The sequence below is a fragment of the Stegostoma tigrinum genome, chromosome 42 (genome assembly GCF_030684315.1).
Source record: "Stegostoma tigrinum isolate sSteTig4 chromosome 42, sSteTig4.hap1, whole genome shotgun sequence".
NCBI lineage: Eukaryota > Metazoa > Chordata > Chondrichthyes > Orectolobiformes > Stegostomatidae > Stegostoma > Stegostoma tigrinum.
In genome coordinates, this window is record NC_081395.1 from 7,427,310 (window position 1) to 7,568,406 (window position 141,097).

At 48.2% G+C, this 141,097-nt stretch overlaps 8 protein-coding genes across 15 annotated transcripts; 2 read left to right on the forward strand and 6 right to left on the reverse strand.

The window, feature by feature from the left end:
• Window positions 1-1,516: 1,516 nt before the first annotated feature.
• LOC125449302 (uncharacterized) lies at window positions 1,517-24,044 on the reverse strand. Its single transcript, XM_059641491.1, has 5 exons — window positions 23,974-24,044; window positions 19,293-19,403; window positions 4,131-4,178; window positions 1,868-2,004; window positions 1,517-1,584 (listed from the first exon to the last, which is right to left on the reverse strand). The coding sequence occupies exons 1-5, from the start codon at window positions 24,042-24,044 to the stop codon at window positions 1,517-1,519; spliced, it is 435 nt and encodes a 144-aa protein (XP_059497474.1).
• A 7,148-nt stretch (window positions 24,045-31,192) lies between these two features.
• On the reverse strand, window positions 31,193-35,458 carry LOC125449309 (avidin-like). The gene is made up of 4 exons (XM_048525001.1): window positions 35,370-35,458; window positions 34,554-34,749; window positions 32,221-32,338; window positions 31,193-31,372 (listed from the first exon to the last, which is right to left on the reverse strand). The coding sequence occupies exons 1-4, from the start codon at window positions 35,439-35,441 to the stop codon at window positions 31,258-31,260; spliced, it is 501 nt and encodes a 166-aa protein (XP_048380958.1). The 5' UTR covers window positions 35,442-35,458; the 3' UTR covers window positions 31,193-31,257.
• A 1,916-nt stretch (window positions 35,459-37,374) lies between these two features.
• On the reverse strand, window positions 37,375-58,795 carry LOC125449306 (copper chaperone for superoxide dismutase-like). Of its 2 annotated transcripts, none has more exons than XM_048524997.2 (8): window positions 58,667-58,795; window positions 56,144-56,216; window positions 50,618-50,755; window positions 50,098-50,275; window positions 43,204-43,264; window positions 42,200-42,274; window positions 38,515-38,618; window positions 37,375-37,719 (listed from the first exon to the last, which is right to left on the reverse strand). In XM_048524997.2, the coding sequence occupies exons 1-8, from the start codon at window positions 58,685-58,687 to the stop codon at window positions 37,566-37,568; spliced, it is 804 nt and encodes a 267-aa protein (XP_048380954.1). In that variant the 5' UTR covers window positions 58,688-58,795; the 3' UTR covers window positions 37,375-37,565. The 2 variants fall into 2 exon arrangements, with proteins under 2 accessions (XP_048380954.1, XP_048380955.1); XM_048524998.2 differs by lacking the exon at window positions 58,667-58,795 and adding an exon at window positions 58,206-58,391.
• On the reverse strand, window positions 50,164-75,798 carry LOC125449304 (RNA-binding protein 4B-like). Of its 5 annotated transcripts, XM_048524996.2 has the most exons (4): window positions 74,959-75,794; window positions 71,687-72,176; window positions 50,718-50,755; window positions 50,164-50,275 (listed from the first exon to the last, which is right to left on the reverse strand). In XM_048524996.2, exons 1-3 carry the CDS (start codon window positions 75,287-75,289, stop codon window positions 50,734-50,736), a joined length of 843 nt encoding a protein of 280 aa, XP_048380953.1. In that variant the 5' UTR covers window positions 75,290-75,794; the 3' UTR covers window positions 50,164-50,275; window positions 50,718-50,733. The 5 variants fall into 5 exon arrangements, with proteins under 5 accessions (XP_048380953.1, XP_048380952.1, XP_048380951.1 ...); XM_048524995.2 differs by lacking the exons at window positions 50,164-50,275; window positions 50,718-50,755 and adding an exon at window positions 60,676-61,962 and having other exon boundaries at window positions 74,959-75,798; XM_048524994.2 differs by lacking the exons at window positions 50,164-50,275; window positions 50,718-50,755 and adding an exon at window positions 66,932-67,852 and having other exon boundaries at window positions 74,959-75,792.
• Window positions 75,799-76,083: 285 nt separating this feature from the next.
• Window positions 76,084-80,474, forward strand: LOC125449303 (uncharacterized). Its single transcript, XM_048524991.2, has 2 exons — window positions 76,084-76,269; window positions 77,885-80,474. Exon 2 carries the CDS (start codon window positions 77,914-77,916, stop codon window positions 79,060-79,062), a length of 1,149 nt encoding a protein of 382 aa, XP_048380948.1. The 5' UTR covers window positions 76,084-76,269; window positions 77,885-77,913; the 3' UTR covers window positions 79,063-80,474.
• A 9,823-nt stretch (window positions 80,475-90,297) lies between these two features.
• On the reverse strand, window positions 90,298-98,971 carry fam89b (family with sequence similarity 89 member B). Its single transcript, XM_048524867.2, has 2 exons — window positions 98,354-98,971; window positions 90,298-91,545 (listed from the first exon to the last, which is right to left on the reverse strand). The coding sequence occupies exons 1-2, from the start codon at window positions 98,600-98,602 to the stop codon at window positions 91,270-91,272; spliced, it is 525 nt and encodes a 174-aa protein (XP_048380824.1). The 5' UTR covers window positions 98,603-98,971; the 3' UTR covers window positions 90,298-91,269.
• A 4,825-nt stretch (window positions 98,972-103,796) lies between these two features.
• On the reverse strand, window positions 103,797-123,921 carry znrd2 (zinc ribbon domain containing 2). 2 transcript variants are annotated; one of them, XM_048525114.2, is made up of 4 exons: window positions 123,807-123,921; window positions 110,766-110,917; window positions 108,548-108,632; window positions 103,797-105,671 (listed from the first exon to the last, which is right to left on the reverse strand). In XM_048525114.2, the coding sequence occupies exons 1-4, from the start codon at window positions 123,820-123,822 to the stop codon at window positions 105,304-105,306; spliced, it is 621 nt and encodes a 206-aa protein (XP_048381071.1). In that variant the 5' UTR covers window positions 123,823-123,921; the 3' UTR covers window positions 103,797-105,303. The 2 variants fall into 2 exon arrangements, with proteins under 2 accessions (XP_048381071.1, XP_048381072.1); XM_048525115.2 differs by lacking the exon at window positions 123,807-123,921 and adding an exon at window positions 111,042-111,302.
• A 319-nt stretch (window positions 123,922-124,240) lies between these two features.
• Window positions 124,241-138,917, forward strand: LOC125449195 (serine racemase-like). Of its 2 annotated transcripts, XM_048524872.1 has the most exons (7): window positions 124,241-125,260; window positions 126,411-126,540; window positions 127,072-127,175; window positions 130,367-130,486; window positions 134,665-134,739; window positions 134,898-135,107; window positions 138,280-138,917. In XM_048524872.1, the coding sequence occupies exons 1-7, from the start codon at window positions 125,093-125,095 to the stop codon at window positions 138,472-138,474; spliced, it is 1,002 nt and encodes a 333-aa protein (XP_048380829.1). In that variant the 5' UTR covers window positions 124,241-125,092; the 3' UTR covers window positions 138,475-138,917. The 2 variants fall into 2 exon arrangements, with proteins under 2 accessions (XP_048380829.1, XP_048380830.1); XM_048524873.1 differs by lacking the exons at window positions 124,241-125,260; window positions 127,072-127,175 and having other exon boundaries at window positions 126,428-126,540.
• Window positions 138,918-141,097: the final 2,180 nt, after the last annotated feature.

The window sequence follows — 141,097 nt, forward strand, 5'->3', positions numbered from 1 at the left end:
TTAAATAAATAAAACCCTGTCAGCTCCACTGATGCCCCTTTGGAGGGGGAAATTAGCCGGTCTGGCCTACACGTGACTCCAGATCCACGGGTCACCTCTTAAGCCACCCTCTGAAATGCCCCAAGCCTGACAAAGGGCAACTGGGAGCGAGCACGATGGGAAAATCCACAAAGAGTGACTCTGGGGGTCGTAAGACACATCAGGAGTGGGCCATTCAGCCCGTCGAGTCTGCTCCCCCCTTCGAGAGGTCACAGTTAAACCTTGACTCTCTGCACAGTCATACAGAACAGAAACAGACCCTTCACAGCCCAACCTGTCCATGCTGACCAGAAATCCTAAATTAATCCAGTCCCATTTGCCAGCATTTGGCCCATATCCCTCTAACCCCTTCCTATTCATGTCCCCATCCAGATGCCTTTTAATTGTTATCATTGTCCCAGCTTCCACCACTTCCTCCGGCAGCTCATTCCATACACGGGCCACCCTCTGTGTGAAAAAGCTGCCCCCCAGGTCCCTTTTAAATCTTTCCCCTCTCACCTTAAACCCATGCCCCTCTAATTTTAGTCTCCCCCCACCCTGGGGAAAAGACTCAGACATTCACCCTATCCATGCCCCTCATGATTATACAAACCTCTGTAAGGTCACCCCTCAGCCTCCAACGCTCCAGGGAAAATAGCCCCAGTCTATTCGGCCTCTCCCTGTAGCTCAAACCTTCCAACCCTGGCAACATCCTTGTAAATCTTTTCTGAACCCTTTCAAGTTTCACAACATCCTTCCCTGTAGCAGGGAGGCTAGGATTGAACGCAGTATTCCACAAGTGGCCCTAACCAATGTCCTGTACAGCCCCAACATGACCCTCCCAACTCCCTATACTCAAGGCACTGGCCAATAAAGGCGAGCGTACCGAACACCTTCCTCACCGCCCTGTCTACCTGCGACTCCACGTTCAGGGAGCTATGAACCACTTCCTTTCTTTATCCCCCCAGGGCCCTCAATTCTCTGCCCCACTATAAATTTCTCTCAAGCCTTCAAAGTATGTAACAACACAGCCTCAGTGGCCAACCACAGTAAAGAGAACCCCATTTCTCCCCCCCTCAATCAATGTACTCCCCTTACATACAGCAGGCCTGACTGCATACGATAGCTACCGCAGTCAAATAGTTTCCTCCCACACAATAACTGTTTATTCCCTTTATTCATTTATGGGATGAGGTCTTCGCTGGCCAGGCAGCATTTATTGTCCATCCCTAATTGCCCAGAGGGCAGTTAAGAGTCAACCACATTGCTGTGGGTCTGGAGTCACATGTAGGCCCAGATCAGGTAAGGATGGCAGTTTCCTTCCCGAAAGGCCATCAGCGAACCGGATGGGTTTTTACAACAATCACAATGGATTCATGGTCGTCATTAGTTTGTTAATTCCAGATATTTTATTGAATTCAAACTCCACCATCTGCCGTGGGTGGGATTCGAACCCGGGTCCCGGGGTCTCTGGATCAACAATCCAGTTATCACACCGCTAGGCCATCGCCTCCCGTGCGATGTACAGCCAACAACGGTCGCTGCAGTGCAGGGAAATGTCAGCGACTGATTTGGACACAGCAAGATCCCAAGAGGCGACAGGGTGCAGTTAAAATCCCCCAAATCCCAAGGACTTTGCTGTCCAGGGATGAGGCCATTTCCCACAATCCCCGCGCCCCCCGGAGCTACCACGGGGAGGCACAATCGAGAGGCCTACTCGCTCTGCAGTCACGACTGTGTGCCCCCTCCCCCTCTCCACCTCCTAGCGGAGGTGACTGGCATTCAGGAAGGTGGCGGCTGGGCCAGGGCGAGTGCCGGACGTCGGGCAGTGCCCGCTGCCAAACCTTACCTCGATGGCAGGGTAGGTCCTGGTGCTGTCTGTGCTCTTCTCTCCGGGGATACTCCCAGCCGAGCGGCCCTCGCACTTGTATCGGAATCGCATCCCGCGTTGTTTGGGCTGCTCCAATATCCGGATGTAGGGAGCCGCTGGAAAGGAGCGTAAAACGTAAATGCAAACAAACAAAACCCTTCAGCAACACATCGTGATTGCGAAAGCTTCAGGACTGGCCGTAGATCAAAAGAACGAGCAGTAACTCAGTCCCGGCCAAAGGGATGAGGAATCGAAAGCATTTAGCCACATCTGCCTGAGACTCAAAGCCAAATGAACTGAATAGTTTTGAAGATCTGACTGCATTATACCACAAGACAGATGATTTATTTTCCCTGGTGCCTCAGAGGCTGAGGGGGTGACCTTATAGAGGTTTATAAAATCACAAGGGACATGGATAGGGTGAACAGCCAAGGTCTTTTTCCCCCAGGGTGGGGGGAGTCCAAAACTGGAGGGGCGTAGGTTTAAGGTGACAGATTTACAAAGGAGCTGAGGGACAGTGGTTTCACGCAGAGGGTGGTGCGTGTATGGAATGAGCTGCCAAAGGAAGTGGTGGAGGCTGGTACAGTTACAGCATTTAAAAGGCATCTGGATGGGGTCATGAATAGGAAGGGTTTAGAGGGCTAAATGCTGGCAAGTAGGAACACAAAACGTCAGAACATCAATGCCAAATATGACGAGGAACACAGAAGTTGCTTCAGATAAAAATAGAACCAAGCAAGCTCAACGGTTGCAGGGAAGTAATCGATATTCTGGGTGACAGAATCTTAAAGGTTATCAATAATGTCACACCACAGATGTGAAAAGTTGTACGAGAGAATTCGACTCCAGGACTGCTCAGCACTAGGATCGAACACGGGGCAGATTCAGAGATGGACAAAGACAAAAGAACCGCGGACGCTGCAAATCAGGAACAGAAACAAAGCTGCTGGAAAAGCTCAGCAGGTCTGGCAGCATCTGTGGAGGAGACAACAGAGTTAACGTTTCGGGAACGATGACCCTTCCTCAGACCCCAATTCTGCTGGACATGCTGAGCTTTTCCAGCAACTTTGTTTCTGTTCAGAGATGGACAACTTTGATTGGAACTGGAGATAAATCCTACATTTATTGGGGAATAGCCAAGCTGAGTTAATGTGTTTAATTGAGGCTTGCTATGCGTGATCCAGTTGAAACTGTTGTTCCTGATTGGCTGTGAGATTTCTCAGTGGAGTGAGTTAAGGGTAACTTGTGACAATTTACATGCAACAGAGTTGCCCGAATTCTGGGAAAACTCTCTTCCCATGCCACCCCATAAGGGGTAGGCCATTTAGAACAGAGTTGAGGAGAAACTTCTTCCCCTAGAGAGTGGTGGATATATGGAATGCTGTGCCCCAGAAGGCAGTGGAGGCCAAGTCTCTGGATAGCTTCAAGAAAGAGATGGATAGAGCTCTTAAAGATAGTGGAATCAAGGGTTATGGGGATAAGGCAGGAACAGGATACTGATTGTGGATGATCAGCTGTGATCATAATGAATGGTGGTGCTGGCCCGAAGGGCCGAATGGCCTACTCCAGCACCTATTGTCTATTGCTTTGGCAGAGACGGTATTACTTAAGTAGGGTGACAAAACATCTGCAAACACGTTGGCTCAGGAAGCAAGTCTACTACACACACCAAAGCCCCTTATAGAGTGGAACCAGGCCATTTGGCCCATTAAAGTCTATACTTCGCAGATCAGGTAGGCTGGGTACGCCCAGAGGAAATGCCGCGCCGCGAGCTAAGAATTTGTACCGGCCGTGCACGCCCTTTCGCCACAAGGAGGCGGGGAATCTCGCGGTGAGTAACTCATCTCCCGACTCCCCCAAACCCCGTCTATGGTCGACAAGGCACAAGCCAGGAGTGGGAAGCAATGCTTCCCCACTTGCCCCTGGGTGGGAGCAGCCCGAACAACACTCGAGGAGCTCGACACCATCCAGGGCTAAGTGGCACCCCACCCCTCGCCAAACAACTGGCACCATGTCCATTCTTTGCACCATCGGCATCGGGTACTACCGACTCGGAAATAGATCGCCGAGTCAAAATCTTGGGAATTTCCTCCCGAACTTAACTGAGGAACACAGGCTTCAGTGGGTCAAGGAGGCAGTTCACCCCCACCTTCTCCAGGGGCAATTAGGGACGGGGCAATAAATGCCAGCCTTACCAGTGCCAGCCACGAAAGATTAAAGTAGATGCTTGTGGCAGACTAACCTGTATTGACAGCAGTGTTCCACTGTGTCGCTCCGATTGGAAGGAAAGCTGCAGGGGGAGGGGAGAACATGCAGAGAAAGGAGAGGTTACTTCAGCAAGTGTTTAGCACACTGGCTCTTTGCAACAGGGCAGCTTCACCTCCCAGAAATTAGCCATTCTGCACCATGTTCTCATGTTCAAACAGCACAACACCGCACCAGTGAACAGAATGGCGAAGCACACTTGAGGAAGACCAGGGCCCATTACTCAAACTGATGCACCTGTACGTCTCACACCCTCAGGTTCTATTCCCTTCATGTAATAGACATACCCCCTGTCTCTGACACCCTCTCCAGCCCCCTACACCCCCTCTCTATCTCTGTAACCCCCTCCAGCCCCCTACACCCCCTCTCTATCTCTGTAACCCCCTCCAGCCCCTACACCCCCTTCCTATCTCTCACCCCCTCCAGCTCCTACACCCCCTCCCTATCTCTGTCACCCCCTCCAGCTCCTACACCCCCTCCCTATCTGTCACACCCTCTAGCCCTCTACACCCCTCCCTATCTCTGTCACCCCCTCTAGCCCCTACACCCCCTCCCTTTCTCTCACCCCCTGCAGCCCCTACGCCCCCTCCCTATCTCTGTAACCTCCTCCCGCGCCTACACCCCTCCCTATCTCTGTCACCCCCTCCAACCCTCTACACCCCCTCCCTATCTCTGTCACCCTCTCCAGTCTCTACACCCCCTTCCTATCTCTCACCCCCTCCAGCCCCTACACCCCCTCCCTATCTCTGTCACCCCCTCCAGCCCCTACACTCCCTCCCTATCTCTGTCACCCCCTCCAGCCCCTACACCCCCTCCCTATCTGTCACCCCCTCCAGCCCTCTACACCCCCTCCCGCGCCTACACCCCTCCCTATCTCTGTCACCCCCTCCAACCCTCTACACCCCCTCCAGCCCCTCACTCCCTCCCTATCTCTGTCACCCCCTCCAGCCCCTACACCCCCTTCCTATCTCTCACCCCCTCCCTATCTCTGTAACCTCCTCCAGCACCTACACCCCCTCCCTATCTCTGTAACCTCCTCCAGCACCTACACCCCCTCCCTATCTCTGTAACCTCCTCCAGCACCTACACCCCCTCCCTATCTCTGTAACCTCCTCCAGCGCTTACACCCCCTCCCTATCTGTCACCCGCTCCAGCCCTCTACACCCCTTCCCGCGCCTACACCCCTCCCTATCTCTGTCACCCCCTCCAACCCTCTACACCCCCTCCCTATCTCTGTCACTCCCTCCAGCCCCTACACCCCCTCCCTATCTCTGTCACCCCCTCCAGCCCCTACACCCCCTCCCTTTCTCTCACCCCCTCCAGCTCCTACACCTCCTCCCTATCTCTGTCAACCCTCCAGCTCCTACACCCCTGTCTCTATCACCCCCTCCAGCCCCCTACACCCCCTCCCGCTCTGTCACCTCTTCCAGCCCCTACACCCCTCGCTATTTGTCACCTCCTCCAGCCCCTACACCCCCTCCCTATCTCTAGCCTCTAGACTCTCTAGGGAAACAGCCCCTCTGCATCTATCCTGTCAAATCCCCTACGAATCCTGTATGTTTCAATTAGGTCACCTCTCATTCTGCTAAACCCCAATGAGCACATACACTCCGTCTCATAAGGTAGCCCTCCATTCCCACAAACCCAGTGAACCCTTCTCCAATTTGCCTCCGTTCCCAGTTTCTCCGTCCTCAGTCAAAGGGACCAAAACTGTTCACAGCTTTCCTACCATGATCTGTTTAGTACCATGCATCACTTTTTGCAAGATCTCCTGATTTTAATTCTTTTAGAATGGGAGCCAGAATTCTATTCACCTTCCCTACTAACTGATGGCAGCTTTTTGTGATATGTGTTTGAGAAACCCACCCATCTTTCTGCACTGCGGCTTCCTGCAATCTTACACCAAGTGAACAATATTCGCTCCCCACCCTTGCTCTCAAAGGCCATGATCCAAACTGGAAGTTTGTATGCATGTGTACTCCTCATTATAACCAGTCCGTCCAAGTTGCAACAAACGCCCCTTTCCCCCCAACCCCGGCTCACTCCCCAGACTTTTCAATATCCCTCCCCATCTAAATCTAGTGACCTGCTCATGCAGTCTGCCTCAATCTACTCTCATCAACTGAGCATAAAACTTCCTCTACACTGTCCCCCATCAAAATTTCCCAGGACGGGGACAGTGCAAGGTTCGATACAGAGTAAAGCTTCTTCTAAACTGTGTCCATCAAACACTCCCAGGACAGGGACAGCACGGGGTTAGATACAGAGTAAAGCTCCAGCTACACTGTCCCTCATCAAACACTCCCAGGACAGGGTCAGCACAGGGTTAGATACATAGTAAAGCTCCCTCTACACTTTCTTCAGACCCTTCCAGTGCAGGGACAGCACAACAATATGGCTACCTTTAGAAAGACCGTACATTTGCCAATGCTTTGAAATCTGCAATTTCAAAGAAAGGACCTTAAATGTTGGAAGCACTCAACAGGCCAAGCAATATCCGTGGAGAGAGAAAAAGATCGAGGTATTAACTTAGCCTGGAGACCTTTCAGCAGAGGAGCCCTGGCCATAGCTGGGGAAATGGAGAAAGCTTGGAATACTAACCTGGAGGTAAGGAACAGTGATCATAACGTCATCGTTTAGAGATGTGAGATGCAGAAATGTAACTAAGTGGCCAAAAAATAGTAGACTTAAGGCAGTGAGGAATTGCAGGGGATTTCACGATTGATACAAAAGATTTGCACAACTGTAGTCAGGAGTGAAAATATAAACAAATAGACACCGCACCAGCAATACTGAAAGCTGGGAGCCTGTGCTCGGGAAATGAACTGATTCTGTCTGGCCCTCCTCTTCGTTGGGAAAAGAAAGCATTCCAGGTAAATTAAACAGGAGATAAAGAGGCTGGGAGTCACTATGAGTTGAGCCAAAAAGGCATTAAGTGTTAGAGACACAGACTGCAAAACACTGCCCCACTCAATAATCATCTTTTTGGATTTAGTTATGGCTGTCTAATAGAGGAGAGCTTGCAGAGGGTCATGCGCTCAAAAGTCTGGGTGGGGGGGGGGGGGGTGGTGGATCTGGGGTTGTATCCTACCTCAAGACTTGACTACCAAGAAAGAGCTGCTTATTACGGAGACAAAGGGATGAAATATCAATCCAGAAATGTTTCCAACACACACATACATGCACAGAGATTCCTGGTCAGTCACTTACTGGAAAAAACCCATCACTGTCTAATCCCCCGCCCGCCATCAATGTTCAAATGGGGAGTAGATTAGTCATCCTGTACCACATGCAATATGACAGTGTTGATTATGTTCATTCAGGGGACCATAATGTCACTGGCTAAATTAACATTTATTGCCTATCCCTAGAGGGCAGTTATAGAATGCACCCTGTCCTGCACATCCCTGGGCACTATGGGACAATTTAGCACGGCCAATCCACCCTGACCTGCACATCTTTAGACTGCGGGAGGAAACCGGAGCACTCGGAGGAAACCCCGCGCAGACACATTCCCACGTTAAGAGACAATGCCGTGGGTCTGGAATCACATGGAGGCCTGACCAGCTGTAGCCGACAGATTCCTTCCCTAAAGGGCCTCATTAAACCAGGTGGGGATCCTTTTCTGACAATCGATGATGGATTTGTGCTCATCATTAGACCCTTAATCCCAGATCATTACTGAATTCAAATTCTTCCATCTGCTGTGGCGAGATTCAAACCCAGGTCTCCAAATTAACAGTCTAGCAGCTCGGGCATTTTCTGCTTTATTGCAACCTGAAATCCACATTCCCTGCCTACTCAGACAACCTTTCACCTCCTTTCATATCAATAATCTTTTAAAAAATTGCTCAAAGCTTCTACACCCACTGCCTTTTCAGTAAGGGAAAGTTCCAATGTCTCACGACCTCAGAAAAATTTGTCTCGTCTCTTAACTTGCTGATTTTACTTCTAAAACAGTGAGATCCCTCATCCTAGATTCGCCAACAAGAGCAAATATTCTCAGCCCACCTCTGGCGAGATCCCTCAAGATTTCAAATGTTCATCAAATCTTCTAAGCACAACCCTCCCATTTCAGGTAGGAGTCCGGTTCTCTGAGCCACCTCCAAGGAATTGAAATGCTTCCGACCAATGCTGTCTACGGTACTCCAGATGCGGTCTCACCAGAAGCCTGCGTCCCCGAAGCACAACCTCCTGACTTCTGTTTTCACTTCCCCTCACATTAACCAGCAACATTTCCAATTAGTCTGCCTAATTCCTTGCCGTATCTGTACCATTTCCAGTTCATGCACTAAGGCACCCAGATCCCTCTGCTTCTCAGACACTTCCAAGCTCCAAATTTTAGGTCTCGTTTTTTTTTAGTCTTTCTGCCAAAACTGCCATTTGCCACATCTTTGCCCATTTCACTTCGAGTCGTAAAGATGTACGATATAGAAATAGACCCTCCAGTCCAATTCATTCACACCTAACCAGATATCCTGATCCCATTTGCCAGCATTTGACCCGTATCCCTCCAAATCCTTCCCCCTCAGAGTCACAGAGCACAGTAACAGACACTTCAGTCCGTACTGACCATAATCCCCAAACTAAACTAGTCCCACCTGCCTGCTCCTGGCTCCAAACCTTTCCCTGTTCCTGTGCTTACGCAAATGTCTTTTAAACGTTGTAACTGTACCCACACCCACCACTTCCCCTGGAAGCTCATTCTACATGTGAACCACTCTGCGTAAAGATTTGCCCCTCATGACTATTTTTTTAAATCTCTCTCCTCTCACCTTAAGAACATGCCCCTAATCTTGAAATCCCATGTACCCACCACTTCCTCGTGCAGCTCATTCCATACGCACTCCACCCTCTGTGTGAAAAAGTTACCCCTCAGGTCCCTTTTAAATCTTTCCCCTCTCACCTTAAACCTATGCCCCTCTAGTTTTAAACTCCCCCCACCCTGGGGGAAAAGACCTTGGCTATTCACCCTATCCATGCCCCCTCATGGTGTTATAAACCTCTAGAAGGTCACCCCTCAGACTCTGACGCTCCAGGGAAAATAGCTCCAGCCTATTCAGCCTCTCCCTGTAGCTCAAACCCTCCAACCCTGGCAACATCCCTGTAAATCTTTTCTGAACCCTCTCAAGTTTCACAACATCTCTCCCACAGCAGGGAGACCAGACTTGAACGCGGTATTCCAAAAGTGGCCTCCCAATACAGCCTCAACATGACCCTCCCAACTCCTATACTCAACCCACTGCCCAATGAAGCCAAGCTTACCAAATGCCTTCCTCACCGCCCTGTCTACCTGCGACTCACTTTCAAGGAACCATGAACCTGTTCCCTAAGGTCTCTTGGTTCAGCAACACTCCCCAGGACCTTACCATTAAGCGTCCAAGTCCTGCCCTCATGTAAAAACTTAAAGAACTGTGGATTCTATAAATCAGGAACAAATACAAACCTGCTGAGCTTTTCCAGCAACTTTGTTATTGTTCCTGCCCCCTGATTTGCATATCCAAAACACACTAACCTGCGTTCATTTTATACTGCCCTTGTCACGCCTTAATTTTCTATCAGTGTTTGGGTCATGAGCAAATGCAACAGCCAAGCTCAATCCCACTACTTCGCAAAGCTGTGCCCTCAGCTGCTTACTCCAGTCCCTATACACTCTGCCCCCCACTCCATTTACAAGTCCATTGACGACACCGCCACTGTAGGCGATGTGACGACCGGGTACAGCAACGAGACAATTTGGCAACATGGCTTAAAGACAACAAAATCTCTCCCTCAACATCTGCAGATCAAAAGGAGCTGATCGTTGATTTTAGGAAGCGCAGTGGAGAGCCCAACTCTGTCTGCACCAACAGAGCTGAGGTGGAGATGGTCGAGAGAGCGCCAAGTTCCTGGGAGTGACGATCGCCGGCAATCCGTCCTGGTCCATCCACGTCGAAGCACAACAACGCCTCTCCTTCCTCAGGCGGCTTTGAAAACTCGGCAGGTCCATTAGGACCCTCACCAATGTTTACAGATGCACCACAGGAAGCATTCTATCCAGGTGCCAGCATGGCCCGGTTTAGCTACTGCTCTGCCCAGGATCGTGAGAAACTGCAGAAAGTTGTGAACACAGCTCAGTCCATCATGCAAACCAACCTCCCATCCACTGGCTCCACCTACACTTGCCCCTGCCTCAAGAAGGCAGCCAACATCATCATACACCCCTCCCACCTCCTGTTTGTAATCTCTTCCATTGGGCAGGAAATACAACAGCTTAAATGCGCAGACCAACAGATTCAAGAACAGCTTCTTCCCCGCTGTTACTAGACTTCTGAGTGGAATTCTCAAATTTTACGTTTAATGTTGATCTCACTCTTTGTGCAGCTTCTCTGCAGCAATAACATTGTATTCCTCGCTCTGTTCTAGTACCCTAATGTACTTTATATGGTATGGTTTGCCTGTACTGCATGCAAAACATAAACCTTTCACTGTATCTAGGTACATGTGACAAAAATAAATCAAGTCCAACTTTAATTCCCTTCATCTAAGTTATGTACATAAATTGGACAGCACTTCAATCCCGGTATCGATCCCCGTGACAAACTACTCTTTCGAGCTTGCCCAACAAACAGAGACCCATTTACGCTTACCAGTAGCTTTCTACAACCTTTGACCAGGCCAAAATGTAACCCCTGCGCCATTTCCTCACTTTATATAATAATCTTTGATGTGTGCTGCACATGCATTCTGCAAATCTAGATACAGCGGATCCACCAATTCCCCTTTATCTCTAGCATGTTACCCACTCAAAATAAACTTCAGTCGATTAGTCAGACATGATTTCCTTTTCACAAAGCCCGGGGTAGCACAGTGGCTCAGTGGTTAGCATCGCTGCCTCACAGCGCCAGGGACCAAGATTCAACCCCCCCCTCCACCCCTGCAACTTGGGTGACCGTCTGTGTGGAGTTTGTACATTCTCCCCACGTCTGCCTGGGTTTTCTCCCATTGGTTCTACCCAACTTGTATCCTCTGTAGTAAGGATTGGTTCAAAATATCTGTTCATTCTTCTCTCATCCCCTTATTTTCCATTATTAATTCTGCAATCTCACCTTCTATGGAACAAACACACTCTTGTTAACTGTTTGCTTCTTTAAATATTCATAGCAACTCGTACTGTCTATTTTTATACTGCCAGCCAGCTTTCGCTCATTCTTCCCTCATTAATTTTTGAACACACTGATTTTTTAAAAAATAATCCTCTGACCTGCCACCCATTTTGTATGATTACATACTTATCCCTTTCAGTTTCATACTATCTTTAACATTTTTAGTTAACCACAAACAATGGGGTTCATCCTGTGACTTTTTTTTTACTAGTTAAAATGTATCTGTGTTGTCTGAAATTTCTCCTTAAGTGTCTGCCATTGCATCTCTACTTGTTAACCCAACCCGACAACTCACCTTAACTAGTATAGTGCCCTCAAAATTCCCTTTACTTACTTTTGTTTAGAAAAGTCGTCTCAGACGTACTCTTTTCTCCCTCAAATTGAAGGTGAAATTCAATCAGGTTATGATCACTATTACCCATGAGCAAAAATGCAATTCCCCCAAAATCCCAGGCTCCTAGTGGACTCCAACACAGGTATTTCAAAATGCACTTTATGCTTGTGGCTCCTAGTTCTTGTCTTATGCAAAAGTGTAAACATATTTTCTGCGTTCAACCCTACCAAATCATTTTGTCACCTTAGAAGACCTCTATTGAGTCACCGAACTCCCTTTTCTGGTCAACGACAAAACCTCAGCTTGCCCAGTCTGAAAAGAATAACTTCTCAGTTCTGGAATCATTTCAAGAATCTTTTATCTTACATATGCCTCTTTAGACACCAGAACTATTCACAAAATCGGTCCAAATGTGGTCCAATACAAGCTTAATGTAGTTTCCTATTCTAGTCCTCTTAATATGTCTGGGTTTTTTTGGCTTTTAATACATGTGTGGTTAATTTTTGGTATTCTTTAAAAATTTGTTTGTGGGAGGAGGGTATTGCTGGCTAATATTTATTGCCTGTCCCTAGATGCCCTGGAGAAGGTAGTGGTGAGTTGCTGTCTTCTTGAACTGCTGCAGTCCATAAGCTGTAGGTGCAATGATGTTGAGGATTTCCAGTGTGGAACGATAGTATATTTCCAAGTTAGGATGGAGAGTGGCTCAGTGTACCCATGCATCTGCAGCCCTTGTCCTATTTGGAAGTGGGTCGTGGGTTTAGAAGGTGCTGCCTAGGGATCCTTGGTGAATTTCTGCACAGCATCTTGTAGATAGTCGCAGCAGTGTGTACTGAGTGTCGGTGGGTGGAGGGAATGGATAATGGTTCTAATCAATTGGGGGCTGCTTTGCCCTGGATGGTGTTGAGCTTCTTGAGTGTTGTTGGAGCTGCCCCCATCCAGGGGCAAGTGAGGAGTATTCCCTGCCACTCCTGACTTGTGCCTTGTAGACGTTGGACAGGCTTTGGGGAGTCAGGAGATGACTTACTCCAATTTCTAACCTCTGACCTGCTTTTCTGGCCACTGTGTTTATGTGGTGAGCCCAAGTGAGTTCCTGGTGAATGATAACGCCCAGGATGTTGACAGTGGGGGGATTCAGTGATGGTAACACTGTTGAATGTCAAGGGGCAGTGGTTAGATTATCTCTTAGTGGCGAGGGTCAGAGCCTGGCATTTGTGTGGCGCGAAGGTCAATTACCACTTGTCAGCCCAAGCCTGGGTATTGTCCAGATCTTGTGGCATTTGAACACGGACTGCTGAATGGTACTGAACATTGTGCACTCATCAGCGAATATCTCCACTAATGACCTAATCGAGTCAGAGGTTTACTGCAACTTAAAACATTTCCCACTTGGCTGCGTTTGCTCCAAATCCATCCATATCTACTCTATCCATGTACCTGTCCAAATATTTCTTAACATGACAAAATTCTCACCTCCACCGCTACCTCTGGCAGCCTGTTCCAGACACTCAGTACTGTCTGTGAGATAAAACTGTTCCTCTGGTCCTTTTGTATCTCTCCCCTCTCACTTTAAACCTGGGCCCTCTAGATTTAGACTCCCCTACAATGGGGAATAGCTTTCCCCCACCTACCTGATCTGTGCCCCTGATTTTGTAAACCTCTAAAAGGTTACCCTTCAATCTCCTACACTCCAGCCTCTGTTTATAACTCAAACCTTCCCGTCATGGTAGCATCCTAGTAAATCTTTTCTGCACTCTTTCTAAGTTTAGTAATATCCTTTCTATAGTAGTATGATGGAGGAAGGTCATTGATGAAGCAGCTGAAGATGGTTGGGCCCAGGACACGACCCTGAGGAACTCCTGCAGAGATGTCCTGGAGCTGTGATGACTGACATCCAACAACCACGAACATCTTCATATGTGCCAGGTATGACTCCAACCACCGGAGAGCTTGTCCCCTGATACCCACTGATTCCAGTTGGGGCTCCTTGATGCCACACTCTATTGAATGCAACCTTTATGTCAAGGGCTGGCACTCCCACCTCACTCTCTGGAATTCAGCTCTTTTGTGTGAACCGAGGCTGTAATGAGGTCAGGAGCTGAGTGGCCCTGGTGGAACCCAAACTGGGCGTCACTGAGCAGGTTATTGCTGAGCAGGTGCTGCTCGATAGCCCTGTTACTGACACCTCCCAGCAATTAACTGATGATCGAGAGGAGCCTGTAGGGGCAGGAGTTGATCAGGTTGGATTTGCCCTGCTTTTTGTGTCCAGGACACACCTGGGCAATTTTCCACATTGTCGGGTCGATCCCAGTGTTGTAACTGCACTGGAACAGCTTGGCCAGGGGAGCAGTAAGCTCTGGAGCACTAGTCTTCAGTACTATGGCAGGAATGTGGTCAGGGTCTGTAGCCTTTGCAGTATCCAGTGTCTCCGATCATTTCTCAAGATCACGTGGAGTGAATAGAATTGGCTGAAGACTGGTATCTGTGACACTGGGGACCGCTGGAGGAGGCCGAGATGGATCATCCACTTGGCACTTCTGGCCGAAGATCGCTGCGAATGCTTCAGCCTTATCTTCTGCACGGATGTGCTGGGCTCTTCCATCTTTGAGGATGGGGATATCTGTGGAGCCTCCTCCTCCACCGAGATGTTTAATCGTCCACCACCATTCACCACCGGATGTGGCAGGACTGCACATCTTAGATCTGATCCGTTGGCTGTGGGATCGCGTAGCTCTGCCTATCACTTGCTTTCGCTGTTTGGCAGGTAGTCCTGTTTGGTGGCTTCACCAGGTCGATATCACATCTTCAGGTCTGCCTGGTGCTGCTCCTGGCATGTCCTACTGCATTCTCCATTGAACCAGGGTTGGTCCCCTGGCCTGATGGTAATGGTTGAGTGGGGGATATGGGACAGTGGGTGGTTGTCCCTATCTCTGAGCCAACATTCAGTTCCCATCTGCTCTGGAAATCTTGGATTAGGAAGTTTGTACGAAAACCCCAGGTGGACCATGCGTGGGGAGCCCGGGCCCCTCAGCTGAACACTGAGTAAGTGTGCAGTGCAGGGAGCATAAGTCAGGATCATTCCTCAAAGCTCCAGGGATGACAGGGACCTTAACTAAGGTTTGTGTAACCTGCTCCAGACTTACCACGTGGATGAGACAGTCAAGGAGGCACAACATTGCCTCTACTTCCTCAGGCAGCTTAGGTCCACAAGGTCTCTCACCAACTTCTACAGATGCCCCATTGAAAGTGTACTGTGTGGGTGCATAACAGCCTGGCATGGCAACTGCTCTGCCCAGGACCGTAAGAAACTACAGGAGGTGGTGTACACAGCCCAGATCATCACGGAAGCCATCCTTCCATCCATGGGCTCGCTGATGTGGAAAGGTGGCTAACATCATCAAAGACCCATCGCACCCCGATAATGACCTCCTCCAGCCTCTTCCATCAGGCAGAAGATACAGAAGCCTGAACACACGCACCAGCAGGTTCAGGAACAGCGGCTTCCTGGCTGTTATTAGACTGACGAATGGACTCTCTAACTTCAAATAACATTGATCTTGCCAAGAGCACGTCCTGTGCAGTGTAACTGGTACGCATCTGTCTAGTTTTTTTTCCCCTCACCCTACAATCTGTATGCCCATGATCTGCCTGTACTGCTTGCAAAACAAAGCTTTTCACTGTACTTCAGCACACGTGATAATAAATCACTCAACATTCTCGGGAATGTGGAGCATCAGCATGCGATTTTGATTGGAGCTTCCCTTCAGAAAGGGATTAAATAGGGCGGCCGTCGAAAGTGATCTTGTTGTTGGGCAGTCAGGGGCTATCAAGGGTATCCTTAAAACCAGAGGGAGTGGTCAGGAGATGTGTCTCCCACACAGCCAGGCCGACTGTGGAAACCGCTGGGTACCAGCTGATTATTTCAAGCCCAGGGTCAAGTGGTTTGCTCCACGCTGATATCAACTTCACCGCTCAGCATGGGAGATGGGACAGGACGTTGGTCAGGCCTCTTCTGGAACACTGTGTCCAGTTCTGGTCTCCCTGTTTACAGGGAGGATATTATTAAGTCGGAGAGGGTTCAGAAAAGATTTACCGGGATGTTGCTGCAAGTGGAGGATTTGAGTTATAGGGATAGGCTGGGATTTTTTCTGACCTGAGCGTGCTTGCTGGTGGAGGGGTGACCTCATAGAGGTTTATAAAAGCATGAAGGCTGTGGGCAAGGTGAACACCAGAGGTCTTTTCCTTGGGGTAGGGATGTTCAAAACTAGGGGGCATAGTTCCAAGGTGAGTGGAGTAAGTTGTAAAAAGGAACAACCTCTTAATGTAGAGAGTGGTTCGTGTGTGGAACGAACTGCCAGAAGAAGTGATGGATGTGGGTACAGTTACAATGTTTAAAAGGAATTTGGGTACGTACATGGATAGGGAAAGGTTTAGAGGGATATGGGTCAAATGCAGTCAGGTGGAACTAGATCAGTTTGGGATCGTGTTCGGCACAGACTAGAGCCACACAGCACAGAAACTGACCCTTCGGTCCATCCAGTCCATGCTGAACATAATCCCAAACTAAACTAGTCAGACCAAAGGATTTGTTTCCATCCTGTATGACTGTACAACTCAGTATGAGGAAACAGAGTCAAAACAGGAGGAGGGCTGCAAGCTACAGATCCTATACCTCACTGAACACCCCCTGTTCCAAAGTAACAGCATGGCATGGAGTAAAACTGCCCCCACACTGTCCTTTGAACTTGCTGTTGATGTGTCTGTAACTTCTGTTAATTACCATCCGTCCGTGCCTGGGAATGAGGCAGACACTTTCCTGCTAAATTACAACAATTTGCTCCCTGCAATTTGGAACTGGGTTGAAATTGGCAAAGGAATCTTAAAAGCAACCCCAGAGAGGGAACAGAACGTGACCCTTTCGGGGACAGATTACAGATACACAAAATCACAGAATCCCCATGCAGTGTGGAAGCAGGCCATTTGGCCCTTCAAGTGTCACTGACCCCTGAAGAAGAGCATCCTAACCCAGAAACAACTCCTTACCTTATCCCTGTAAACGTGCATTTCCTATGGCCAACCCACCCTAACCCGCACATCCCTGGGCACAACGGGACAATTTAGCACGGCCAATCCACCCTAACCTGCACATCCCTGGGCACTATGGGACAATTTAGCACGGCCAATCCACCCTAACCCGCACATCCCTGGGTACTATGGGACAATTTAGCACGGCCAATCCACCCTAACCTGCACATCCCTGGGCACTATGGGGCAATTTAGCACGGCCAATCCACCCTAACCCGCACATCCCTGGGCACTATGGGACAATTTAGCACGGCCAATCCACCCTAACCCGCACATCCCTGGGCACTATGGGACAATTTAGCACGGCCAATCCACCCTAACCGGCACATCCCTGGGCACTATGGGGCAATTTAGCACGGCCAATCCACCCTAACCTGCACATCCCTGGGCACTGTGGGACAATTTAGCACGGCCAATCCCACCCTAACCCGCACATCCCTGGGCACTATGGGGCAATTTAGCACGGCCAATGCCCATCTTTGGACTGTGGGGGGGAATCCGGAGCACCCGGAGGAAACCCACGCAGACACGGGGAGAATGTGCGAATTCGTCAAAGACAGTCGGCCGCGGGTGGGATCGAACCCGGGTCCCAGGCGCCGTGAGACAGCAGCATTAACCACTGATCCAGCATAAGACAAAAACAATTTATAACGAGAAAGCTGGGGGTGATTTGTATAGCAGGTGGTGATGGCCACGATGTATTTCAAACAGATTTTGGGTGAGGAATAACTATCAGCCCCAGGATATAAGAGAGAACTTCCCTGATTTTCTTCTTAATATTGGCTGTGGAATCTTTTATCCAAACTTAGAACATAGGAATGGGCGTAGGCCATTTGGCCACAGAGGCTCTGCTGTACCATTTCCTACATGCGTAGCTGATTAGGATCTCTAGAGAGACAGACAGAATCTCTGCTTAATGTCCTGTCTGAAAGTCACGGCTCTGATGGTGCGGTGCTTCCTCAGCACCAACCCTCCGACAGCACAGTGCATCCACTATTAACATCTGAGGAGTTATTATTGACAAAAACTTGACTATAAACACAGCGGCTACAAGAACAGGTCAGGGTTAGGAACTCTACAGCGAGTAACTCACCTCCTGACCCCTCCCCCCCACCCAAAGCCTGACCCACCATCTACAAGGCACAAGTCAGGAGGGTGAGGGAATACACCCCCTCCCCCCACCGACTTGCCCCAGGATGGGGGCAGCCCCAGCAACTCTCAAGAAGCTCGACACCATCCAGGACAAAGTCCCTGTTTAATTGACATCACATCTACAAACATCCCGCTCCCTCCACCCACCAACGCTCAGTCGCAGCAGTGTGTACCATCTACAAGATGCTCTGCAGAAATCACCAAAGATCCTCAGGCAGCACCTTCCAAACTAGCTACAGAGAAAGACAAAAGGTAGGAGATACGTGGGAACACGAGCACATCCAAGACACTCACCTTCCTGACTGGGAGATACTTCGGCTGTTCCTTCATACTCACTGGGTCAAAATTCTGGAGATTCCACCCCTACAAGTGTCCCGATATCCCAAAGACTGAAAAGGACTAAGGTAGCAGTCCACTGCCACCTTCGCCAGGGTGATTATAGATGGGCAATGAATGCATGGCCAGTAACACCCACATTCCAAACTGACAGAAAACACCCTCAGCGCCGACCCTCCGACAGTGCCAGCCCACTCCCCCGGCGCTGACCCTCCGACAGCGCCCGCTCCCCCGGCGCTGACCCTCCGACAGCGCCCGCTCCCCCGGCGCTGAATGTAGACTCCAGTCTGGGAAGTGAGGGTCAAACCCCCAATGTTCTGATTCAAATTCTTTACCAGCTGACAGAAACAGACACCTGAAACAGGCCATTCTGCCCATCCAGTCCGCACTGGTGCTTAATAACCCCACCAGTCTAACTTCCCCCGTGGCACTATCACTGTAGCAGATGCCAGGTCCTGTAGAACAACCTACGACCCTCCCAATACAAAACAACCCACTTGATCATCTCTGGCATTGCATTGCTGTAGCACCTACACCTACTTCAGGAAGATGCTGAAGAACTGCGCAGCCAATGAAGAATTTTCAAAACCCAGCAACTAGTTGGGAAGACCTTTCCCACACAGCAAGATCCCAGAAACAGCAAACATTGTGCCCCACACCTATTGGGCAGTAAGATAAACATTGGCTTTAGGAATGGACAGATAGAATGGAGTTTGCCTACAGTGTTACTCACTCCAGCCACAGCCCCCAGCCCTCCCAAAACACCAAAAAACGCAGTGTAGCACTCCCTACAGCTGGGAGGCTGTAGGTCAAGTCTGTACTACCAACTTCTTCAGGCCAAAGATCCCCATTGAGTTCCCACTTTCGCTGCAAATGTGCTAACCAAAATAGCAGGCCAACTCCTAGCGGGACCCCTCTCACTTCCAATCCAGATACTCTTGGCACAATTAATTTTTGGAGGGAGAGAGAAGAAACGACAGAGACACACAGGCAAAACGAAAGCCGGATGGAGTTCCAAAAAAAACCGCCTGGAAGCAAACACACAGCGACTGAGCAATGGCAAGCGCTCAAAAGGGAAGTCTGGTCCTACCGAGTGAGGAAGGGGGGTGGAATTAACTCGAAATGCAGAACAGGGATCCTCATGCCAGAGGTGCAGCTTAAAAGGGGGACAGATACCACCAGATAGACTACTCGTTCCTTTCTGAAGGCGGGGGGGGGGGCGGGGGGCGGTAAAGGGGTGAGATAAATTAAGTGTGCGTGCAAACAAGATTTGAGAGGGGTTTGGAACATAAGCTGGTCACTTTGCCTGGCTGTTTTAATTGGGCGTGATTTGGTTACACACACTCACCTTCCATTTGATTGTAGGGAGAAGGCAGCTTCAGGTCTCCTCGGGGAAGAGGGCGGGTAAGGGTGGATCGAGAACTCCGAGTTTACAATAGGAGGAAGCGGGGGGGTTGAGAGAGATCGAAATCCCAAACCCCCCGCGTCAATTTCTCCTGGTTGTTTTAGTGAAACTAACACGGAAATAGCCAGGCGCCTGACGTCAGCGCCGGAAAGGAACCTTGTCAAATTGTATCAACGTTCTGCAAACATGTATCGAGTGCCGACGTTCCACTGGCTGGGTTCATTCACAAAAATATATACGGACCCACACAGGGAACGAGAACTGTGTCTGAGCCCTCAAACAGGGCCTTTGAGGTCGGGGGGTGGAGATTTATTCAGTTTCATTTTAATAATGGAACCTCGTTTTCCACTTGAGGGCTCCGCAGCCTCAATATCGAGTTCAGCAACTTTAGGTCACAGGCAGAAAACCCTGCAGATGCTAGAATTCAGTTGTGGACCAACAAGGGGCCTGGAATAACGGGCAGCATCTGGAGGAACGCACGAGTCAGCCTTTCGGGTATTACCCTTCACCAGGACTCCTGGTCCTAAAGAAGGGTAATACCCGACACGTTCGTTTCTCCCTCTCGTCCAGATGCTGCGGGCTTGTTCTCCCAGCCGACACTGATCAAGCAGATGTTCACCTGCACATCTGCCAATGTGGTATGTTGTGTCCAATGCACCCCCGTTGTGGCTTCCTCTACATCGGGGAAACTAAGCGGAGGCTTGGGGACCGCTTTGCAGAACACCTCCGCTCGGTTCGCAATAAACAACTGCACCTCCCAGTCGCGAACCATTTTAACTCCCCCTCCCATTCTCTAGATGACATGTCCATCGTGGGCCTCCTGCAGTGCCACAATGATGCCACCCGAAGGTTGCAGGAACAGCAACTCATATTCCGCTTGGGAACCCTGCAGCCTAATGGTATCAATGTGGACTTCACCAGCTTCAAAATCTCCCCTTCCCCCACCGCATCCCAAAACCAGCCCAGCTCTTCCCCTCCCCCCACTGCATCCCAAAACCAGCCCAGCTCTTCCCCTCCCCCCACTGCATCCCAAAACCAGTCCAACCTGTCTCTGCCTCCCTAACCTGTTCTTCCTCTCACCCATCCCTTCCTCCCACCCCAAGCCGCACCCCCATCTACCTACTAACCTCATCCCACCTCCTTGACCTGTCCGTCTTCCCTGGACTGACCTATCCCCTCCCTACCTCCCCACCTATACTCTCTCCACCTATCTTCTTTTCTCTCCATCTTCGGTCCGCCTCCCCCTCTCTCCCTATTTATTCCAGTTCCCTCCCCCCATCCCCCTCTCTGATGAAGGGTCTAGGCCCGAAACGTCAGCTTTTGTGCTCCTGAGATGCTGCTTGGCCTGCTCTGTTCATGCAGCCCCATACTTTATTATCTTGTTCTCCCAGCCTCCTGTTTGTCTAGCTGAATTTTAGGGTTTGGGGAACCTTCTCCCATGTCCTCAGCCCCCAGCTACACTCACGCACACTCTCTCTCTCAGACACGCACACATACATACACACACACTCTCTCACACACTCACTCTGTCTCACGCACTGACACTCACATACATACACTCACTGTCTCCCCTACTCGCACATACACACACCACACTCTTGCTCATGCGCACACTCTCTCAAACACAAAGTCACACACACACATTCTCCCACTCGCTCACACTCTTGCTCACACACACACACTCACTGTCTCTCTTGCTTGCTCGCTCTCACACACTCTCACACATATCTCCACTAAGGTCTCTGATGGACACAGACTAATAAGCCTGCCAGTGCCTGGACATTTTATTCAAATCCGTTTGTGGGCCGTGGCTGGTTATAAGCACCTAGGATTTGTTCCCCATCCCTTGTTGCCCCTTGCTAAGGTGGTGGTGAGCTGGCATCTTGTAGGGACATCCACAGTGCTGAGGAGGTGGGTTTTCCCAAATTTTGACCCAACGACACTAAGGGAACAGCCGAGATATCTCAAAGACAGGACAGTGAGGGGCTGGGAGGGGAATGTGTAGTGGGTTGTGTTCCCATGCACCTGCTGTCCCTTGTCCTTCGGGATGGAAGTGGGTTGTGGGTTTGGAAGGTGCTGCCTGAGGATCTTTGGTGAGTTTCTGCAGAGCATCTTGTAGATGGTACACACTGCTGCGACTGAGCGTCGGTGGGTGGGGAGCGAGTGGGATGTTTGTGGATGTGGTGCCAATCAAAGCGGGGGCTGCTTTGTCCTGGATGGTGTCGAGCTTCTTGAGTGTTGTTGGGGCTGCCCCCATCCAGGGGCAAATGATGGAGTATTCCACCCCACTCCTGACTTGTGCCTTGTAGATGGTGGGACAGGCTTTCGTGAGTCAGGAATTACTCACTGGAAAATTCCCAGTCTCAGACTTGCTTTTGTAGCTGCAGTATGGCTGCAGTTTCTGAGCCCAGGAGGTAGATAATGAGAGATTCGATGATGGTAACACTATGGAATGTCAAGAGGGTGATGATTAAATTCTTATTCTTATTGTTTTATTCTTGACCTGCTGAGAGAGTTTAATGACTTCTTCTCAGTTCTGGTGCTTTGAAAATTCCTACACAGATCTCACACATGAAAACTTTCCTTGTAGAATTAAAACTGTTCCCTTGAAATTACACGATTCGTTTGCTCGCCTGACCTGAACTCCCGATTATAGAGTCATGTGACATGGAAACTGACCCTTCGGCCCAACCACTCCATGCCAACCATAATCGCCCAACTAAACTGGTCCCACCTGCCTGCTTCTGGTCCATATCCCTCCAAACCTTTCCTAATCATGTACTTCTCCAAATATCTTTTATACGCTGTAGCTGTACCCACGTCCACCACTTCCTCTGGAAGCTCATTCCACACGTGAACCACTCTCTGTGTGAAAAAATAAGTTGCCCCTCGTGTGCTCTGTAAATCTTTCTTCTCTTACCTTAGAAATATGTCTCCTAGTTTTGAACTCCCGCACCCTAGAGAAACGACCCTTGTCATTCACCTTATCTATGCCTCTCATGATCTCGTAAAACTCAATAAGATCTCCCCTCAACCTTCTACGCCCCAGTGAGAAAAGTCCCAGCCTATCTTTACATCACAAACCCTCCATTCCTGGCAAAATCCTGGTAAATCTCTCCCGAACCCTTTGCAGTTTAATAATATCCTCCCTATAACAGTGTGACCAGAACTGGACACCGTACTCTAGAAGAGGCCTCAGAACTTTGAGTATAGGGGTTGGAACATCAAATTGAGTCCTGCACTAACTCTATATGATGTTCCAACTCCCACACTCAAAGGTCTGAGCAATGAAGAAAGCATGCTATATGCCTTCCTAACCATCCTGTCTACCTATGATGCAAATTTCAAAGAATCATGTCCCTGAGCCCAATTCTTCTGAACTAAAGTCAAAACTAAACTAAGAGCCCTTGACCTCTTTGTCTGTTATAAACTCAGCAGTATAAATATTTAATCATTTATGCTGATAGGCTTTTTTAAAAAGCAGATACACTCTTGGAAATTATGTATTTAGCACACTGATCCAAATGCGTTTCTGACCACATTTTAAAAAAGTAATCTCCACAGAACTAAACCCAAAGTTCACTAAAAATAGGAAGCCAAATTTCCAAATCATAGAATCCCTAGAGTGTGGAAACAGGCCATTCAGCCCATTGAGACCTCTGAAAAGTATCCCACCCAGATCCAACCTGCTCCTGTAGCTCCACAATTCTCCATGGCTAACCCACGTAGCCTGCACTATGGGGAAATTTAGCACGGCCAACCCACCCTAACCTGCACATCCCTGGGCACTATGGGGACAATTTAGCACGGCCAATCCACCCTAACCTGCACATCACTGGGCACTATGGGACAATTTAGCATGGCCAACCCACCCTAACCTGCATATCCCTGGACACTATGGGACAATTTAGCACGGCCAATCCACCCCAACCTGCACATCACTGGGCACTATGGGACAATTTAGCACAGCCAATCCACCCTAACCCGCACATCCCTGGGCACTATGGGACAATTTAGCACAGCCAATCCACCCTAACCTGAAATCCTAAGGCCGTGGGTGGGAAACTGGAGCTCCTGGAGAAAACCCACGCAGACCCGGAGAGAATGAGCAAACTCCACACAGACAGTTGCCCGAGGGTGGGATCGAACCCAGGTCCCTGGCACTGCGAGGGAGCACTGAGCCACCATGCTACCCCAAAACAGAAGGGCTATCACAAGCAGGATTAAAACCTTTTTTTTGACCCAGTGAGACCAGATCACCATAAAGGATTTCAGGGATAATAGGAACTGCCGATGCTGGAGAATCTGAGATAACACGGTGTGAAGCTGGATGAACGCAGCTGGCCAATAAAGGATGGCATATTACCGTGGGGAGCAAGAGTGATTGTCCTGAGTAAAGATCGCTACCACGTATTGGCCAAAGTCCACCAGGGTCATCCGGGGGTTACCAACATGAAGATGCTAGCAAGAATGGTCATAAAATATGTGTTTATAACCACATTTCTGTGGAATGAGTGCTTCTTGATGATTCTCAACCGAAGTCTCACTGCAAACGGATCTGAGCTGTTTCAGTAAAGCTGAACATGAATAAAATTGCTACACTAGGGCTCCTATCCCATCACCCTTTATTGTACACGTGTGCGGTACACTGCCTGGGGCCAGCCAGCTCAGTCCCTGAACTGAGGCGATTCTCATCGCCTGGTTACTTATATATATTTCTTTTGACAATAGGATTAGAAAGCTTCCACGGTGAAAAAGAGAGTCAAGTCAACTCTGCAGTCCAGAGGCAATCCACTGGCTGCGGTCAGCCACATTGAAGTCAGGACGCTATCAAACTCCTGGTTATCTATTTTTCACTTTCTTCCCTTTTGTTTTGTGCCTGTGGGTGCGAGACACACAATACCAGGCAATAACTGTCAATAACGATTGATAGCCCACCACAAGGAAAATCAACAAAGTGCCCGGCAGCAAGCGGAGCCCCCTGGGTCGGGCGCAATAGCTACATGGGCAAAAAAGCGAAGGGGAAATTAGGGAGCAAATCAAATCAGGATTAGAGGGGGAGATCAAGCAATCCACAGCCCCGCAGTGCCTGCCTCTCATGAACGAGATTGAGAATATTGGTGGAGTCCGCACGCTGCTCCTCCAGGGATGCACGGGTACAAGTGTAGCCCCGGAAAAGGGCTCCCCTCCAAGGCCCACTGCCGATGGCCTGGTTATATCACCCAGTGCTTTTCTGATTGGCCCGGGTTTGACCATCCCAATCAAGGATCTCGTACTCAGTGAGGTCTACCTGGTTCCAATCACTGCATCCATGCGGTGACCGATGAATACCTTATGTTGGAGGGAAGGCAATTGACAAAGCAGCTGAAGGTGGTTGTTCCCTGAGGATGTCCTGCAGAGATGTACTGGGAGTGTGATGAGTGACCTCCATTAGCATGATTCTTTCTGCTTGTATCACGCTAACCAGTACAGACTGCGCACCGACCCCCGCCCAACCCCGACTCCTAGTGATTCATTCTGCTAGGCTTCCTTAGTTGACACAGAGTAAATAAGAAGATCAGGAGTAAGCCATTCGGCCCTTCAAGCCTTCTGAACCATTCAACATGATCATGGGTCACCATCCCTGTAGCTGTCATTTCCTCCCCTTTTCCATTTCATCCCTTCAGCCCTAAGAACTGTATCTAACTCCTTCTTGAAATCATTCACTGTTTTGCTGCCCCCGCGTCGCTTTCTGTGGCGGAGAAATCCACTCTCTGGGTGAAGACATTTCTCTTCACCTCAGTGAACCTCTCGGCCAACCTGTGTATCCTTAAACCGTGGCCCTATGTTTGAGACTCCGTAGACATTGAGAAAATCCTTCTCATCCTTACCCTGTCAAGTCCCAGTTTGAATTTTGTAGGTTTCTTTGAGTCATGCAGTCATAGAGCTGTACAGAATGGAAACGTCAGCTTTCCTGCTCCTCTGATGCTGCTTGGCCTGCTGTGTTCATCCAGCTCTACACCTTGTTATCTCAGATTCTCCAGTATCAGCAACTCTAATGATTTCTGAGTGAGGCATTACTTTGTCCTGAAACATGCAGTTGGAAAAACAAGTCTAGAAAGTTGAGAATGGAAAATTAGAGAACGGTAACTGGTCTGCAAAACAGAGGAATGCCATCAGCATGGGTTCAATTCCGATGTGAAATTAGATTGAGATCTAGGGAATGAGGTAGTTGAAACATTCAGGTCATCCGTTAGAAACAATGGGGAGGATCAGTATTGTCTTTGGGACTCTCATGCCAACAGGAAGTGGAAGCAGAATCTGTAAATAGATTGTTAATAACCAAAGTGGAGTGGGAGAGTAGGCGGGAATTAGAGTAAACAGCCCAGCCATGTTCCCAGTGAATGGGGGGAACAGGCTTCAAAAGTCGAGAGTCCGTTACCTGATGATCATTCGCACGCTCCTGTGTTTGTAACAGAGAATCAAATCCCTATACCTGTCACCTCCTCTGTCCCCCTACACCCCCTCCCTATCCCTGTCACCTCCTCCAGCCCCCTACACCCCCTCCCTATCTCTGTCACCCCCTCCAGCCCCCTACACCCCCTCCCTATCTCTGTCACCCTCTCCAGCCCCCTACACCCCCTCCCTATCCCTGTCACCCCCTCCAGCCCCCTACACCCACTCCCGATCCCTGTCACCTCCTCCAGCCCCCTACACCCCCTCCCTATCCCTGTCACCCCCTCCAGCCCCCTACACCCCCTCCCTATCCCTGTCACCCCCTCCAGCCCCCTACACCCACTCCCTATCCCTGTCACCTCCTCCAGCCCTCTACACCCACTCCCTATCTCTGTCACCCCCTCCAGCCCCCTACACCCCCTCCGTATCCCTGTCACCCCCTCCAGCCCCTACACCCCTCCCTATCCCTGTCACCCCCTCCAGCCCCCTACACCCCCTCCCTATCTCTGTAACCCCCTCCACCCCCTCCCTATCCCTGTAACCTCCTCCAGCCCCCTACACACCCTCCCTATCTCCGTCACCTCCTCCAGCCGCCTACATCCCCTCCCTATCTCTGTCACCCCCTCCAGCCCTCTACGCCCACTCCCTATCCCTGTCACCCCCTCCAGCTCCCTACACCCCATCCCTATCCCTGTCACCCCCTCCAGCCCCCTACACCCCCTCCCTATCCCTGTCACCTCCTCCAGCCCCCTACACCCCCTCCCTATCTCTGTCACCTCCTCCAGCCCCCTACACCCCCTCCCTATCTCTGTCACCCACTCCAGCCCCCTACACCCACTCCCTATCCCTGTCACCCCGTCCAGCCCCCCACACCCCCTCCCTATCTCTGTAACCCCCTCCTCCCCCACCCTATCCCTGTCACCTCCTCCAGCCCCCTACACCCCCTCCCTATCTCTGTCACCTCCTCCAGCCCTCTACACCCACTCTCCATCTCTATCATCCCCGCCGGCCCCCTACACCGCCTCCCTAGCTCTGTTACCACATCCAGCCCCTACACCCACTCCCTGTCTCTGTCACCCCCTTCAGCCCCTACACCCCCTCTCTATCTGTGTCACCCCCCCCCCAGCCCCTACACCCCCTCCCTGTCTCTGTAACCCACTCCAGTCCCAACACCCCTCCCTATCTCTGTCACCCCCTCCAGCCCCTACACCCCTCCCTATTTCTGTCACCCCCTCCAGCCCCTACACCCCCTCCGTGTCTCTGTAACACCCTCCAGTCCCCACACCCCCTCCCTGTCTCTGTAACCCCCTCCAGCCCCCACACCCTCCCTATCGCTGTCACCCCCTCCAGCCCCTACATCCCTCCCTATTTCTGTCACCCCCTCCCTATCTCTGACACCCCCTCCCTATCTCTTGTCACCCCACCAGCCCCTACACCCCCTCCCTATCACTGTCACCCCCTCCAGCCCCTACACCCCCTCCCTGTCTCTGTAACCCCCTCCAATCCCCACACCCCCTCCCTATCTCTGTCACCCCCTCCATCCCCTACACCCCCTCCCTATTTCTGTCACTCCTTCCAGCCCCTACACCCCCTCCCTATCTCTGTAACCCCCTCCACCCCCTCCCTATCCCTGTCACCTCCTCCAGCCCCCTACACCCCCTCCCTATCTCTGTCACTCCCTCCAGCCCCCTACACCCACTCCCTATCTCTGTCACCTCCTCCAGCCCTCTACACCCACTCTCCATCTCTATCATCCCTGCCGGCCCCCTACACCGCCTCCCTAGCTCTGCCACCCCATCCAACCCGTACACCCCCTCCCTATCTGTGTCACCCCCCTCCCGCCCCTACACCCCCTCCCTGTCTCTGTAACTCCCTCCAGTCCCCACACCCCTCCCTATCTCTGTCACCCCCTCCAGCCCTGTCACCCCCTCCAGCCCCTACACCCCTCCCTATTTCTGTCACCCCCTCCAGCCCCTACACCCCCTTCCTGTCTCTGTAACCCCCTCCAGTCCCCACACGCCCTCCCTGTCTCTGTAACCCCCTCCAGTCCCCACACCCCCTCCCTATCTCTGTCACCCCCTCCAGCCCCTACACCCCTCCCTATTTCTGTCACCCCCTCCCTATCTCTGACACCCCCTCCAGCCCCTACACCCCCTCCCTATCTCTGTCACCCCCTTCAGCCCCTACACCCCCTCCCTGTCTCTGTAACCCCCTCCAGTCCCCACACCCCCTCCCTATCTCTGTCACCCCCTCCAGCCCCTACACCCCTCCCTATTTCTGTCACCCCCTCCCTATCTCTGACACCCCCTCCAGCCCCTACACCCCCTCCCTATCTCTGTCACCCCCTCCAGCCCTTACAACCCCTCCCTGTCTCTGTAACCCCCTCCAGTCCCCACACCCCCTCCCTATCTCTGTCACCCCCTCCAGCCCCTACACCCCCTCCCTATCTCTGTCACCCCATCCAGCCCCTACACACCCTCCCTATCTCTGTCACCCCCTCCAGCCCCTACACACCCTCCCTATCTCTGTCACCCCCTCCAGCCCCTACACCCCCTCCCTGTCTCAGTAATCCCCTCCAGTCCCCACACCCGACCCTATCTCTGTAACCACCCACAGCCCCTACACCCCCTTCCTATCTCTGTCACCCCCTCCATCCCCTATACCCCCTCCCTATCTCTGTCAACCCCCTCAGCCGCTACACCCCCTCCCTATCTCTGTCACCCCCACAGCCCCTACACCCCCTCCCTATCTCTGTCACCCCCTCCCTGTCTCTGTAACCCCCTCCAGTCCCCACACCCCCTCCCTATCTCTGTCACCCCCTCCATCCCCTACACCCCCTCCCTATTTCTGTCACCCCCTCCAGCCCCTCCCTATCTCTGTCACCCACTCCAGCCCCTACACTCCCTCCCTATCTCTGTCACCCACTCCAGCCCTTACACCCCTCCCTATCTCTGTCACCCCCTCCAGCCCCTACACCCCCTCCCTATCTCTGTAACCACCTCCAGCCCCTACACCCCCTCCCTATCTCTGTCACCCCCTCCATCCCCTACACCCACTCCCTATCTCTGTCACCCCCTGCAGCCCCTACTCCCCCTCCCTATCTCTGTCACCCCCTCCAGCCCCTACATCCCCTCCCTGTCTCTGTAACCACCTCCAGCCCCTACATCCCCTCCCTGTCTCTGTAACCCCCTCCAGTCCCCACACGCCTCCCTATTTCTGTCACCCCCTCCAGCCCCTACACCCCCTCCCTGTCTCTGTAAACCCCTCCAGTCCCTACACCCCCTCCCTGTCTCTGTAACCCCCTCCAGTCCCTACACCACTCCCTATCTCTGTCACCCTCTCCCTATCTCTGACACCCCCTCCAGCCCCTACACCCCCTCCGTGTCTCTGTAACACCCTCCAATCCCCACACCCCCTCCCTATCTCTGTCACCCCCTCCATCCCCTACACCCACTCCCTATTTCTGTCACCCCATCCAGCCCCTACACCCCCTCCCTATCTCTGTAACCGCCTCCACCCCCTCCCTATCCCTGTCACCTCCTCCAGCCCCCTACACCCACTCCCTATCTCTGTCACCTCCTCCAGCCCCTACACCCCCTCCCTGTCTCTGTAACCCCCACCAGTCCCCACACCCCTCCCTATCTCTGTAACCCCCACCAGTTCCCACACCCCTCCCTATCTCTGTCACCCCCTCCAGCCCCCTACACCCCCTCCAGCCCCTACACCCCTCCCTATTTCTGTCACCCCCTCCAGCCCCTACACCCCTTCCTGTCTCTGTAACCCCCTCCAGTCCCCACACGCCCTCCCTGTCTCTGTAACCCCCTCCAGTCCCACACCCCTCCCTATCTCTGTCACCCCCTCCATCCCCTACACCCCTTCCCTATTTCTGTCACCCCCTCCAGCCCCTACACCCCCTCCCTATCTCTGTCACCCCCCTCCAGCCGCTACACCCCCTCCCTATCTCTGTCACCCCCCAGCCCCTACACCCCCTCCCTATCTCTGTAACCCCCTCCATCCCCTACACCCCCTCCCTATTTCTGTCACCCCCTCCAGCCCCTCCCTATGTCTGTCACCCCCTCCAGCCCCTCCCTATGTCTGTCACCTACTCCAGCCCCTACACCCCCTCCCTATCTCTGTCACCCCCTCCAGCCCCTACACACCCTCCCTATCTCTGTCACCCCCTCCAGCCCCTACACCCCTCCCTGTCTCAGTAACCCCCTCCAGTCCCCACACCTGACCCTATCTCTGTCACCCCCTCCAGCCCCTACACCCCCTCCGTCTCAGTAACCCCCTCCATTCCCCACACCCGACCCTATCTCTGACACCCCCTCCAGCCCCTACACCCCCTCCCTATCTCTTGTCACCCCCTCCAGCCCCTACATCCCCTCCCTATCTCTTGTCACCCCCTCCAGCCCCTACATCCCCTCCCTATCTCTGTCACCCCCTCCAGCCCCTATACCCCCTCCATATCTCTGTCACCCCCTCCATCCCCTACACCCCCTCCCTATTTCTGTCACCCCCCCAGCCCCTACACCCCCTCCCTATCTCTGTCACCCCCTCCATCCCCTACACCCCCTCCCTATTTCTGTCACCCCCTCCAGCTCCTACACCCCACCCTCCTGCTGCCACCTCCTCTAGTCCCTATAACCTTCTACAATTTTGATAATCATCTCATACTGGCTTCCTGCACATTACCGAAACGGCCTGAGCCCTGGCATTCCCTTCCCCAAGCCTTTGTCTCCCAGATTTGAGATGTGGCTCAGAAACCTACCCTCAGAACCGAAGCGTTTGGTGATCTGACCTAACCTCTGCCCACGTGGTTTGTTCTGGACTGTTGTTTTCTGATTATCTCGTGAAATGCCTTCGGTCCGCTCATGCTGCAGGGACGTACTATATAATTGTATGTTGTTGATGTTGTGTGCTGTTCGTGTGTCTGGTGTGGGTTTGTCTAGAGTACTTGGTGTAAGGACCAGCGATCCATGAGACTTATTTCTCTCTGCCTGTTTTCTTTTCAGCTCAGTTCTCCCATCCCTTTTATATTTCCTTTCTCCCCAGACTTTCTCCGTGTAGATGGTGCTCAGTTCCTTGTTTTTTAATGTCGTATGACTCACACACACACTCAGCAGCCCAATAAAGAATTAACAACTTGGTTCTTTAACCAAATTCTGTTTTTTGATGATTACAGAGTGTGAGACCTCCGCGGTTCAGGGAATATTCAGTACGGATCAGAGTTATCAGAGCTGGCGCCGGATCCAGATCCCTGAGCAATGGAGTCACTGTGGATGTTTACACATGCTTCGCTGTCACGATGGAACACATCTGTCCCAGTCCTGGATAAACAGAGAGACACAGCCCCCGTCAAACACTCCCCAGGACATGCACAGCACAGGGTTAGATGCAGAGTAAAGCTCTCTCTACACTGTCCCCCGTCAAACACTCCCCAGGACAGGGACAGCACGGGGTTAGATACAGAGTAAAGCTCCCTCTACACTGTCCCCCCCATCAAACACTCCCCAGGACAGGGACAGCACGGGGTTAGATACAGAGTAAAGCTCCCTCTACACTGTCCCCCCCCATCAAACACTCTCGGGGCAGGGATAGTACGACGTTAGATACAGAGTAAAGCTCCCTGTACACTGTTCCTCATCAAACACTCCCAGAACAGAGATAGCACAGGGTTAGACACAGAGTAAAGCTCCCACTGCACTGTCCCTGCCCCCACCCCCCCATCAAACACTCCCAGGGACAGGGGTTAGCTTGCTGACTAATTCCCGCAAAGTGAACAAGGTTGCCTCAAAATGAAAAGGTCGCATTCATCGCAGACCAGGTGTGTTTGGCTGAAACCCTGAAGAGATCGCTCGAAGCTGGATACGATACATCACAAGCAGTTTTCACCATGGTGTTGGATGCAGGGACTCTGGGGCGACTCTTATAGGAATGGTGGTTTGGGTGTGATGCGGACTGTCCCATTAGCTTGAAAATGATCGTGTTTCACTTGGAATGAACAAGGGGATGTCTGGGATGGAAATGCAAAACTGTACCAGGGTCTGGGCTTTGTGATCTCTACCACCACCTGCAGGCGGCAGCTGAAAGGACAGTATAAGCTTGTCTGTGACCCTGTGAATTTCGAACAGGATTTGGGCCCGGGAGAAATTATTTATCCGTGGAAATAAATTACCAGGTTGCCTTCCAGTTTTCTGCTGGATTCGGAGCACTTAGCCTGAGTAACCACATAGTGTTCAAAATCTCATGTTCATTCGTTTGGAAGTACTGTCCTGCCCAGACAGTGATGCTACCTGTGGGACAAGGAATCAAAACACAAAACAGACATGTCAGCCAGGTGTCTTCTGATGAAGATCTCGAATGAACCCTGGGGTTTAATCCTACTGTGACAGAATTGAAAAGTAAGAACAAATGTGTAACCTCAGCTGGGCTGCACTTAGAATAATTGAATCCTCTACAGTGTGGCAGCAGGGCATTGTGTCAATGTTCTGTACATCAGTGGCAACAGCTCTGAACCTTTGTAGAATTCATACAGTGTGTAAGCAGGCCATTTGGCCCATCAAGCCCACACTGACCCATCCTACCCAGATCTAACCCGGGGCAGAACCTGCACACAACATGTGGACAATTTAGCACGGCCAATCCACCCTAACCTGCACATCCCTGGGCACTATGGGACAATTTAGCACGGCCAATCCACCCTAACCCACACATCCCTGGGCACTATGGGACAATTTAGCACGGCCAATCCACCCTAACCCGCACATCCCTGGGCACTATGGGACAATTTAGCACGGCCAATCCACCCTAACCCGCACATCCCTGGGCACTATGGGACAATTTAGCACGGCCAACCCACCCTAACCCGCACATCCCTGGACACTATGGGACAATTTAGCACGGCCAACCCACCCTAACCCGCACATCCCTGGGCACTATGGGACAATTTAGCACGGCCAATACACCCTAACCCGCACATCCCTGGGCGCTATGGGACAATTTAGCACGGCCAACCCACCCTAACCCGCACATCCCTGGACGCTATGGGACAATTTAGCACGGCCAACCCACCCTAACCCGCACATCCCTGGGCGCTATGGGACAATTTAGCACGGCCAATCCACCCTAACCCGCACATCCCTGGGCGCTATGGGACAATTTAGCACGGCCAATCCACCCTAACCCGCACATCCCTGGGCGCTATGGGACAATTTAGCACGGCCAATCCACCCTAACCCGCACATCCCTGGGCACTATGGGACAATTTAGCACGGCCAATCCACCCTAACCCGCACATCCCTGGGCACTATGGGACAATTTAGCACAGCCAATCCACCCTAACCCGCACATCCCTGGGCGCTATGGGACAATTTAGCACGGCCAATCCACCCTAACCCGCACATCCCTGGGCGCTATGGGACAATTTAGCACGGCCAATCCACCCTAACCCGCACATCCCTGGGCACTATGGGACAATTTAGCACGGCCAATCCACCCTAACCCGCACATCCCTGGGCACTATGGGACAATTTAGCACGGCCAACCCACCCTAACCCGCACATCCCTGGGCACTATGGGGTAATTTAGCATGCCCAACCCACCTATCGTGCCCAGCGATGTGCGGGTTAGGGTGGATTGGCCGTGCTAAATTGTCCCGTAGTGCCCAGGGATGTGCGGGTTATAAGGGGATGGGTCTGGGTGGAATGCTCCAAGGTTCAGTGTGGACTTGCTGGGCCGAAGGGCCTGTTCTCACTCTGTAGGGAATCTATGTAATCTTACAGGAGCAGGGATGTTTTGCTGCAATTGTACGGGGGTCTTGATGAGCCAACACCCAGAGTATTGTCTGTGGTTTGGGGTCTCCCTATCTGAGGAAGGATGCTTTGGCAACAGAGGGGGTGCAGCGAAGGTTTACCAGACTGATTCCTGGGCCGGCAGGACTGACATATGGAGACAGACCAGATCGGTTAGCGCCATATTCGTAGGGGTTGAGAAGAATGGAGAGAGGGGGGATGTGGAATCTCATAGAAGCCTTCAAAATTCTAACAGGGATACACAGGAAAGATGTTCCCAATGACCTGGGGGAGCTTAGAAACAGCGGGATCACAGTCTAAGGATTGCAGTGTCAGCGATTTCTAACAGGAGTGAGGAGAAATATCTTCACCCTGAGAGTGGGGGAATTCTCTGCCACAGAAAGCGATTGAGAGCAGAACATCGCACGCTTTTGACGCAGAGTTGGATGTAGTTCTAAGGCTTAAAGGAATTGAAGGGTATGGAGTTGGGATGGGGAAGCGGCAACAGGAGACTGATATGGACTATCAGCTGTGTGTATTGAATGGGCTAGCAGGATCGGAGGGCTGAAGGGTCTGTTCCTGCACCTTGGGGGTCTGTTGAGAGGTGAAAGGTAAAAAGTGCAGACATGAGTAAGCAAAAGGAGGAGATGGGGGGAGGGGAAGAGGTGGGAGGAAGATCTTGGAACCATTGATCCCTTAAAGGAATATTCTGGTTTACCTGTGGTCCATTTCACCACAATCCCAAAGGTTGAGACGCCGCGAACATGCTGGTACCCAGTGATGATCCCTTTCACAGTTGCACCAGATGTTGACACATGGGATACGTACAAACCACTTATTAACCCAGAGTTGGTCACATTGATCAGCATTGTGGAATTCAGATCATTCACCCAGCAGCCTGACAGCATCATTTTCTGATAGGAAGGTAATAGAATTAAACATCATCGGACTGATTCCCACTAAACGGTGAGCAGCGAACCCAGTCTGATTCCCCCTCTCTCTAACCCTGGGGATCGCTGGACAGTGATCAGGAGCAGGGACCCTGACTGATTCCCTCTCTCTCTAGCCCTAGACCCTGTCTGATTCCCTCTCTCTCTAGCCCTGGACCCTGTCTGATTCCCTCTCTCTATAATCCTGGGGATCACTGGACAGTGAGCAGGAGCAGCGAATCCTGTCTGATTCTCTGTCTCTCTAACCCTGGGGATCACTGGACAGTGATCAGGTGCAGCGAATCCTGTCTGATTCCCTGTCTCTCTAACCCTGGGGATCACTGGACAGTGATCAGGAGCAGCAAATCCTGTCTGATTCCCTGTCTCTCTAACCCTGGGGATCACTGGACAGTGATCAGGAGCAGCAAATCCTGTCTGATTCCCTGTCTCTCTAACCCTGGGGATTGCTGGACAGTGATCAGGAGCAGGGACCCAGCCTGATATCTCTCTCCTCCCTCTTTGAAAGCCAGGCTCTAATTCCAAGCAGCACATTCCACCCTGAGCACCAGCTCTGCCCAACCCCAGTCCCTGTTTCTTGTACGAACCAATTCCGCACTGGAAGAACCAGAGGCAGACAGTAAGATGGCAAGAGCCAGCGGGAGGAGCCGAACATCCATGGTGCTGCCTGGAATACTCACTCAGAACTGGAACTGCCTGTATTTATAGAGTTGTCTTCTCTCTAGCATGAGGTCATGTTGTGCAAGAATTGAGCAAGACAAGGAGAAGCGGCGAGGGCAGTTAACGGTTCTTGAGAAAGGACTGAAGAAATGGTGAATAGCAGGACTCAGGGCCCGGAAGTCAGCAAACCAATCCAAAGCTGCCCACAGAAAGGTGGGGACAGGGGTGACATTAGATTACAGAGAAGCACTACCAATTATCCCACATGTACACTGAAGCTTGCGCAGACAATTCTCCAGCCTGGCATTGGCTGGCTCAGGGCAGCCCCGATCTGCAGGATTATGGGCACAAGAGAAGATTACAACATTGTCATCCACCCACCTCTTTCTCAGTGGCTCACATTTAGATGATGCTGTGGCTGGTCAGAGGGGGTCAGATGGCAAACAATGTTTGGAATAAGGTCACAGGACTGAAGATAGGGAAGCTGACAGCCCCTGTACACTGTCACCCACAGGAACAGGATCACGCAGCGCAATAAATCGCAATCATGGAGCAAAGGATAAACACTGTCCTCCCATCCTGGGAGAATTCCTCATCCACTGTCAGCACGGCTCCTGACGGGAGCTTTCATGTACACAGTATAGAGCAGATGGGGTGTTGGATGGGTATCCAATCCAGAAAGAGAGCAGTGTCGACAGCATGGCACCCCCTCGGCGCCGATCCTCCGACAACGCGGCGCCGACCCTGAGCTGTATGCTGAACCCTGCAGGGTGCAGTAAATCCAGCAAGAGTAAACAGAAAACAGAGTCGATTTCAAATCACCACTGAACTTTATTGGACTGTCGCTGTTGAGTCATTCTAAAAAAGATTGTTTTACAGAAAGCATCAAAGTAATCACATTTCGATTCCAAGTTAAATCACTTCAAGAAACAAAGACTAAATTATAGATCTTTACGCCATTTAAAATAGTGGAGCTGGCACTTCCAGCTGCAAATCAAAAATCTCACGACAAAGGCTTTGACTTGCAACAAGCGATTGGCTGTTTCGATTTAGCGAGTGAGAATTACATTGCTGTAGCGCCCAACGGGTCGGCACCCTGTGTGGTGTGTCCACAGCCAATGACAGGCCTTCAGAGCGCAGTTGCCACTGTCGGGGCGAGGAGCCACCGCAACCGCATCCTCCAAGTGGCGGCGTTAACCCCACATGGAGGTCATGGCCGGTCAGTCAGGCTTGAGAGATCAGATTGGCCTCAGTACCCCAGTCCCAGAAGAAGCCAATGCATTTTCTAAAAGATTCCTACATGCCATTCGATTAGAAGCTGGTCAGAGTTTTTGTGTGTGCTGGGGGGGGGGGGGGGTGTGGGGGTGTGTGTGTGTGTATATACGCGGGGGTGTGCGTGTGTGTATATACGCGGGGGTGTGCGTGTGTGTGTGTGCGGGGGTGTGCGTGTGTGTGTGTATATACGCGGGGGTGTGCGTGTGTGTGTGTATATACGCGGGGGGGTGCGTGTGCGCGCGCGCGCGCCGGGGTGCGTGTGCGTGTGCGCGCGCGCGCGCGCGCCGGGGTGCGTGTGCGCGCGCGCGCGCGCGCGCCGGGGTGCGTGTGCGCGCGCGCGCGCGCGCCGGGGGTGCGTGTGCGCGCGCGCGCGCGCGCCGGGGTGCGTGTGCGCGCGCGCGCGCGCGCGCCGGGGTGCGTGTGCGCGCGCGCGCGCGCGCGCCGGGGTGCGTGTGCGCGCGCGCGCGCGCGCCGGGGTGCGTGTGCGCGCGCGCGCCGGGGTGCGTGTGCGCGCGCCGGGGTGCGTGTGCGCGCGCGCGCGCGCGCCGGGGTGCGTGTGCGCGCGCGCGCGCGCGCCGGGGTGCGTGTGCGCGCGCGCGCGCGCCGGGGTGCGTGTGCGCGCGCGCGCGCGCCGGGGTGCGTGTGCGCGCAGCGCGCGCCGGGGTGCGTGTGCGCGCGCGCGCCGGGGTGTGTGTGCGTGCGCGCGCCGGGGTGTGTGTGTGTGTGTGCGTGTGCGGGGGTGTGTGTGCGTGGAGGAAAGTGGGATTGGGGAAGGGGGGGAAATTGGTGGGGTAGGAGTGGGGTGGAGTGGGGGGAATTTGGTTGGAAGAAACCAGGATAGACCTGGTTCATAGGTTAGCTGCAGGTGGATCCTGGGACTTGCGACCCGTCCCTGCGATTGGTCGATCCCGCTCCTCCCACAGGGTCACGCCGTCGCACGAGCAGATCCTTTTGGGATTTTGGAAGAGTCCAGCCGAACGAGCGATAATTCCACAGGCCAAACTAGACAGGACAGCAGTCGGTGAGGGAAATGGGGCAACAAACCAGGGGAAGCAGGGCACGGGCAGCATGGGGCTTATACACAGAGCAAAGCCCATTAAACTGAAAGAGTTAAGCCTCCTCCTTCTGTGCCCCATTAGACAGCCGCAGGACAGGGGCTGTATAGGATTACAAGAGGGTCAAGATCCCTTTACCTTCTTAACCTGAGAGTAAGAATGCCTTGACTCTTAAGCTGAAACTAAAGTTCCATTTGCACTGTCTGCATGAAACAGTCAAGTACAATTACATTGTCATTTAGATAAGCAGCAAATCTCTCTTCACAGCATGTTCCAACATTCCCTGGGCAATGTTACTGCTGTTTAGATACAGAGTAAAGCTTCCTCTACACTGTGTCCCCCATCAAACACTCCCAGGACAGGGACAGCACGGGGTTAGAGAGAGAGTAAAGCTTCATCTACACTGTCCCCCATCAAACACTCCCAGGGCAGGGTCAGCACAGGGTTAGAGAGAGAGTAAAGCTTCATCTACACTGTCCCCCATCAAACACTCCCAGGGCAGGGTCAGCACAGGGTTAGAGAGAGAGTAAAGCTTCATCTACACTGCCTTCCAACTTGCTACTCTGTAGATTTTAGTAAATTGAGGAAGTGTTTCCTGACATCATGCCCTCCTCCACTAACCCCAAACCCCTAGAAGTCTCAGTTTTAACGTTGGGCCCTCTCTGAGCCAGGGCTGCTGATGCCAGGTGCCGTGGGTAGGGAGCGAAAAAAGGGGATGTCCTTCCAGGCACTGCCCACCTACCGTTCTCCCGAGTTGCCCGTGATCTTGGACAGAGGATGGGCACTTCTGCCTAAGTCATCCTCGCTGCTGTCGACCACCACGGACCGGCCAATGATGTCGGACACCTTGGTGGGGGCGGGGGGGGTGGGGGTGGGGGAAAAGACAAAATCAGTGACAGACGCTGGGTAAAGTCACCGTTCCCTTCAACCCCCAATTCCTGTGCTACTGGGGTCCAGTCATCAAGGTGCCTTTGCTCAAATCTCTCACAATCTCTTAGCTGGGCCCCAAACCTCTCGCTCAGCGAGGCAAGAAAAAGGGGAGCAGGATTATTCCCGACTAAGAAATCACACGCTGGGAATCAGCCAGGCCATAAGACTTGCAGCTTTTTGTTTATCGCCCCGAACCGTGGACTGAAACACATTTTCGAAACCGAGCGTCGCGCGAAAGGAAATGCTGCCACTTCTTTCTTTTTAAAGAAAGGTGCCAACTATTGGGGGTGGCACGGTGGCTCAGTGGTTAGCACTGCAGCCTCACAGTGCCAGGTGCGATTCCTGCCTCAGGTAGCTGTCTGTGTGGAGTTTGCACATTCTCTCTGTGTCTGCGTGGGTTTCCTCCGGGTGATCTGGTTTCCTCCCACAGTCCAAAGATGTGCAGGCTAGGTGGACTGGCCGTGCTAAATTGCCTGTAGTGTTCAGGGGTGTGTGGGTTATAGGGGGATAGGGATGGATGGCTTGCTCCAAGGGGCGGTGTGGGCTTGTAGGGACAAAGGGCCTGTTTCTACAATGTAGAGAATCTAATAATAATTTTTTTAAAAAGTGTAGTGTTTACACTGCTGTTTGTTCCAGCAGCAGGCTGAGGTTTCGACCCGGGGTGCGGGTGTGAATCCACTGAACATCGATGTGCAAGCCGGAAGGTTTGTAAAAGTGCCCGAGCAAAGGGGAAATGCCCGGCTGTCTGCCGTGAGCTGGGAAGGAACAGAGCGTGGATGGAGAGGTCAGCGTGAGCAGCGAAACCCAGATAGAAAAAAACACCAACAGGCCCCTAGTGTCAGGCCTAGAGCCTGAGAGGAGGCTTTCCCCAGAACAGCTATCCAATCCACACTTCATCTCCGTTCCCTCTGCATGCACGTGTATAGCTGCGTGCTCATCTGGCATCTGTACCTCTTTCTATTTTTTTTAACATTTTGGAAAAACCCAGAGTTGGCCCCACGTGACTCCAGTCTGGCCCTCTGATGCCACCCAATTCAATGAGGGGCAATTTGGGGCAGGCAAAGGAATTCGGCCAAGGGAAGACGATGGTCCCTGGGACTGGGCTGCGATCTGCCTTGGGGGGCGCTGGTGGGTAGAGTTGCGAGGCCAGGAGGGTTGGTGAGAAAAGCATTATTTCCCAGTTCCCCGTTTGTTTAAATGGGATGCCCCCCACAAAAAGCTGCGCTCAAACCAGATTTCAGTCGCTGAGTCTTGGCGGTTTCTGCACTGCCCATCACTAACCGTTACTAACGGTCCCAAGCAAAACGTGCTTCTGTTTGCAACACTGTGACCACAATTGTGATGCAAATGCTGTTGACCTTCCTCTTTGGGTTTGTACTTGGGGAGGGTGGGTGGGGGGGGTGACCTTCCAAGACCTGTGACCAACCGTGTGCCACAAGGATCAGTGCTGTCTGCACCGTTTCTTCCATCATTTGTGTAAACAATTTGGCAGTGGATACAGGAGGGATGGTTGGTCGGTTTGTAGATGACACTGAAGTTGGAGGTGTAGTGGACAGCAAAGGAGATTCCCTCAGAGTACAATCAGATTGGCTGAGGAGTGACAGCTGGAGTTTAATCTAAATAAATGTGAGGCACTGCATTTTGGTAAGGCAAATCAGGGCAGGATTTTTATCCACTTAATGGCAGGGTCCTGGAGGGTATTGCCAAACAAAGAGACCTAGGGGTGCAGGTTCATAGTTCCCTGAAAGTGGAGTCACAGGTAGACAGGGCGGTGAGGAAGGTGTCTGGTACGCTGGCCTTTATTGGTTAGTGCGCTGAGTAAAGGAGTTGGGAGGTCATGATGCAGCTGTACAGGACATTGGTGAGGCTGCTTTTGGAATACTACACGTTCAGTTCTGTTCTCCCTGCTGTCAAAAAGTGGTTGTGAAATTTGAAAGGATTCAGGGAAGATTTACACGAATGGCGAGATAACACAGTGTGGAGCCGGAGGAACACAGCAAGGTCAGGTGGCATCAGGGGAGTGGGACAGTCGAAGTTTCACAACCTCTTCCTGACAGCAGGGAGAACAGAATTGAACGCAGTATTCCAAAAGCAGCCTCACCAATGTCCTGTACAGCTGCAACATGACCCTCCCAACTCCTTTACTCAGAGCACTGACCAATAAAGGTCAGCATACCAAATGCCTTCTTCACTGCCTGGTCTACCTGCGACTCCACTTTCAGGGAACTATGAACCTGCACCCCTAGGTCTCTTTGTTCAGCAATACCCTCCAGGACCCTGCCATTAAGTGGATAAAAGTCCTGCCCTGATTTGCCTTACCAAAATGCAGCGCCTCACATTTATCTAGATTAAACTCCAGCCGTCACTTCTCCTCGGCCAATCTGATTGTACTCTGAGGGAATCTCCTTCGCTGTCCACTACACCTCTAACCATTTCTGAAGAAGGGCCCCAACCCAAAACGTCAGCTTTCCTGCTCCTCTGATGCCGCCTGACCTGTTGTATTTCTCCAGCTCCACGCTGTGTTACTTCTGACTCCTTTATCTACAGGTCTTGGTATCTTAAGTATTTACAAGAATGCTGCTGGGGCTTGAGCTATTGGAAAGGTTTAACAGGCTGGGGCTATCTTCCCTGGAGCATCAGAGGCCGAGGGGTGACCTTATACGGGTTTACAAAATCACGAGGGGCATGGATAGGGTGAATAGACAAGGGTAGAGAAGTCCAAACTAGAGGGGTGTAGGTTTAAGGTGAGAGGGGAAAGATTTAAAAGGGATCTGAGGGGTAACTTTTTCACACAGAGGGTGGTGCGTGTATGGAACGAGCTGCCAGAGGAAGTGGTGGAGGCAGGTACAGTTACAACACTTAAAAGGCACCTGGATGGGTACATGGATAGGAAGGGTTTAGAGGGAGAGGGGGCAAATAGGGCCAGATTAATTTAGAATATCTGGTCAGCTTCTGTGTCTGGCTTTCCAGGTCCCCTGGATAGGAGGAAATATTCTCTCAGTATGTCTCCCATCAAGCCCCTTCAGAATTTTGTCTTTTTTTTAAAATTTTGTCGTGGGATGTTGCTAGTTGGGGGCAAAATTTAGTACCCATCTCTAATTAAGAGTCACTCACATCACTGTGTGTCTGCAGTCGGGGAGATGATGGCCCAGTGATACTATCGTTACACTCTTAATTTGGGGAACAAATTCCACTTTTATTGCGGAATTCCAGCAGCTGCAAAACTTTGCTTTTACATCTGTGCCCAACGAGAGGTGAGAAGGGGGTTTGTAGGGGAGCGCAGTCGCTGCTGTAAATTTGGCCAATTTGCTCAGGGTGGGCCCTCAAATGGCACGCTTCTGTTTAACGCTTTGCCAGGGCCTCTGACGGTGCCACGCTCCCTTGGCACTGGCGAGCCACCCGTGGTTTTTGGGTCACACGTCCCATCGCCAGAGGCCGACACCGCGTCGCCAGGCCACCCAAACCCCACCCCCCCCCGCCCCGCGGTCTGTCCTCACCTTGATCTGGTTGTTCTCCATTCGGAACGTTGCCCGCCCGTCCTCACTCACGATGTTTCCCAGGTCACCAACATGCTGCGAGAAAGAGGGAAGCGCCGGTCAGTAATTAGACAGGGCCAGCAAAGCCCCTGGGAGATGGGGGAGGGGGTACGGGTGGGCGGTGGTAGCCAATAAGGAAGAGTGTGGTGGGGGTGGTCAACACAAGGTTTCAGCCTGGGGTTGAGGGAACACCCAAAGCTGTGGAGAAAAATAAATAATGATCCCGAATCAGACGGTCTGGGTAGACAGGGACCATGGTGGGGTTGGGGTTCGGGTCTAGCACAGTGAGGAGGACCAGAAACTTCAAACACACCCAGAACAGGGATAGACACGGAGTAAAGCTTCCACGACACCGTGCCCATCAAGCACTCCCAGAAAAGGGGCAGCATGGGGTTAGACATTGCATAACGCTCTCTCTACACTGTCCCCCATCAAACATGATCAGGACAGGGACAGCACAGGGTTAGATACAGAGTAAAGCTCCCCCTGCATTGTCCCCCTTCAAACATGCTCAGGACAGGGATAGCACGGGGTCAAATACAGAGTAAAGTAAGTTCCTTCCACACGGTCCGCCAAAATTCCTGGCCAGGAACAGCAGGGGAAGTGGGAAGGCAGGGTGTAGCCAGATACAGGGTAAAGCTTCCTCTGCCCTTTTAAACTGAAGGGTAAAGTATCCTCGACACCATCACAATAAACACTGCCAGGTCAGGTCTGCCAATACGGATCAATACACACCTCAAACATGAGCTGAAGTGGAGTGTATCGGATTCTCATATCAGCCTCCTCCAGATGCCCTATCCCTCTGATCAGAGAAGTGCCTGAATAATTCGCAGCCTGCAGGCTCAGGGGAACACAGTCTGGCTTGCTGTCTCTCCAGAGGCACAGACATGCTTGACACAGCCCTCTGACGCGCTGCGCAAGTCACCCTCACTGCCCCACCCTGGGTAGGCACAACCCTCACTTACCCGGTCTACATCCTCCGGCCCTCCATGCCTGTTCTTTCCTGGGTTGAAATGGTCACCACAGCTGTAAAAGAACCACACGTGGGCTTTAATCACTGCACCTCAGTGAAACACTCACACATCCCAGTCTGGAGGAACCCCCCCCTCCCCCATCACCACCCCTTCCCACGTAACCGCAGAAGATGTAATTCCTGCCCCCTCGCCTCCTCCCTGCTCACCCCCAAAGGGCCTAAACAGTCTTTCCAGGTGAAGCAACATTTCACTTGGACCTCCTCCAATCTTGTGTATTGCATGCGCTGTACCCCATGTGGCCTCCTGTACATTTGGAGAAACCAAACACAGCGTGGGAGACCACTTTGCAGAACACCCCCTGGTCTGTGTGCACAAGCATGACCCTGAACTTCCTGTAGCCGATTATTTTAACACAGCGTCCTGCTCGCATGCCCGTGTGTCTGTCCTCAGCGAGTGTTCCAGTGAGTCACAGCGCAAACTGGAGGAACAACATCTCATCTTCAAACTTTGCAAACTCCCGGGCTCAATATGGAGTTCAACAGCTTCAAATTGCGAACACGTTCCTTCACTTTTGCTTGTTACATTCTGTTACCTTCTGTACCCACAGTGGGGACTGTCTGTTCTTTCCAATCTGGCAGTTAGACACATTGTTCTAGTATGCTCACATTCCCATCACTTAATCCGAACCATTAACATCCTCTCTCCCCCAACACTCTGACCTCAAGCCCCACTACTATATAAATTCTGCTCCATCCACACTTCACAATGTCAGCTATGTTGAAGAGTCATCTAGACTCGAAATGTTAGCTCGTTCTCTCTCTATGGATGCTGCCTGATCTCCAGCAGGTTTTGTTTCCAGTCATAGGTCTTGTTCAGGAGACTGAAGCGTCCAACATTCCCACATTGTTAGACGTGGGTTCAGTCTTAACCAGGAAGGAAGATGTACCACCAACATATCTTCTCCTATTCAAAGGCTGAAGAGCTGGACAGGGTGGAAGCTGTAACAAATTCTACTGAAATCTGCGCTCCAAATTTATTAAACACTAATGAAACCTGGCCAGATTTAGATAAAATTCAGATATAGGACGGCTACTCTGAAGAATAAAGAATAGAATCTTAGCGACGATTGTAAATAATTCTGTTTGGAGATTTCCAATTAAGAGCTCGCCTGGGAACCGGCAGACTGCTACATTGTTGGCAAGGAAAAGCTCATTTTAACTGGGTTTCAGACTTTCAGAAACAATTATGCTTTTTGAAAAGAACGTCAGACGGGCTGGAATAAAGTGGGAACACGTTCATTCCCATCGGACACAGAACACAACGAGGTGACTGTTTTTTGGATGTTGGTGGATTTACAATGCAGGTTCCAATTAACATATTAAGTACTGGGTGCTAAGCATACTGAGTATAGGAATTTGGACTCTATGTCGAGGTGGTACATGGTATTGGTGAGGTCTCTTCTGCAGTACTATGTCCTGTTCTGGAGTGTTTTCTTTGGGCTGGAGGCCTGTGAGCAGAGGTGTTCCAAAGGGATTGGAGCTGGGTCCACTTTTGTTAACCATTTAGATAAAGGATTTAGATAAGAATGTGGAAAGCATGGTTCAGAGGTTTGTGGATGACACCGAGATTGGTGCTATAGTGGACAGGGAAGGAGGTTATCTGAGATAACAAAGATATCTTAACCAATTGGCTCAACGGGCTGAGGAGTGCAAATGGAGTTTCATTTGGATAAATACAAGGTATTGCATTTTGGCAAAACAAGGGCAGGATGTACACAATTTAAAAAAGTAGACCCGAAACGTCAGCTTTCCTGCTCCTCTGATGCTGCTTGGCCTGCTGTGTTCATCCAGCTACACCTGGTTATCTGAAATAGGATCCTGGGTAGTGTTGTAGAACAGACAGACCTATGAAGTGTGTATCACAAACAGACAGGATAGTTAAAGAGGAGTTGGGACAATATGTTGAGGTTGGGGTTCAATCCGGGCAAATGCTAGGTGATGCATTTTGGACGATCAAATTCAAGGGCAAACTATACAGTAAATGGAAAAGTCCTGGGGAAAATTGATGAACAGAGAGATCTGGGTGTTCAGGTCTATTTTTCCCCTGAAGGTGACAACGCAGGTCAATAGGGTGGTCAAGAAGGCATACGACATGCTTTCCTTCATTGGACGGGGTATTGAGTACAAGAGTTGGCAGGTCATGTTGCAGTTGTATAGGACTTTGGTTCGGCCACATTTGGAGTACTGTGTACAGTTCTGGTTGCCACATTACCAAAAGGATGTGGATGCTTTGGAGAGGGTGCAGAGGAGGTTCACCAGGATGTTGCCTGGTATGGAGGGTGCTAGCTATGAAGAGAGGTTGAGTAGATTAGGATTATTTTCATTAGAAAGAGAGAGATTGAGGGGGGACCTGATTGAGGTCTACAAAATCATGAGGGGTATAGACAGGGTGGATAGCAAAAAGCTTTTTCCCCCAGAGTGGGGACTCAATTACTAGGGGTCATGAGTTCAAAGTGAGAGGAGGAAAGTTTAAGGGAGAAATGCGTGGAAAGTTCTTTACACAGAGGGTGGTCGGTGCCTGGAACGCGTTGCCAGTGGAGGTGGTAGACGCAGACACGTTAGCGTCTTTTAAGATATATCTGGACAGGTACATGGATGGGCAGGGAGCAAATGGACCCGACCGTTAGAAAAGAGATGACAGGTTAGACCGAGGATCTTGATCGGCGCAGGCTTGGAGGGCCAAAGGGCCTGTTCCTGTGCTGTAGGTTTCTTTGTTCTTTGTATAAGAGGTCTCTTCTGGAATACTGTGTCCAGCTATGGCTGCCTTTTACAGGAAGGATATTATTAACCTGGAGGGGGTTTGGAAGAGATTTACCCAGGATGTTGATGGGAATGGTGGGGTTTGAGTTACAAGGAGAGATAGGACTTGTGTCAGTGGGGCGTAGGAGATTGAGGGATGACCTTATGGAGATGTATAAAATCATGAGGAATATAGATAAGGTGACAAGCAAAGGTCTTTGCCCTGGGGACAAAACCAAGGTTTTTTTTTAAGTTGAAGAAGAAAGATTTAAAAAGGACGTGAGGGCCTATATATATTTTTTACACAAGTGAGTGGTTCGTATGTGGAATGAATGTCCAGAGGAAGTGGTGGGTGTGGGTGTTGGTAGTTTTAGACGACATTTGGATAAGTACGTGAATAGGAAAGGGCCAAACGCACGCAAGTGGGACTAGTTTAGTTCAGGAACATGGTCGGCACGGACTAGTTAGACTGAAGGGTGTTTCCTGACTCTTATCAGGAGGTGGGATTTCAAGGGAAAACAGGAAAATAAATATTCTGCCTGGAAGTCAGTGGTGAGTGGGGGTCCACAGGGCTCCGTCCTTGGGCCTCTACTGTTTGTAATTTTTATTAATGACTTGGATGAGGGGATTGAAGGATGGGTCAGCAAGTTTGCAGACGACACAAAGGTCGGAGGTGTTGTTGACAGTATAGAGGGCTGTTGTATGGACTGGAGGGCTTATCTTATGAAGAGAGGTTGACTGAGCTCGGTCTCTTTTCATTGGAGAAAAGGAGGAGGAGAGGGGACCTCATTGAGGTATACAAGATAATGAGAGGCATAGATAGAGTTGATAGCCAGAGACTATTTCCCAGGGCAGAAATGGCTAGCACGAGGGGTCATAGTTTTAAGCTGGTTGGTGGAAAGTATAGAGGGGATGTCAGAGGCCGGTTCTTTACACAGAGAGTTGTGAGAGCATGGAATGCGTTGCCAGCAGCAGTTGTGGATGCAAGGTCATTGGGGTCATTTAAGAGACTGCTGGACATGCGTATGGTCACAGAAATTTGAGGGTGCATACATGAGGATCAATGGTCGGCACAACATTGTGGGCTGAAGGGCCTGTTCTGTGCTGTACTGTTCTATGTTCTATGTTCTATAACTTTGCCTATTCATCATCTCATAGCTAAAGGCTTCACTAAAGAGAGCACTGTAGAGAACAATGATTACTCTAAACTTATAAAAGTGAATCAGTGACAATAATAATATGCGTAAATCATACAGGAGGATACCAGAACAGCTGTACTGAGTCTCCCATTAGCAAGGAGCTTTAAAATGTTGCAGACTGATATACAGTCTGAGAAAAAGGGCTTCCCTAGAGGCTTAGGATTTTGAAGAACAACTTGGGTATCAAGATGTCACAGTAGATTTCCTGGCTGAAAGCAAAAGTCACTTTGAAGATCCTCATCGCTCTTTTAGCGACATACTCCTGAGAATACAAACCAATTGATCTCTAGACTGTATGTTGCCTGGTGGAAAATTTCAGAGGGAGGTATGTTTGATGCCACCTTAAGAAGCAGGTGGGGTAAAGATCTTAGCTATTTCACCCCCTGCATGCCCCCCTCACGATTTTATAAACCTCTATAAGATCACCCCTCAGCCTCTGATGCTCCAGGGAAAATAGTCCCAGCCTATCAGCCTCTCCCTGTAGCTCAAACCCGCCAACCCTGGCAACATCCTCATAAATCTTTTTGGAACACTTTCAGGTTTCACACCAGCATTCCTTTGGCCAGGAAACCAGAATTGAATGCAGGATTCCAAAGTGGCCCTAACCAACGTCCTGCACAGCCACAACATGACCCTCCCAACTCCTCTAATCAAGGCACTGACCAATAAAGGCAAGTGTACCGAACGCCTTCTTCACCACCTTGTCTACTTGCGACTCCAATTTCCAGGAATTTAAACAGGAGTTGTGGGGGGTGGGGGGGCGCATTAATATTGCAAGCAAACTATCAAATGACGGAGATTAATTAACTGGGTCAAGCCTGGAATGGGAGCTGCAGTGCATTACTATTTCGCCCACCAACTCCATTTGAATGTAACCCCTTCCCTCTCTCTTTGCTGTTCCCCTGTTTCACTTAGTGCTGCACTGCACCCAGTGGGCAGCACTTGTAATTTGCTCCATTAACAAGCGATGGGAGGAGCCCGGTGTCTGACTGGAGTGAACAAGGTCAGAAATCACACTTCACCAGGTCATAGCCCAAGAGGTTTATTTGAAAACACAAGCTTTCGGAGTCTTCCTCCTCCTTCGGGCATTCGTGAGAGGGGTGATATCAGACACAGAAGAGATCGGAGATTTACTATTGGGATGCACTAAACAAACCTAAGACGCTCTTTAATCTTTAATCAGCTATCAGGTTTTAAATTAATATGTATTTGTAAATCCCCAAATTTCTTTGAAGCCACTGTCTTGAGAGAACTAAAGGTTTTATCAGCATAAAGATGAGGTGATGTTTTAGGTCAGACAATGTTCTCTCAGGACAACGACTTCAAAAGAACTCAGAATACACATACATATTAATCAATTACAGCCTTCTTACTGATTAAATATTGAACAGCTTCTTAAGTTTGTTTAGTACATCCTCGACAGTGGCATGACCCTTTGATCTTGGACTTATAAATTCTGTGTCTGATACTACCTCTCTCACTAATACCCGAAAGGAGGAAGATACCGAAAGCTTGAACTTTCAAATAAACCTGTTGGAGGGTCTAGGCCCAAAGCATCAGCTTTCCTGCTTGGCCTGCTGTGTTCATCCAGCTCCACACCTTGTTAACTCGGACTGTAGCCTGGTGTTGCGTGATTTCCGACCTTTTAACATCAGATTGGTCATGCCACCTATTATGTCAACAAAGATGAAATTGACAACATTGATCTCCCCCAAAGGGGAGGCAGATGTGGAAAGTGAATTCAGTATCAAAGACGATTACTGGAATTAAGTATCTAAAGCCTATCATGAAACCATTACCAACTGCTGTGAAAAATCCATCTGGCTCATGTGCCTCATCTAGCCTATATGTAACTCCAGACCCACAGTAAATTGAGTAACTCTTAACAATTAGGCATGGCCAACGCTGGCTTAGCCAGCATCATCCACATACTGTGAATTAACTTAAAAATAAAACTGACATAACTGGAGAACGAGTTCGTACACTTGCCTTCATTGCTCAGACCTTTGAGTATAGGAGTTGGGATGTCATGTTGAGGTTGTACAGGAGTGTACAGATACGTCCAGTTATAGGAAAGATATTATTAAACTGGGCAGGGTTCAGAAGAGATTTACCAGGATGTTGCCAGGTATGGAAGGTTTGAGTTATAAGACCGGATAGGCTGGGACATTTTTCACTGGAGAGTAGGAGGTTGAGAGGTGACCTTACAGAAGTTTAGAAAATCATGATGGGTTAATGGTAGGTATCTTTTCTCGAGGATGAGGGATTTCAAGGCTAAGGGCACGTTTTTAAGGTGAGAGGAGAGAGAGTCTAAAAAAAAGACATAGGGGCAATTAGTTTTTTATAAAAACACAATGGGTGGTTTGCGTGTGGAATGATCTTCCAGACGAAGTGGTGGGTGTGGGTACAGTTAGAGCATTTAAAAGACATTTGGATAGATACATGAACAGGGAAAGGTTTGGAGGGATAAGGGCCAGGAGCAGGCAGGTGGGACTAGCTTAGTTTGGGATTATGTTCAGCATGGACTGGTTGGGCCGAAGGGATTGTTTCCCTGTTGTACGACTCTATGACTACGCAAGACTGAATAGTTAATAAATGCTAACCAGCCTGGATGCAGCTTAACATAGAATCACCCTAGCAAGGCGCTGCTAGGGAACGGGGAACACATTAGGTCATGCCAGCAATACCCACATCCTGAGAAGGAAAGGGGTCTGGTTGCGATTCACACCATGGTCAAATAGGCTGGCAGTACCAAGTGCCCAGGCTGAGGATCTGAATGGGGTCTAAGTGTTAGGTGCCCAATTATTAATACAGGAAGGAAAAAAGGATGGCAGAGGAATTGTGTCTCCACCATCTCCCTGAGATACACACATACACACACAGGTTACCTGAGGCAGGAGTTGGTCAGGTCTCCGAACTCATGCACATGCAGCCCATGCAGGCCGGGTTTCAGACCATCGATCGTTCCCTCGATGAGGCACAGCTTCTCCGAAAGCTGCAGGAATCGCACTGCGCCTTTGATGTCGCCCTCTGGGCCCAGCATTGCCACAGCAGCACCCAGGTCCTCTGCAGAGAAACACCGCAGTGTTTACATGCCTCCCTCTGCCCTTTTTAAACTGAAGTGAAGCTCTCTCGACACTGTCCCTTATCAAACACTCCCCAGGACAGGCACAGTACGGAGATAGATACAGAGTAAAGCTCCCTCTACACTGTCCCGCCATACAAACACTACCAGGGACAGCACGCGGTTAGTTACAGAGTGAAGCTTCCTCCACACCGTCCCCAGTCAAACACTCCCCAGGATAGGGACAGCACAGGGTTAGATACAGAGTAAAGCTCCCTGTACAACATCCCCATTAAACATTCTACCGGGTGTCTCAGCATGGGATCTTGGCTGTTGGTACTCACTAAGCGTGGTTGGGCCCATTCCTTTTAACACGGCCCGCCTGCCCGTGCTCTCTATCAGAGCTTGCACCTCCCCAGATGTCAGTGTCGTGTCGATTAGTACCTGCTCTGTGCTGACATCAATATCCACCGATTGGATTCCTGCAAGTAATCAGAGGCAAGTCATTAAGAGAACAGGTTGTGCGCCAACAGCATTCTTTATACCAGATATCCTAAACCCAGACAGGGAGCTGGGGGGGGGGGAAATGGGCTTGTTGCAGCTATTGATATGCCTCTTGTCCCCCACTGACATTTGAACCCCACTCCCTCTGTCACAGTAGTACTAGTTTGCCCAGTAACAATTATTTTGGTGAATGATGACATTCCTGCACCGATGCACAGACAGACACATACACACAGAGACAGGGTCCCTTCCTGACAGCACTGTGTTTCCCCCAACACCACACATGGTTCAGTCACTCAGACAGCAAGAATTGCAGATGCTGGGGTCACAGTCAATACAGCATGGAGCTGGAGGAATGCAGTATCAGAGGAGCAGGAGAGTCAACGTTTCGGGTTTACACCCTTCATCAGGGCTTGTGGAGTCCGCTGCATCCCTCCAGCTCCACACTGTATTGACCCAGACATGGTTCAAGAAGGTGCCTCACCATTAAGTTCTCAATGACAATCACTCTTGGGCAATAAATGCTGGGACTAGCAAGTGCTGCTCACATCCCCTGAGCGAATCACAGTGAAAACTGGAGGAGCATCGTCTCATCTTCAAACTAGGCACTTTACAACCTTCTGGGCTCAACCTTGGAGTTCAACACCTTCAGGTTGTGAACCCATTCCTTCCCTTGCTTTTAGCTTTGCTTGTAACATTCGTCACCAGCATGTCCTCTGCAGTCCCGCTCCCTCCCCAAGACACCCCCAGCCCTCTCGTCCTGACCCGACCCGACCCACCCCACCCCTCCCAACCCAACCCAACCCACCCGACAGGACCTGGCTCAACCAATCCCCCAAACCTGAACCCCGCGACCCGACCCGATTGATCATCCCAACCTGACCCACCCCCCGACCCAACCCCACCCCTGACCCGAACTTGCCGCCAAACCACCCCACTGCCCCCCCCAGCACCACCAACTCCAGTGGGGATTATCTGTTCTCTCCACTGTGACAGTGAGACACACCATTGTTCTGCCCATTCACACATTCCCATTAATAGACCTGACCTAGCAACATCCTTTCTCCATCAGTGCTTCAACTATAGCATAAACGCTGCCCCCTCCGCACCTCACGTCAGCTCAGATGAAGAGACATCTAGGCTCTAATCGTTAGCTTGCTCTCTCTCGATGGATGCTGCCTGACCTACTGTGATCTCCAGCATTTTATTGTTTTCAATAACTAGCTCAGTTACACAGGGAATGATGTACACACCCACACTGACAAACATGCAATCTCTCTCACACACACCCCATGTCACAGCCATTTACAGTGATATGCATGTATAAGATATAATTCTGCCAAAGTATACACAAGCTGAAACATTGGTGCACACACACACACGATGAGTTACACTTTCAAGTGACACACACTCACACAGAGAACATACAAACTTATAAACTGGAGTAGGCCTTTCACCTCCTGCTCTGCTGTCCAATAAGATCATGGCTGATCTGATGCTTTATATTCCCGCCTATAACCTTTCAGCCCCTCGCTCAACACAAATCTACCTACCTCTGCCCTAAAATATTCAAAGATTCTGTATCCACTGCCTTTCGCAGAACAGCATTCCCAACACATTCAAACCTCAGGGATTAAAACAAAAATCTCCTTCTCCCTGTTTTAATCGGATGACTGCATATTTTGTAACATAGACCCTACGTTCGAAGTTCTCCCACAAGAGAAAACAATCCATTCCACCCACACCCAGGGGAAGGCAGCAGCGTAATGGTAATGCTGCTGGGGCAGCAATCCAGAGGCCCAACCTAATGCCCTGGGACAGGGGTTCAAATCCCACCATATGGCAGGTGCTGAAATTTGAATTTGATTAAAAAGGCATTTAAGCAGTCCTTGGATAAGCATATGGATGATGATGGGATAGTGTAGGGGAGGGGCTTAGATTAGTTCACAGGTCGGCGCAACATCGCGGGCCAAAGGGCCTGTTCTGCGCTGTATCGTTCAATGTTCTAATGCCCTTTAGAGAGGGAAATCTGCCAGCCTTACTTTACATGATACCACACCTCTTAACTACGCTCTGCAATGGACAGACAAACGTCTCAGTTTAAGGGGCAGTTAGGGATGGGCAATAAATGCTAATACAATGCCTACAGCCACCGAAAAATTTTTCACGAGGCCCGCTCTGGCTATTGTGTGTTTCAATCAAGCCATCTCTTATTTTTCTAAATGCGAAAATGAAAAATAGAGAGGCAACTTTCAGGATTAGTGTTCAGCCAACACTGTCGTTCAATAAAACCATGACTGGTCTGTTTGTGTTTCAAAATTCCATGTGCCCACCCGATAGCCTTCGATTCCCTTCCTTTTAGATTCAAGAATCTCCCTCTTCCACCTTGAAAAAGTAGAGTGACCTGGCACGGTGGCTCAGTGGTTACAGCTTCTGCCTCATGGCGCCAGGTTCGACTCCACCCTTGAGCGACGGTCTGTGCGGAGTTTGCATGTTCTCCCCGTGTCTGCGTGGGTTCCCTCCGGTTTCCTCCCACAGTGCAAAGGTGTGCAGGTTATTGTGGATCGGCCGTGCTAAATTGTCCCATAGTGTCCAGGGACGCGGAGGCTAGGTGGGCTAGCCGTGGGAGATGTGGGATTGCAGGTCTTAGTTAAACAGGAGTTCCCTCTTGACACTGCCCCTTCCCCGATACCCCAGCTTTTTAAGTGCTCAGCTATAACGAACAATGCTAATACTTTCCCCACAATAGAGGTCATGTTAGCTGGCCTATGGCTTCCTGCCTCACTTCTTGAAGTTCACAACATCACACATACACACCCTCCACTGACACACACAGACACTGACAGACAACTGTGTGCATATACACAGTTTCCCCACTGACGCACATCCGTAGGTGACAGCATAGAATTACAAAGCGGTAGTGATAGCCTTGGTGAATGGGCAGACGGATTGCAATGTAAGTTAATGCGAGGCCATCCACTTTGCACCGATAAAGGATAGATCAGGGGGGCTTCTGAATGGTATGAAATCAAACACAATGGATGTCCAAAGACACTTGTGTGGGGGGGGGGGGGGGGGGGGGGGGGGGTGGTTCAGGAGCATAGATCTTTACAATACCACCAGCAGGCAGGGAAAGTAATCAAGGCAGCTAATGGAATGCTGGCATTTATAATCAAGGGGACTGGAGTATAAGGATGCAGACAACATGCTGCAGTTTAAAAAAAAACTCTGGTTAGACCCCACATGGAGTACTGAGAGCAGATCTGGACACCTTAGGAAAGGCATATCGGCCTGGGAGGGAGTACAGGGACAATGTAGGTTTACAAGAATGGCACCTGGACTTCAGGGGTTAAATTATCATCATCATCGAATCCCTACAGCATGGAAACAGGCCCTTCGGCCCAACACGTGCATATTGACCCTCAGAACATCCCACCCAGACCCATGAGGAGAGATTACACAAATTAGGGCTGTTTCCTCTGGAATTTAAATGGTTAAGAGGTCATCTGACTGAAATCTTCATTCTATTTACGGGAAAAGACAGGCTGGATAAACTCTTTCCACTGGTTGGGGATTAGGAAGCACCGTTTATAGAACGGGGGCCAGACTCTTCAGAAGAAATGTTAGGGAGCACTTACGCATACAAAGGATCATGAAATCACAGAATTCCTATAGGTGGAAGCAAGTCATTCAGCCAATCATATACCAACCATCCGGAGAACATCGCACGCCTTCCCTAGCCCCATAATGCTTCATTACCCATGGCTAACCCACCCTATCCACATATGCACAGGTTAGGGTGGATTGGTTGTGCTAAACTGCCCTTCCTATCCACGGATGTGCAGGTTAGAAGGGCAATTTAGCTCGGCCAATTCACCCTAACCTGTACATCCCTGGGCACTATGGGACAATTTAGCACGGCCAATCCACCCTGACCTGTACATCCCTGGGCACTATGGGACAATTTAGCACGGCCAATCCACCCTAACCCGCACATCCCTGGACACTATGGGGCAATTTAGCACGGCCAATCCACCCTAACCCACACATCCCTGGGCACTATGGGACAATTTAGCACGGCCAATCCACCCTAACCTGCACATCCCTGGGCACTATGGGACAATTTAGCACGGCCAATCCACCCTAACCCACACATCCCTGGGCACTATGGGACAATTTAGCACGGCCAATCCACCCTAACCCACACATCCCTGGGCACTATGGGACAATTTAGCACGGCCAATCCACCCTTACCTGCACATCCCTGGGCACTATGAGACAATTTAGCACGGCCAATCCACCCTAACCTGCACATCCCTGGGCACTACGGGACAATTTAGCACGGCCAATCCACCCTAACCTGCACATCCCTGGGCACTACGGGACAATTTAGCACGGCCAATCCACCCTTACCTGCACATCCCTGGGCACTATGGGACAATTTAGCACGGCCAATCCACCCTAACCTGCACATCCCTGGGCACTATGGGACAATTTAGCACGGCCAATCCACCCTAACCCGCACATCCCTGGGCACTATGGGACAATTTAGCACGGCCAATCCACCCTAACCCACACATCCCTGGGCACTATGGGGCAATTTAGCACGGCCAATCCACCCTAACCTGCACATCCCTGGGCACTATGGGACAAGTTAGCACGGCCAATCCACCCTTACCTGCACATCCCTGGGCACTATGGGACAATTTAGCACGGCCAATCCACCCTAACCTGCACATCCCTGGGCACTATGGGACAAGTTAGCACGGCCAATCCACCCTAACCCGCACATCCCTGGGCACTATGGGACAATTTAGCACGGCCAATCCACCCTTACCTGCACATCCCTGGGCACTATGGGACAATTTAGCACGGCCAATCCACCCCAAACCTGCACACATTTGGACCTGTGTGAGGAAACTCACACAGACATGGGGAGAATGTGCAAACTCCACACAGATAATCATGCTAGGGTGGAATCGAACCCGGGTCCCCGGTGCTGTGAGACAGCTGTGCTAACCACTGAGCCACCGTGCCGTCCCAAAGGACGGTAGAGGTTTGGAACTCTCTTCCACAGATGGCAGTCGAAGCCAGATTCATTCGTTAGTTTTAAGTCTGAGATGGATACATTTTTTCAAGTAAAAGGATATCGAGTTACGCCATGTTTTCATTGAGTAGTGGAACTGGCTCAAGGGGCTGAAAGGACTACTCGTATTTTCACTGATGCACAGAGACATACGAACGCTTGAGGGTTCGCCTCAGTGATAGCTCAGAGAGATGTATGCCTCCTGAATCAGAGCACAGGGAGAAGAAGGTGCTTTAACTCATGAAAGATTGGAAGATTGCAATCTCAGGACGAAACTTACCACTAACCCCAGTCAAGGCACTTCGGATAGCATTGGCACAACTCTCACAGCTCATCTGCACTGCGAACTCCAACTAAATTTTTAAAAAAAGCAGAAAAACTTGCATTTGTATAGATTAGATTAGGTTCCCTACAGCGTGGAAACAGGCCCTTCAGCCCAACAAGTCCCACCTGTGGGAAAACACACCCAGTCTCTTCAGACAGGCAACACCAAGCCCCGAGCTGCAGAGTTAAATTCGTGAGGAGTGATGCTTCAAAAATTTAGTCAACAACAAAAAAAAAATAGGTTTTACAGGGCATCTTAAAGGAAGAGAGAGGTACTGAAGTTTAGGGAGGGAATTCCAGAAATTAGGGTCCCCCAGGTGACTGAAGTTACAGCCACCACCAAAGATAGGACAATGGTAAATGGGGATTGCTCAAGATGTTGGAACTGGAGAAACACAGATATCTCAGCGGTTGTGGGGATTGGAAAAGACCCGGGAGGGATTTAAAAATGAGGATGAGGTCTTTAAATTCAAAAGGCACAAATCAGGAGTGTGATGGAATATTCCCTACTTGCCCCTGGATGGGGGCAGCTCCAACAGCACTCAAGAAACTAGACAGCATCCGGGACAAAGCAGTCCCCACTTGATTGGCACTGCATCCATAAACATCCCACTCTCTCCTGCACTTGGTGGCAGATTTATGTACCATCTATAAGGTGCACTGCAGAAAATGACCAAAAATCCTCACACAGCACCTTCCAACCCCACGGCCACTTCCGTACAGAAGGACAAGGGGAGCAGATACATGGGAACACCACCCTCTGCAAGTTCCCCTCCAAGCCACTCACCATCCCTACTTGGAAATATATCACCATTCCTTAACTGTCAACTGGGTCAAAATCCTGGAATTCCCTCCCTCATGGGATTGTGGCATAACCCACAGTACATGGACTGCAGCGGTTCAAGAAGGCAGCTCACCACCACGTTCTCAAGGGGGCAACTAGGGATGGGCATTAAATGCTGGGCACATCTCACAATTGAACAAAATTTTTGAAGAGGGCTCCTGAATTGGGAGTGAACATGGATCTAAGAGCACAATGGGTGAACAGGGCAGGAATTGGTGTATGGTGAGGGCTAAAGATCGATCGAGGAAGGGACCGAGGGTACGAGGAAGGGGCCGAGGGTACGAGGAAGGGGTGAGGGCATGCAAGATCTAGGGCCCAGGGAACTAAAAACACATAGCCAGAGACTGTCAAATGACACAATACAATACCCAATAAAACCTAATTTGACTGTTTCTGTTCCTAGCAAGATAACTTGCACAGGGTTCCACCCCTACGTGTGACCTCCAGTCAGCCGTTTGCAAAACTTGGTGGTGGCTGTTCGACTGCGTAAGGCATCACACCGTGGCTATTCAGGCCCTGCTCTGCAGGTGCATGCCGGTTCACCTTCCTTAACAGTATGATCAGAAGCAGGAATGCGCTGTTTGTCCATTTTACCTCATGCCCGACAATTCTGTTCATCACAGCTTGAATCAACCCCCCCCCCCCAATAAAAAACCTATCTGTTCTCATCTGTCGCCAGCCCGCAAGGAACAGGTGATAGCCCAGTGATGGTTCCCCTTTGCCATTGCTCGCCTACGCCACCCTGCACGGATAAGTGACGCCTTTTGCAGTCGAAAAGCTGCGGGGGTGGTTGGGGCAGTGTTGACATTAGGCCGCTCGGTGCCATCCAGACCGGGCGAACATGGGGCTTGAAAAGACAGTGGAAAGTTCTGGGGCTCGGTCACGACGGAGTGGAGCCGGGGCTTGTTACAGCCACCCCGAGATGCCGGTTGCGTTTGTATAGCACCTCTGGCCACCCCCGGGGGGGCGGTTTAAGACATCCTAAAATGCCTCGCAGCCAACGAAAGGCATGGCGGAGCGCGGCAGCTAGTTTCCGCATAGCAAGATCCCCCAAACAGCAAGCTGTTCCAAAGCAAGGTCCTCTGCATATATCCCACCCCCCCAAAAAACAGGGAGTACACCTTCGACACTGTAGCACACCAGCGGTTACCTTGCTATAGCCCAACTCACTTACAAAATGATTGTCCCTGGCTCCCCAGGAATAGTGTAGGTTGGACGGGCTTCAGATTGGTTTCACAGGTCGGCACAACATCGAGGGCCGAAGGGCCTGCACTGCGCTGTAATGGTCTAAGCAAACAATGACTCGGCGTCTATTTCTCTGAAACCTTCTTCCGTTTACAAAGATACGGAACCGTTCTTTTTTTTCCAGACAGCAGTCCCTCCCACCCAACCCAACCCCGGCGAAGACAACAAAACACTGAAATTACGAAATGTAACAACAACATTTAAATATTCTGACCCAATGTGTCTATACAAGGGAGACAGAGGGTTGTGTTGTAAACCGAGGCAGAGTGCGTGCAGTTTCAGCAATCACAGGCACTTGGTACTGCAACAGAGATTAAGAGTATCTTTCAATTTCACACACAGATTAAACACTTCACGCTCAAACGCTGCCTTTCACAGACAGCCTGCTACCTTGCTGCTGGTTGCTGCCATGTTGAATGATCCACTTGACCCAGCCGAAAATCCCTTCCGGCTTCCGACTCTCACTTATCTCCCGCTTCCTAATCCCTCGCGGTTGAAACAGGCCATGCATTTTATTTCAGTCTCTGCAACTGCATTCCAGAAACACGGGCATGTATAAATTTCAAGTTTTGAACAAGTTAGACACTTTGGGGAAAAAAGTCCAATTTTTAGGTGTTTTACTAACCAACCTTGCTCAGAGATATCGTGAGCTTTTCAAGCAATTTCTGTTTCTGATTTATACAGTTCTTTCGGTTTGCATTTACGCTGAGTAGAAATTCTGTGGGATGAGCTGCCAGAGGAAGTGGTGGAGGCGGGTACAGTTACAACATGTAAAAGGCATCTAGCTGGACACATGAACAGGAAAGGTTTAGAGGGATAGGGGCCGAATGCCGGCAAATGGGACCAGGTTAATTTAGAATATCTGGTTGGAATGGACTAATTGGACTGAAAGATCTGATTCTGTGCTGTACATCACTATGACTCTGTGAATGGCAAGCTACTCTTGATCCTGCGATCTAGATTACACACCGCCAGAAGATGGGACATGAACAGGGACCTGCTGGTTCAGAGGTAGGGTCATTACCACTGAGCCATTTGAGCCCTAAAAAAAACTTTGAATCTTTCACAGTCTCCTGAGGCTGCTACTCACTGAGCTAATTCTACAACCAGCCCACCAAGTTACTGATGTTCTTTCCCAAAACCCATTTGGTCAGTCCCACACCCACTCTTTTTATATATATTCTACCCCACTAATTTCTTCTCTTAGCCTCACACTGCCATCCTTTAATATCACAGCCAGACTAATCCCATTCATGTTCTCACTCTCCAATACTTTAATATTGCACCCCTGTATCTCCGCACCCTTTTATATTCCCCTCTAATTCTCGGAGCTCTTTAAAATTTCTCTGTCTCCCTTTTATTCCCTGCACTCTTTAATCACTCACCCAGTCTAAATCCACTCTTCCCCTCACTCTCCACCCTCTCAGATCCCACCCAGTGTAATCATATTCAGACCCTTATGTCGTTTAATATCCTGTCCCATCTAATTCCCCTCTCTTATCCCACTGCCCCATATCCTTTAATGTCCCAACCAATCTCATCCTACATATTTTTGTAATAAAGTTAGTCAGGTCGACCTCATAGAATTTGAGTTCCCTGTTTGGGGCTGTAAACCTGGTCCAATCAGGGAGCCCTGGCTGACGGATACAAACAGGAGTGTCATAGGCTCAGGTCACTCTGTGTTGAGGATGGTTTTATGTGTAAATAATGGGTGACATCGTAACAGGATACGGTCCTCTGAGGTTATTTCACCTTTAATATCTCAGTGTAACTTCACTCAACCATTCACGTTTTGATACTTGACCTGGTCCAATGCTATTCTCCCCTCACATTCCAAATCTTTTAACAGCTTCCTTGTCTGTTTGTAATATATATAAATGACTTGGATGAAAATGAAGATGGGTGGGTTAATAAGTTTGCAGACGATACAAAGGCCAGTGAAGTTGTGTCTAGTGTTGTAGGTTGTCAAAGGATACAGCGGGATAAAGATCAGTTGTGGATATGGATGGAGAAACGGCAGATGGAGTTTAATCCAGGTAAATGTGAGGTGCTGTATCTTGGGAGAGCAGATTTTAAGGAAAAGTATACAGTAAATGGTAGGACTCTGAAGAGCATTGGTGTACAGAGTTTGATCAGATGGGCAAAGGAGTGGCAGGTGAGTTTAATTTATATAAATGAGACATGTTGCATTTTGGTAAGGCAGATCAGGGCAGGACTTACATACTTAATGGTAGGGTCCTAGAGAGTGGTGCTGAACAAAGAGACCTTGGAGTACAGATTCAGAGTTCCTTGAAAGTGGAGTCACAGGTAGACAGGGTAGATTAGATTAGATTCCCTACAGTGTGGAAATAGGCCCTTCAGCCCAACAAGTACACACCACCCCTTGAAACATCCCACCCAGACCCATTCCCCTAACCTACACACCCCTGAACACTACGGGCAATTTAGCATGGCCGATCCACTTAGCCTGCACATCTTTGGAATGTGGGAGGAAACCAGAACACCCGGAGGAAACCCACGCAGGCATGGGGAGAATGTGCAAACTCCACACAGTCGCCTGAGGTTGGAATTGAACCCGGGTCCCTGGCGCTGTGAGGCTGCAGTGCTAACCACTGAGCCACCGTGTCGTAACAAAGGTGGTGTTTGGTACATTTGCTTTTATTGGTCGGTACATTGAGTATAGGAGTTGGGAGGTCATGTTGCAGCTGTACAGGACATTGGTTTGGCCACTTCTGGAATATTGCATTCAATTCTGGTCTCCCTGTTGTAAGAAAGATGTTAGGAAACTTGAGGGTGCAGAAAAGACTTACAAGGATGTTGACAAAGTTGGCGCATGTTATCTATAGGTACAGGCAGAATGGACTGGGGCTATTTTCCCTGCAGCGTCAGGCTAAGGGGTGACCTTACAGATGTTAAAAAATGAGAGACATCAATACGGTAAGTAACCAAGGTCTCTTTTTCTAGGGTAGAGGGGACCAAAATTAGATGGCATAGGTTTAAGGTGAGTGGGGAAAGAATTAAAAGGGACCTAAGGGTAAGTTTTTTCACACAGAGGGATGTATGTAACTGGAATGAGCTGCCAGAGGAAGTGGTGGGGGCTGGTACAATTACAACATTTAAAAGGCATCTGAATGGATATATGAATAGGAAAGCTATAGAGGGATATGAGTGAAATGCTGGCAAATGGGACTAAATTAACTTAGGATATCTGGTGAGCACGGAGAAGTTGGACTGAAGGGTCTATTTCTGTGCAGTCCATCTCTATGACAAAATTGCTATTGGAAAATAGTGCAAAACAAAACACTCTCCACGTGCAGTCCCTTGACAAATCCATTCAAGTACAAAATCACTGTTTGCTCTTCTGTGGTTAGACACGAGGATCGAAGATCATGATAAGACACAACTGCACATCATTCTAATTGGGTTTTCATTTTAACATTGGAGGTTTCTCCCTACTTCTGTGCATGCTGGTGAAGGCACCGTCAACTGGCTGCAAACTGGCATCAACCATTTCACATCTTTTCTTCAATAAACATTTTGACATCCACTCCGCAAGAAGAACCCGCTGACTTTGCAATAGAGATGGAAGAGTCAGTCTTCATTTTGCAGTCAGGTGCCTGGAGCAGGGCTTAAACCCACGTCCTTACTCAGAGACAGTCGAGGAAGCCATGATCAATACTGTGGCTCTGCAACAGAAAAAGCAGGTCTTCGGGACCAGGTCGATTCCAACAGATAAAAATCAGCGTGCTTGAAGAATAAAAAGGCAGAAGAGGACTGAGGTGGGTTGAGTTTAAGAATCACAGAATTGTTACAGAGCAGGAGGAGGCCATTTGGATCACTGCGACTGTGCCAGCTCCTTGGAAGTGCAATTTCTTAGTGGCAAGGTGTGGAGCTGGATGAACACAGCAGGCCAAGCAGCAGAGGAGCAGGAAAGCTGATGTTTTGAGTCTGGACGCTTCTTCAGAAATAGGGGAGGGGAAGGGGGCTCTGAAATAAATGGAGAAAGGGGGAGGCGATAATAGAAAGTGGATAGTGCAACAGGTGGGTGGAGAGAAGACAGACAGGTCAAGGAGGTGGGGATGAAGCCAGTAAAGGCGAGTGTAGATAGGGAGTTGGGATGGGGGTTGGTCAGTGAGGAGAGAGGGGTGGGTAAGTGGGAGGGAAGACGGACAGGTCAAGGAGGCAGGGATGAGGCTAGTAGAGGCGAGGTGAGTGTAGGTAGAAAGTGGGGGTGGGTTTGGTCACTATCCATCTCTTATCACCTCCCCTTCTCTTTCTTTATTTCAGAGCCTCCTTCGCATCCCCCATTTCTGAAGAAGCGTCCAGACCTGAAAGATCAACTTTCCTGCTCCTCTGATGCTGCCTGGCCTGCTGTGTTCATCCAGCTCCACACCTTGTTATCTCAGACTCCAGCATCAGCAGTTCCTATTATTTCTTAGTGGCATTTTCCTGACTTCTCCCCATAAACCTGGCCAATGATCCTTTACAAATAACCATCTGATTCCCTTTTGAATGCCTCAATCACACTCTCATACAGCACATTCTTGGTCCAACCACTGTCTGTGCAATAAGGTTTTCCTCACACCACTTTACCCGATTTACTTAAAGCCTGTGCCCTCTCATTCAACATCCTTTTAGGGGTGGGATCATTTTCTTTAGTCCCTTTAAGGTGAGAGGGAAAGATTTAAAAGGAACCTAAGGGGTGAATTTTTCATGCAGAGGGTGGTATGTGTATGGAATGAGCTGCCAGAGGAAGCAGTGGAGGCTGGTACAATTAGAACATTTTAAAAGGCATCTGAATAGGAAAGGTTTAGAGAGATATTGGTGAAATGCTGGCAAATGGGATGAAATTAATTTAGGGTATCTGTTCAGCCTCGACAGGTTGGACTGAAGGATCTGTTTCTGTGCTGTACATCTCTATGACAAAATTGCTGTTGGAAAACACTTGCTCACAAATCTGTTATATACCACTGTATTGGCAGCCTTCTGAAGGTCCACACGTCCACATCAACAACAATGCCCTAGTCAAACCTGTTATCTGCTAGAAAAAGTTCCAGTTAATTAGTTAAACATGATTTTATCTGAAGATATCTATGCTGGCAGTCATTTGGTAGTACAGCTCTAGTATTGCTGAAAAGAAACCCATTATGTTGGTGCATTTTCTCTTGCACTCATCAGGATATCAGTAAGGCTAAGTGTATGGCACTTTTGCACGTCCTAGAAGCCATATGTGTTAATACCCAAGGCTCTGCTTTTAGAAGTCCAAACAAAAAACATGTACCCACACTGCACCCTGCTTCAACTCCAACAAAATAGGTGACTGTATAGCTCTGGTTCATTTCTCAGGGGATACCCTGACCAATCACTCAACTGTCTGGTTTAATCTTAAGCAAAGCTTGGCAATTGTCAATCATGAATCTCCTGCATTCTCCAAGGCAACACCTCTACCAGAGCTTTCTTTGCAACCAACCAAACCACACCCCTACCTTGTTTTACAGTTCAAAGGTTGTTTGCCCTCAGAATAGCCTGCAAACAGGTCCTTTGAACCATCGAGTCCACACCATCCCTCTGAAGATTATGCTACCCAACCTGTATTTCCCATGGCTAGTCCACCTAGTCTGCACATTCCTGGATAATATGAGCAATTTGGCATGGCCATTCAACCTAAACTGCACACCTTTGGATCTCTACATAGGTATTCTTGCAAATTGCTGACTGCCAGACAAAAGGCTTTAACAAAATGTCTGTGTACAGCAACACTCATAACCATGTAGGTGCGACTTAATCAACCTACAGTCACCCATGTGACTGCTAACATTGTCCTTAGCTTTCACTACTAGAGGTTTCCCAACTAAGTGTTAAACTGACTAGTCTGTAATTGCTTAGCCTACCCTCACGTCCTTTTTTCAGCAAGGGCATTACATTTGTAATTTTCTAATCAACTAGAGTCTAAGGAAGACTAGAAAAATATTGCCAATGCCTATGCATTTTCCACGGTCACTTCCCTTTGTAACTTTGTATGTACTTCCTTTGGTCCTGCTGGCTTCTCAAATATTAAGGATAATAGCAGTTTTAAACCTGCCTACAAAATCTCCCCTTTTTTTGTAATAACATCTTTGGTAAAAGCAGGTACAAAGTACACATTTAATACTTCAATCACATCCTTGATTATCAGTCTTTAATTGGCTCCCGTCTTTCACTACCCTTTTACTATGCCTATAGAATGTTTTGAAACTCCATCAGTCTTAAATTTAATTTCTCACTTCCCCTCTGACTCTTCTATGTTCAGCCTGGCTGTCAACTGTACTCTTTAACTTGCTATGTCAATAAATGCATCTTTTCTTCTTTGTCATTTCTACCTCTCATCACCTTTGGATTTGGACAAAAATCACATGATACCAGGTTATAGTCCAACAGGTTTATTTGAAGACACAAGCTTTCCGAGTCTCACTCTTTCTTCAGGTGTCAGAGAGAGAGGTGGCATTAGACACAGAATTCATAAGCAAAAGATCAAAGGGTCTTAGAACTGATGCAGTGTTGAACAAACCTAAGGTGCTGAAGGACACCCTCATAAAAACAGGATACAATGCTCAACTCTCTGATGAAGGGTCTAGGCCCGAAACGTCAGCTTTTGTGCTCCCGAGATGCTGCTTGGCCTGCTGTGTTCATCCAGCCTCACATTTTATTATCTTGGAATTCTCCAGCATCTGCAGTTCCCATTATCTCTCACAATGCTCAACTCATTGATCATCAGTTTCAATGTGTCACAGCGAAAAAACCTAATGACCTAGGAAGACAGACACATGATACAACTGCTAGGGTATCCTTTGTTGTCCAGCATTTCCCGGGAGTGGAGAAACTACACCATGTTCTTCACAACTTTCAATTCATCATTGATGTAAATGAGCACCTCACCAAGATCTTCCCTATGCCTCACTTCTCACCTTCAAACCGCCAAACCTTAAACAGACCACTGTTCGCGGCAAACAACCCAGCCTTCAGGACAACATTGACCACAATACCATATAACCCTGTCATGATAACGTCTGCAAGACGCCAAATCATTGACATGGATTCTACCATCACACAAAGGAACACTACACCCCAAGTGCACAGCTGATACTTAGTTGACTTGGCCAACATTGTCTACCTTATATGCTGCAGACAAGGATGCCCCAAGGCATAGTATTTTGGCAAAACCACGCAGGTGTTACAACAATGTATGAATGGACACCACACAATCATCCATCCTAGCGGGGGAACACTTCAGCCATCAAGGACATTTGGCCTCGGATCTTCGGGTAAATATCCTCGAAGGCAGACTTCAAATGCAGAATCACCCAGCAGAGGCTGATGGTCAAGTTCGGTATCCATGATGGCCTCAACCAGGATCATGTCATACTATGGGTGACCCCAGTACACTTATACGGTCTCTCTCTCTCTCTCTCACACACACACACACACTCTCTCCCCCCAACATGTAAATAAATCTATGGGGTGAATTTGCAAATTTTTAATTGCAGATACATTCTATTTTATTCAAAAAGCACACAATTTGTAGACATTCAATGCAGCATTTTTATAAATTCCTACTTTGGAAATAAAACCAGTCTGATTCCAAATCGACATACAGCCAGATTCTAAACGTGACATTCACACCTAAAATGCACCGTCTAACCCGGGATGTCACCTCTTGTATACGGAGGGAACTGATAAAACCTCTACTTTTCTCAGGGTGGTGACTTGGAAGAGATTTGCATATTAATCCTTTCTAACTGATTTAAGATTTAATAACCATTTTAGGTTTGTTCAATACACTATCAGTTCTATGACCCCTTTGTCTTTTGCTTATAAATTCTATCTGATGCCACCTCTCTCACCGACACCTAAAGCAGACTCTGAATACTTGGTGTCTTCAAATAAATCTGTTGGATAACAACATGGTGCTTTGTGATTTTTGAGTGTGTCTTCCCCAGCCAAACACCGGGACCTCCACATCTCGGGATTTGTTGTTTGCTCTGCTTTTCCCTTTCAAGGTAACGTCCCTTGACAAGGAACAAATCTCTACATGGAAGGTAGCCTACTGTTCAGCTGCCATCTTTCTTGCCCACCCTTGACTCCAATCATCCTAATGATATTTGCTTTCTTTCAATTAGTCATTCTTACTCTGGCTTATTCAATGATCCTTTTCCATTATCACCTTAAGTCTTGCAATACAGCGACCACCATCCTCCAAATATTCTCACTAAAAATCTATTTGGCCCGTATCATTCCCAAGAGTGAAATCTAAGAATGCCACATCTTGCTGGACACATAGCAAGATCTCTTGAACGTACTCCAGGAGCTATTCCTCTGTCCCAAAACTACTACAATCACCCATACTTGAAGCGCCTCCATTATAACTACTCATAAATTTTAGATCGAAATGCCTTGCAGAATTGTTCCTCTGCATCCTTCTGACAAGTTGGTGGCTTATAGATTACACCAAGCAATATAACTGCATTGACTTTGTCCTTACGCCTTCTGGGATATCCCCTTTCCAGCAGTGCAATGCTGTCTTTTAATCAATACCAAGTCACCTAGTCCTCTGAGGGTGGAAGTGGATGACAAAACAGCTTGAAATATGAGAACATCAAGTCAAGACAGACACAATGATATTTCAGACTAATTTTATTGAATTTCACTACATGTTACGATACAAACACCCCTCCCCATCCCCTGTCCAACTCTAATTTCAGACACTGGTTCTCTAGCATAGGCAATTATGACAAACTAAATCATTATCATAGTTAAAGAAAATTAAACAAACCTCATTTTAAATTGTGTAACATGAGACATGTAAACTCACCTCCCCCCAATTCTTCTACTCTTCCATCCACTCACTACCCAACAGCCCACAGAAAACCCTATCTTGCTGTTTCTCTTTCACCACCCACCCTCACCCAAGATGCCAGATCACACTGGTTATGTTCATGCAAGTGGCAGTTCCCCATTGGCATTGCCCAGGAGGGTCATCCATAATACCTAGGGTAAATTTAATGTTCAACTATAGGTGACATCATGATGGAACCATGTCCTTATTGCCTCAAACAAAAACCATACCCGTTTCAAGGAGTCTTCATCTAGCCCTCAGACACGAATGCTGCAGGACTTTGACTCTGCCCAGAAGGAAATTCAATCAATCATCCCATGTTGGCAGTGTTGCCATGGCAATCATTTGAAACATACAATCCCAGTCACAGACACACATACGTACACACACTTCCAATCTCAATCTGTTTGGAAACATACATTCTGCCCTTGTGCAGCAAGTCCAAAGAGCCAAACACCGGAAAATATGAAAATGCCTGCCAGTCTCCCCACCCTGGCTTCCTCTTCATTCAAGTTCGACGGCACCAATGACAGCATGTCATTGCTTTTGGTGGTGAAATTTAGCAGTGAGAACATTTCTTTGAGGGGTGGGGAAGGGGGTTGGGAGGAGCCGGTTTCTCAGCAAAATTGGACCATTACCTGTAAAGCCAGCCGGTGAATTACGGGTCACACACTCTGCCACGCTGCCCGTGAGTGGACTCGAGGCTGCAGAAGGATAAAGGACTAAAATGAAAGAAAGCACAACCACGTAGGAGACGGCCTGTCTGCTCCTGTGCATCCCTTGGCAGCATGAATCCGAGCAGCAAGGTGCAGGAATGCAGCATCCGTCTGAGACAGAGTGCCTGAAATGCAGCTTTGAATTGTGTGGTTGATGATTCACAGTGGCGGTACAGTTAATTAAGTGTGAGGATTATTTAAAGTGGGGGGGAGCCCATTCAGCTTCACAGGTCCTACAGCCACTGTGATTTACACCTTCAGGGCTGAAATAAGGAAGAGCGGCAGGTGCCTTGATACACACCACCCTTCAAGCTGTTTCTGTACGATCCATGAGTTGGACACCAGGCCCCACCCAGAGCAGCTCCCCACGAGAGAAGCAGCCTGCTGTCAAATCACAAGTGGTACTTAGATATCGTGGAAGTGAATATCACAGCCATCGGTCCCTTAAGGAAGGGAAAACAGCAGAACAGGCTCCCCACTTCTTTAAAAGGCAGTACTGGACTGGAAGAACGTTATGTGAATGTGGCCTTTACCGCGGGGAAGAGGCAAAGTGAGGTTTATTGTTTCTTTCTGGTGTTTAGGGAAAGGAGGGGAAATGGTGTCGGGTTGGCTGGAAGAAAACCAAAATAAAATTGACGAGTAACATCCGATCACAATCAGTGAGAAAGAGAGCGTTAAAGTGTGTTTACAGAACCTATGGATCACAAGGCAGGGCTCAGCGAATGTATCATTTTGTTTTGGAGAAAAAGAGATATAAATTTTGTTTTAAATGCCACGGTGCTGTCGTGCTGCGATCACGGGGTCGTGTATTCGTCTCGAGAGAGCAAACTTCTGTTCGGAGAGCGGCGGCGGCGGAGGAGGAAGAGAAGGAAGGAGGATATCGTCGGTTCATTGGGCATAGCGGGTGTCGGTAGTATTATCGTAGTCAAACTGATCATACCTATGAGAAAAAGCACATTATGTCAATACAGGGCTGGCCGGAAAGGAAACGTTGCTCATGCATTCACTGAAGTAGGGGTAGGGCGTTTTCCAAGCTGCTAGGGCTCCAAATGAGGGGGATCAGGGATAGGGTTAAGTCTCTCATGGGACATGTGAGGGTGAAGCAGGACAGGGCTTTCATGCATGAGTTTTAAAATGTGCGTTTCTGCCACAAAGAAAGGACCAATCTTTCTCTCAGAGAAAGCAAAACAGGACATCTTGCCACCTTTCTGCTTCCCATGCTCTGTGGGCCCAGACACCCAAAAAAGGGAGCTTGCTGCATATTACCCAGCTACCACGTTTTGCCAAGCTTTAAGTAATCACAGCCCAAAAGTATCTCACTGACTGATGTGCTGCAAGACCTCCTAAGCTGTTGCATTCAAGACTGCGAGCAATGATCAATCACTTGGATTTATGAATTACACCAGATGGCATTATCACTGCAGAGTACTATCAGAACGTTTTGCAATCTCACAGCCTCTAGAAGAACTGTGTGAGATTGTATAACTGGAGAAGATGGGAGAGATGGTCAAGATATTTGATGCATTGAGCGTGTCTGAACGCAGAAGAAATAATTGGGAGGCGGAGATAAGTAACCACTGGATCAGTGAAATCGTCTCAGGCACAGGTTTGGGTACAAATTACCTGCCTACTCCCAAGTCTGCCTAGGAGAGATTTCAAGGCAAATAAAAAAGGAATGCCAAGAGAACACAACCCAGAATTGTATTTGTGGCAGGTGTTAGGGCAAAGAGAAGATTCTCAAAGCAAAAGAGTTTTGCAGCTGCTTGACTGGTTTGCATGCTGGACAGCATGAAGCTGTAAGGGTCAAGTGCAGTAATGAGAGGCTCTTGACACAAAGAACCCACACCACCACACCCTCCCACCCCCACACAAAAAAACCGGGCAGAAAGTCAACTTTTTATTGTTATATCTAAATATTGGCTCCATAAACTTCACACTCTACCCCAGGTCCCTCAATACTGCACCAAAGTGTAAAGACAGGCTCACTCACATTACCTTCTCCCTCCAAAGCCCAAAAGGAAGTCATAACTGTTCATAATATTAATTACCATTGTCTCAGTAACAAATATGGTACTTTTCTTATAAAGGTGGTGAGAAAAGGCATATATTCACAGGGACCTCATGCCACACACACACACACACACACGCACCCCCACCCACCTCACAGTATCTTGCAGTTGTAAACACTTCTATAGTCAGGACAAGTGGAAGGCTTAAAAAAAAAGTAATTTCCCACGAAGCCGATGTTCAATAGCATTATGGTTCACTCAAGATTGTGGATGTGGTGTCAATCAAGCAAGGCTGCTTTTGTCCTGGATGGTGTCAAGCTTCTTGAGCGTTGTTGAAGCTTCACTCATCCAGGCAAGTAGGGAATATCCCCTCACAGTCTTGACTAATGCCTTGTAGACAGTGGGCAGGCTTTGGTGTGTCAGGTAGTAAGTTACTTGCTGCAGGATTCCTAGCCTCTGATCTGCTCTTGTAGCCACTGTGTTTATATGGCAAATCCAATTGAGTTCCCGGTCAATGGTAACCCCCAGGACGTTGATAGCAGGGGATTCAGTGACAGCAACAGCATTGAATATCAAGGAGCAGCAGTTAAATTATCTCTTGTTGGAGATAGTCATTGCTTTGTCAGAGGAATAGGAATGTGGTGTTGAAGAATGTGAAAATCAGAAATCCCTGGAATGACGAACGTGAGCAGCTCTGTCCAAATCTCATTTGAGGTTGTGAAACAAGAGGGATACTTTTGATACAACTGAATGGTGGTCTCCGAGTGACGATGTGCAGTCAGACTGCAAAAAACCTATTGCACTCACCAAAAGTAACTCAGCAGTCTTGATTCAATTATCGCACAGCTGTCTTTTTAAAAATCCAGGAGGCGGCCATTTTGCGACTCAGGTCTATGCCAAGTCTCCAATTAAGTCTCACCTCACTTATGAAAACCTTGATCAAATTCGCATCCCCCCACCCCAACCCCCACCAAATTAAAGTTATCTGCTCAATGGAGCATAATCCCAGCAACTTTGCTGTTGTGACCAGAAATATTTTATCCTTGGTACCATATAAACAAATCTGTTTTAGTCTAAGACCTGGAGATAGGGAATGCTTTTCAGCATGAAGGAGTCTCAACTTGACAAACTGATAGCTCCAATGAGCCAACATGTTTTTGGTTTACTGCATAGGGTGACCAGCACGGTGTTAACTTCATGGGCTAGAACCTTATGCAGCCCAGCAGCTTCTAGTTCTCTGGTAAAGCACAGCTTGTGTACTCATCTCACAATGGTACTGTCCTTAACATAGCTCACAACATTCTCTCCAGACACAACCTCAGCCACAAAAGATTCTAGAAGCCGCACCACAACTACTGGCTGTCTCGCCGGAGCTTGCATGGCTCGATATGAAGGGCACACGTTATTCCCACAATTATTCCTCAAAAATCCCCCAAACTGCACAGCTGACACGCAGAAGGGTTCCACCATTATATAATCCAGAAAAGGCAAAAGCATCCATGATTAGAGAGTGGCCTCCACTCCCATCAACACTGCATACATAGCTTCATGGCAGCACTGGGCAACTGCGTTACTTACTGCAGAGCCTGCAGGATGCCTGAGCTGACATGACCCCTCCAAAACCAGGGCACTGCCCAAACAAGAATCTTCAAGGGACAGCTAGTGATTCCCTGAGGAAATGGAGAGACATGTTAAATTAACGGTAGGTTAGGCTGAACTGCCCACCCCACCACTAACACCATCAACCCCCAACTGAGAAGCCTCGCAGTCCCCCTTTGACTCCCCGGGTGTTTGGTCTGGAGCAGATACATACCTGCTGATGCTATCGTCTATGTATTTCTCGGTCTGATATTTTGGCACGGTGAGTGGTGACAGGCGGGTACGCTCATATAGGGTGCAGTTGTTGGCCCCTACTACGGCTGTGCCCAAGCGGTTGGGGCTTCTCTCTCTCACATACTCAAGTGGCGCATAACCCGCGGCAGCACCCGCGGTCTGATAATCTTCATAATAGTCGTAATAGGAACCGTGGCCATAATCGTAATCGTAGTATGAATAGTAAGAGGGGTAATATTGAGCCTGGTACTGGTACTGGCTATACTGGTTATAGCGCACCGAGTGGCAATCTCGGGCCTGGTGACCCTGCCTTCCACAGCGTTGGCACACATCCCGCTGCCCACCAGACTTTCCATAGGTCGACCGGGAGAGCTGAACCCTGAGCTTGTTCCCGTTGAATTCCTGATTATCCAGACTGGCAATCGCTTGCATTGCATCTTCCTCCTTCTCCATGTGTATAAAAGCATAGTCTGAAAAGTACGAGGATCATATTTTAAACATTAGTGAAGTCTTCTTATTACTGCAACTAGCAAAAAGAGTCTCATACCTAACAACTGTTGCTACACCCAACCAGACACCTATTGCTATAAGACCCATCGACTTTTTAAGACAGAATTAGACAAGCCCAAGGAAGTTTTTGTCAAGGTTTGCCCTGAGCAGCTCCATGACACAGGACTCTGTGCACTGCAGTCTGTTCCCCAGGACGCACACCGAGACAAACACTGACTGTTTCTGTAAGACTATCAACTCAGTGAAGGGCACTCTTTGGTCTTCCAGAACACGGAGGAGTTGACACATTCCAAAGTCCAGGACTACATGCTGAGGGGCACACTAACACTTGAGGCAGTTTCTGTCAAAGCGCAAGGGGAAAGACCACTGTCTGAGGTCTTCCAACTAAAGTTAACTGGGGATTCCATTCAATTATTGTACACTCCCAGTACCTCAATGCATGTAAATATAGTCTTGTCCAAGTAAGAAATGCAGTATGTTTGTTTACTTGATGTTACTGTACAGAACCAAACTGCATTTGTGACAATGCATTGAGAACTATGAATAAAAGCATTTTTTTGAAATAATAAAAATAGGACCCCAAGAAAGAACAGAATGGAGGACATTCTGAAACGAGAGACAGACTAGTGTGGAGCACTAGAAACAGTACGAACAGTGTTGGCAGAACAGCCTGTGTTTGCACTGCAATGCTGCCCACAAGACACAATTCAGGACAATAAAGACAAAAACAAATTGCTGGACAAACTCAGGTCAGCACCAATGGAGAGAAACCAGAGTGTGTGTTTTGGGTCAAGTGACCCTTCCCCAGAATATTAACTCTGATTTCTCTCTCTAGACACTGTCAGACCTACTGAGCTTTTCCAGCAATTTGTTTTTCTTTCTGATTTACAGCATCTGTAATTAGTTTGGTCTTTGTTACTTTGCAATATAAATAAACCGTAGTCTTGTAAGGAGTTTGAACTGCCAATATTGCAGATGCCAAACAAACCCTGGATGAAAAACAAAATAAAAATGCTGGTCAGGCAGCACCCATGAAGAGAGAGCAAGCTAACCTTTCAAGTCTAGTTCACTCTTGGAATCAGCATTCCACACCATGGAAACAGACCCTTCAGCCCAACTTATCCACACTGATCAGATATCCTCAATTAATCTAGTGTCATTTGCCAGCATTTGGCCAATATCCTTCCAAACACTTCCTATTCATATACCCAGATGCAGCTGCAACTGTACCACCCTCTGCCACTATGTCTGGCATACACACCACACCCTGTGTGAAATATCTGTCCTTTAGGTTTCTTCCAATTCTCATCTTAAGCCTACGCCCTCTAGTTTTGGACTCCCCTAACCTGGTGAGAAGGCCTTGACTATTCACTTTATCCATGCCTGTCATGATTTTACAGAATCGTTGAATCCCTACAATGTGGAAACAGGCCATTTGGCCCTTCAATCCACACCAACTCTCTGAAGAGTGACCCAACCCCCTACCCAAGCCCCCTCACATTCCATTCCCTAACCCACCAGACCTGCACATCTCTGGACACTATGGGTAATTTAGCATGACCAAGTCACCCTAGCCTGCACATCTTCGGACCATGGAGGAAACCAGAGCACCTAGCAGGGTCCTACACACACAGGGAGAACGTGCAAACTCCACAAAGACACTTACCCAAGGGTGGAACTGAACTGTGCCCCTGGAGCAGACAACTACTGTGCCTCTATGCCACTTTGTTACCTTCTGTAAAGGTCACCCCTCAGCCTCCAGCATTCTAGGCAAAATAGCCCACAGCCTATTCAACCTCTCACTGTAGTCCAAACCCTCCAAACCCAGAAACATCATCAGGCTTTTCTGAAGCCTTTCAAGTTTCACAACATCGCTCCGTAGGAAGGAGACCGCAACTGAATGCTGTATTCCAAAAGGAGCCTAACCAATGTCCTGTAGAGCTGCAACATGATGTCTCAATTCCAATACTTGACAGATCTGACCAATAAAGGCAAGCGCACCAAATGCTTTGTAAAAAGGGGCCAGATATTGACACTTTTTTTAAAAAAAAATCATTTGTGGCACACAGGCATTGCTGGCTGGCCAGCCAGGGATTTATTTTTCATCCCTACTTGCCCTTTGAGAAGGTGGTGGTGAGCCACCTGCTGTTGACTGACCCATTAAGCCCTTAGGGGCAAAATTTCAGGACAATGGCCCAGTGATACTGAAGGAATAGACAATATATTTCCAAGTCAGGATGGTGAGTGGCTCGGAGGGGGATACTTGCAGGGGGTGGCGTCCTCATGTAGAGAACATAGAACATTACAGCACAGTACAGGCCCTTCGGCCCTCGATGTTGCGCCCCTTGTCCTTCTAGATGTAAGCAGTGGCGGGTTTGGAAGGGGCCGCCTGAGAATCTTTGGTAAAATTCTTGTAGTGCATCTTGCATATGCACTCGCGGCTGTTACTGTGCTTGCTTCCACTCCATGAACGTCGCGACCTTCCAACATCATTTGTTTTCTGTACAGGATCCAGCCTCCACAGTAATGCGATCAGAGATAACGGGAACTGCAGATGCTGGAGAATCCAAGACAACAAAGTGTGGAGCTCCACACTTTGCCATCTACAGTAATGTGCTCCCCAAGGGTGAGCTGTGTTGATGGGCTGAACGGCCTGAGCGTCATGGCGGCCGACGCGGGGAACCCTCTGACCCCAGCGCCCCCGCCCGCCTCCAAACCCCGCTCCCGAAGCCGTGCGGTTACCTTTGACGATGTCGCACTCCACCACCCGGCCGTACTCCTCGAACTTGGCCCTCAGCTCCTGGTTGCTGCAGCCAGCCGCCAGGTTACCGACGTAGACCTTGGTGACGGCGGCAGGCCGGGGCCGGGACTCGGCCACGTTGAGCTTCTGGCCGTGCAGCTCGTACTGGTTGAGGGCGGCGATGGCCTGGTTCGCCTCCTCGGCGCTGTCCATGTGCACGAAGCCGTAATGCCGGATGATGTCGCACTCCCGCACCGTGCCGTAGTAGCCGAACAGCGTCTTCAGCTCGTCCACGGTCCCTTCGCTCGGGATATTCCCCACAAAGATCTTCATTTTTTTTTTCAATCTCCCCCCCTCCCCGCTCCACTTTTATTTTTAAACCCGCCTCGGTTCAAATCGATCTCTTTCCCCCACCCCCTAACACAGTCGCACAGAAATAAAATCTTTTCCCCGATCGAATGGCGGTGTCTCGAACAAAATGGCGCCCACTCCAACCGTTCGTCCGACTGGCTTCTCCCTCCTCGCGGGCCGCGCGCGCTCTCGTGTTGAGTGACGGCCGCGGCTATCCAATCTCAGCCGTCACCTTACACCGACATCCGGGATAGGCGTCCAATGAGGCTAGGTCTTCTACTCCCCGCCCACCACCAGGGGCTGGACATCGTTTCGAGGGGGTGACACCTCCTGCTGTCCAATCGCTGCCGTCATCGTTCGCCTACATCCGGGATGGGTAGCGACTATTCTGGCAGCGTCACCCACCCACTACCGCCTTTGAGCCCGCCTACCTCTCAGAGCCTTCCGACCCATTCACGACTCACAGCGAAAGCCGCCCATTCGTTTTGATTGACAGCCCTCTTTACCCAATGTATAGCCGCTAACGTGACCGCCAGCACCCACCCTTGCATGACAAAGCAGGGTGGCTATCCAATCAGAGTGCCAGATCTATGCCGCCTTGCGGTCATTGGCTGCCCACCCCCAATTCTAACCGACTGTCCATGCGTCCACCAATCATAGCAACGATGCCGCCTTCCGAACGCCCCTCTCGCCGCGCTGTGACTACGGACCGCCTTTTCCTCTTGAGTGACGGCCCCTTTACCCAATCACAGCCCTAGATTTTCAGAAGACGGGTGGAGGCTCGAAACGTCAGCCTTCCTGCTCCTCTGATGCCGCTGGGCCTGCTGTGTTCGTCCAGCTCCACACCGTGTTATCACAGCCCAAGATATCCGCGAATGGTCAGCGCTCGCTGCCGGGGCGCGGACCGATTGGTGCAACAGGTTGTCCCTCAAGTGATGAGGCGGGCTCTACACCTTTGCCATGTAGGTGAAGGTGGCCATTTTGAAGTCGCTTTTCTAGCGGGCTCCCGTGTTTGTCTGCGTCGGGCACGATCGTGTTATCCAAGCGGCATCATTTTGGGTGGGACAGGTGTAGAGGGCCCGTGATTCAGGCCGCGGTTCCGTTCCTCACCGTGAACGACGCTTGTCCCGGCGTCGTAGCTGACGGTGGCAGCCGAGGAGCCGCTAGGAATCGGTTTTTTTTGTTGAGTTCGGAGGTGAGAGGCCGCACGGCTCCCATCCCCCACCCCGCCATTTGGGCGGATAGGGGGCTTTCAGGATGACGTCACGGCAGCGGTGAGCCCCGCCGCCATTGCTCCTTTGGGCCAGGTCACTCAGAGTAAGCCCAACATTTATCTCCCGTGTCCCTTACTTGCCCCTGCAGAAGGTGGTGGATGCCCACATTCTTTGTTTGAATACATGGACTGACCCTAATGGCCCACCTGTGAACCATTTTGAGGTGGGTCTGAAGTCCCATGTTGGCCAGACCAGCTAAGTTTGGCCATTTTTCCCTTCCCGAGTGAACCAGATGGGTTTCATAAGTAGAGATTGTTGGAAAACACCCGATAGGCACCTTTTAAATTTTTCCCCTCTCACCTTAAACCTACGCTGTGGAAAAGACCTCATCCTATCCACATCCCTCATGATTTTATAAAGGACACCCCTCAACATCCAATGCTCCAGGGAAAATAGCCCCAGCCTATTTAGCCTTTCCCTGAGCTGATCTTACAAGCAACATCCTCGTAAATAGTTTCTGAACCCTTTCAAATTTCACAACATCCTTCCTATTGCAGGGAAATCAGAATTGCATACAGTATTCCAAATGTTCCAACCAATGTCCTGTACAGTCACAACATGACCTCCCAACTCCTTTCCCCAATGCACTGATCAATAAAGGCAAGCATACCAAATGCCTTCTTCACGATCCAGTCTACCTGTGACTCCACTTTCAAAGAATTGTGAACCTGCACTCCAAGGTCTGACTATCCAGCAAAACCACCTTACCGTTAAGTGTATAAGTCCTGCCCCAATTTGCCTGTCCAAAATGCAGCACCTCAGATTTATCTAAATTAAACTCCATTTGCCACTCCTGGGCCCATTGGCCTAACTGATCAAGATCCCTTTGTACTCTTAGGTAACCTTCTTTGCTGTTCACTGCACCTCAATTTCGGTGTCATCTGCAAACTTACTAACCATACCTCCTATGTTCACATCCAAATCACTTATATAAATGATGAAAAGCAGTAGACCCAGCACCAATCCTTCTGGCACACTGCTGATCACAGATCTCCAGTCTGAAAAGCAACCCTCCATCACCATCCTCTGTCTTCTACCTTCGCACTGGTTGTGTATCCAAACGGCTAGTTCTTCCTGTATTCCATGTGATCTAACCTTGCTAACCAGTGTAACGTGAGGACAGTGTTTTTGCCATGAGATGTGATTGCACAGAATTTGATACGGCTTCAGTTGAGACCCACCCAGTGATTTACAGAGGTTCATTACGAGATTTTCATAAACACAAACAGAGATCAAGGATCAAATCTTGGCTTGGTACCATACACCCGCTTCCCAGAAATTAATTAACCCATCTTTCTCTCAGGTTGCACCTGGACTGTAAAGGACGAAATAATGAAAGCCATTAACAAGATGGATCTTGCAGATTTTAAAGGAAGAAAGGTTAGGGTTCAGCCATCCAAGGGAATTGCCAAAACACAATCTGTCAGTGGTGCAGTGGAAAATTTTCGTCCCCTCGGAAGATCGAGCCACCAGGAAGCAGAATGCTCCAGGGCACCGTGTGAGTCCCCAGATAGGTACGGCCAGCAAAAGTCACTCTACACTTGTTCCCACCCAGACGGTGTTACCCAGCAATCTGTTGATGATTACGAGCACTTTGCACCCGGCCCTCACCTTGGGTCCCAAGCTGCCCGCCGTGCGCGCTGGGGCTATCGGCTCCAGTATTCTGTCCCTCCGAGCCTCTCCAAGAACAAATCCCTGTACCACCGCTTCCGCCTGCCTCCGCTCCCTGCACCAAAGCTGGAAAACAGAAAACCCACAAAGAGGAAAATACCTCGGGAGGATAAGCCTGCCTTCGTCAAAAGGTCCTGTCCCTCGCTTGTCAATATCACTACTCAAGGACAGAGCCTCCTGATGAAACAGTTAAACACTTCTGAGATGGGAGAGAGTTCCCAATCTAATCTGTTAAGTGCTCACATCCTGGCAGGGAGGCCCCAATCCGGTATGTTAAACACCTCCACTTTTGGAGAGAATACCCAATTTGGCCTGTTAAGTACCCACGACTTAGGAATGCAAGGCCAATCCAGGTTAAACACCTCTGTCCTTAAAGAGAGTGCTCGAACTGGCCTGTTGGACACCCCCACTCTGGAAGAAAGTGCTCAATCTAACTTGTTAAAGACCCTCATCTTGGGAATGCATGCCCGATCCAATCAGTCAGACACCCCTATTGCAGATCAGGGTCAACGAGCCAGCCTTTTGAGTTCCCCGTCTGCAAGAAAGAGTGCTCAATCTGGCTTGTTAAGGGAGCCCTTACTGAGAAAGAGTGCTGAATTTGGCCTGCTAAATACTCCAAGCCTCAGAAAGAGTGCTAAATCTGGCTTGCTAAATACTCCCACCCTCGGAAAGAATGCTAAATCTGGCCTGCTAAATGCTCCTGCATCCAGCAGAACTGCGCAATCTGGCCTGTTAAACGCTCCCCACCATTCTGAGAGAGATAGTCTGATTGGACCTGTTAAATACCCCTGCCCTGGGGAACAGTGCTGAATCCAGCCAGAGACATGTGTCTTCTTGTCTCTGCCCCTGCTCACCCATAAAATACACTTGCTCAGTTTTGCTCCACATCAATTTGTACCTCCCAAGTGAGATGCCAGTTTCTGCACCTCTAGGTGTCAAACTAATCCGAGCCAGCAGTCTTTTCAGAGATAAGTGCTGAGTTTCATCAGATCCTGAACTGTTAACCTTTATTGTAGACCGCAAAGAAACTGATTCTAGTTGGAGGCATAGATACAGTTTCAGGCTAATTCCGCTCTCTCACCCACCACCCCAACCCTGTCTCACTGCAGCAAAATCTGGACCTTCTGTTGGCACCTCAGTTTCTTGCTCGTTTCTTGTCCCTATGCCCTGACATTTTTCATTGTCTAGGGCACTTCCCTCAAGGTCAGCGGAGCAAAGCATTGCCTTGCTGTCTTGGCATGTCTCATCAAAGGTCCTGTGACAATGAGTGTCCCTCTTCTGACTTGAAGGCAGTGGATGTGTAAAACTGCTCCCATCCACTCCTTGTCTGACATTCTTCAGTGAGTTACCTTCCCGTGCATTGCTGAACTGCATTTTTAGCTCAATTTTAAATTTTGCATACCTTCTGGCTGGGGACATCTACTGTACCTTCTCCTACCAACAGCAAGGTGAGATTTGCTTAGTGCAGTTAGAACACCGAAACTGATGATATCCCAGTTAGTTAACTATGCGCAAATGCTTTGTGAAGTTAACTGGATGTCACGGAGTTTGCGTCTATAGAAGTTATCCTAATTAGCAGTGGCTATCAATTACCAGTAATGTGTCCCCTTTCTGAAAGCAGGAACAATACGCAAAATTTATACAAAAGCAAAGATGGATCAAATTAAATCAAACCCCATTCACCATATCAACTGTACTGCCTCTTGTACAATCATCCTGACCATTTCTTCTGGCTAGCTGGCTCTCTCTACAATTCTGATGAAAATTCAAGGGCCAGGATTGATACATTCAATTACACACCCCCTCCCCTCATCCCCAACGTGTTCCAGCAAAGTTGTATTTGTCCTCCGATATTTTGAGACATCCACGTCAAAACACTGTTTAAAATTGCTGCATGTGCTTGTGAAGTGTTGCTGTTTGTTACAGGCACACAACAGTTTTGAAGTGAGCTGTGGTCGGTAGTTACAACCAAAATTTGGTCAGCACATTTCAATCTGCAGTTCAACTCTGACTGACTTGTATCTGAATTTACTCAACAATGTTAGGCTTAAACTGATACATTCCCACTTTTATCAATAGAAGAATTAACTCCACATCACATGATATAATGCTCCTGATTTGATTTGTTTGAGCAATACCATTGAATATTTAATAAAAACCAAAAGAAATGCAGACGCTGTAAATCAGGAACAAAAGCAAAGTTGCCGGAAAAGCTCAGCAGGTCTGGCAGCATCTGTGGAGGAGAAAATATTTAACATTTCGGGTCCAGTGACCCTTCCTCAAAAACCAATTCTGAGGAAGGGTCACCGGACCCAAAACGTTAACTCTGTTTTCTCCTCCACAGATGTTGCCAGACCTGCTGAGCTTTTCCAGCAACTTTGCTTTTGTTGCCATTGAATATTAGTGAAGTATGTGTTCTGTTATGATCCAAACTGATGTTAATACTGGACAAATGGTATCCCAAATAGACCCAAATCTTGTCTATTTAAATTTTTTTTTAGTTGTTAAAGTCAATTACTAAACACATTCACAAAAATACTCACGTATTTTTAACACACAGAATAAAAGAAGCAAAAGGATCATGAACTATATGACACTAAACAACATTTAACGCAGACATCAGAAAAATTTCAAAATCACACTACCCCTTTTATCAAAATAACATCTTTACATACCCAAACTCAGCAAAGAGCCTTCACATTCTTTATTCTAAAACTTCTTGCTCAGGCTGGCTCAGCTGCAACTGGTTTCCTGTTGGCAAATTTCTGTGCATTTATTGGATACTACTTTTCTTCAGACAATAATCCCAGAGAAACCCAAAATGAACTGCAAGCTAAACTTGCTATTACTTTAACTTCAGGACAAACACAACTTCCGCAAAGTCAGTTCCCAGCAGTTTGTTTCCAAAATTTCTTACCATGGTGTTTAATATATTAACCTCCCCTCTCTAGCACAGCCACACGCTAACTTAGTGCTTTCTAGATTGTTCTTCTCTGAGCATGTGCCTGGACCCAGCAGGAAACAGCACAGTTTCTTCTACAATTTCATAATGTACTGCATTGTTAACCCCTTCCTCCACTTTAAGGTTATAAATCTTCATTAAACACATGTAAGCTAATATATACAAAACAAATCAACAGAACAAAACTAAAATCCATCTCCATCCCCTGTTTCCTAACACGCAAGATGTAAAATATATACTTAACTTAAAATTATGTATTGTTTTTGACACTTCCTGTCAAAACAAAAATGGAAAGCTATCTTTAAGAGGCATTTTCATTTTATATTTCAGTGTCATCATTCTATTACATTTCTACCAATTTTACTCCAGCAATAACAATGCATTTACAACAAAAAATTAAAATCACATTCTGCGCAAGTCCACTTTGACTCCACCACAGGTTTTCCTCCGTATTTGCTCTTGATAAAGCATCTGATTGATATTGTCTCTTCCTGTGACATGAATGCTTTTAAAATTGTGTGGTTGAAGCATTAAACTCCATCAAAACAGTCTCTGATTCTTATTACGAAATTTTATTAGGAAAGTTGAAGGACTATGGTCTGTTGAAATAATAGTCTGCGAATTTGTACATGCACTTCAAAGTGTTATAGGGCCAACACTGAACTCAAAGTCACTTTTATTTTCCCCGCAAGTTGAGTATTTCTGACAGCAACAAATCAGCTTTTCTGAAAAGTAACCGACTGGCCATTCCGTCCCCATCTCAGCTTCCTGTAATAAAACTGCACTAACATTCACATCACTGGAAATAAGAGCTAGTTCAAATGGCTTAACGTAATTTGGTGGCAGTAGTAAGTACAAGTTTTCAAGTTGTCAGTGGCCTTTCTTGATACACCACTATCCATTGAAATTTCTTACCCTTCCTTATTGAGCTTGTCAAGTGAATCATGCCCGGCACTGAAATTCAAATCAAACTTCTGATAGAATACATTCACTCCTATATACCGCAAATCTCTTGCTTTGTCTAAGGCACCGAAAATCCTAAGATCGTCCTTACTTTTGCTTCTCCGAGTGCTGCTTGGCTTGTCCAACAGCGTTCCCCATGCACTATTAGTGACTTCTGCTTTTGCAAGTTCGATTTTGAATTCAATTGGTCGAATTAGTCCCTTGTAACCGATCAAGAAAGTCACACAATTGCCTCACTTGGCTCCACAGAGCCATATTAAAATTCCAGTTTGTGTAACATTGTTCGCAGCAGGTTTGGATTCTGTGCCCAGTGTTTCACATACCTTGTTCCTTTAAGAATTCACAGATACTTTAATTTTGAGGCGACCTTGTTATGATCCCAGTTGACGTTAATCGTGGATGGTTCAGATCCCAGATTGAGACCTGCCTGGGTAGACATCCTTATTTTATTTTAGAAAGCAGGGGGGTCAATTATACATTCTCAAAGATCCACTAATATGCTTTTAACACAAAAAACAATTAAACAAGAATTAAAACATGGACTACATTACACTAGACTGTTTAAAAATCAGGGTTTAAGGTAGAGATTGGGCAAAAGAAAATCTCAAGAGTGTCATGAATCTTCCACACTTTCCCTGAAAAGGTGGTGGAAGTAGAGTCCTAAAATATTCTTAAGTCATGGGTATGTAGATCCCTCTTAAGCAAGGGGCAAAAGATTAGGGGTAGACAGGGATATGGATTTAAGGTCACAGTCAGATGAGTGACACCCTTATTGAGTGGCGATGGTCTACTCCTGGTCTTGATTAATTTGTATGTTAGTCAAGAGGTTTGGAAAGAATGTATTACAGACCGCAGAAAAGGATTCAAATTCATACTGCCTGTTATACTTGGGGCAGCCCAGTGGCTCAGTGGTTAGCACTGCTGCATCACAGTGCCAGGGACCTGGGTTCAATTCCACCCTCGGATGACTGTCTGTGTGGAGTTTGCATATTCTCCCTGTCTGCGTGGGTTTCCTCTGGGTGTTCTGGTTTCCTGCCACAGTCCAAAGGTGTGCAGGTTAGGGTGGATTGGCTGTGCAAAATTGTCTATAGTGTTCAGGGATGTGTGGGTTATCAGGGAATGGGTCTGGGTGAGATGCTCTGGGGGTCAGTGTGGACTTGTTGGGCCAACGGGCCTGTTTCCACAATGTATGGATTCTATGATGATATCTGTAGGTCTGGTTAGTTTAGTTGGCTAGATGAATTGAATACAGTGCAGAATCAAAGCATGGGGGTCAATTATACATTCTCAAAGATCCACTAATATGCTTTTAACACAAAAAAAATTAAACAAGAATTAAAACATGGACTACATTACACAAGACTGTTTAAAAATCAGGGTTTAAGGTAGAGATTAGGCAAAAGAAAATCTCAAGAGTGTCATGAATCTTCCACACTTTCCCTGAAAAGGTGGTGGAAGTAGAGTCCTAAAATATTCTTAAGTCATGGGTATGTAGATCCCTAGGGTTCAAACCCTATACCAACTTTGGCAATTCATGGCAGCATACCTCCTCCTCTTATCCATGCTTGTGGAATGGTTACATAAATCAATTTTGTCCCTCAAACGAAGAAAGATGCTTTGGTCCTTATGTGATTCCTCACTGGGGCAGCATGCTGGAAAATGAGCCTTGCTATTTCTGAAGTTATCTCAAAACTTAAAGCTTATGTCAACATACACTAAGTTGCCAATTTACCTTCCTTTGTAGACCCAGGTTAACAGGAAACACAGCCCGAGCTTCAGCACTTAACAAGAATTACGATTTCTCATAAATGAAAATGTTTGAACCACCAGATAAACAACAACAAACTATCGACATAGACCTCTACCAGTTAAAACTCTAACCCTCTTGAAAAATTATCCCTGTACAAAATCATACGGACAAACACAGACAGGCAGAAAAAGTGTTAAAATCAGATTTACAAACTGGTAAGGAAGGTCAATGGTTCCCATCCACAGGATTTGCTGAGATCATTTTTTGTTCACAAGGACTTGCTGTTCTTCAATCTGTCTTCTCCAAGTATTTTTCCCACCTTTGCATGAGGCACAGAGCTACTGGTTCACAAATTATTAATTGGCTAAAAGCAGCGGGTTATAGCCACTGGTGGGGAGAGAAAACTGGCTTTCTTCAGCTCCAGGTATCTTTTAATCATTAAGAGACACACACCACTTTCCCTTCTGGAGGTCCAGAAGTTTCTGGCCATATTGTTTATACTCATAAGCTGTTTTGCCACCCAGGAACCAATCACATAGCTGTTAGCAGGCAAATAGCCATTGTCATCAGTTGGACACGAATCCATAAATCAATCTGCTGCTTCTGGCCAGTCGACTCTCATTTTGCACGCATGCCCTGATGCCAGCTCGTCTGCAACTGGTTGAACAAATCAACAGTGTAAATACCAGTAACACGGAGTTTCAGTAAGTTGCTTTCAAAAAGTACAGCAATCCCTTCCACAATCCTTAGTTTTTGAGAGTGGTGCCCTTTTCTATTCCAATCCACAATCAAAAACAAAAGAGTATGGTATTTACAGATTGTGGAATATCCATACCCCCTTTATCCCAAGCCTCAGTAAAGAATCACCACTATCCCTGTATTGAGGCTTCTTGGTTAGGCTGGCACAGCTGTAACCAGTTTCCTTTTGGCAAATTTCCCTACGTTGACCAGATGCTATTTTATTTCAGCTGGTATCTCTCCCTGGGATACCTAAAGCAAACCACAAATTAAACGCTATCATTTTTACTTCAGAGCAAACACAAGTTCCCTAATCTCAGCAGTTTCTCAGCTACATCTCTTACCAGACTGTTTACCACATCAGCCTCCCCTCTGTAGCACACTCGCACACCAAATGACTGCTTTTTGGATTTGTGTGTGTTTGCATTCCACTCCCGTTACAGCTTTATTTCACTGCACAGTTAGCTCCCGCCTCCACTTTAACCGTAGTAAATCTCATTAAAATGTACAAAAGCATCCAATCTCCAGACTCCTCAGTACCAAGCGCAAAACAACTCTTATGAAATAAAACTAAAAACCATGCCTCACCCCACTTTCTTTACATGCAAAATGTAAATTTAATATTCTCGTCTTTAAAGAAGTTTATATTTAAAATGTATTCAATAATAATAATATTCTTTACACACAAAATGCAAAATGTAAATTTAGTATTCTCATTTTTACAGAAGTTTATATTTAAAATGTATTCAATAATAATAATAATATTCCAACACTCAGCTATCACATTTTTAAAGATTGAAATGTTGACCTGCAATCAAAAATGGACACATTTTGTGATCTGCAGAATCACTGCCCAAACCTTTGAAACCAGACCATACTTTACATCTAGATTTACTTAGCCGTATAGAGACATGATATATTCAGCAGGTCGGGCAGCGTAAGTGGAGAGAGAGAACCTGGAGTTGACATGGTGGGTTGGCAGCTTTTCTGCAGAACAGAGGAAAACAAAAAGTGCAATTGGTAGGTTCTGAAAGAGTGAAAGAAGTGGTGAAAAATGAAAAAAACTTGCATTTATATAGTGCCTTTCGCAACCACCAAAATGACATACATTTGTTGTAAAATCACTGAAGTGTAGAGATTATTTTAATGTAGTAGTTGGTATCCACTCAGTGAGCTCCTATAAAGAGCAATGTGATATCGACCAGATAATATATTTTTTGAATAATTTGTGTATCAAAGGACTTGACAGCAGGACTACTCCTTCAACCTTTCTCCATCATTCAGTGCTCACAATCTCGTTGTGGTCTCTGTACCTATCTGCGCCCCATAAGCCTGAAGTCTGTGGTCTGTCAAAAATGTTTCTAATTCAGCCTTGAATAAACTTAAAGATCTCCTCTAACCATAGAAAAACTAAGTACAGAAAGAGGCCATTCAGCCCAATTGAATAAACAAAGCTCCCATACTAACCCTACATTACAGCCTTTGGCCTGTAGCCTTGTAGGTTACAGAGCTTCAGGGGCAGATCTACATTCCTCTTAAATGAATTGATGGTTTCCACTTCAACCACCAACTGGACAATGAATTCCAGACAGGTAACTCCCTCTGGAATGTAAAAAGAGTTTCGTCAAGACTCCTTCAAACCTTATTTGGGATCGCCTTAAATCTGTGCCCCATGGGAATCGACTTTTCCTGTAGGAAAACCCGTTTTCCTTGTGCACTGTCCTCAAACCCCTCATTATTTTGTACGGCTCAGTTAAACCACCCATCTGCCTCCTCTGTTCTAAGGAAAACAATTCTAGCCTCTCCAATTTTTCCCTGTAGTTACAATTTTCAAGCACTGGCGACTTTTTTTATAAATGGGTCATCTTTCACTGAAGCGCAGGAGGTCGAGAGGCGACCTTATGGAAGTTTCTAAAACCATGAGAGGTACAGATAGAGTTAATGGTAGTTGTCCTTTCCCTAGGTTGGGGGATTTCAAGACCAGGGGGCACATTTTTTAAGGTGAGAGGGCTGAGATTTAAAAAGGACATGAAGGAGAAAGTTTTTTACACAGAGGGTGGTTCACATGTTCAATGAACTTCCAGAGGAAGTGGTGGATGAGGGTACAATTACAACATTTAAAAGACATTTGGATAGATACAGGAATAGGTTTGAAGGGTTATGGGGCAGGAGCAGGCAGGTGGGACTAGTTTAGTTTGGGTCTATGATCGGCACAGACTGGTTGAGCCGAAGAATCTGTTACCATGCTGTATGACTCCGTATTGCCATGGGACTTTTTACATTTTTCTGAGCGGACTTTGGTTTAATGTCTCATTGAAAGTTGTCACCTCTGACAGCACAGCACCCCCTCGGTACAACACTGGAACTTACAGCCTTGATTTGTTTCATGGCAAAGCCCTGAAGTAAGACTTGAATCTATGGATTCTGAGTCTAGTGTGCCCCTAACCTAGCCAGAGCTAACATACACAGAGCTGTCAGTGGAATCTTGCTGTGTAAATCGCCTGCCATGTTTCAGGCATTATGGGTGTGACTACTCAAAAGCAGTGTCAAGTCTTTACGACATTGTGAAAGGTGCTACAGAAATGCAAGCTGGAAATGGCATCAAGGTCCCCTTGTGAAAGAGTTCAAAGCTGCGCAGTATCCCTTGGGTTGAGGGTTGAACTGACCTCCAGGTGGCTGCCCTATACAGTCTTTTCTTAACTAGTCTGCCCATATTAACATGGGAGAAGAGCAGATTCTCCTTGTATTCTGTTAGCCACATGCCATTCATTGATATTGCTATATTCCCCACGATCAATATCCTGCGAGTCACTATTCACCAGAAACTGAACTGGATGAGCTATTTATGAATACTGCAGCCTCAAGGGCAGCCCAGAGGCTAGGAATTCTGCAGTAATTAACTCGCCGCCTGACCCCCACTTCCCCAATAAAAGAAATCTTGTCCACCATCGACAGGAGTGTGATGGAGTACGCCCCACTTGCCCAGCTGAGCCCTAACAACACTCCAGAAACTCGACACCATACAGGATGAAGCCCCCCACTTGATTGGCACCACATTTTAACACCTTCGGTATTTGCTCTCCACAAACATCTTCCAGACTCAGCTGGAATATTGTGTAAAGTTCTGGCTGCTGCAGGAGATGAAAGCATTGGAGGGAATGCAGAAGAGATTTATAAGAATAATTATGGGGAGATGATGGTCTTGTGGTATTATTGCTGGATTGTTAATCCAGAGATCCAGATAATGTTCCAGGGGCCAGAGTTCGAATCCCACCACAGCAGATGGTGGAATTTGAATTCAGTAAAAATCTGGAATTGAGAGTCTAATGATGACCATGAATCCACTGTTGATCTTTGGGGAAAAGCCCACCTGGGTTGGCCTACATATGACTCCAGACTCACAGCAATGTCGTTCACTCTTAACTGCCCTCTGGGCAATTAGGGATGGGGCAGTAAATGCTGCCTGGCCAGTGATGTCCTGTGAATGAATAAAAAAGGGAAGCTTCAATTTTGAGGATTGGTTGGATTGGTTATCCTTAAGAGAGAAAAAGGTCTAAGAGGAGATAAAAGTTTTCAAACTTACAGGGGGTGCTGGATAGATCAGATAAGGAGAAACATTTGTCATTTGTAAAACAATCAAAAACAAGGCGACACATATTTAAAGTGATTTACAAAGGAGGTAGATCTAATTGGTGCTTTTCACAAAAGTGTTACGTCATTGTCCGAGGCCATTCAACCCATTGTGTCAGTGCCAGCTCTCCAAACAAGCATCATGACTAAGTGCCATCGAAGATAGGAGCAGGAGTAGGCCGTTCCCTCTCGCTCCCCCTCCCTGAGCCTGCTGTACCATTCAGTGTGATCAAGGCTCAGCGATGACCTCAATTCCCTAACCCGCCCTCCTCCCACGCCATTCTCCTGCCTTTTTGCCATATCCTTGTAGCTTATTACTGTTTGCAGAATCGTCCAGAGCCCTCCTCAAAACCTTGATTGAACCTGCCTCCACCAAACTTTGCACGCTGTGCGTACCTTACCCAAATGATCCGCCAGGTGGAAATCTTTTTCCCCAGTTATACGTCCCACTTGACAGACTGCAGTCTTGCCAAAGTCAGGAGTTTTGAATGAAGCTATGGATGAGCCATGATTTGATTGATTAGCAGGACAGGCTGAACAAGCTCACCCAGTCCATGTTATAGAATAGATCTGTAACCCACGTGCATGTCTGGGTTTGACTGTGATGCAGTGCTAATATAACTGAACTAGTAATCCAGAAACCCAGGCTAAATGCTTTTGGAGCATTGATTCAAATCCCATACTTGCTAGTAATTTAAATCTAATTCATGAAATTTAGAGCTGGAAGTTAGTCTCCATCATGGCAACATTGATTGTCATAAAAACCCATCTCGTTCACTCATGCGTTTTAAGGGAATCTGCCATCCTTATCCAGCCTCCAGAAGCATAGCTACACACATCAATTGCCTCTTAACTGCCCTCTGAAATGAGCAAGCCACTCATTTCAGGGGGCAATTAGGCACGTGTGCTGAATGCTGTCCTTGTCCACATGCCATGAAATGCACCTTAAATATTAAAGATGTTGCCTCCTTTAACAGATTCCTGCTGGCTTTGTGATGAACTGTTTGTATCTGAGTGAGCTGGTCAGAGGCTGGGGATTCTGCAGGATGGCTCCTGAAGCTCAGTGGTCATGTCCCTAATCTAAGTCAGTGGACCCACCCACTCCACAGAGATGTGACACCATCTCTTATCAGACTGGTCAGAAATTATCAACCCGATCACTCTGAATGGGGTAGTCAAAAACCTGTGGGTATTCTGCAGCGAGTTGCTTATTTCCTTACTCCCAGGTCTGTCCAAGGCACAAGTTAGGAGTGTGCTGGAATATTTCCCCCCATTTGTCTGGATGACTGCAGCTCCAACAACACTCCAGAAACTTGACACCATCCAGGACAAAATGGCTTGTTTACTCAGCACCACATCCACTGCCAATGGCTAGTGATATCGATACAATATCCTGTGCTTTACCTGTCTTGGGAGCTTTACTGTCAGTTTAAAAGACTAGGGGGAGACCTACTCTGTGTCTAATCCTGTGATATCACGTCCCTAGGAATATCTGATGGGGACAATGTAATGGGGGCTTTACTTTCAGTTTACATTGAGTTCAAAAGAGCAGGAGCTTCATTCTGTATCTAACCCTTTTTCCTAACTTGTGAGTGTGTGATGAGGACAGTGTGGAGGGAACTTTATTTTCAGTTTTAAAAGGTAGAGAGGGCTTTACTCTGTAACATTGTGCTGACGCTGTCCTAAGAGTGTTTGGTGGGGGAAATGTACAGGAGGCTTTACTCTGCTTCTAATCATGTGCTGTCCCTGTCCCCATCAAACACTCCCAGGACAATGTAGAAGAAATGTTACTTTCAGTTTAAAAGATTAGAGAGACCTTTTATTTGCATCTTACCCCATGTTGTTGCTGTCCTGGGAGTGTTTGATGGGGATGTAAAGTGGAAAATGGGCCATTCTGACCACCAAAATCCCCCACTGAGATGAACATAAAAATCAGGTGGCATAAAACACATCCAAAAGAAACAGGTAAGTCAAATTCATTTATTTATAATTAATGGTTACATGTCATGTGTTAAAATCATGTACTGTATAACTTAATGTGTCTTGCTACTAAACTGAAAAATAAAGCAATGCTAAATATAAATTATATAAAAGCTGCTGTCTTCCAACATGGATTTCAGAATTCTAACCATATAACATGAACGTGAGTTTTGTCTCAAAGTGAAAAACATCTCAATTTCGTTGTCAGCAAATTATATTGCCAGCTACGAGAGATGAACAGGACAGAAATCCAGGATCACAAACTGACTCCTACTTGGGTACAAGTTCCACACACACACGCGGACTCTCACTGGGGTACAGCTCGCACAAACACACATACACACACACAGTCACTGGGGTACAGCTCGTGCTCACTGATTCTCACTGGGGTACAGACTCCCACACACACTGACTCTCACTGGAGTTTGAAACCTGATTCTGAACGGACACAGTTTGCCCTGATTTTGGTATGGCCGCAGATATTTTAAAAAAAGTCTATAGCAGACAGCATCAGAATGAAGAAACAACCTTTTGCGAAAATTTCCTGAGCAGCAAATTGAGCCAACAGGAGAGTCAAGACCAATGCGAGTTTGTCAGTCCAAATTCGTAATGCACAAGGAGGCCATGATTGGCATGGGGCTGTGCGCCCAATCAACGGGGTCAGCTCCAATAGTGACCAGATACGACATTCCTGCCTGTTCTCTCCACCTCCTTCCTCCACTTTACCAATCCCCCCCTCTCATCCCTAACCCCACCTGCCCCACTCTAGGATTTGTGAAGTCATGAGGCCATTCCAAGTCCCCCTGACATCCCCACCACAAATGAAATCTGCTCTCCTTACTTAACGGAGCAGGGTCTCTCAGCTCACCGCCATTTCCACACAGGATGACAATAAAATGTTGACCTTGCTGGTGAACCGCATATCCCGGGAATGGATATTTTTATAAAAGGAAAGGCAGAACCGGGAAGCAGTGTCACCGAAAGTGCCTGCTGTTTATATCGTAATGTGGAAGGAATCTTGCAACCACTTGTCCCGCGAGTTCTGCGTCTGGGGCACTTTGAGGCTCTTGTGCACTGCTTCATCCTTGCAGCGATCTGAGCAATCCTGCTCGGCCTCATACTCATCGTCATCATCGTAGTCAGCATTTTCCGAGACGTAGGAGTGCATGGACGAGGTCAGGTCCTGGTACAGACCCTTGTATTCCTGAATGGACTCGTGCAGCGACCACAGTTGGCAGAGGAGGGACATGTCGAGCTGTCGCAGGCCCACCTGTGGATGAGGAGAGACAAGATCGGGCAGAGGTGGGGAGATGTACACTTTGATCTGGTGCGTCGGGAAAAGGTGGGGGGGGGGGGGAGGCACAATCCTGAACTGCCCAGCCCCACCCTCCCCCTCAACGCCAACCCCAGCTCCCATGGGTGCCCTCAGCGCCCATGATAAAGACCACAATTGGAGTTCAAGACTTTAGGGAAGAGGGTAGTCAGTCATCCTAATCCGTTGTCTAGCGACCCCAGGGTCAGAGGGAAGAATTAACCAGGGTTCATCTGCAACCAACCAATGTCCAGTGACCCCAGGGTCGGGGGGGGCAGAGGTAATCAGCCAGGGGTCATCTGCTCCCAATCAGTATCCAGTGTCCCCAGGGTAAGAGGGGAGAATTAACCAGGGGGTCATCTGCAAACCAATCACTGCCCAGGGTCAGGGGGCAATCAGCTGCAGCTGCTGTTTCTGATCAGCGTTCAGAGACCCTGGGGTTAGGGAGAGGGAAGGGATACATCAGTCTTGGGGTCCTGCTGATCCAAACTTCACGTCTTTAAACACACCAATTAAACTGGCGTCTACGCCATGCATCCCGTGCCTGGGGAGGAAGGGAAGGTATAGCAAGGGCTGGATCATCGAGCAGCTGGGGTGGGGCTGTGAGGCAGGGGACATTTGGGGGAAAGGCCGTTCAGCCCCTCAAATCTTCTCCACAGAAGGTGCAAGGATGCCTGCCCATGCTATGGAATAGCAGGGCCTTTCGGCCTGAGTGTTTGGAAGTAGGGGGATGGGAAGCTGTCCGTGGGTATTGTCCCAATTGACAAAACAGTGATTCAGAATGTCCTGTGAGCCAGATGCAAGAACAGGCTGGACAGCCTGAATAAACAGGAACAGATGTGGCTACAGGTCTCTACGTTTACTGGGCCCTAAACTCAATCCTCGCCCTCCACCAGCAGCTGCTGAATCAAACCGAAAGAAACAGAGTGCTCTTTCAGGCAAGCATCAACAACAAAAAAAATTGGGAAGACATAGCTCACACAAGGCCAGGATAGGCGCAGGTTGTTCAGAGCACTCCCTGTGCTGAGCTCCGGGCTCCAGGTCAAAATATATATGCACAGGAAAGGAAAACGGTTCAGCAGTAGTTTCTACCTAATCATGATCTGCGTGACACTAACCCAGTGTGTGTGTGTGTGTGTGAGTGCATATGTGTGAGTGTGTGTGTGAGAGAGAGAGAGAGAGAGAGCCTGTACCCCAGTGAAAGTCTGTGTGTGTGTGTGTGTGTGAGCCTGAAATATTGTGTGTGTGTGTGTGAGTGTGTGTGTGTGAGAGAGAGAGAGAGCCTGTACCCCAGTGAAAGTCTGTGTGTGTGTGTGTGTGTGTGTGAGAGCCTGAAATTCTGTGTGTGTGTGTGTCTGTGTGTGAGCCTGCATCCCAGTGAGAGTCAGTGTATGTGCAAATGGGGTCCCTGTACTAACATCAGTTAAAAATCTGGTAACCAGCTTGTGGGAGCCTGTGTGCAAATTGGCTTCCAAAATAACAAAGAATAGGATACAAAACACAAGCTGACACTGGCCGTGCAGTACTGAGGGAGTGTTGGGGTCTAGGCCCGAAATGTCAGCTTTCCTGCTCCTGTGATGCTGCTTGGCCTGCTGTGTTCATTCAGCTCTACACCTTGTTATCTTAGGCTCTCGGATTAGCCTTTTTACATGTGAGGCATTAAAGTGAACCTTCACCTGCCTTCTCACATGGGCATGTAAGAGGATCCAGAAGATGCAGGTGCAGAAGTAGGCCATTCAGCCCATTGGGTCTGCTCCAATGCTTCAAAGATATCCTGGCTGATCATCTTCAACTCCACATTCTTGCCTTTTTTCCCCCTAACCGGTTAGAAATCCATGTGTCTTAGCCTTGAACCTCCTTAACGACACAGCATTGACAGCCCTCTGCAGTAAAGAATGCCACAGTTTCCCTACCTACTGAGAGAAGGAATTCCTCCTCATCTCCACCTTAAAATGTGTGACCCCCCCCAATTCTGAAAATATGCCCTCAGGTTCTGGATGGACCCACCAGAGGCAACAACAAAGTGTATTATAAGCTGGAGAGGGTTCAAGATGTTGCTGGGAATGGAAGGTTTGAGTTATGAGGAGAGGCTAGATAGGCTGGGACTTTTTTCACTGGAATGTAGGAGGCGAAGGAGTGACCTTACAGAGGTTTATAAAATAATAGGGGTTATAGATAAGGAGAATGGCAGTTGTCTTTTCCATAGTGGGGGGGGGGGGTGGATTTCAAAACAAGGGGACATAATTTTTAAGGTGAGAGGAGAGAGATTTAAACAGGACATGGTGGGGGGGAGGGCAATTTTTTTTACACAGAGAGTGGATCATGTGCAGAATGAACTTCCAGAGGAAGTGGTCGATGCGGGTACAGTTACAGCGTTTAAAAGTATAAGTTCACGATGAAAAAATGTTTGGAACAATATGGGCCAAATGAAGGGAGGTGGGACTGGTTTGATTTGGGATTATGGTCGGCATGGACTGTTGGACCGAAGGGTCTGTTTCCATGCTGTATGACTCTATAGTGTCTGCATATCTACCCCCGTCAAGCCCCCTTAAAAATCTTGCATGTTTCATCGCCTGTCATTCTTCTAAACTCATTAAAAAAATCCATCCATAACCAGGATTAGCCAAGTGAACTTTCTCTGGACTCCTTCCAATGCCTTAAATAAAGCGACCAAAACTGGTAATTGCACAGCATTCCAGCTGTAGTCTGCCCAGTTTTAGTAAGCCCTCCCTGCTTTTATACTCCATTCCCTTTGAAATAAACACCAATATTCCATCTGCCTTCCCTATTAGCTCGGAATTTGAATGCTAGCTTTTGTATAATTCATTACAAGGACACTCAAATCCCACAGTGCTGCAGCATTCTGCAGCCTTTTTTGCATTTAAATCATATCCAGCTCGTTTTCCTGCTAAAGTAAATAGCCTCAAACGTTCCCACATACCTGCCAAGTTATTATCTGTTCACTTAGCCTGAAGATATCCACAAGACCACAAGATATAGGAGAATTAGGCCATTCAGTCCAATGGGTCTGCTCTGCCACGCAATCATGGCTCCTATGCTTCTCAACGCCATTCTCCTGCCTTTTCCCCATGAGCCTAGAGTTCCTTACCAATCAAGAACCTACCTGTCTCTGTCTTAAATCCCTTCAATGGCTTGGCCTCCACAGCTCTCTGCTGCATTGAGTTCCACCCTCCGGCTGAAGAAATTCTTCCTCATCTCCATTCTAGAGGGTTGTCCCTTCACTCTGAGGCTGTGTCCTCGGGTCCTAGTCTCTTCTCTTGGTGGAGGTACCTTCTCTGCATCATTCTATCAAGGGGACTTAGTATTCTGCAAGTTTCAGTTAGATCACGGGGGAGGCAATGGCCTAGTGGTATTATCACTGGACTGTTAATCCAGAGGCCCCCGTAACGTTCAGTGGACCTGGGTTCGAATCCTGCTGAGGGAGATGGTGGGGTTTGAATTCAATAAGTATCTGGAATTACCATTCTAACAATGACTGTGAATGCATTGTCAATTGTTGGATGCCCTTTCGGCGAAGGAAACTGCCATCCTTACATGATCTGGGCCTACATGTGACTCCAGACCCACAGCAATATGGTTGACTCTTCACTGCCCTCAGGGCAATTAGGGATGGGGCAATAAATGCTGCCTGGCCAGCGACATCCTCATCCAGTGAATGAATGAAGACCTGCCTCCGTCACAGTCTCTGGCAACATGTCTCAGACCCTATCCACTCGCGGCGTGAAAAAAAAATATACTCCTCGTCTTACTTTTGCTTCATTTACTAATTACCGGAAGTCCACACCCTCTCATTCTCAATCCTTTGACCAGTGGGAATAGTTCCTCCCCGTCTACCCTGCCTGAGACCCCTCAGAGTTTTGAAAACTTCTGGCAAATCACCTCTTTCTCCAAGGATGGCATCCCCAATTTATCCATGTGACCAACATTCCTCATCCCTGGATCCATCCTCTAAATTTGACAGCAGTGCAGCACTCCCTTCAATACCACTAACAAAGAATCACAGGTCTAGATTGTGTGGGCAAGCACCCTGAAGACATAAGACAGTAATAACTCTGGACCGCTAAAGGAAAGATGTTATTAAACTTGAAAGAGCGCAGAAAAGATTTACGAGGATGTTGCCTGGGGTTGGAGGGTTTAAGCTCTAGGGAGAGGCTGAATAAACTGCGGCTATTCTCCCTCGCGTGTCGGAGGCTGAGGGATGACCTTATAGAGGTTTATAAAATCTTGAGTGGAATGGATAGGGTGAATAGACAAGGTCTTTTCCCCAGGGTAGGGGAGCCCAAAACTAGAGGGGCATAGGTTTAAGGCGAGAGGGGAAAGATTTAAAAGGGACCTGCGGGGCAACTTTTTCACACAGAGGGTGGTGCGTGTATGGAACGAGCTGCCAGAGGAAGTGGTGGGGGCTGGTACAATGACAACATTTAAAAGGCATCTGGATGGGGACATGAAGAGGAAGGGTTTAGAGGGATATGGGCTAAATGCTGGCAAATGGGAGTACATTAATTGAGGATATCTGGTCAGCATGGATGAGTTGGACCAAATGGTCTGTTTCTGTAATCCAGGAGTTCGGGCTAATATTCACTGGGTCATGGGTTCGAATCCTGCCACGGCAGATGGGGATATTTTAATTCAATTTTTACCTCAATGAATGTTTTTAAGGCAATGATGGATTAAGGGTTTTGGAGAGCAGGCAGGTAAGTGGAGCAGAGTCCACGAAAAGATCAGCCATGATCTTACTGAATGACAGAACAAGCTTGAGGGGCCGAATGGCTGCTCCTGGTCTCATTTCTTATGAATAGGTTCAATGCCCCAGAAGGCGAGGGCGAGATACCAAAGACGCGTATGTGTGGGGGTTAGGTGCTCGCTAGACAATCAGCTACAAAGAGATAACAAGATGTAGAACTGGATGAACACAGCAGGCCAAACATCAGAGGAGCAGGAAGGCTGACGTTTCGGGCCTAGACCCTTCTTCAGAAGAAAGTCTGCAGTTACTACTATCTCAGCTACAAAGAGAGTTTGGATGGACTGTTATTGTTTTCCATGGAGCAGAGGAGACTGGTGGAGGATGACATGTGACTGAGATGTTTAAAAATAAGAGGAGAATAGACAGGGTAGGCAGAGAGGAACGACCCCCTTTGATGGAGGGATCAAGGACCATCGATTTAAGCTAAAGGGCAGGAGGTTTTGAGGGGAATGTGAGGGAAAGTGTATTCACTCAAAGGATGGTGGCAATCTAAAACACAACTTGAGACAGGAACATGGAGGCAGCTCTAAGATTACAAAGAGATCTTGATCAATTGGGTCATTGGGCTGAGGGGTGGCAGATGGGGTTTTAATTGAATAAATGAGAGGTATTGCAGTTTGGCAAAACAAACAAATTTAATGTTGGGGCCGTGGGTAGTGTTGTAGAACAGAGAGACCTAGGGGTTCAGGATACATAATTCTTAGAAATTTGCATCACCGGTAGGGAGAGTTCAGAAGACATTTAGCAAGCTTGCCTTCGTTGCTCAGACCTTTGAGTATAGGAGTTGGAACATCATCAGTTATTGGCTGGATATGTTGGGACTTCCTTCGCTGAAGCCAAAGAAGTTGAGGGGGTGAACTTAGAGGTCTATAAAATCATGGGGGGTGGGGGGGACAGATAAAGGTGAATAACAAAGGTCTTTTCTGTAGGGTTGAGAAGTTCAAAATTAGGGAGGATATTTTTAAGATGAGAAGAGAAAGTTTTAAAAAGGGGGCAACTTTTTTTTACATACAGAGTAGTTCATATGCGGAATGAACTTCTAGAGGAAGTGTAGGTACCGTCACAAATGTTCAAAAGATATTTGGAATAAGTATGCAAATAGGTTTGGAGGGATATGGACCAGGAGCAGGCAGGAGGGACTAGTTTAGTTTGAATATATGGTCAGCATGGAGTAGAATCATAGAGATTTAGAGAATGGAAAAAGACACTTCACCCAATTTGTCCATGTCGAACATGTTTCCTAAATTAATCTAGTCCCATTTGTCAGCATTTGGCCCATATCCCTCTAGACCCTTCCAATGCATATATCCATCCAGATGCCTTTTACATGTTGTAATTTACCAGTCTCCACCACTTCCTCTGGCAGCTCATTCCATATACGCACCATCCTCTGCATGAAAAAGTTGCCTCTTAGCTCCTTTTTAGATCTTTCCCCTCTCACCTTAAACTTATGACCCTCTAGTTTTGGACTATTCACCCCGTCCATGATCCTCATGATTTCATAAACTTCTACAAAATCAGCCCTCAGCCTCCGACGCTCCAGAGAAAAAAGCCCTGTGAAAAAAGCTCCACACTGCGCTATCCCAGCTACTCAGCCTCTCCCTGTATCCCCAACCCTGGCAACATCCTTGTAAATCTTTTCTGAGCCCTTTCAAGTCTCACAACATCCTCCCTGCAGCAGGGAGACCAGAATTGAAGGCAGGATTCCAAAAGTGGCCTTAACCAATGTCCTGGACAGCCGCAACATGACCCTCCCAGCCCTCCTACTCTATGCACTGACCAATAAAGGACAAGACTGAGTTGGGATCCAAGGGTCTGTTTCCATACTGAATGATTCTGGACACCTTTGCAAGACCAAGGCATTCAGGGCTTGGGATCAAAGTGGTTGGTTTTGACCAGCACGGGGCTCGATGGGCCAAAGGGTCTGTCCCAGTACTCCACTACTTTTTGCTGATGGGTGGCACGGGAAGAGAAGGGAAGAGGAGTGCTGTCTTGGCTTACCATCTCCTTCCGTAACAACGCCAGGGCCGCGTCTAGATTGGCCGGCTTGTTCCTTAGTAAGTTCTCGGTGGCCAGGCGGGGCCGGCTCAGCTCGTCCTGGATCATGGTCTTCTTGGCGTACAGCCTCTCCACGTCCCTCCACGACCCCCCGCTGGAATTGAGGATACCGCTCAGACCCTTGGGCAACGGTGGGAGCCCCTCGATGCCAGAGACTAGGCTCCCGGAGGGCTCGTCCTGCACCCCGTTCATACCCTCTGTTCCCTGCTCTGGTCTGCCTAGCTCATGCAGAGCACGGCTGTCTCAGTCAAAGTTTCCTCTCTCTCTCTCCCACTCCCTCCTCCAGGAAACGCTACAACTAATGAAATTGTTAAAAAGTGCAACTTGGAACCAGTTTTGCAAACACTCTCTCTGTCTCTTTGCTTTAAAAAATAAGCTTTCCTTTCTAATTTTAAAAGCTAAACCTCTCTCTTTCTCTTACAGGCGCGCACACTACAAATCCTCCTCCCTGGGATTTCCTGTTTAAAAAGATCCGGTTTCTGTGCAGATTCTATTCTTTGGCTTACCACCACGCCCTGAAAGCGTGAGGGCATTGCTGTTTCCTTTGCAAACTTGTTGATTTTGTTTCCGACGTTTCTCTCCGCCCCCCTCCAAAAAAATAAACAACGCCTCTCCAAATCCCAAACCAAAAATCTCAAACTATTTCCGCACTTGAGTTTTGTTTTCTCTCCCCCCCCCCCGCCGCGAGGATTAAAAAAAGGTTGTTTTTAAATTCCACTGGTAACTGATCTCGTTTTTACCTGTGGAGATTTCTGCAGGATATTTACTGTCCTCTCACTGTGTCTTTTAAAGGTTGCTAATTTCTGAGAGTAATTACTGTCCTCTCACACGCCCTCTCTCTCTTTTCTGATTTTTCTGGAGAAGGGTCCAGACCCGAAAGGTCAGCCTTCCTGCTCCTCTGATGCTGCTTGGCCTGCTGTCTTCATCCAGCTCTACACCTTGTTATCTCTCCCTCTCTCTTTCACAGCGTTTATGTTTCTGAGGCAGTGCAAATGAAGACATCATGCACAGCAAGATCCCACAAAGCAGGGGATAAATAGTCATGGAGTCACATAGAGATGTGCACAGCTCAGAAACAGACCCTTCGGTCCAGCACGCCCATCCCGACCAGATATCCAAAATAAACCTAATCCCATTTGCCAGCATTTGGCCCATATCCCTCTAAATCCTTCCTTTTCTCTTAAATGCTGTAACTGTACCAGCCTCCACCACTTCCTCTGGCAGCTCATTCCATACACGCACCGCCCTCTGTGTGAGAAACGTACCCCTTAGGTCCTTTGTAAATCTTTCCCTTCTCACCCTAACCTATGCCCCTCTAACTTTGGACTCCCCTACCCTGGGGAAAAGACCTTGTCTATCCATGTCCCTCATGTTTTTATAAACCTCTATAAGGTCACCCCCCTCAGCCTCTGACACTCCAGGGACAACAGCACCAGTCTATTTGATTGGGAGAAATCAGACATTAACATTTCAGGTCCAGTGAACCTTTTCTCACAACTCAGAAAGGGTCACCAGACTTGAAATGTTAACTCTGATTTCTCTCCACAGATGTTGCTGGACCTGTTGAGCTTTTCCAGCAATTTCTGCTGTTTCTGATTCCCAGCATCCGCAGTTCTTTATGTTCATTGGAAATTAGAAGAATGGGGGGGTGATCTTATAGAAACATATGAAGTTTTGAAGGGATTAGATAAAATAGAAGCAGGGAGGTTGTTTCCACTAGCTGGTGAAACTAGATCCACAGGGCATAGCCTGAAAATAAGGGGGAGCAGATTTAGGACTGAGTTGAGGTGGAACTTCTTCACCTAAAGGGTTGTGAATCTGGAGAATTGCCTGCCCAGTAAAGCACTTGAAGCACTCATTGAATGTTTTAAGGCAAAAGAAGATGGGAGTTTTGATGAGTAAAGGAGCTAAGGGTTACAGTGAGCGGGTGGGTAAGTGGAGCTGAGTCCACAAAACAATCAGCCATGATTTTATTGAATGCAGAGCAGGCGCCAGATGGCCTGCTCCTGCTTCTAGCTCTTATGGTCTTGTGTAGCGAGGAGTGGAGTTGAAGGAACACAGCGGGCCAGGCAGCATCAGAAGAGCAGGGAAGCTGACGTTTCGGGTCGGGACCCTTCTTCAGAAACCCTTCTCAGTGGTTAGCACTGCTGCCTCACAGTACCAGGGACCTGAGTTCGATCCCAGCCTCGGGCGACTGTGTGGAGTTTGCACATTCTCCCTGTGTCTGCGTGGGTTTCCTCCCACAGTCCAAAGATGTGCAGGTTGGGGTGGATTGATCATAGTGTCCAGGGCTGTCCAAACTAGGCGAGTTAGCCAGGGGAAATGCAGGGATGAGTGGGACAACCCTCAGTGTTGACTCAATGGGCTGAATGGTGTCTTTTGTCACACTGTAGGGATTCTAAGAGCATTTGAAAGGTGCTTTTACCCCTCTAGAGGGGCCAGATGAAGGGCTGAAGATCAATGCCTCATCCAAAAGACAGCGCCTCTAATACAGTAGCAATCCTCTGACTCTTCCCCCTTCTGTAACTGACTGATTTCACTAATACAGAGATCTCAGATAACTGTAAGAATAACAGGGTTGTAATTTTTAGGGGATTTTAACTTTCCAGACCAAGACTGAGACTGCTGTAGTGTTAAGGGCTGGGATGGGAAGGAATCTGTTAACTGTGTTCACAAGAAGTTTTCTTTATCAACATGTACTTATTAGAGGAGCAAAACTTGACCTTCTCTTGGGAAGTAAGGCCAGGCAAGTGTCTGAAATGTTAGTTGGGGAGCACTCTAGGACCGGTAATCATAATTCTATTAGTTTTAAAATAGTTATGCAAAACAATACGCCTTGTATAAAAGTTAAATATTCTAAATTGGAGTAAGGCCAATTTTGTTGGTATGGAACTTTCAAAACTTGATTGGAGTACGCTGTCCTCAGATAAAGGGACAATCGGCCAATGAGGGACTTTCAAAAGTGTGACAACAAGCGTTCAGAGGCAGTGTGCCTGTTAGAGTGAAGGGTAAGGCTGGTGGGAGTAGGGAACAATGGATGAAGAGACACTAAGGCTCTGGTCAAGAGTGCAGGTAATTGTCAGGTCTCCACAACTTTGGTCAAGTAAATCTCTTGAAGAGTATAAGGGGAATAGGGACATTCTTAAGAGGGAAATCAGGAGTGCAAAAGGAGGTGAAACAGCTTTGGCAGGTAAGATTAAGGATAATCCATAGAGATTCGACAAATACATTAAGAACAAGTACAGAGAGAATAGGATCCCCTTAATGATCAACAAGGTCACCCATATGTGGAACCACAGATAGGAGAGTGGCTAAATGAATATTTCGCATCAGTATTTACTGTGGAGAGAGGCGTGGAAGCTCTGGAACTCTCAAAATAAACATTCATGTCTTGAAAACAGTTCACATCGCAGACGGGGAGGTGCTGGATGTCTTAAAAATATAGGGCAGGTGTCACACGATGCCAGAAGGCACCTGATGAAGGAGCAGCACTACAAAAGCTTGTGATTTCAAGTAAACCCGTTGGATTATAACCTGGTGTTAGGGAACTTCTGACATTGTCCACCGCAGTCCAACACGGGCACCTCCACGTCTTGAACATAAAAGTGGATAAATCTCCAGGAGCTGATCAGGTGTATCCCAGGCACCGCAGAAAGCTAGAGAAGAAACAGGTGGGCCCCTAGCAGAGTTAGGTGCTAGAAAATTGGAGGATGGCTTATTTAAGAAAGGCTGGAAGGAGTTGCCCTGAAAGCATATAGCATGAGTCTGACATCAGTACTGGGTATGTTGTTGACGGGGAATTCTCAAAGACAGGATTTACATGCGTTTGGAGGGGCAAGGGACAGTCAGCATGGCTTTGCGCATGGAGAAACGCGTCTCACGAACTTGATTCAGCTTATTGATGATGTGACCAAGAAAACAGATGAAGGCAGAGTGGTAGACATTGTCTACATAGACTTTAGTAAAGCCTTTGACACGGTTTTGCATGGTGGAATGGTTAGTAAAGTTAGATCACGTGGGATTCAGTGAAAGCTTATCAATTGGATACAAAAATTGGCTTGGTGGTCGGAGACGGAGGGCAACGGTGGAGGATTGTTTAGGCCTGTGACCAATGATGCTCCACAGAGTTCGGGGCCCGGTCCGCTGTTATTCGTCATTTGTATAAACAATCTGGACGACAATTTAGGAAGCACGGATACAGAATTTGCAGGTGACACCGAGACTGGTGGTACAGCGGGCAGTGAAGCAGGTTATCTAAGATTACAAAGGGATCTCGATCAATTGGGCTGAGTAGTGGCAGATGGAAGTTTAATTTGGATAAACGCACAGTGTTGCATTTTGGCAAGAAGCAGAAGGCAGGACCGTACACGATACTCCAGAAGTAGCCTCTTCAATGTTAATGATAGGGCTCTGGGGAGGGTTGTCAAACAGAGGGAGCGCTCGGGGGTTCAGGAACATAGTTGGACAAAGGTGTTTGGTACACGTCATTGCTCAGACCATTGAGTGTAGGACTTGGTATGTCATGTTGCAATTGTACAGGACATTGATGGAGTATCATGTACAGGTTGCCCTGCTATAGGAAGGATATTATTAAATCACAGAGGGTGCAGAAAAGATATACAACTACGTAACCAGGACTGGAGGGTTTGAGTTATAAGGAGAGGCTGGGATTTTTTTTTACTGGAATGTAGTAGGTTGAGCGGTGTCCTGATGAAGGTTTATTATATCATGACAGTCAGATAAAGTGACCTCAAGGGTAGGGGGAATTCAAAACTAGACAGCACATTTTTATGGCGAGAGGAGGAAGGTTTAAAAGGAGCCTAGGGAAGCTACTTTTTTCACGCAGAGGGCAGTTCGTATGTGGAATGAGCAGCTAGAGAATGTGGCAGACACAGGTACAGTCACAACATTTAAGTGACATTTGGACAGGTGCACAGATAGGAGAGATTTTGAGGGATATGGGCCAAACAGAAGCAAATTGGACTAGTTTAGTTTGGGAGACTTGGTCAGCACGGATGTGCTGGGTTGAAGGGCCTGTTTCCATGCTGGATGTCTCCTATGGTTTGGCAGGAGTGGTGGGTGAATGGGGCAGGAGTGGTGGGTGAATGGGGCAGGGTTCAACTGTGATATGTGCAAATTTGTCCTTCTCCAAGGCAGTGAATCAGCCCATTCTGGGGCATTTCCTTCACTTTCACCTTTACCAACCACCCCCACCCCTGCCCCAAAGGGTCTGCCTGTGGTTCATGTTGTGTCCAGGGGTGCTGTTCCCCTGAGAGACTGCACACCGCTCCCTTCTCCCACATGCTCTTATGGGGAGTGTCACCACCTTATGCCCTCATCTGTCCCCGACCCTGGAGACCTACAGTGCCCAAGAAACCGGTCGCACTGCAAGAGAAATGCAAATACTTTATTAACACAAACCAAAATACAAAAAAAAACGGCATTCCTGTGGAAGTGTAGGAAAGAGGGGACTGTGTCTGGTGGCCGTGTACAGTCGAATCAATCTCAGCACTGCTACCTCTGGGCTCAGTGCGCCATGGAACAGCGATTGGATCATAAGCTATCTCCACACAATAGTGCAACATCCAACGGAGATGCAATCTCAGTTGGGAATCCTCATGGTACTGGCAATGGAGCTGAGCAACAATCCTCGCAATCAGTTTGACTGAAATCATTTTAAAATGTATCCAACCTCCACGGTTCCATCTCTCAACTCCGTGGAACGATTCAGCTGGAAGCTGGGGTCAAAAGTTCCAGCACTGACCTATTCCATTAGGCAAACACTCCCAGAGCAGGTAGAGCAGCGGGCTGGATAGAGAGTAAAGCCTCTCCACTCTTAAACTGCAAGGAAAGCTCTCTATACAGCGTCCCCATCAAACACTCCCAGGAGATGTACATCATGAGGTTAGACAGGACAGGGATAGCATGGGGTTAGATACAGAGTAAAGCTCTCTCTACACTGTCCCTCACCCCTATCAAACATTCCCAGGACAGGGACAGCACAGTGTTAGATAGAGAGTAAAGCTCCCTCTACACCGTCCCTGTCAAACACTCCCAGGACAGGGAAATCATGAAGTTAGATACAGAGTAAAGTTCTCTCTACACTGGTCTCCCTGCTATCCCCCCACCCCCCCACCCCATCAAACACTCCCAGGGCAGAGGCAGCACAGTGTTAGATACAGAGTAAAGCTCCCTCTATACTATCCCCCCCCCATCAAACACTCCCAGGGCAGGGACAGCACAGGGTTAGATACAGAGTAAAGCTCCCTAGTCAGTGAGGATTTTCATCCTTTTCTGTGTGAGCAGATGTTGAGCTCAAGCCTCAAAGGTTAACAGTATCTTATCGACCGTGGAGCCCACACCACCAGCCCCCCCAACCCCAGAACAACTGCACAAACTCTCAAAACCTCTATTCAATACCAGACAGGATTTCCTGTAACAATCCAGGACCATGGGAGGAATGCCAACCCTCCAGGAAATGTCCTACAGTTTCCAAAACACTAAAGTTTAAACGGTCTTCAAAATGAATAATTGCGAGGGGAGGTTGGGGGGAGGAGGTGGCTAACAGTTGTGTTGAGTAGTTGCAGGGATGTTGGACAAGGGAGACGGTGAAAGGCTGTCAAACTGGGTTGGGAGATTGTCCAAATGATTATGCCTTCAGCATGAGTGAAGCTGAACCTTTATACCCCGAATTTCACTGCTATTTGCTGCATGCCACGTCTAGAGGCATCACTTGCTCTCCAAAAGTGCAAAGTCAAATTTGGCTGGAGGTCATAACAGGACATGTCTATGGCTAGCACCCCCTGGAGTCCTAGTGTGCTACAGCACTGGCAGATTCAGGGCTCAGACAGTCGCGGCATCGACAGAGTGCCCCCTCCTGTCCCAGAGTGCAACTATACCAGCCGCTTCAAGCTGTGCAGCGCGTCAGCACAGTTCCTGATCAGAAGGCAGAGCTGAGAGCTGTACTCCACAGAGGAGGCCCGCTCCAGCTCGCCGCAGGCCCACGCCAGCCTCTGCAGGACCGCCCGCTCGGCCTCCTGGCGGGCACTGGCACGAGGGGTGCCCAGGCAAGCCGGCCCTGGGGGCCTGTCACCTTCGGCCCGGGGAGGGGCTGGCTCGGGGGGCTCCAGACAAGGGGCGGGCAAAGACCTGGCTTCGAGTGAGAGTTCCGGAGTGGAGCGGGAGCAGAGTGCCTCCTCCTGGCCATTGAGGACACGTTGTCGCTCTCGAACTTGAGACAGGGCTGCCTGTGGGTTCAAAGCTGCGAGATTAAAAAGGCAAAGATTAAAATCAGAAGGTGGGAAGACGGCAGGAGTTTTGCAAACTTCACAGACGCACAAACGTGCCCTCATTTCTCACGGGCCACTAAAAGACACGCATGCATACCTATTTTTTCTAAATCAACCTGTGCAAGGATGTTATTACACACCTTTGGAGCAGGTTGGACCTGAACCTGGGCCTCCAGGTAGGGGCACTACCACTGCACCACAAGAGGGCCCCTACTTTTTTCTTTGCCTGGTTTCGAACCAGGGCTGTTTCGCATGTGAAGCAAACGCGTTGACCACCACACCATCTCACGGGTACATGCACTTGTCTAGCGCCTTCCACAACCCCAGGGTGCTCCCAAATGCACTTTACACCTCACGAAGAATTTTTGAACGTGCAGTAACTATCCCCAACAAACAGCATCGAGAGGGATAAATAAAAAGGCAGACTTCCCATTCAGGATTCCGCCTCTTCCAAAAGGTGGCTTGGGAATCTTTTGCTTTCATCTGTTCCCTTCATTCTAAAGACATAGGAGTAGGCCATTCAGCCCGTCGAATCCGCTCAATACAATCATGTCTTTTACCCGTGCTATTCCCATGACCCTGTGTACCAGCGATCGATTTCTGATGGCCAATCTCTACATTAAACATCTTCAAAGAGGGGTATCTAACTGAAACTTTCAGAATACCGAATGGCCTGGACACGGTGGATGTTGGGAAGATGCTTCCATTGCTAGGAGAGACTAGGACCCAAGGGCACAGCCTTAGAGTAAAGGAACGACCTTTTAGATCGGAGATAAGGAGAAACTTCAGCCAGAGGGTGGTGAACCTATGGAATTCACAGACACAGAAGGCTGTGGAGGGCAGGTCACTGACTATATTTAAGACTGAGATAGATAGGTTCTTGATTACCAAGGGGATCAAGGGTAACGGGGAGAAAGCGGGAGAATAGGGTTGAGGAACTTACCAGCCATGATTGAATGGCAGAGCAGATTCGATGGGTTGAATGGCCTAACTTATGCTCCTATGTCTTATGGACGAGGCCTCTGTGATAGAGAATTCCAAAGATTTGTAACCCACTGAGTGAAATAATTTCTCCTCATCCAGAGAGTGGAAATCACTACCACTGAAAGTAGTAGAGGCCAAAAACATCGTCTGATTTCAAGCAGGATGTGGATATATTCCAAACGGAAAAGCAGGAACAGATGACAGAGTTGTGTAGACAACCATGATCATAATGGTGGAGGAAACTCGAAGGGCCGAATGTCCTACTCTTGTTCCTATTTTCTGTGTTTCTATCTCGTATTTCAGTGGCATCCCCCTCATTATTGCATTGTCTCTCTGGATGTGAGTTTGCTCGCTGAGCCAGAAGGTTAGTTTTCAGACGCTTCATCACCATTCTAGGTAACATCATCAGTGAGCCTCCGACGAAGCGCTGGTGTTATGTCCCACTTTCTATTTATCTGGTTAGGTTTCCTTGGGTTGGTGATGTCATTTCCTGCATTGGTGATGTCATTTCCTGTGTTGGTGAGGAAATGACATCACCAACCCAAGGAAACCTAACCAGATAAATAGAAAGCGGGACATAACACCAGCGCTTCGTCGGAGGCTCACTGATGATGTTACCTAGAATGGTGACGAAACATCTGAAAACTAACCTTCCAGCTCAGCGAGCAAACCACATCCAGAACCTCAACCTGAGCTACAAATCTTCTCAAAACTTGCATTGTCTCTCTCTGGACTCCTCAAACATCGCACTTCATCTACCCTGTTTATATCTCTTTAAATATTTTGTAAGTTTCAATGGGAAATCCCATTCTTTACAATTCTCGTGAGTACAGACCCAGTCTCACTTCATAGCGCAGAGATGATGGGAACTGCAGATGCTGGAGAATCCGAGCTAACAAAGCACGGAGCTGGATGAACACAGCAGGCCGAGCAGCATCGCTCCTAAGATGCTGCTCGGCCTGCTGTGTTCATCCAGCTCCACACTTTGTGCTACGTAGAAAGGTAACAATCTCTCTATCCTGGGAACAAGGCAGGTGAACCTGCATACGCTCCCTCTGTGGCGATTATATCTTTCCTGGAATAAGGAGAACCAGGACTGCTCTCAGTTCTCCAGGTATGGCCCAACCAACCAATTTGACAAAAGCAACAGCTGCACATCATTGGAATCAGGCACCTGTGACAGAGCTGCACTTCCTGAGTACTGGCACCAGGAGTGTCATGTTAGTCTTGAATCTTTTGCTCCTGGTGTGAGTCTTGACCTTACAACTTTGTGACTAGAGGGACACGCCACTCCTCCCTAACAGTTACAGAGCGGAACAAAAGCAGAAATTGCTGGAAAAGCTCAGCAGGTGCGGCAGCATCTGCAAAGAAAAAAAAATCTGAGTTAACGTGCCCGGTGACCCTTCGTCAGAACTTCTCGGTCACTGGGCCAGAAACGTTAACTCTCGAATTTTTTTTTTCTCCACAGATGCTGCCGGGCCCCACTGAGCTTTTCCAGCAACTTGTTCCTGATTTGCAGCATTCAGAGCTCTTTCAGTGTTACGGAGCAGAACAGTTACAGTCTATGCAAAGGAGGCGATCATAAAATTAACTCAGAGATAGCAAGAACTGCCGATGTTGGAGTCAGAAACAATAGAGCGTGGAGAGGGAGGAACACAGCAGGGTCAGACAGCACTGGAGGAGCAGGAAAGTCGACGTTTCAGGTCGGGACTCTTCTTCAAGGCTGACGAGTCCTGATCAAGGGTGTAAACCTGAACTATCAATTTTCCTGCTCCTCCGACGCTGCCTGCCCTGTGTGTCTCCAGCTCCACACTGTGTTGACTCTGATTTTAAAATCAAAAGTCTGACACTTCAGTCCTTTCACCTGGGTTATCTTTGTCCACGTCAGAATCCAGCTCCTGACAGGCAACGCAGTAGTTCTTCTGCTTCTTGTCTTGAAGGAGGACAGTCTGTCAGGGAGAACAACGGAGGGGAGGTCAACCCTCCAGCCCGAAGCAGCAACTGACCGCCACCCCCTCCCCACCCATGGCCTGCATTTCTGGAAGTACCACAACAGAACACCGGCTGGGTAACCAAAAATATTTTGGGGATAGTGGGAACTGCCGATGCTGGGGAATCTGACATAACAAGGTGTGGAGCAGGATGAACACTGCGGGACAAGCAGCATCAGAGGCGCAGGAAGGCTGACGTTTCGGGCCTAGACTCTTCTCTTTTTTCTGAAGAAGGGTCCAGACCTGAAACGTCAGCTTTCCTGCTCGCCCTGCAGTGTTCATCCAGCTCTATGCCTTGTTAAACCAAAAATATATACTTTTTGTTTTCACCAGATGGGGACTGGCATGAGATGTGAGGCCTCCTTGAATCAAACTGCCAGTTGGTGTTCCTGAGACACTATTGTTTTATTTTGTTTCTGGGGTGAGGGGGGTGGGGGGAGAAACCTGTCTCCAATTACTGAGCAGCTTCCTAGGTCCAGTGCATTGGACAGTTAAGTTAAGGAACTACATTGCTGAGGATCCAGAGTCAAACACAGGCCAGACCAGACAGCACATTTCCGTCCTTAAAAGTTGTCAGTGCCTCAGATTGATTTTACAACAATTGATAATAGTTGACAGCAACCATTAGCGCGGGTAGCTTTGTATTCGAGAATTTTCCACTGGCTGGATTTACGTTCCACTGTCATGCTGAGATTTGAATGCCAACACCTACTCAAACGTCACAGAGAAGGGGGCTGCAGGGTATAACAGCTGATGATCAACAGTACAGGCGTGCGTCACAGAGGAGCCGTTTTGGACTGGAGGCCTGCGATCAGTGGTGTGCCATACACGGATCAGTGCTAGGTCCACTGCTTTTTGTCACTTACATAGGAGGGATGGTTAATAAGTTTGCAGATGATGCCGAAATTGGTGTTGTAGTGGGCAGCGGAGCTGGTTAGCTCAGAGTACAAACGGGACCTCGATCAGATTAGTCAAGGAGCGGCTGTTGGAGCTTAATCTAGATAAATGTGAGGTGCTGCATTCTGGAAAGGCAAATCAGGGCAGGACTTTATACACTTAGTGGTGAGGTCCTGGGGAAGACCTGCCTAGCAAAGGGATCTTGTGGTGCAGGTTCATAGTTCCTTGAAAGTGGAGTCACAGGTGGACCAGGGTGGTAAAGGCAGCATCTGGTACGCTTGCTTTTATTGGTTAGTGCACTGAGGAGTTGGGAGGGTCATGTTGTGGCTATACAGGACATTGGTTAGGGCCACTTTTGCGATACTGCATTCAATTCTGTTCTCCCTGCTCTAGGAAAGTTGTTGTGAAACTTGAAAGGGTTCAGAAAAGATTTACGAGGATGTTGCCAGGGTTGGAGGGTTTGAGCTACAGGGAGAGGCTGAATAGGCTGGGGCTATTTTCCCTGGAGCGTAGGAGGCTGAGGGGTGACCTTATAGAGGTTTATAAAATCATGACGAGTATGGATAGGGTGAATAGTCAAGGTCTTTTCCCCACCGTAGGGGAGTCCAAAACTAGAAGGGCATAGGTTTAAGGTGAGAGGGGAAAGATTTAAAAGGGACCTAAGGAGTGACTTTTTCACACAGAGGGTGGTGCGTGTATGGAATGAGCTGCCAGGGGAAGTGGTGGGGGCTGGTACAGTTACAGCATTTAAAAAGCCAATGGGTACATGAATTGGAAGGGTTTAGAGGAAAATGGGCCAAATGCCGGCAAATGGGACTAGATTAATGTAGGATATCTGGTTGGCATGGCATGGTTGGGTCTGTTTCTGTACTGTATAGCTTTATGACTATGAGTCACTCCCTCAATCACAAGATGAGATGGGAAGGACTGGAGAGTTTGAGCTGGTTGTATGGGTAGGGAGGGTCCATTTTCTTAGAGAGAAGCAAGTGAAGCTGGGGCTAGGAGGCATGGAGATTTTGGGACTCCAACTCATGACTATTCAGGTCAGCAAGGCACCAGGGCTATACAAAGGTCCGGCTGCTGCTGGCTTACAAGCTTCTGCAAACGTGCAGCAAACACTGCTGTCCACCCTACCTCCTAGTCACTCTCTGTAACCATATACAGTGTTTATTCAGCATTGTGGCCAATACTCACTCCACACTCCTGACAACTGTCTGCCAGCATCTTGTAGCCTTTCAATAAGTAATCCCCCATCAGCTTGGTGATCTTGTCCTGGTGCTCCCGACGGGCCTGAATCACCTTCATCTCCGCCTCAGATGGGGGCGTCCACGTAAACTCCTCATCACCTGCACACAAACAGCCAACACCAACATTACAAGCCCATGCCATCTTCCTGCTCCAATGCGTCAGGAAGATGCAGCACCCCATCCTGACGCTTCGTGGAAGGAGTGTTTACCCTATCGCACTCACCCCTCATCTCTGTCTTCCACCTGCAATCTCCCTCCGTTGTCCTTCACCTCCCCAGTGGCTCCATTCTAATTCTCCCTCTCATGCCCATTCTCTTTCTCTCTTTTTCTCATTATTACCTGTCTCAAGCCCCCAACTTCCTTTTCTCCTCCCCGTCCCGTGCCCATTACACTCGGTTTCTCTTCTTCCCTATTAGTCTCTCCTTAGCCCATAACCATCTCTCTCTAGCCCACAAGTGTCTTTCCCACTCTCTCTCTCCCACCCAGTCTCTCTCCCACCCCTTACACATTACTCTCCCACTTACCCAGATCCTCTCTCTTGCCTTCTTTTGCCCATTGCCTCTCTTTCTCTCTCTCCCCCCCTCCCCCAACCTGGCCCATGACATTCTCTCCCACATCCTTTCTCTCTCTATCCTCCCTTGCCTCAGTCTCTCTTTCACCAAACAAACTATAATTGAAGAACTGCTAAAGCTGGAAATCTATTACAAAAACGGAAAATAACTGGAGAAGGGTCCCTGGCCCTAAAACACTAAGATGCTGCCTGACCTGCTGAGTTTCTCCAGAAATTTCTGTATTTGTCTCTCTCCTCTCTCTTTATTCGCATCCCCCTCTCCTCTCTCTTTATTCTCATCCCCCTCTCCTCTCTCTTTATTCTCATCCCTCTCTGCTCTCTCTTTATTCTCATCCCTCTCTCCTCTCTCTTTATTCTCATCCCTCTCTCCTCTCTCTTTATTCTCATCCCCGTCTCCTATCCCTCTCTCCTCTCTCTTTATTCTCATCCCCCTCTCCTATCCCTCCCTCCTCTCTCTTTATTCTCATCCCTCCCTCCTCTCTTTATTCTCATCCCTCTCTCCTCTCTCTTTATTCTCATCCCTCTCTCCTCTCTCTTTATTCTCATCCCTCTCTCCTCTCTCTTTATTCTCATCCAAGTCTCCTATCCCTCTCTCCTCTCTCTTTATTCTCATCCCCTTCTCCTATCCCTCTCTCCTCTCTCTTTATTCTCATCCCTCTCTCCAGTCCCTCTCTCCTCTCTCTTTATTCTCATCGCTCTCTCCTATCCCTCTCTCCTCTCTTTATTCTCATCCCTCTCTCCTCTTTATTCTCATCCCTCTCTCCTCTCTCTTTATTCTCATCCCCGTCTCCTATCCCTCTCTCCTCTCTTATTCTCATCCCCCTCTCCTCTCTCTTTATTCTCATCCCTCTCTCCTATCCATCTCCCCTCTCACTTTATTCTCATACCTCTCTCCTATCCCTCTCCCCTCTCTCTTTATTCTCATCACTCTCTCCTATCCCTCTCTCCTCTCTCTTTATTCTCATCCCTCTCTACTATCCCTCTCTCCTCTCTCTTTATTCTCATCCCTCTCTCCTATCCCTCTCTCCTCTCTTTATTCTCATCCCTCTCTCCTATCCCTCCCTCCTCTCTCTTTATTCTCATCCCTCTCTCCTCTCTCTTTATTCTCATCCCTCTCTCTTTATTCTCATCCCTCTCTCATCTCTCTTTATTCTCATCCCTCTCTCCTATCCCTCTCTCCTCTCTTTATTCTCATCCCTCTCTCCTCTCTCTTTATTCTCATCCCTCTCTCCTCTCTCTTTATTCTCATCCCCGTCTCCTATCCCTCTCTCCTCTCTCTTTATTCTCATCCCTCTCTCCTCTCTCTTTATTCTCATCCCTCTCTCCTATCTCTCTCTCCTCTCTCTTTATTCTCATCCCTCTCTCCTATCCCTCTCTCCTCTCTCTTTATTCTCATACCTCTCTCCTCTCTCTATATTCTCATCCCTCTCTCCTCTCTCTTTATTCTCATCCCTCTCTCCTATCCCTCCCTCCTCTCTCTTTATTCTCATCCCTCTCTCCTATCCCTCCCTCCTCTCTCTTTATTCTCATCCCTCTCTCCTATCCCTCCCTCCTCTCTCTTTATTCTCATCCCTCTCCTCTCTCTTTATTCTCATCCCGCTCTCCTCTCTCTTTATTCTCATCCCCGTCTCCTATCCCTCTCTCCTCTCTCTTTATTCTCATCCCCCTCTCCTATCCCTCCCTCCTCTCTCTTTATTCTCATCCCTCTCTCCTATCCCTCCCTCCTCTCTCTTTATTCTCATCCCTCTCTCCTCTCTCTTTATTCTCATCCCGCTCTCCTCTCTCTTTATTCTCATCCCCGTCTCCTATCCCTCTCTCCTCTCTCTTTATTCTCATCCCCCTCTCCTATCCCTCTCTCCTCTCTCTTTATTCTCATCCCTCTCTCCTATCCCTCTCTCCTCTCTCTTTATTCTCATCCCTCTCTCCTATCCCTCTCTCCTCTCTCTTTATTCTCATCTCTCTCTCCTATCCCTCTCTCCTCTCTCTTTATTCTCATCCCTCTCCTCTCTTTATTCTCATCCCTCTCTCCTATCCCTCTCTCCTCTCTCTTTATTCTCATCCCTCTCTCCTATCCCTCCCTCCTCTCTCTTTATTCTCATCCCTCTCTCCTATCCCTCCCTCCTCTCTCTTTATTCTCATCCCTCTCTCCTCTCTCTTTATTCTCATCCCTCTCTCTTTATTCTCATCCCTCTCTCCTCTCTCTTTATTCTCATCCCTCTCTCTTTATTCTCATCCCTCTCTCCTCTCTCTTTATTCTCATCCCTCTCTCCTCTCTCTTTATTCTCATCCCACTCTCCTCTCTCTTTATTCTCATCCCACTCTCCTCTCTCTTTATTCTCATCCCTCTCTCCTCTCTCTTTATTCTCATCCCCGTCTCCTATCCCTCTCTCCTCTCTCTTTATTCTCATCCCCGTCTCCTATCCCTCTCTTCTCTCTTTATTCTCATCCCCGTCTCCTATCCCTCTCTCCTCTCTCTTTATTCTCATCCCCTTCTCCTATCCCTCTCTCCTCTCTCTTTATTCTCATCCCTCTCTCCTATCCCTCTCTCCTCTCTCTTTATTCTCATCCCTCTCTCCTATCCCTCTCTCCTCTCTCTTTATTCTCATCCCTCTGTCCTATCCCTCTCTCCTCTCTTTATTCTCATCCCTCTCTCCTATCCCTCTCTCCTCTCTCCTTATTCTCATCACTCTCTCCTCTCTCCTTATTCTCATCCCTCTCTCCTATCCCTCTCTCCTCTCTCCTTATTCTCATCCCTCTCTCCTATCCCTCTCTCCTCTCTCTTTATTCTCATCCCTCTCTCCTCTCTCTTTATTCTCATCCCCCTCTCCCATCCCCCCTCCTCTCTCTTTATTCTCATCACCCTCTCCCATCCCCCTCTCCTCTCTCTTTATTCTCATCCCCCTCTCCTCTCTCTTTATTCTCATCCCCCTCTCCCATCCCCCTCTCCTCTCTCTTTATTCTCATCCCCCTCTCCTCTCTCTTTATTCTCATCCCCCTCTCCTCTCTCTTTATTCTCATCCCCCTCTCCCATCCCCCTCTCCTCTCTCTTTACTCTCATCCCCCTCTCCTCTCTCTTTACTCTCATCCCCCTCTCCCATCCCCCTCTCCCATCCCCCTCTCCTCTCTCTTTACTCTCATCCCCCTCTCCCATCCCCCTCTCCTCTCTCTTTACTCTCATCCCCCGCTCCCATCCCCCTCTCCTCTCTCTTTACTCTCATCCCCCTCTCCTCTCTCTTTACTCTCATCCCCCGCTCCCATCCCCCTCTCCTCTCTCTTTATTCTCATCCCCCTCTCCTCTCTCTTTATTCTCATCCCCCTCTCCCATCCCCCTCTCCTCTCTCTTTATTCTCATCCCCCTCTCCTCTCTCTTTATTCTCATCCCCCTCTCCCATCCCCCTCTCCTCTCTCTTTATTCTCATCCCCCTCTCCTCTCTCTTTATTCTCATCCCCCTCTCCCATCCCCCTCTCCTCTCTCTTTATTCTCATCCCCCTCTCCCATCCCCCTCTCCTCTCTCTTTATTCTCATCCCCCTCTCCTCTCTCTTTATTCTCATCCCCCTCTCCCATCCCCCTCTCCTCTCTCTTTATTCTCATCCCCCTCTCCTCTCTCTTTATTCTCATCCCCCTCTCCCATCCCCCTCTCCTCTCTCTTTATTCTCATCCCCCTCTCCTCTCTCTTTATTCTCATCCCCCTCTCCCATCCCCCTCTCCTCTCTCTTTATTCTCATCCCCCTCTCCTCTCTCTTTATTCTCATCCCCCTCTCCTCTCTCTTTATTCTCATCCCCCTCTCCCATCCCCCTCTCCTCTCTCTTTATTCTCATCCCCCTCTCCTCTCTCTTCATTCTCATCCCCCTCTCCTCTCTCTTTATTCTCATCCCCCTCTCCCATCCCCCACTCCTCTCTCTTTATTCTCATCCCCCTCTCCTCTCTCTTTATTCTCATCCCTCTCTCCTATCCCTCTCTCCTCTCTCTTTATTCTCATCCCTCTCTCCTATCCCTCTCTCCTCTCTCTTTATTCTCATCCCTCTGTCCTATCCCTCTCTCCTCTCTTTATTCTCATCCCTCTCTCCTATCCCTCTCTCCTCTCTCCTTATTCTCATCACTCTCTCCTCTCTCCTTATTCTCATCCCTCTCTCCTATCCCTCTCTCCTCTCTCCTTATTCTCATCCCTCTCTCCTATCCCTCTCTCCTCTCTCTTTATTCTCATCCCTCTCTCCTCTCTCTTTATTCTCATCCCCCTCTCCCATCCCCCTCTCCTCTCTCTTTATTCTCATCACCCTCTCCCATCCCCCTCTCCTCTCTCTTTATTCTCATCCCCCTCTCCTCTCTCTTTATTCTCATCCCCCTCTCCCATCCCCCTCTCCTCTCTCTTTATTCTCATCCCCCTCTCCTCTCTCTTTATTCTCATCCCCCTCTCCTCTCTCTTTATTCTCATCCCCCTCTCCCATCCCCCTCTCCTCTCTCTTTACTCTCATCCCCCTCTCCTCTCTCTTTACTCTCATCCCCCTCTCCCATCCCCCTCTCCTCTCTCTTTACTCTCATCCCCCTCTCCCATCCCCCTCTCCTCTCTCTTTACTCTCATCCCCCGCTCCCATCCCCCTCTCCTCTCTCTTACTCTCATCCCCCTCTCCTCTCTCTTTACTCTCATCCCCCGCTCCCATCCCCCTCTCCTCTCTCTTTATTCTCATCCCCCTCTCCTCTCTCTTTATTCTCATCCCCCTCTCCCATCCCCCTCTCCTCTCTCTTTATTCTCATCCCCCTCTCCTCTCTCTTTATTCTCATCCCCCTCTCCCATCCCCCTCTCCTCTCTCTTTATTCTCATCCCCCTCTCCTCTCTCTTTATTCTCATCCCCCTCTCCTCTCTCTTTATTCTCATCCCCCTCTCCTCTCTCTTTATTCTCATCCCCCTCTCCTATCCCCCTCTCCTCTCTCTTTATTCTCATCCCCCTCTCCTCTCTCTTTATTCTCATCCCCCTCTCCCATCCCCCTCTCCTCTCTCTTTATTCTCATCCCCCTCTCCTCTCTCTTTATTCTCATCCCCCTCTCCCATCCCCCTCTCCTCTCTCTTTATTCTCATCCCCCTCTCCCATCCCCCTCTCCTCTCTCTTTATTCTCATCCCCCTCTCCTCTCTCTTTATTCTCATCCCCCTCTCCCATCCCCCTCTCCTCTCTCTTTATTCTCATCCCCCTCTCCTCTCTCTTTATTCTCATCCCCCTCTCCCATCCCCCACTCCTCTCTCTTTATTCTCATCCCCCTCTCCTCTCTCTTTATTCTCATCCCCCTCTCCCATCCCCCTCTCCTCTCTCTTTATTCTCATCCCCCTCTCCCATCCCCCTCTCCTCTCTCTTTATTCTCATCCCCCTCTCCTCTCTCTTTATTCTCATCCCCCTCTCCCATCCCCCACTCCTCTCTCTTTATTCTCATCCCCCTCTCCTCTCTCTTTATTCTCATCCCCCTCTCCTCTCTCTTTATTCTCATCCCCCTCTCCTCTCTCTTTATTCTCATCCCCCTCTCCCATCCCCCTCTCCTCTCTCTTTATTCTCATCCCCCTCTCCCATCCCCCTCTCCTCTCTCTTTATTCTCATCCCCCTCTCCTCTCTCTTTATTCTCATCCCCCTCTCCCATCCCCCTCTCCTCTCTCTTTATTCTCATCCCCCTCTCCTCTCTCTTTATTCTCATCCCCCTCTCCCATCCCCCTCTCCTCTCTCTTTATTCTCATCCCCCTCTCCTCTCTCTTTATTCTCATCCCCCTCTCCCATCCCCCTCTCCTCTCTCTTGATTCTCATCCCCCTCTCCCATCCCCCTCTCTTTATTCTCATCCCCCTCTCCCATCCCCCTCTCCCCTCTCTTTATTCTCATCCCCCTCTCCATCTCTTTATTCTCATCCCCCTCTCCCATCCCCCTCTCCCCTCTCTTTATTCTCATCCCCCTCTCCCCTCTCTTTATTCTCATCCCCCTCTCCCATCTCTTTATTCTCATCCCCCTCTCCATCTCTTTATTCTCATCCCCCTCTCCTCTCTCTTTATTCTCATCCCCCTCTCCCATCCCCCCTCTCCTCTCTCTTTATTCTCATCCCCCTCTCCCATCCCCCTCTCCTCTCTCTTGATTCTCATCCCCCTCTCCCATCCCCCTCTCCCCTCTCTTTATTCTCATCCCCCTCTCCCATCTCTTTATTCTCATCCCCCTCTCCCCTCTCTTTATTCTCATCCCCCTCTCTTTATTCTCATCCCCCTCTCCCATCTCTTTATTCTCATCCCCCTCTCCTCTCTCTTTATTCTCATCCCCCTCTCCCATCCCCCCTCTCCTCTCTCTTTATTCTCATCCCCCTCTCCCATCCCCCTCTCCTCTCTCTTTATTCTCATCCCCCTCTCCTCTCTCTTTATTCTCATCCCCCTCTCCCATCCCCCTCTCCTCTCTCTTTATTCTCATCCCCCTCTCCCATCCCCCTCTCCTCTCTCTTTATTCTCATCCCCCTCTCCCATCCCCCTCTCCTCTCTCTTTATTCTCATCCCCCTCTCCCATCCCCCTCTCCTCTCTCTTTATTCTCATCCCCCTCTCCCATCCCCCTCTCCTCTCTCTTTATTCTCATCCCCCTCTCCTCTCTCTTTATTCTCATCCCCCTCTCCTCTCTCTTTATTCTCATCCCCCTCTCCCATCCCCCTCTCCTCTCTCTTTATTCTCATCCCCCTCTCCCATCCCCCTCTCCTCTCTCTTTATTCTCATCCCCCTCACCCATCCCCCTCTCCTCTCTCTTTATTCTCATCCCCCTCTCCCATCCCCCTCTCCTCTCTCTTTATTCTCATCCCCCTCTCCCATCCCCCTCTCCTCTCTCTTTATTCTCATCCCCCTCTCCCATCCCCCTCTCCTCTCTCTTTATTCTCATCCCCCTCTCCTCTCTCTTTATTCTCATCCCCCTCTCCCATCCCCCTCTCCTCTCTCTTTATTCTCATCCCCCTCTCCTCTCTCTTTATTCTCATCCCCCTCTCCCATCCCCCTCTCCTCTCTCTTTATTCTCATCCCCCTCTCCCATCCCCCTCTGCTCTCTCTTTATTCTCATCCCCCTCTCCTCTCTCTTTATTCTCATCCCCCTCTCCCATCCCCCTCTCCTCTCTCTTTATTCTCATCCCCCTCTCCTCTCTCTTTATTCTCATCCCCCTCTCCCATCCCCCTCTCCTCTCTCTTTATTCTCATCCCCCTCTCCCATCCCCCTCTCCTCTCTCTTTATTCTCATCCCCCTCTCCCATCCCCCTCTCCTCTCTCTTTATTCTCATCCCCCTCTCCTCTCTCTTTATTCTCATCCCCCTCTCCCATCCCCCTCTCCTCTCTCTTTATTCTCATCCCCCTCTCCCCTCTCTTTATTCTCATCCCCCTCTCCCATCCCCCTCTCCTCTCTCTTTATTCTCATCCCCCTCTCCCATCCCCCTCTCCTCTCTCTTTATTCTCATCCCCCTCTCCCATCCCCCTCTCCTCTCTCTTTATTCTCATCCCCCTCTCCTCTCTCTTTATTCTCATCCCCCTCTCCCATCCCCCACTCCTCTCTCTTTATTCTCATCCCCCTCTCCTCTCTCTTTATTCTCATCCCCCTCTCCTCTCTCTTTATTCTCATCCCCCTCTCCCATCCCCCTCTCCTCTCTCTTTATTCTCATCCCCCTCTCCTCTCTCTTTATTCTCATCCCCCTCTCCCATCCCCCTCTCCTCTCTCTTGATTCTCATCCCCCTCTCCCATCCCCCTCTCCCCTCTCTTTATTCTCATCCCCCTCTCCCATCTCTTTATTCTCATCCCCCTCTCCCATCCCCCTCTCCCCTCTCTTTATTCTCATCCCCCTCTCCCATCTCTTTATTCTCATCCCCCTCTCCCATCTCTTTATTCTCATCCCCCTCTCCTCTCTCTTTATTCTCATCCCCCTCTCCCATCCCCCCTCTCCTCTCTCTTTATTCTCATCCCCCTCTCCTCTCTCTTGATTCTCATCCCCCTCTCCCATCCCCCTCTCCCCTCTCTTTATTCTCATCCCCCTCTCCCATCTCTTTATTCTCATCCCCCTCTCCCCTCTCTTTATTCTCATCCCCCTCTCTTTATTCTCATCCCCCTCTCCCATCTCTTTATTCTCATCCCCCTCTCCTCTCTCTTTATTCTCATCCCCCTCTCCCATCCCCCCTCTCCTCTCTCTTTATTCTCATCCCCCTCTCCCATCCCCCTCTCCTCTCTCTTTATTCTCATCCCCCTCTCCCATCCCCCTCTCCTCTCTCTTTATTCTCATCCCCCTCTCCCATCCCCCTCTCCTCTCTCTTTATTCTCATCCCCCTCTCCTCTCTCTTTATTCTCATCCCCCTCTCCCATCCCCCTCTCCTCTCTCTTTATTCTCATCCCCCTCTCCCATCCCCCTCTCCTCTCTCTTTATTCTCATCCCCCTCTCCCATCCCCCTCTCCTCTCTCTTTATTCTCATCCCCCTCTCCTCTCTCTTTATTCTCATCCCCCTCTCCCATCCCCCTCTCCTCTCTCTTTATTCTCATCCCCCTCTCCTCTCTCTTTATTCTCATCCCCCTCTCCTATCCCCCTCTCCTCTCTCTTTATTCTCATCCCCCTCTCCTCTCTCTTTATTCTCATCCCCCTCTCCTCTCTCTTTATTCTCATCCCCCTCTCCTATCCCCCTCTCCTCTCTCTTTATTCTCATCCCCCTCTCCTCTCTCTTTATTCTCATCCCCCTCTCCTATCCCCCTCTCCTCTCTCTTTATTCTCATCCCCCTCTCCTCTCTCTTTATTCTCATCCCCCTCTCCTCTCTCTTTATTCTCATCCCCCTCTCCCATCCCCCTCTCCTCTCTCTTTATTCTCATCCCCCTCTCCCCTCTCTTTATTCTCATCCCCCTCTCCCATCCCCCTCTCCCCTCTCTTTATTCTCATCCCCATCTCCCATCCCCCTCTCCTCTCTCTTTATTCTCATCCCCCTCTCCCATCCCCCTCTCCTCTCTCTTTATTCTCATCCCCCTCTCCCATCCCCCTCTCCTCTCTCTTTATTCTCATCTCCCTCTCCCATCCCCCTCTCCTCTCTCTTTATTCTCATCCCCCTCTCCTATCCCCCTCTCCTCTCTCTTTATTCTCATCCCCCTCTCCTATCCCCCTCTCCTCTCTCTTTATTCTCATCCCCCTCTCCTCTCTCTTTAGTCTCATCCCCCTCTCCTATCCCCCTCTCCTCTCTCTTTATTCTCATCCCCCTCTCCTATCCCCCTCTCCTCTCTCTTTATTCTCATCCCCCTCTCCTGTCCCCCTCTCCTCTCTCTTTATTCTCATCCCCCTCTCCTGTCCCCCTCTCCTCTCTCTTTATTCTCATCCCCCTCTCCTGTCCCCCTCTCCTCTCTCTTTATTCTCCTGTCCCCCTCTCCTCTCTCTTTATTCTCATCCCCCTCTCCTCTCTCTTTATTCTCATCCCCCTCTCCTCTCTCTTTATTCTCATCCCCCTCTCCTATCCCCCTCTCCTCTCTCTTTATTCTCATCCCCCTCTCCTATCCCCCTCTCCTCTCTCTTTATTCTCATCCCCCTCTCCTGTCCCCCTCTCCTCTCTCTTTATTCTCATCCCCCTCTCCTGTCCCCCTCTCCTCTCTCTTTATTCTCATCCCCCTCTCCTGTCCCCCTCTCCTCTCTCTTTATTCTCATCCCCCTCTCCTGTCCCCCTCTCCTCTCTCTTTATTCTCATCCCCCTCTCCTCTCTCTTTATTCTCATCCCCCTCTCCTGTCCCCCTCTCCTCTCTCTTTATTCTCATCCCCCTCTCCTCTCTCTTTATTCTCATCCCCCTCTCCTCTCTCTTTATTCTCATCCCCCTCTCCTGTCCCCCTCTCCTCTCTCTTTATTCTCATCCCCCTCTCCTCTCTCTTTATTCTCATCCCCCTCTCCTCTCTCTTTATTCTCATCCCCCTCTCCTGTCCCCCTCTCCTCTCTCTTTATTCTCATCCCCCTCTCCTCTCTCTTTATTCTCATCCCCCTCTCCTCTCTCTTTATTCTCATCCCCCTCTCCTGTCCCCCTCTCCTCTCTCTTTATTCTCGTCCCCCTCTCCTGTCCCCCTCTCCTCTCTCTTTATTCTCGTCCCCCTCTCCTGTCCCCCTCTCCTCTCTCTTTATTCTCGTCCCCCTCTCCTGTCCCCCTCTCCTCTCTCTTTATTCTCGTCCCCCTCTCCTGTCCCCCTCTCCTCTCTCTTTATTCTCGTCCCCCTCTCCTCTCTCTTTATTCTCGTCCCCCTCTCCTCTCTCTTTATTCTCGTCCCCCTCTCCTGTCCCCCTCTCCTCTCTCTTTATTCTCGTCCCCCTCTCCTCTCTCTTTATTCTCGTCCCCCTCTCCTGTCCCCCTCTCCTCTCTCTTTATTCTCGTCCCCCTCTCCTCTCTCTTTATTCTCGTCCCCCTCTCCTGTCCCCCTCTCCTCTCTCTTTATTCTCGTCCCCCTCTCCTCTCTCTTTATTCTCGTCCCCCTCTCCTGTCCCCCTCTCCTCTCTCTTTATTCTCGTCCCCCTCTCCTCTCTCTTTATTCTCGTCCCCCTCTCCTGTCCCCCTCTCCTCTCTCTTTATTCTCGTCCCCCTCTCCTCTCTCTTTATTCTCATCCCCCTCTCCTGTCCCCCTCTCCTCTCTCTTTATTCTCATCCCCCTCTCCTGTCCCCCTCTCCTCTCTCTTTATTCTCATCCCCCTCTCCTGTCCCCCTCTCCTCTCTCTTTATTCTCATCCCCCTCTCCTGTCCCCCTCTCCTCTCTCTTTATTCTCATCCCCCTCTCCTGTCCCCCTCTCCTCTCTCTTTATTCTCATCCCCCTCTCCTGTCCCCCTCTCCTCTCTCTTTATTCTCATCCCCCTCTCCTGTCCCCCTCTCCTCTCTCTTTATTCTCATCCCCCTCTCCTGTCCCCCTCTCCTCTCTCTTTATTCTCATCCCCCTCTCCTGTCCCCCTCTCCTCTCTCTTTATTCTCATCCCCCTCTCCTGTCCCCCTCTCCTCTCTCTTTATTCTCATCCCCCTCTCCTGTCCCCCTCTCCTCTCTCTTTATTCTCATCCCCCTCTCCTGTCCCCCTCTCCTCTCTCTTTATTCTCATCCCCCTCTCCTGTCCCCCTCTCCTCTCTCTTTATTCTCATCCCCCTCTCCTGTCCCCCTCTCCTCTCTCTTTATTCTCATCCCCCTCTCCTGTCCCCCTCTCCTCTCTCTTTATTCTCATCCCCCTCTCCTGTCCCCCTCTCCTCTCTCTTTATTCTCATCCCCCTCTCCTGTCCCCCTCTCCTCTCTCTTTATTCTCATCCCCCTCTCCTGTCCCCCTCTCCTCTCTCTTTATTCTCATCCCCCTCTCCTGTCCCCCTCTCCTCTCTCTTTATTCTCATCCCCCTCTCCTGTCCCCCTCTCCTCTCTCTTTATTCTCATCCCCCTCTCCTGTCCCCCTCTCCTCTCTCTTTATTCTCATCCCCCTCTCCTGTCCCCCTCTCCTCTCTCTTTATTCTCATCCCCCTCTCCTGTCCCCCTCTCCTCTCTCTTTATTCTCATCCCCCTCTCCTGTCCCCCTCTCCTCTCTCTTTATTCTCATCCCCCTCTCCTGTCCCCCTCTCCTCTCTCTTTATTCTCATCCCCCTCTCCTGTCCCCCTCTCCTCTCTCTTTATTCTCATCCCCCTCTCCTCTCTCTTTATTCTCTTCCCCCTCTCCTCTCTCTTTATTCTCATCCCCCTCTCCTCTCTCTTTATTCTCATCCCCCTCTCTTATCCCCCTCTCCTCTCTCTTTATTCTCATCCCCCTCTCCTATCCCCCTCTCCTCTCTCTTTATTCTCATCCCCCTCTCCTATCCCCCTCTCCTCTCTCTTTATTCTCATCCCTCTCTCCTATCCCTCTCTCCGCTCTCTTTATTCTCATCCCTCTCTCCTATCCCCCTCTCCTCTCTCTTTATTCTCATCCCTCTCTCCTATCCCCCTCTCCTCTCTCTTTATTCTCATCCCTCTCTCCTATCCCTCTCTCCTCTCTCTTTATTCTCATCCCTCTCTCCTATCCCTCTCTCCTCTCTCTTTATTCTCATCCCTCTCTCCTATCCCTCTCTCCTCTCTCTTTATTCTCATCCCTCTCTCCTATCCCTCTCTCCTCTCTCTTTATTCTCATCCCCCTCTCCTATCCCTCTCTCCTCTCTCTTTATTCTCATCCCCCTCTCCTATCCCTCTCTCCTCTCTCTTTATTCTCATCCCTCTCTCCTTATTCTCATCCCTCTCTCCTATCCCTCTCCTCTCTCTTTATTCTCATCCCTCTCTCCTATCCCTCTCTCCTCTCTGTTTATTCTCATCCCCCTCTCTCCTCTCTCTTTATTCTCATCCCTCTCTCCTATTCCTATCCCTCTCCTCTCTCTTTATTCTCATCCCTCTCTTCTTTCTCTTTATTCTCATCCCTCTCTCCCTCCCCAGGGCCCATTACCACTGTTTAAGGCCATGCTGCTACTTCAGGCACCCTCAGCGTTGTCGGAAGTGACGTCTTCTTGAGGCTTGGCTTCAACTTAACCGCTAAAATGGGAGAATAGACTAGTCGGACACCCCTCTCCTCCTGCGGGATGGTGAGAATGGGATCGTCCGGGCGGGAGGCGGAGTCTGTGCGATCAAGGGGCGGGACCAGAGTTCGTAAGGGGGCGGGGTTAGAGTCGGGGCAGGAGCGGAGTCCGGACTCCGGGCGCTGACCTTCGGCGAGGGGGAGGGGGCCAGAATCATTGGTGTTCGGGGCGGGGTCGGATCCGCGAGGGGGCGGGATCAGACTCGGGCGTTGTCAAGCTCGGGGCGGGGCTCCTTCGTTTAGGGGGCGTGGTTAGTGCGGTAGGGAGGCGGGGATAACGGCGAAGGGCGGGGTCACAACGGGTAATGGGGGCGGGTGTCTTCTTGGTGCCGTTACCAGGGAGATGCCGAGGCCTAGTTGATCGTTTGAGGCCTGCCGTCAGGCCGCTCAGATGCTCTCTTTCTGACCCCGACCCTTTTCCAGGGCAAATACAATTGTGCTATTGCAACGGGACCTATGGTGCAGCGCATATGACTGCACCTCCACGGTCATTGTCAAAAAAAGAGGCAGCTCTTCGGGGCACCGTTAGCTCAGTTTCTCCCCCCTTCTGTACTCCCAATAGTTCTTTTAATCCCATATCCTCATCCCTATCCCCAGAGCCCTGATAGAAATAGGTCATTCTGCCCATCTTGTCTGTTCCTATCATCTCTGAAAGAGATATCTAGTCTCATTCCCGCTTTCCACCAGCTCTTGGTCTGTAGACCCTGTTGCTACAAGTGCACATCCAATTTTTTTCTCAGGAGCAGTAAGGATATTACTACCCTTTCAGGAATTGTGTTCCAGACCCCTTTGAGTGAAAACAGATACCCATCACATGCACCAAGCCCCTGCGCAGCAAAGGTTTCTGTTGCTTACTTTAAATCTATGCCTCACTTGTCATTTGACTTGTTCTGTCAAGGAAAGTTGGATTATCTAGAACCTTCAATTCTGTACATCTTGATTAGATCTTGTGTGTTCCGAAGAAATCAGACTCAACTATCTGATCTTGTCTCCCAGTTACAATATGCCATTCTGGTAAAGATCTTGCTCTGCATCCTTCCTTATTGCGATCACATCCTTCCTATAATGTGGCAATTGCCATTGCATTGTACTATCTGTGGTCTTAACTGCTGCTTTATACCATTCCTGTTGAAATTCTTTGCTAGTTGTAAGTAGCCATGGAGTCTCAGTACTGTGTCTCCCTGGCGAGTGTACAGAAGGCTCACATGGTCATCTGTGATCTTGTCCACCGGACGCCAGTCCTCACCAACTCCACCCTGGACAAGCGAGCTGATAGGAAGATCTTTCTCAAGTGTGAACTTTTCCAAAAAACTGGATCATTCAAGGTAAGATGCTTTTAAGAAATTGAAATGCCACCCTGGCATCAATATGTTGTTGATTCAGAAACAGGAGAGGGATAAAGAAATAGAATTGGATCTGGTCTTTGAAACACAAAGGAAGCACATAATCTCAGTGGACCCAAACCCCTTCCTAATTTATCCCACTGTACATGATCACAATTAGCCAAACCCCTTCTCATTCACCCCCACTCTACATAATCTTGATGGACTCGGGTCCCTTCCCTGTCACTTCCATTGTGGATAATTCTGTTGGAACCAAACCCCTTCCCATTTACTCCCACACAATTGGATTGCACACAATCCAAATCAACCAAATCACTGCCAATGCACTCCCATTTTATACATTCCAATTTATCAAACCCTTTCTGTTCCCTCCCATATTACATAATCCCAATTAACCAAACCGCTTTGCATTCACTCCCATTGTACTCAATACCAATTAATCAAACTTTTCCCATTCACTCCCATTGTATGCAATTCTGTTGGGTTAAATCTCTTTCTATTCATCCCAATGTACGCAATCCCAAGAGACCAAACTTTTTCCAATTTATTCCTGTTGTATAGAATCAGTTATCATAAAAATCCAGGCTATTTAACACTATATTATTCATGTTACTAGGCTGGGTCCTGGATATAATTTGAGCCAGTCAGTTTAACATAGCTAAGTGATACTGCACTCTGCTGGTAGAAGGTTAGGACTACTTTTCATATTAGCATAATGTGTTTTTATAGCAATCTTAACACAATAAAACATCCCCAGAAACTACAAGAGTAATTATCAGGGAATATTTCATAGCCGTCTGAAAGGAAGTCTCAAGGTGAGTGACCAAAAGCTTGATTAAGGAGGCAGATTGTAAGAAATACCTTAGGGAAGTGAAGTTTATGGTGGAAATTCCAGACCTTAAGTACCCAGGGAGCTGAAGGTGTGGCCCCAATGTTGACCCAAGGGACATTAGAGTTTCTTGTGGTGCCAGAATTGGAGGAATGCAGAGATCTTGGAGTGTTTTGGGGGCTGGAGGAGGTTACAGATATGGGCGGGGGGGTGGGGAAGGGGCAGACATTGGAATGTGAGGACAAAAAATTTGCATCGTTTGCTTTCCACCAGCGAGTTGATGAGATTTGTTATTCCCTTCAGATCCGAGGAGCCCTGAATGCAGTGTCCAGCCTCAGCGCGAGGAGGCAAAATGGCGAGGATGTTCGAGCTGTGGTGACACACAGCAGTGGTAATCATGGACAGGCACTGGCCCTAGCTGCTCAAATGCAAGGTGGGGACTGCAGGAAAGGCCAAATAAGACCTGCCCCTACCAGTACTGTACCCCAGTATTATACATTGACAGATCTGTCTGCACCAATACTAGACCCCAGAGTGATACAGAAACAGACCCTTCTTCATCATTCCAGTGTCCCAGGATTGTGTAGTGACAGACCACCGGTACTGTACCCCAGTATTATACAGTGACAGACCTGTGCCCACCAGTACTGTACCCCAGTGTTGTACAGTGACAGGCCTGTCCCTACCGTTAATGTACCCCAGTGTTATACAGTGACAGTCCTGTCCCTACCGTTAATGTACCCCTGTGTTATACAGCAACAGATTGCCTTACCTGAAGTCCCAGTGTTTCTCACAGTTGAAGTTAGTATTGAAATGGTGAGCCAGTGACGGGTTTGGTGAGGATAGAAAATGAGGCGGATCTTGGGTCATCCTGTCTGTTCCCCATTTGAAGAAGGTGCAATCAGGTTAGGGACACTGCTGTTGTTAAGCCCCGTGTAAGTGTGTGTGTTTTGAACTGTCTCAGGGATCCCCTCATATGTGGTTGTGCCCCGAAATGCCCCGGCGTGCAAAAAGGCTGCCATACTGGAGTATGGTGCGCAAATTGTGGAGTGTGAGCCCAGCGACCAGGTAAGGCTCAGTTGTGTGGACTGACTTGTGGCAGATGGAAGGAGGCAAAAGAAAGGGCAAGAGTATGTTGGGGTTTGAGAGAAAGGCCAGTCAGGCTAGAATCTTTATACGGCCTTTAATAAACAACTTGTTCCCAGGAAGTGGTGGTGAGTGTGTTGATATTGTAGAGAAATCTTTATATTTACTGCTGTTCCTAGTTGATCCTTGTTTCTTTGTGAACTGCTCTCTGAATCTGTTTCCTGTTTATGACAACTGGTCTCCCTGAGATGTACGAATACTTCCACTTCAGCCCTTCATTGGTTCAAAGATTGCTATATAGAGACAAGATGTTGGAATTCTTTAATTCTTTTTGAACAAAGAGCTCAAAATGCAAAGCCCTGTGAGTGAATGCACTTGTAGCATGTGTAAATGAATCACACTGGAAGATAAACATACATAGGTTTGAATAGGTGCATGAAGATAGCCAATCTGTATTACATTTTGTCTATTCATTCATGGATGTGAGTGTCACTCGATGGACTGGTATTTATTGCCAAGGGAGCAGTTAAGATTTAGATTAGATTAGATTCTCTACAGTGTGGAACAGGCCCTTTGGCCCAACAAGTCCACACCGCCCCTTGAAGCATCCCACCCAGACCCATTCCCCTATAACCGACACACCCCTGAACACTACGGGCAATTTAGCATGGCCGATCCACCTAGCCTGCACATCTTTGGACTGTGGGAGGAAACTGGAGGAAACCCACACAGACATGGGGAGAACGTGCAAACTCCGCACAGACAGTTACCTGAGGCTGAAATCAAATGCGGGTCCCTGGTGCTGTGAGGCTGCAGTGCCGCCCCATTTAACCATGTTGCTGTGGCTCTATAGTCAGACCAGGTAAAGTGACAAATTTCCTTCCCTGAAGGGCATTAGTGAACCAGATTTTTTTTTTCCTGACTATTGGCATGGTCCTCGTTAGACTCCCATTCCCAGATTATTGTTGAATTCAGATTCCACTGTCTGCCATGGCTGGATTCGACCCCAGGTCCCCAGAACATTATCCGCGTCTCTGGATTAATACTCTGTCAACAATGTCAGTAGGCCATCATCTAGCCATAATCCCCACAGCAGTGCCGCGAGCGGTCAGACTTGACTTACCTGGTTTGAATTAAAAGAATTTACAGTACAGGCAAGGCCCTTCAGCCCATTAAGTCTATACCAGCAAAGATACATTACCACCTACACTAGTCCTGCTTTCCCTTCCTAGGCCCAAGCCTTCTGACACTTCACGTGGTCATCCAAGTACTTTTTAAAGGTTGTGAGGCTTCCCGCCTCAACTACCCTACGAGGCAACACATTCCAGACCCCACCACTCCTCTGGGTGAAAATGTTTTTCCTCAAATCCCTTCTAAGCCTCCTGTCTTTCATGTTAAAATTATGCTCCCTTGTTAGTAACCCTTCAGCTGAGAGGAATGACTGCGTTCTGTTCATCCTGCTCATGTCCTTCATAATCTCACATGCCACTATGAGGGTCCCCCTTAACCTCCAAAGAGAACAACCCAAGCTTATCCAGCCTTTCTTCATCACTGAAATGCAACATTGCCAGACAACATCCTGGTGAATCTACCTTGTATCCTTGCAGTTCAATCACAGTCTTCCTACAGTGTGGTTGTTAGTCAGTCAACTAAGTTCGAGTTCCTGCTCCACCTTTATGTCAGCCAATATCCAACCAATCAGCGCTCTGTTTTCATGCTGCATTAAAATTGTTGTTCCCTCCCTGGCACTTCAGTCCCAAAGAATGCAAGACGGAAAGCTCCACCTTCACGTCCCTTTTTAGCAATGTTTATGTTCTAACTGACCAAACGGTGATTAGTTTGTAGTCCTTAATCAGGCTCTCCCCTCAGTTTTCACTTCCCTAAAGTTCAAAGGCCAACCTGTTCCGTGTATCCTGAACCTAGGTTCAAGCAACGGGACAAATTGCTAACCTGAGAGGATTGGAGTCCATGAATTTCAATGAATATATTTGATTGTGACATGTACCGAGGTAGAGTGAAAAGTTCTGTTTTGCATGCTGGACGGGCAGACCATAGAATTCAAAGTGCAGTAGTGTAATTGAATAGAGCAAGGAATGCAATGTCACTGCTGCAGAGAAGATGCACAAACAGCGAGGTCAACGCTACATTTGAAATTTGAGAAGTCCATTCGGAAGTCTAATAACAGCGGGGAAGAAGCTGTTCTTGAACCTGTTGGTACAACGTGTTTAAGCTTTTGTGTCTTCTGCCTGATGGAAGAGGTTGGAAGAGATTATAATTGGGTGGGGGGGGGGGGGGGGTGTGGAGGGGTCTTTGATTATGTTGGCTGCCCTTCCAAGCCAGCAAGAAGTATAGATGGCGTCAATGGATGTGAGGTTGGCTTGTGTGATGGATTGGGCTGTGTTCACAACTCTTCTTGTGGTCCCAAGCAGAGCAATTGCCATACCTAGCTGTGACACATCCAGACAGAATGCTTTCTATGGCGCATCTATGAAAGTTGGTAAGTATCTTTATGGAAGTGCCAAATTTCCTTAGTTTCCTGATGAAGGACAGGCATTGCTGTAGGACTGCAGCAAATTAGTTGCCGTTGAAAGAAGTGACATACTGTTGAACTTTTCATCTTGCACACATGAGGATGCAATTGCCAGAACGCCAAATTTCAAAGGGAAGAACGTTTTATATTACATTAGGAGAGGGTGTTAATTGAATGGCAAATTTACTGTTTGTTGAGGCATTTCCATGGCAAATGTCCCGGGGATGGCTCTAATCAAACTCCCCAAAGCGCTAATAAAAATAAAATACTACAAATACTGGAAGTCTGTAATAAAAAAACAGAAAGTGTGAAAAAACTCAACAGGTCTAGCAGGATCTGTGGAGTAGAGAAACAGAGTTACATGTTGAGTGCTGCCTGCCACAGTTCTGAAGAAGACTTGTACTGGCCTTGAAAATTAACTCTGTTTCTCTCTTCACAGGTGTAGCCAGAGCTGCTGATATTCTCCAGCACTTTCTGTCCCCAAGCTTTGCTCAGTTGACAAGATGCAATGGGTAGGCATATCCTTTCCCTTTGCAAAGGACATGGCTGTGTGTGTAAATGTAGCTGTAGTTTCTAGTGTGTTTGAGGGAGCCATGCTGCTCTGAAATTAATTCTTGCTCTGTTAACGTTTATCTTCCATTAGTCCAGAATGGAAACTGTGTCTGAGGTCATTGTGGAGACCCAAGGGATTCTGATTCACTCTAACCAGGATCCCCTTGTGATTGCGGGCCAAGGCACCATTGGTTTGGAGATCTTGCACCAGGTAACAGGAACCATTGTGTCTGAAAATATGGAATTAGGTGACGGAGCCATTGTGTGCAACAGGGATTTGTGTTTGGAGTGTGTACCATTGACCTGCATCCCACTTCTACACATCCCAGGTTTGGCATGGAGCAATTTTGATTTGAAGCGATATCCATATTCTCAGTTCAAAGAAGCAATGTGAACTCTCATACTCTCAGCATTGCACAGTAAACTCTGCATTACCAGTTGGTATGTCTGGCCTGCAGCAATGGCCCATTGATAATTTCATACTTTACCACATTATACTCTACTTGCCACATCTTTGCCCACTCTCTCTAAGTCTTTTGTGGCCTTCCTAATGATGATGTAACAATTTACTCACCTACCTATCTTCATGTTGTTGGCAAATTTGGCAAGCATACCTTGCAACCTTTCATCTATGTAGTTCATAAACTATGTAAACAGTTGAGGTGTCAACATGGATCCCTCTAGCAAACCAATCATTAGATCCCACCAACCTGAAAAAGACCCATTTTGCCCTACTACCTGTTAGCCAGCCAATATTCTATCCATACCAGTATGCCACCTCCTACATCATCTGCTTTTGTTTTTCGCAATACAAATTTTGATGCGGCATCTTATCAAATGCCTCTGGAATTCTGACAATTGTACATAGAATTATAGGGTCGTACAGCATGGAAGCAAATACTTTGGCCCAATTTGCCAATGTCAACCACATATCCTAAATTAGTCTAGCCCCATTTGCCAAGATTTGGCCCACATCCCTCTCAACCCATCCTATTCATAAAGCAATTTCAATGCCTTTTAACTGTTGTAATTGTTCCAGCCCCCACCACTTTCTGTGGCAGCTCATTCCACACACGCACCACCCTCTGTCGCAAAAGTTGCCCCTTAGGTCCCTTTTAAATCTTTCCCCTCTCACCTTAAACCTATGCCCTTCTAGTTTTGGACACGCGTACTCTGGGGGAAAAGACCTTGGCTATTCACCCTATGGCCCCTTATGATTTTATAAACCTCTGTAAGGTCACCCCTCTGCCCCTGATGCTCCAGGGAAAATAGCTCCAGCCTATTCAGCCTCTCCCTGTAGCTCAAACCCTCCAACCCTGGCAACATCCTTGTAAATCTCTTCTGAACCTTTTCAAGTTTAACAACCTCTTTCATATCAGCAGGGAGACCAGAACTGAATGCAGTATTCAATGCAGTGGCCTCACCAGTGTGCTGTACAGCTGCAACATGACCTCCCAACTCCTGTACTCAATGCACTGACCAATAAAGGCAAGTGTATGAAATGCCTTCTACCGTGCCTACCTGCAACTCCACTTTCAAGGAACTAGAACCTGCACCACAAGGTCTTTTTGTTTGGCAACACTACCTAAGCCCCTATCATTAAGTATATAAGTCCTGCACTGATTTGCCTTCCCAAAATGCAACACCTCATGTTTATCTAAATGAAATTCCACCTGCCATACCTTGGCCCATCTAATCAAGGTCCAGTTGTGGGGAGGGGAGCAAGAGCAAGTAACTGAGTTAGGTGATCAGCCATGATCATATTGTAAGAAGTCACATGACACCAGGTTGTAGTCCAACAGCTTTATTTGAAATCACAAGCTTTCGAAGCACTGCAAAAGCTTGTGATTTCAAATAAACCTATTGGACTACAACCTGGTCTCGTGTGACCTCTAACTTTGTCATACTAGTCCAACACCAGCACCTCACATCATGACCATATTGAATAGCAGAGCAGGCTCAAAGGGCTGAATGTCCTGCTCCTATTTGCTATGTTTCTACATTTGCAGTTTCTCCTTTTTCCATAACGAACTTCGATAAATAGGTCAAGCAGTTTGTTGGCTTTGCTGATTACCATGAAGATATCCGAGTGTTCTGCTATAAATGTTTAAACAATAGCTCGTAACACTTTTCTGACGAAGGTTATTAAGTAACTGGTCTATTACTTCCTTCCCTTTTGAACAGAGGAGTTAAATGAACTATCTTGCAAATTAATTGGATTGTCCCCAAAGCAAGCGAGTTTTGGAAATTTAAAACCAAAGCATCAACTATCTCACTAGTTCCTTCTTTTAATACCTTCGGATGAAGACCATCAGGGCACAGGCACAGTTCCAACAATTTACTCAGAACCACTCCTCTGGTGATTGTGATTTCCCTTCTTCCTTTCCATTTCCACATTTATTGCTGCTTCTGAGATGTTACATGTGTCTTCCACAGTGAAGACTGTTTGAAAATACCTGTTCAGGTAATCTGCCATTTCCTTATTTCCCACTAACAATTCTCCAGTCTCACTTTCTATACACCCAAAGGTCACTTTGTTAAAGTCTTCCTCCTTTACATATTTATAGAACTCGGTCTATTTTTATACTTCTGGCCCACTTTCTCTCATTCTCCAGTTTCCGTTTTTCTTAATTCTTTGCTCCCTCTTTCTTTATTTTGTCCAGTCTTATGACCTGCCACCTGCCTTTGCATAATTATATTAAACTTGAAGAAAAGGATATATCTTTAACATTTCATGTTAACCATGGATGATAGATCCATATCTTGGAATTTTACTTATTTGTTGGAAAGTATCTTTATATTCTGAATATCCCCTTAAATGTTTGCCACTGCATTCCTACAGTGCTCTCCTTTAACCTAATTTGCCAGATCTGCTTTAATGCCCTCATAATTTCCTTGTATAAGTTTGAAGCCATAGTCTTGTATCCACTCCTGTCTCCCTCAAGCTGGCGATAAAATTCAATAGTGTTATGATTGTCTTTACTTAGAGGTACCTTTATTATGGTTAACTCCAGAAATATTCCCAACACATTCTACACTTGTCTGTCTGATGTTTGTATGTCTATTACTTCATACTCAACTTGCTTCGTAAGACCATAAGACATAGGAGCAGAAATTAGGCCATTCGGCCCATCAAGTCTGCTCTGCCATTCAATCATGGCTGATAAATTCCTCAGCCCCATTCTCCTGCTTTCTCCCTGTAACCCCTGATCCTCTTGATAATCAAGAACATTCACCATGCTGGAAAACTCTCTCTGTTTCTTTCTTTAACTCCACCCTGCCATGTGGTTATTGTTAAGGGCTTAACACCACTCCCACAAGTGACTTCTTGACTTTGCCATTTCTCACTTCTCCCCAAACTGTTTCCACATCTTCATATCCTGAGCTTTAATTATCCCTACTGAGATGCTATAACCATCATTGACTAATATCATTCCTGGAACCATTCTGTTAAGTCACCTCTGAACCCTCTTGAGGACATCTTTCTTAAAGTGTGGTGCAAGAACTGGATGCGGTCCTTCAGCTGTGGCCTAACCAGCGCTTTACGTAGCGATCATCCCTCCTTTTGAATTAGCTCCTCTCTATCTGAAGCTCAAGATCCCATATAATTTGCTAACTGCTCTCAACAAGGGGTGGGGGGGGGGGGGGGGAAGCCCAGAGTGGTGGAGAACTCTTGGTCCAATTACGTCTGTTTCCCCCTGAGCATTCTGCCTTTGACACACATCATGCCTCAAATCAGTTGTGTACCCAAAATCTTGACCGAAATCTGGGTTTCTGCACAATTGTACCTTATTCTGCATCCCAGAACCATCTTGCTTCAATTGCATTAAAACTTAGTTAGACCATATCTGGAATACTGTGTGCAGTTTGATCTCCATGTCTCAAGAAAGATATTTTTGCCATAGAGGGAGCTCAATGAAAGCTCAACAGATTTATTCCTGAGATGGCAGGACTGTCCTATAAAGAAAATTAGGCCTGATTTCTTTAAAGTATCAAAGAGTGAGGGGTGATCTAATTAAAACCTACAAAATACAAACAGATAAATAGGGTAAGATGTTTTCCTGCTTGGAGAGTCTCGAGCTGAGAAGCACAACTTGAACATAAAGGTCTTGCTATTTCAGAGCAAGATGAGAAATTTGCTTTACCCAGAGAATTATGAATCTTTCGAATTCTCTATCACAGAGGGCTGTGGATGTTCAATCTTTGAGTATGCTTAAAATAGAGGTTGATAAATTTTTGATTATCAGTGGCTTAAAGGGTTATGAGATCTGTGTGGGTAAAGGGGATCGAAGTGCAGGCCGAACAGCCTACACCTGTTCCAATGTTGCTGTCCAAGTGCCCTGTCCCATCATAATCCCTCTTCTAACGCCTTGGTCTCATGTCAAACAGGTCCCAGATGTCCAGGCAGTGGTGGTTCCAGTTGGCGGTGGAGGAATGATCTCAGGAATTGCAGTCGCCATCAAGGTAGGGTTTGTGGATAGGAGGTGAGCAAGTAATGGACACTAACTATGTTTCACACAATGACCTGGAGCTAACAGCAGTGTGTTAGACGCGTTGCATTAGATGTCATGCTCACACATTCCATTCCTGTCCCTTTCTACCACGCACTCTATCTTCCACAGGCTCAACGCCCGCAGGTCAAAATCTATGCAGCAGAACCAGAGAATGCAGATGACTGTTATCAGTCCAAGCAGCGTGGCTGCCTGACCCCCAACGCAAGCCCTCCTGTGACGGTGGCTGATGGAGTGAAGACCAGCATCGGGGAGAAGACTTGGCCCATCATCAGGGACCTGGTGGATGATGTGTTCACCGTCAGTGAAGAAGAGATTAAGGTACTCACCCCTCAACCCGCGTGTTGAATTTCAGCCATACAATATTTAGACATCTACCCCTTCCCCCATCGTCGCCAATTCCAGGGAGCAGCTGGCATGGAGATTGTCTACCAGCTGATACTCCACCTGCCTACGCATGTTATCAAATGGTGCAGCAAGGTATTCAAGAATACAGGGTGAAGTGAGCAGAGTGATGTTTTCAGCCAATGTCACTGAATGGATGTCGGAATCCTCGACAAATTATATATCCCCAAGGGCACTGGTGCCAGTTATGCAGTTCAGGTGGTGCCAGTCGTGACTTGAACCATCAAGGAAACTGCAGCTACAGTTCTGATCATGTTGGCTGTGATTCATTGGGTGGCACTGTCACCGAAGTCAGTGAATTATTGGTCTGAGCGCCCCAAGGACTGGACACAAATCCCAGGTTGATTGTTCCAGTGCCTGTACTGAGGGAGTACTATACCCAACAGAAGTACTGTTTATTTTTGGTTAATCTGAAGCCTCTACCCACCTACCACATGGATTTAAAAAGCCAGTGTTCTGAAGCATAGAGGTGCTGTTCTCTCCACTATCTTGTCCCTCTGCAGATATCACAAAGCAAATGTTTAGTGATTATTTCATGTTGTCGGCATCTTTGAGTATGCACAATGGCTTCCACATTTCCTACATTACAACAGTCACTACACTTGGCAAAGTACCTCAGTGGCTGTGAGCTGTTTTGGGACACATTACACACATGCGCACAGAAAAGCCGGTCCAATCAGTCCATGCTGGTGTTTCTGCTCCACCTAAACCTTCTCCTAGCTTTTCTTATCCAAATCCACCATTACACTCGGTTCCCTTCTCTCTCATTTGCTTGTCCGTCCCTGTGGAGCGAGCTCCACATTCTCAACACTCACTGGGAAAAGATATTTTTCTTGAATTCCCAAGTATATTTCTTAATGATCATCTTATGTTGATTGCCTGGAGTAAAGCTCTGCCTCTGGAAATTTTATGATTGAGCAAAGTAACTACAAAGACATGGGGGAGGAGTTGGTCAGAGTTGATTGGAAGAGGAACCTAGCAGGGAAGACAGTGGAACAGCAATGGCATAGTAATTACAAGTTTGTGAGAATAATTTGGAAAGCACAGCATGAATTCACCCCAAGGAAGAAGAAACATACTAAGGGGAAGATGAGATAACAAGGGAAGTCGGGGACAACAATAAAGCAAAAGAAAAAGCACACAATGTAGTGAAGATTAGTGGGAAGACAAAACCTTTAAAAGCTACCAGAAGATAACAAGAAAAACAATAAGGGAGGGAAAGATGACATATGAGGGTAAGGTAGCTAGTAATATAAAAGAAGATCACAAGAGTTTTTGTTTCAAGTACAGAAAAAGTAAGAGAGAGGCAAGTGTGGACATTGGACTGCTGGAAAATGAGGCTGGAGAAGTAGTAATGGGGAACAAAGAAATGGTAGAGGAACAGAATAGGTACTTTGCATCAGTTTTCACAGTGCAAGACACCAGCAACATAGCAGAACTTCAAGGGAATTGGGAGTGGAGGTGAGTGCACCAGCCATCACTAAGGAGAAGGTGCTGGGAAAGCTGAAAGGTCAGAAGGTACAGAAATCACCTGGACCAGATGGATTATATCCCAGGATTCTGAAAGTGATTGCTGAGGAGATTGTGGAGGCATTTGTGGTGATCTTTCAGGAATTGCTCGAGTTGGGGGTGTCCCAGAAGACTGGAAAATGGCGAAAGTAATACCCCTGTTTAAGAAGGGAGGGTGGCAGAAGACAGGAAACTGTAGCCTGGTTAACCTAACCTCAGTCGTTAGTAAACTTCTGGAGTCCATTGATTAGGATGAGATTGTTTGGAAATGCCTGGTAAAATAGGGCTGAGTCAGCATGGCTTTGTCAAGGAGAGATCATGTCTGACCACCCTGTTAGAATTCTTTGAGGAGGCCAACAAGCGAGTTAGACAAAGGAAAGCCAATGGACAGGATCTATTTGGATTTCTAGAAAGCCTTTGACCAGGTGCTTCACTTGCCAAATTAGTTAAGAAGCCGTGGTGTTAGGGCAAGGTACAGGCATGGATAGAGGATTGACTGAATGGTAGAAGGCAGAGTGTAGGATAAAAGGGTCTTTTTCAGGATGGTGGCTGGTGATAGTGGAATTTCGCAGGGGTGTATATGTGTTGGGACTGCAACTACTCGTTATATGTTAATGATCTAGACGAAGGAACTGAGGGCATTGTTCCTAAGCTTGCAGATGACGCAAAGATAGGTCGAGGGGCAGGTAGTGTTGAGGAGGTGGGGGGGGGGTGCTGCAGAAGGAATTGGACGTGCTCGGAGAGTGGGCAAAGAAGTGGCAGATGGAATACAATGTGGGAAAGTGAGGTGATGCACTTTGTTAGGAAGAATAGAGGTGTCTATTTCGAATAGGCTTCGGAAATCTGAAGCACAAAGGGACTTGCGAGTCCTAGTTCAGGATTGTGTTAAGGTTAACAAGCAGGTTCAGTTGGTAGTTAGGAGGCAAATGCAATATTAACATTGATTTTAGGAGGGCTAGAATACAAGAGCAGAGATGTATTGCTGAGGCTGTGTAAGGCTGTGGTCAGGTAGCATTTAGAATATTGTGAGCAGTTTTGGGTCCCATACGTAAGGAAGGATGTGCTGGCTTTGAAGAGCCTCCAGAGGAGATTAACAAGAATGATCTGAGGATAAAGGGCTGTCATATGAGGAGCAGTTAAGGACTCTGAATCTGGATTGGTAGGGGGATGAAGTGTTATCAGGAGAATAGGTTTGAGAAACAAATCAGCCATGGTTGAGTGGTGGAGCAGAGTAAATGTGTTGAATGATCTAATTCTGCTTCTATATCATATGGTCTTATGGCTTTACAAGAGGATACTTCGTCTCAGTTTCCACTTAGTTGAAAACTTTCAGCATTTTACAAACCTCTGATAGGTCGCCCTTCTGCCGTTCTGTTTTGGAAGAGGGGAGTTCCAGCCTGTCCACCCTTTCCTGGCATGTATTCCCACGCATTTTTGGTATCATCCTGTGACAGTTTGCATCCTGTCCACTGCCTGTATGTCTTTGTTAGAATCTGGCGGCCAGAGTTGCGTGCGGTATTCTAAGGACGTCCCGAAGTGGTGACAGTATTCTACAACTGCAGCTCTTTATCTTTTGCAGCAGGCAACACGGCTGATGTGGGAGCGGGCGAAGCTGGTGATTGAGCCCACCGCTGGCCTTGGGGTGGCAGTGGTCCTCTCCCGCCGGTTCCGAGACCTCCCGGGAAATCTCCGCAACATCTGTGTGGTGCTTTGTGGAGGCAATGTGGACCTGGACACTCTCGAGTGGCTAACCAGGTCAAAGGTCGCTGAGTGAGACTGCTTTGACCTCTTGGTGAAGCTAAAGGGTGTTTGCGTGAGAGATGATGATCAGGAAATTGAAGGGGCACCTACAATGATAATTAGTGGATCAAAGATATTAATTGTTTAATAATTACAATTATTGGTATGTGGGAAGTGGAAATGTGGCGTAACCAGTGTGCTGATGTAACTTATGAGCATCGCAGAGACTCGAATGCATTATTCCCCCCTCCAAAATTACATTTTAATTTCACTTTTTTAAGCTTGCTTTAAAGTTTTAATTTTTGTATTAGGACCCCTTTAAGGGGCTGTTGCTCTGCAACTTAATTAATTGGTTTTAATTTAAACTGTTCTTTTCAAAATAATGTAAGAAGAATTTCTGAAACTGAGCTGGTAGTTGAGTTTGGAGGCGTATGCTTGTTGTCTGTCGCTCCATAAATAAATGTGAGACTGTGTAAAGATTGGCTCCAATACTATCCTTCACTTTCCGGGTTATAACAAATGAGAGGCAAAGAGGTATGTGAAGTGTGAATAGGTTAGAGAAGCTGGACAGTTCTTGGAGAGGAGAAGATTAAGAGACAATTTGATGGAGGTGTTCAAAGTCATGAGGTGTCTGGATAGAGTCAATGGAGAGTACGTGCTCCCGTTGGCCTAAGGATTGAAACCCGCAGGGCACTGATCAGCAAAAGTAGTAATGGAGACCTAAAGAAAAACGCATTATACTCAGCAAGTGTTTAGGATCTGGGGTGTACTGCCTGAGAGAATGGTGGGGAAGTTAAATCATAGCTTTGGAGAAGGAATTTAATAATTATCTGAAGAGTATCAGCTGTGACCTTATTGAATAGCAGTGTGGGCTGTAGGAGCCAATTGGCCCCTTCCCCCTCCTAGTTTATGTGTTCATATGACAAAGCATTTGCAGGGAATGTTAGGAACCAGACCAGAACTCTTCAAAATATTTTAAGGAGGTAACCTAGATAAGTTTTTCTTATTTTGTAAGTAGATGTGAAATGCTGTGTTACAGACACAATGCGACTGGTCAAATTACTTGACTTTGAGAAAAGCAGAATTTATTTAAACACTACAGTTAAAATACACACAAAAGAAAGAGAAATTTAGAATAACAACTATTTGAAAACTTAACCAAACAATAGATACAGTACCGATTACTAATTAACTAAGTAACATCCATAAACACACCCCTTGGTAAAAAAGCAAATTCAGACACAGATTCTTGCATGCAGTTCTCCAATCTGGGCGGAAAAATCATCAAGAGCAGGTTCAGAGACAGTAGCAGCAATCATTTATGGAAGTTCCAACTCTTGAGACTCTAAAACCTAAAGAAAATGAACTAGAAAACTTGGTCTGTGAGAACTGGCCACATCCAGGCTGCTTCTTTTCTTCTAAATTAAAAGAAATGCAAAGCTTCAAACTTATTTATCTAAGCCAATTTCAGTAGCCAGGACAAAAATAACCCTTTAAAGTGACAGTATTGTCACAGGATTTAGTCAGGGAGTATGACCAGCCAAGTCAGCCATGCTGACAGTAGGCAGAGACCCAAATTAACACCTTTTGTGCTGTAACCATTCTTTGATTCTGCTCGAATGATGCAAGATGTGGAAGCAACACGCTAGAGGAAATTTCTGAAGATCAGGAGAGGTTCGTTAGAGTAACTGCTGAATCAGGAGCCGGGGAAGGATTAGCAGCCGTAATTAGTACTCAGAAGAGCAAAGGTTTGAAGTGAGATATAAGTGAGGTCTAAGTGACTGCCCTTGACAACAAGGCATCATCTTACCAATGTGGCCGGAAGGTAGCGTCCACAAGTCAATGAGTAGACCATAATTATATCAGTCCTTGGTATCTTGTCATTATCTGTTCGTACAAGTATCTGTAAAGCAACGGTATTTTGTGTCAACCTAGCATCAAACGAATAGCCAGAACCTCTGCGGTAATGAGCATTTTATTTATTTCAAATGATAAAGCTGTTGTTTCTGTGCTCTGTGTCAAAGTAATTCATGCTGGATAATGGCCTTTAATGCTGTACATTTCAGCATCTCCACTCGAGGGTCAGGAGGGCACTCCTCTTGGACGCATTCATTTTAGTGGAGAAGATGTCACCCTTTTTACTATGAAGGGGCCTGTAAAGACACAGACCCCTTCCCTTCCCTATTTCCGAACTTTCCCTGTGCCCCCATCCCCCAACTGTGCCCCCCCCCCCCCCCCCCCCCAATTAGAGCCCACTGTTCCTGCGACTTCTCAGTTTTTTTAGCGAAAGAAATCTTGTTACTACACCACTGTGAGCTGGTCAGTCCAATCCCCTGTCTCCTCCAAGTTGGAATATAAGAAATAGGCCATGCAGCCCCTCAAGCCTGCCCCACCATTCAGTGGGATCATGACCAATCTGTTAGTTCAACACCATTTTCCTACACAACCCCCAGAGTTAAAGGAGTCACTTGTTTTATTCACAACCCATTCATTATTTCTTTGAATATTTGTGGCATAAAATTTATATGGCTTGGATAAACTGTACGTTTCAGAAAATGTTGTCTATGACTATTTTGCTGTACTTTTCCCCCCAAAGGTTCTGTTTCAGGAAATCTTGTAGAAATATCTATAATTCCCTGACATCCCTGAACATGTAT

What these genes read in the sequence shown, in the direction of transcription:
- LOC125449306 (XM_048524997.2), bottom strand. Translation starts at nt 58,687, where the DNA reads ATGGCAGCAACCAGCAGCAAG. An exon ending in TGCCTTGACTGGGGTTAGTG is followed by an intron (nt 50,756 to 56,143) that starts GTAAGTTTCGTC and finishes GATTACTTGCAG; the next exon opens with GAATCCAATCGGTGGATATT. An exon ending in ACGGGCAACTCGGGAGAACG is followed by an intron (nt 37,720 to 38,514) that starts GTAGGTGGGCAG and finishes TGTCCTGTCTAG; the next exon opens with TTTGGCCTGTGGAATTATCG.
- LOC125449304 (XM_048524992.2), bottom strand. Translation starts at nt 75,289, where the DNA reads ATGAAGATCTTTGTGGGGAATATCCCGAGCGAAGGGACCGTGGACGAG. An exon ending in GGAGTGCGACATCGTCAAAG is followed by an intron (nt 72,177 to 74,958) that starts GTAACCGCACGG and finishes CGTACTTTTCAG; the next exon opens with ACTATGCTTTTATACACATG.
- LOC125449309 (XM_048525001.1), bottom strand. Translation starts at nt 35,441, where the DNA reads ATGGATGTTCGGCTCCTCCCGCTGGCTCTTGCCATCTTACTGTCTGCC. An exon ending in TGTGGTGAAATGGACCACAG is followed by an intron (nt 32,339 to 34,553) that starts GTAAACCAGAAT and finishes CTTGTCCCACAG; the next exon opens with GTAGCATCACTGTCTGGGCA. An exon ending in GAAAACTGGAAGGCAACCTG is followed by an intron (nt 31,373 to 32,220) that starts GTAATTTATTTC and finishes CTGTTTATCCAG; the next exon opens with GACTGGGACAGATGTGTTCC.
- znrd2 (XM_048525114.2), bottom strand. An exon ending in ACAGTTGTCAGGAGTGTGGA is followed by an intron (nt 108,633 to 110,765) that starts GTGAGTATTGGC and finishes TCTCCCTGACAG; the next exon opens with ACTGTCCTCCTTCAAGACAA. An exon ending in CGTGGACAAAGATAACCCAG is followed by an intron (nt 105,672 to 108,547) that starts GTGAAAGGACTG and finishes TTAATCTCGCAG; the next exon opens with CTTTGAACCCACAGGCAGCC.
- LOC125449195 (XM_048524872.1), top strand. Translation starts at nt 125,093, where the DNA reads ATGGAGTCTCAGTACTGTGTCTCCCTGGCGAGTGTACAGAAGGCTCAC. An exon ending in AAAAAACTGGATCATTCAAG is followed by an intron (nt 125,261 to 126,410) that starts GTAAGATGCTTT and finishes TATTCCCTTCAG; the next exon opens with ATCCGAGGAGCCCTGAATGC. An exon ending in CCTAGCTGCTCAAATGCAAG is followed by an intron (nt 126,541 to 127,071) that starts GTGGGGACTGCA and finishes GAACTGTCTCAG; the next exon opens with GGATCCCCTCATATGTGGTT.
- LOC125449303 (XM_048524991.2), top strand. Translation starts at nt 77,914, where the DNA reads ATGAAAGCCATTAACAAGATGGATCTTGCAGATTTTAAAGGAAGAAAG.
- LOC125449302 (XM_059641491.1), bottom strand. Translation starts at nt 24,044, where the DNA reads ATGACCCTGGTGGACTTTGGCCAATACGTGGTAGCGATCTTTACTCAG. An exon ending in AATCACTCTTGCTCCCCACG is followed by an intron (nt 19,404 to 23,973) that starts GTAATATGCCAT and finishes CCCCGCCTTCAG; the next exon opens with AAAGGAACGAGTAGTCTATC. An exon ending in GGACCTACCCTGCCATCGAG is followed by an intron (nt 1,585 to 1,867) that starts GTAAGGTTTGGC and finishes TGTCCAAATCAG; the next exon opens with TCGCTGACATTTCCCTGCAC.
- fam89b (XM_048524867.2), bottom strand. Translation starts at nt 98,602, where the DNA reads ATGAACGGGGTGCAGGACGAGCCCTCCGGGAGCCTAGTCTCTGGCATC. An exon ending in CGTTGTTACGGAAGGAGATG is followed by an intron (nt 91,546 to 98,353) that starts GTAAGCCAAGAC and finishes CCTCATCCACAG; the next exon opens with GTGGGCCTGCGACAGCTCGA.